The following is a 144,179-nucleotide window of genomic DNA, read 5'->3' on the forward strand; positions in this document are numbered from 1 at the left end:
CATCCTGTGCTCCACCCCAACCCCTAGAATTCTGCACTGATGTGTGTGGTTGGTTTGAGAGCCACCATAATGTAGAAACACAAGAACCAGCAGGATCACATCCACAAAGAATGAAGACTGGTAGTTCAGCAGGACCCACCATGAAAAGACATGTGCAATGGGAATTATTTACATTATTTAACCATTCTCACAAAAATTAATGGAAGTTTTTAAAGAAGTCTTTCAAATGCAGAACTAATCTTTAATATTCCAACTGGGAGATGATGTATTTACAAGCATTTTAGACAAGATGACTCCGGTCACATAAAAGTTTAGTTTTATTATAGCACTTTATGCAAACATTCAGCACTTTTTGCCACTTCTATAATCTTTCAGCAAGGCAGTAAGTTACAAATAAGAAAATATTAAAAAAAACTATATAATTTATTAACAAAGTCTACTTTGAATTATTCTATAAGTTTTATAATGCAATTAACGCCAGTATTTTATTTCATTTGATAATGTTTCTTTTGGTTCCTTTAATTACAAAATCTGGAGACTCTGACCTTGGTGAAATAATCTTCGGTTGTGGCAGGAAATGTTAAACAGGTAATTCTACAGAGTTTTTCCAGTAAGCACTCACTTTTTAACTTTGATTAAATGCCATGTTTTAACACAAATATTAGAAAATATTTAACAGCTCTTATGGTCACAGTTCACTAGCGCTTTGCTCCCGCCTGGACACTGACCATGGAAAAATAGATGCCTTTCTGAGCCAGCAACTGTTGATGTGTGCCATGCTCCTTGACCTTGCCATTCTGAAACACCACTATTAAGTCTGCGTTCTGGATGGTGGACAGGCGGTGAGCGATCACGATGCAGGTGCGGCCTTCTCTGGCTTTGTCCAGGGCTGCTTGGACAACCTGATCAATAACCACATAAATTAATTCTGATAAAAACTGTCCTCTCCCTTCCTCCTCCAGAAGGCTCACAATCTTCCAACAATAGGTCCTTCCTTAATGACGGGATCAGTGAAATATCATAGAATTCACAAAGCAAAGAATGTCGTATCGGAAGATAAAGGAATCCCAGTCTGGATTAGTTCCAAGGCAGGAGTCATCTACTCTTGAAGTTATGACAATAAATACAGTCTGTGCAGTCATTTGAAGACATTTACTGGTGTGCCCACCCACACAACATCCTTCAGAGCCACCCTCCGGTGCAGCTCTACAGCAAATCCAGGGAGACTGAGCACAGGCTGAAAACAGCCTCCTTGAATTTTGGGATTTTAGTAAAGAATTAATTTGTCTTTCAGATACCTGCATAGTCAACTTTTTCTCAAATTGAAAAGGATTACTAATATTTATCTTAAGGTAGAGTCAGCTTTTATAGTGTATTAACCTCCCACTTCTTTAGAGTTGGAGATGCCACTGGTAGAAATGGGAAAGTGGCCTCCTGAACACGGAGTCTTTGGTCAATACAAACTGATCCAAGGCTATTTTTTGGAGCCTGAGTGCTCTAAGACTTATTTCCCTTATTTTGTCTTAGGTCTCCTAAATAACAGCTACAGAAAGTGTCCACATTCTGCGGAAAGCTGATGTAAGTAACAACAACTTATCTGGGCTGAATTTTGTTCTCTACCGTGGAAGACAGAAGCATTTAAGGACAACCAATTCAAGGGTAATGAATCCAATTTAAGTGCTTACCTTTTCACTCTCTGTATCCAGAGCTGATGTAGCTTCATCCAAAAGCAAAATATGAGGCTGTCGAACAAGGGCACGAGCTATGGCAATGCGCTGCTTCTGGCCCCCAGAGAGCTGGGTTCCTTTGTCTCCTACTCTGGTGTTATATTTCTGTGAATAGGGTTTTGTTATTACGAAACAGAGAATTGATAATCCTAAAAAAAGACTTTGCTCACAGAAAATAGGATGACTACTTCCATAAACAGACAAATTTTGGTTCAGAAGCTACGAATGGGCTCACAGAGGCTTAAACATCAAAAATGTAGCTCTAAATGGCAGGTCTGATCTCTCTTCTTGAAAATAGACATTTGGGGCACCTGGGTGGCTCAGTCCATTAAGCGTCTGCCTTCAGCTCAGGTCATGATCCTGGGGTCCTAGGATCGAGTCCCATGTTGGGCTCCCTGCTCAGGGGGGAGTCTGCTTGTCCCTCTCCCTCTGCTCCTGCTCCTGCTCCTGCTGGTGCTCTCACATGTACTCTCTTTCTCTCTCTCTCTCAAATAAGTAAAAATCTTTAAAAAAAATTTTAAATAAAATAAACATTTGGGTCTGAGAGCTATGTTTTAGTGTAAGCAAGTCAATAGCTTTATGAGGAAGAATACTGTTACAATGTTAGTCTCTTCCAGTCTTCTGGTTTCATTATATTTGGGACAAGTTTGGTTTGAGGAAGGAAATTGGACTTAAAATGGGCTATGCAATAAATGAAGAAGCTCATTTTACTTAAAACCAGCAGGTGGTGCTCTCTGCACTGAAGTCAGGAAGGGAAGCCATTTCTTGGGATGCTAGCTAGCCTTCGGGTATCTGTTTTTATAAATCTCTAAGTCTTCAAAAACTTTAATGGATGCTAAGGAAATTCATCTTGATATCTAACTTTAAAAGCTAAAATCTCCTTTTTTAATTTTTTGATTTTAGAATTCTCCCAAAGTTCTTCACATATTGCATCCCACAGTAGGTAATTGTCATTAACTACTCAATAGGTTGACAGGGACAAGAGTTAAAAGGATATGAAGGGGAGCGCAGGAACAAGACGTGACAGCAGGTATAACCTAGAGAACAATACTGTCATCATTTTCAGCCCCTTGCCAGGCTGGAATTTTAGTCAAATCATGGGCTCTGATTCTGACCCCCGGAGTTTCACTTAAAAATTCATGTTCTATATAGGATTGCCTATTTTTATTGGCTATCTATGGTTGCCCTAGTTCAACAGTAGTCAGACTGAGATCTTCACCTGCAGGTGGAGTCCAGGACCCCAGGACCGCAGGTGCCTCAGGAGGCAGGAGCACCGTGTGTCCCATGTGAGGGCAGGGGTTCCCAGGCTGCACTGAGACTGTGTGATCCTCCTGCAGCAGGTAAAGGCAGGGCTGTAACCCTGAAGAAGTCAGTAACCAGACTAGCCTCCTGCAGGGTGAGCTAAATCCTAGTAGAAATTGATCAGATAAAGAAGTGGCTCCTTGGGCAGAAAACAGGGCTCAAGACCAGGAGGCCAGAAAGGCTGGGTCCCTGTGGCAGACAAATGAATGCCAGAGGGGCAAGGTATATTTAATAAGCAAGTTAATATTTACTCTCTGTGTTTGTCTTTGTTAACCCCTAGCCCAGTGGTGCTCACACTGCAGCCTGGTATCTGGGCTATTAAAACAAAGATTGCTAGACTCTACCTCCAACGTTTTTGATCCAGCAGGTTCTAATGTGATGGTTCAGGCCCATATTTTGAGATCATTAGTAAAGGGACTGAAGCTTTATCTTTCAAGTTTTCTAGCCTTGGGAAAGACTGATTATCCACAGCTGGGCAAGAAGATTAAATGGAGGGGAAAGGGATAATTCCTTCTCCTGGGGGTCTATGATGTGGTGGCAGCAGTTATCAGAAGAAGAGCCTCAAGAAAAGGAAATTTGGAAAAGAGTTAGGGCCAGCTGGTATTGCCATCCTTCCCCATAAGGAAATTGCCTTCCCTGCTGGTTTGAGGCTACTGAGCTTTATTTTTGAGGGGTGTTTCCTTATTTTAAAGAAACTAACTAGTGATAATGGGAGGGCATATAGACAAGCCAGGTCAAAGTGACTTCAAAATGCAGCACCTAAGGGGCTTAAGAGAGGGCAAGGGGTTCCTTTTATCTAACTTCCCAGGAAGAATTCAGGGGGCATCATGGACAACAGCTCAGGGAGCCCCAAGGAAGGTTTTGGAATCAGCCCTATAAGCAGAGCTTGGGGGCCATGAAATGTGCAATGATGAGAGATTACATAATACCACACTCACTCCAAGGGCTCAGCTCTATTGAGGGAGAGCCTTCTTTCTGACATGGGTTCAGTTCCCCAGTCTGGCCCGACTCCACAGAGGTAGGTTTGCAGCTTGGGGGAGAGCAGCAAGGAGGCAGAAGGTCAGGAGAGAAATGGGAGTGGAGGGGCTGTGCCTGCTTCTGTGGGTGCTGTACTTAGGCTCAGAGGGAAAGGCTTCCTCCAAATATGCACTCTTTGGTCAGGCTTGCTCACAGGGGGAGCCAGTCGGGTGATCATGCAAACACGGTATCAAATGGGGATAGGAAGTAGCGCAAGATGTTGTATACAGGTGTGTATTTCGGTTGCTCACTTCTCTTCATCTTTGGAAAACCAGCCCTTTAGAAATAAAAGTGCAGGCCAGGGGGGCTGCCACAGGCTCTTGGGCTCCTAATTTGGAGGAAGACTTACATCAGGGAGTGTCTCGATGAAGGGGTGTATGTTGGCTTCCTTGGCCGCCCGCACGATCTCTTCCTGTGACACGACCCGGCTGTTGTCTCCGTAGGCAATGTTCTCCGCAATGCTGCAGTCGAACAGGATGGGCTCCTGGGACACAATGCCCAGGTGTGCTCGGAGCCACTGGACATTCAGGTGTTTTATCTCTTTGCCATCAATTAGCTGAAAACGAGAGTTCATAGGTAACTTCAGGACCGGCACATTTTTAATTTAGCAAAATCAGTATCGTTATTTTGTACACTAAAATTGTCAAGTTACCATGGGACAACATTTTTGTTGTTCTGTTGAGTTTGGGTTGTCAAAGTCAACTGAACAAGGTCATAATTGTATGCTCTGATGAACTGTCATGCTCCTTCTGTTTTAACCCTGGTTTCCAATATATGCATGTGGTAATCAGGATAATGCCCCCACCCCCAAGATATCCGTATTCTAATCCATGAAACCTCTGAATGCTACATCCCATGGCAAAGGGAATTAAGGTATAAGGTTGCTCATCAGCTGATTTCAAAATAAGATGATCTTGGATGATCCAGGTGGGCCCAGTGTAATCATGAGGGTCCTTCACTGTGCAAGAGAGAGGCAGGACAATACCAGAGTGGTGCAATATGACCAAGACTCAATTAGTCACTGTTGGCTTTGAAGCCATTGTTGGCTTCGAGGAAGGGGCCAGGAACTAGAGGAAGAAAACGGTCCCCTAGAGCCTGCAGAAGGAACACCGCCCTGGTGACACTTTGATGTTAGCCTAGTGGAATCCATTCTAGACATCTGACTTCCAGAATCTGTAAGGTAATAAGTTTGTACGGTGTTATACCATGAAATTTGCCGGCATCCTTATTCTTACACATCAGTTTTTCACAAGAAAAGTAGCTGAGATTAGACTGGAAATCAGTAACTACTGTGAGCACATAATAGGTTTGCAGGTCAGGTTTCTAAGAATCAGGTTTTGGACAAATGGGATGCAGCAGTTAAATGGAAAAGAAGTGTGGGAAGGCGGCGCCTGTATCTCTACATAGTTGTTGATCTTGGGGAAATGAATTAATTTCTCTGACAGTGTCTTTGTCGGTAAAATGGGAATTATGATAATATTCCTAAACACATAGAACTGAGGCCTGCATGAGATCATGTCTAGATTCCACTCAGCACAGTGCTGGGCACTGGGTATGTGCTCCAAGACTGCCAGAGATTGGTAACTCTGTGTCGCTGTCATTAAAACTACTGTGGCTGGACGCAGGCTGGGCGGATGAAATGATGGACAGACATCTACAATGTTGGGCCAGTGGAATAGGAAGGAGAAGCTGCCTCTTCTCTAATGACCTGGCTCCTGGGGTTACCCTGAAGGAGCCTGGGGAGTGCTCCTTCTAGCCTTGTTCAGATGCACATAAGTCTGCCCAAAAGATTTACTTTGCAAGAGAACTGGTATTCAAGTGAGAGACCTACTCATCCCCTCTGAAGAAGCACGTGACTCAGCTTCAGCCTTTTCTCATAGTGCTGGTGAGTGTCTACCGTGTTATATATACTCTCTGGATCCCATGTGCCGGCTGGGTGTCCCTGGCAGACAGCTAGCCAGGGGTAAGGTACAGTCTTTGCCGCGGGAACATAGCTTCTGTTTGTGAAGCTGGCAAGTGCACGGATAGGAAACACAGTCATGACCTTATTAGTACCCAGCCCAGTTGCCATGGAGACTATTTCAGCATCTATATTCTAGGCTTCCTTACAGTGTTAAGTGAGGGTGGGAAGTAGAGGGTGGAGAGAGGCAGTAAAAACCATACAAGAATGTGGCAAAACAGCAGATCTCATGAAGTGGAACACTGTACGTGAGAAATGGAAAGTCCAGGGAAGGAGTAGCATAATTTTCTCCAAGCTTATGCTCCTGGGAGGAAAACAGACACTGCCTAACTAATATGATTAGACAAATGTGAAAGATCCCATCAAGTTTTAATGAGTTTCTTCATCAAGGTGAATACAGTAACACTCTTGGCCCTCATCCCCACAAGATGCACTGGAATTGCAAATACTTAAAGCCTGTGTTAGCTGAAGCATCCTTTCTGTAGAGAAAACATGTTTAGAAGCCCAAATGTAAAAGACACCAATGCAGAGGTTCTTTGGCTGAGGCATGGGTGATGGTCTGAGGGAAGACCAAGGAAATTTGGGCAATTGGTGAACACTGTTCAAAAGATACTGACCCAAATAAAACTTGACCAGAAAAGTAAACACCTTGGTAATAATAAGGTAAAACCGGGTTAAATGACTAGCTATCTCTATCCTAGATGGTTAAATGCACTGCTGCCTTCATTAGCACAATCAAATATTAAAAATATGTATAATTCTGCTCTATGTATTTACTCTGAAATCATGATTACAGATAAATTATTGAGCACTGACTACATTATAGGTCCAGTGATAAGCATGTCTCATGCATTCTCTTGTTTAATCTTCACAACAACCATAGGGAGGTAGCTGTGTTTTTTGTTTTTTTAAGATTTATTTATTTTAGAGAGAGAGAGTGTGTGTGGTGAGTGGGGGGGGGAGGGGCAGAGGAAGAGAAACCCAAGCAGACTCCCTGCTGAGCGACCATGGGGCTCCATCTCATGACCCATGAGATCCTAACCTGAACTGAAACCAAGAGTCAGACCCTTAACTGACTGAGCCACCCAGGCGCCCCTGGGGTAGGTGTTTTAATCTCCATTTTACAGATTCAAAAAATGAGCAAAGTTAAGTAACTTACACAAGATCACACAGTAACTAGGGGAGCTAGGATTGAATTTATACAGGATAGGTTGGGTTTTGGTAACACAAGTACCTTATGTCCTCCCTCACAGAGGAATGCCCCATGTTAGCTCAGGGGCCCACCTGGTAATACCCAGACTATGACAACAAGACTTCTGACGACGGTGCATGTGATAGACTGGAGGGGAGAAAGGAAAGGTCGGGGAAGACTTAGACCAGAGGTGATTTAACAGGAAGGTAATGAAGTTTGGCTTCAAGAGTCCTGAATTGCAGGTAACTGCTGACAGCTGAACTGTGTTCTGGGGGGAGGGAGGCCAAGCTGCCGTCAGGGTGCCCTTCCAGGTGAGTATTTATGTATCAGCCTAACGAGCAAAGGGACCTGAGGGGCACCTGAGGGACGCTGGGGTGGCTCAGTCAGCTAAGCGTCTGCCTTTGGCTCAGGTCATGATCCCGGGGTCCCTGGGATCGAGCCCCCAGTCCGGGCTCCCTGCTCATCGGGGAGTCTGCTTCTCCCTCTCCCCTAACTCATGCTCTCTCTTGCGTTCACTCTCTCTCTCACTCAAATAAATAAATATACAAATGAGAAAAGGGACCTGAATCTTTAAGGTTTTAATATTTTGTTGTGATTTGTTTTGTTAGAAGTAAATATTCACTTTTGTGCCTAATTTTACATTCATAATTTTGTATTTTTTTAAGTAGAGTCCCTAGAAACATATAACCTGCAGGCCCCACAAAACTTGGAATACCCCCTCTGTACAACTCAGTAGCTTCACTTTTCAAGACTCTCCCTAATTTAACCTACACCTTTCAAATTTACCAGTTCCGTGGTTCTCAAACGATGGCTGGCATCAGAATCCATCTGGGAAAATTGTAAAAATTAACAGGCCAGATCCTGACGGAGTGGAATGAGCCAGGGCGGCGGTGTTCTTTAGTCGTTCCAAGAACCACAGCTCCGGTCACTATGGCTCAAAGACTCATTCAAGGCCCACTGATGGTCATGAGGACGTCCTGACCTCAGGGCCCATCTGTCTTCATTACCATGAGCGATCACGCTCAGATCCACACTCAGTTTTACATGGCAACAAGAACTAATTACTAGTCACCTACTAACTGGGTTATTAAGGGGTACTAATTGAGATGTTCATAAACAAAACCTGGCACATTTACTCGGGCTTCTTAAGGACACTTCCGCTAAGAATGCTGGCTGCTATGAACACTTGGCAGTACTTCAAAACTCTAGCACAAATAAATGTACAGGAGCAGATAACAGCGTTCCTACAATAGACAAGGACATGCTGTTTTCCTTGCGTTTTCAGTGCTGTCTTGAGATGGTTATTGTCCTGTGCACTCAGCATTCATTTCCATATTCTTCTCTGTCCACCCTTCCATATACAAAGGGAGCGGAAGGCTAAAGACTGTTTCCCAGACTCCCTTCTGGTTCTGGAAGTAACCGTGGTTCTACCAGCGAGATGCACTGTGCAAAATCTGGAAGGCATAGGCTGATTCTCTTTAGTAGCAGTGCTAAACTCACACATGTGACTATGAGTGCAGTGGGGAGGTCATGAGATTTTTTTTTTTTTTTTTTGCTCTTCCTAAATGGGTTATAATTTAAAAGTTTAAGAATCACAACTCTCATTAAATCTGCTATTTCAGCCAAAATAGGCTATAAGGACATTGGGAGCAAATCAGCTATCAGCCACAGCCCACATTATCTTTCTTTTTTTTTTTCTACTGCAAATTTATTTATTTTTTAAATTTTTAAATTTTTAAAAAATTTAAATTCAATTAATTAACATATAATGTATTATTGGTTTCAGAGGTAGAGGTCTGTGATTCATCAGTCTTATATAATATCCAGTGCTCATTACATCACGTGTCCTCCTTAATGCCCATCACCCAGTTACCCCATCCCCCCACCCACCTCCTCTCCAGCAACCCTCAGTTTGTCTCTCGCATCAAATGACATCCTCCTGACTGCTCACACTTTCACTCTCAGGCAATCGGCTCTACTTATGCCTTAAGAGCCAGCTCTAGGCCTATCTTCTTTTGTGTTAACTCATGGAAGTATATGCCCCATCTCTTCAGGTAAAGGCTTGGAGTGCGGACATCATAACCTATAATTCATTAGAGCTCAACATTTAATACACTGCTTACTCAACATCTGTTAAGGGCCATAATCAGTGTCTGAGAGCTAACATTTCCTTCTGCAATTACTTCTTTTGTCTCTTCCTTTAGAGTCCTCTGTTCAAACTTTAACAGCACAATTGAAGCATAAAATCGGAATTCACAGAAAATATAAAATAAGAAAGTAAAAATAAGCGACAAAACTTACGTAGCTGTTAAGAAACAGACCGAATAGACTACAATAAAGAAATATTTATGAGTAAGTGTGACTGAATTTAAAAAGAGCCCTGGACTACAGGTTGAAAGCTCTCTTTTCAGGACAGTCATTAATGCAAGCGGGGCCCATATGGAGCTGGGGCATCAATATGACTACGGAACAGGTGTCCATTCTGTTTGCCCATGACATTCTAGTAGTTAGTTTTTGTTTTTTTTTTTTCTTAGAAAGGGAAGCGTGGGGAGGGGCGGAGGGAGAGCGAGAGAGAAAATCTTAAGCAGGGTCCATGCCCAGCACGGAGCCCAATGTGGGGCTTGATCTCATGACCCTGAGATCATGACCTGACCTGCCCCGAAATCAAGACTCAGGACATTTAACCGACTCAGCCACCCAGGAATCCTTGTCATTAAATATTTTTAATAGCACCTCTGAGTACAACCAATAACTATATACCTACATAATAAAAATTTCTTCTATTTCTTCCTAATTTGATTCTTTTCCTATTTTCCCTTGTAGTCATGTAATATTTCACCACTCTCTTCATGACTCCTATCTCAGCTCAGGACCTAAGATAGCCCCTGATAGGCACGCAGTAAACGTTTGTTGAATGTTGAACAAATATACGTGACCCTTCATTTATTCTTTTAGTTCATGAAAGGAAAGGGAATCCCTCTATATTCTTTATCCGCTCCCTAAATTTGTTGATCTTGCTTTTTTTTTTCCTTAGCAGGTGTTTCAATACCCTCTCTCAATGATTTTTATCTCACCCTCAGCCATAATGTTCCAGGTTTCCCCCTCCTGGACCTCTCCCGTGGACTCTGCCTCCCCGCTCACACTGCTGTTCTTGATAGTCATTCTTTCACCTTTGATCTTCTAGACAGTCTGCACTCAATCTCCACTTCCCCTTCCTGCTGTGCCTCAGCCACGCTAAACTCATCCCCACCAGCACCCCACTTCACTGAGTATACTTTAAAATGTCACAAGTAGCCCATTCCTTGCCAAATCCTGTCATGTCTTTTCAGGCTTCATCTTCCTACCTGCTGACTACCTTCTCCTTCTTGAAAGTCCCCATCCTTGGCTCCTGCCTTACTTGTCTCTCTTAGTACCTCTCCCCCTCCTCTATCTTTCGGGCTACTTACATTTTTTTGCTAGATCTTCTCATGTAAGCGGGAACCTAGCCAAGGGAAGGGAGAGGGGTGATAAAAAGGCTGCTCACGAAGGAGGGTGGAGGGGCAGTTTGAGAGAGGCTGGAGAAGCTGCCTAGGAAACACACAGCTTGGAGCCCGCAGGTAGGACGTCAGACTTTAAGTGAGACCGTTGTTTAAAGGTTGGAAAAACTGTGGCTTACAGTCAAGAATTAAATACATTAAGTATAATCAGATGATGAAAAAGTTAAAATGAGGTAAGAAAGTGTGCTCACCACTGTACCAGCCAGGGGGTCATAGAACCGCTCCAGGAGCTGGACCACCGTGCTCTTCCCACAGCCGCTGCTACCCACCAGAGCCAGCGTCTGGCCCTTCTTCACCTCGAGGCTCAGCCCCTGAAGCACGGGGATGTCTGGCCGAGTGGGATAGTTGAACACGACTTCGTTAAATGTCACGTTTCCTTCCAACGTATTCTAAGATCAGAACAGTAACAAAAAGATGATTATTGCAGTCCCAAAAACTCACTGTCCAGAGAACACCCTCTACCGCTAGGTATCCAAAGACAGTGAACTTGTATCACAATTAGGCTGCATTTGGAACTGCCAGAATGCAATCCATAAGATCTAAGAGTCAGTGTTTTTATAGCATGTATTGTTAATACAACACAGATATGCTAACTCAAATATATTGCCCAAGAATACAGTAACCTACACAGAATAAAACCTGATAAACAGGATTTGCTCATAAATTGGGCAGTATTACCTACCTCCTTAGTAGCCTTGTTATATAAAAGTACTGGATGTTAACATACATGATTATTAAATTTATTTTATTTATTAAATGAATATTTATTTATTTATTAAAATGATTTAATAAAATGATTTATTAAAATGACCTCGTGATCTAGGAGGTTTCTTTTCATTCCCAGCAGATAAAAAAAACCCACAGATTTTATTAAATTTCCTCTTAGAATACTTCCACTCATCCGTTAGGAATTATCTTACCGTCAAAACATCAAACTCACCGGCTGGAGGCCTCCTGTGCTGTAGCTGTCAATCAGAGGGGTTTTTTCAATGATCATGATGACGTGGGCTGCTGAGACTTTGGCTTTGGCGTAGTCAGGAGCAAATGAACTGACCTGCCCCACCGCCATGGCACCAAAGACGATAGCTGAGAATACCCTGCAAAAACACAGACGAAGCATGCGCAGAGTTAGGATTATAATGCTAGACAGCTGACAGTTCTACAACCAAAGGGCATTGCCTCACACAACAAAAAACAGAAGTTAAAAAATAAAACAAACCATTGTCCTCATACAGTTCACGTCAGTGTAATACACTGTAAAATGGCCCCATTTTTCATCTGTGTCTCTCTCCTTGCCTTCTTGTAATGTTGACTTGGCAGCTCCTCTGTTTAAGAAGGGGAATTCGTTTTCCTAGCCTTTGAATCTGGCTTGCTGTGGCCAACAGGATGTGGTGGGAGTGACTGATGCCCGTTCTAAGCCTGTGACTCAGGGGGCTTTGTGTGCCTCCGCTCTCCGGCACTACCACAAGCCCAGCTAGCCTGCTAGAGGACAAGGCACAGATGGAAGCAAGCTGTGTGAGCTCCAGCCAACTAGCTTGTAGTCCACCGCACACATGAGTGAGCCTAGTAAAGATCTGCTATGTCCAACCCCGTGCAGCAGAACTGCCCAGCTGACCCACAGACTTGTGGGCAAATATGAATGTTTATTATTGTGAGTCACTGGGGCTTAGTGTTGGTTGTTATGCGGTGTGATTGTGGCAGTCAATAACAATGGGGGCATTTGCGACAACGTGGACAGACGTAGAGGATATTAAGCTAAGGATATTTAGCTTTATATCCACAGTCAGATTGAAAAAGACAAATGCGGGGCGCCTGGGTGGCTCAGATGGTTAAGTGTCTGCCTTCAGCTCAGGTCGTGGTCTCAGGGCCCTGGGATTGAGCCCTGTATCAGGCTCCCTGCTCGGCGGGAAGCCTGCTTCTCCCTCTGCCTCTGTTGCTCCCCCTGATTGTACTCTCTTGCTGTTTTGTCGAATAAATAAATAAAATCTTAAACAAAAAGAAAAAGACAAATGCCATATGAATTCACTCATGTGGAATCTAAAAATACAAATGAATAAACAAAGAGCAGAATCAGACCTTTTAAAATTTAAATCAGAGAACAAACTGATGGTTGCCAGAGGGGAAGGGGGTAGGAGTGGGTGAGCAAAATGGGTGAAGGGGAGTGGGAGAGACAGGCTTCCAGTTAGGGAATGAATAAATCACGAGAATAAAAGGCACAGCACTGGGAATCCAGTCAATGATATTATAATAGCCTTGTATGGTAAGGAATGGTAGTTGAACTTGTGGTGAACATATCATAATGTATAGAGAAGCTGAATCACTATGTTGCACACCTGAAACTAATGCAACATTCTGTGTCAACTATTAAAAAAAATAACAGATATGGGCAGTGGTGCTGAAATTACCTAGGGTTCTTAGAAAACATGGGAGCTGTACAGCAAAGAGTGAGCTCCTTAGAGACAGGTATCATGCTCCTCTCAAGATGCAATCCACATGCTTAACCTATGACATGAGAATCATAGCAGCTTAAAGCTGGGAAGGACTCTACAGGGTATCAAGTCCAGTTCTCAATGTTTGTTCCCTGGGCAACTTCCCCTAAGTCGGCTTCCATCCTTTGTTTTAGGAAGTAGCAAGTTTGATTAAGCCTATTATTAACAAGTTCTTTTTCAAATGGAAGAAAAGTGTACATTCTTTTGCATAATCCAGCCCTTAGCTGGAATATTGTAAAAAAGGCCCTTTGCCTCTTTGGTAAATCCTTTCCCTCTCGACATTCCAGTTGCTCTTCCTCTGGACACATTTCTCAATATGCCTTTTTATAATCTTATTTTTAATATTTTTTTTTTCCTTTCCAAGTTTTTATTTAAAATCCAGGTAGTTAACATAACACTCCCAAACAACACCCGGTGCTCATCGGGACAAGTGAGCTCCTTAATCCCCATCATCGATTTCACCCGTCCCCACCCCACCCCCACCACCTCCCCTCAGGCAACCACCAGTTTGTTCTCTGTAATTAAGAGTGTTTCTTGGTTTGCCTTTCTTTTTTCCCCCCCTATGTTCATTTGTTTTGTTTCTTAAATTCCACAGATGAGTGAAGTCATAAGGTATTTGTCTTTCTCTGACTTTTTTCTTCGCTTAACATTATACTGTCTGGCTCCATCCATGTCGTTGCAAATGGCAAGATTTCATTCTTTTTTATGGCTGAGTAATATTCCGTTTTGTGCGTGTGTGTGTGTGTGTGTGTGTGTGTGTGTGTGTGTACAGTGGGCCTGGAACTAACATAGTGCTTGGGAACCCTCCCAGAAGAATACTGTGAGTCCATCACATCCTCTCCTCTGGACTCTAGAAAATTATACAAATGGTTAATCTCCAGCTTATCATCATTTACTCTTGTGTGATCTTTTAAAAATGGACTACTCTTCAGACAGGTCTCTCCTTTCCTTCACTTGGAAGATTGATTTTCTCAATCTAAATGCCCATGTGTCAGCAACTTTCATCAGTTCAATGCCTGACCTTGAAGTAAAGCAATATATCAAATAATTATCTAATCGAAGCCCCAATGACAATGATGCCTAGTTTTGATCTTTTGGTCCAAGTCATAAATAGTTCCTCATATCATTTGTCAGACAGAGGTATTAGGTAGAAATTTTAAATCCTCTGTTGAGGTCGTCCTGAGCAAACTATAATGCATGCACAAGCAAATGTCTAAATAGAATGGAAACATTACACTAACACCTTAGATTAGCCAGACTGAGATGACTCTGGTTTAAATGTAAAACTGTACTACCACTAATGATGGTATGCTATCAAAGGGCAGAGTCTCAGCCATCACAAAATCTAGATGCTCAGAAAGGTTATACATACTTTTCACTACCCAGCTGCACATTTGAGTACTTCAGAAGTGTAATTAAGTTCAGGTCTGTCTTCCCCTGACTGAGGTACAATTTTCTGCATTCATAGCAAGGGAACAGAAATCCCAGTCTAGCTTTTCCTTTGTCATTTCTGAATTTCTTCAGCTCTTACCTTCTAATTGCTCTTCTTGTATCAAGGAAAGCAAATTTATCCTAGAACCTCCCAGGGCTTGCAGAACTCAGTGTCCCACACCTGTTCTTTAACTGCTCTGTTCAGAGACTTCTTTAAAAGGAGCCAGACCCTTGGTGCAGGGTTAGGCTTCTTCCCAAATGCCAAAACCTCCTGGAAACCCCTCACTGAATCACTACCCCACTGAGTCACAGATTCAGAAAGGCCAAATGTATGAGTCAGCACTGGGGAGAGGGGCAGTCATTGATTCCCCAAAAGAAATGGAGTACTTCCGTGATAATACACAGAGACTCAGGCAAAATTCCACCTTATGATTCACCAAAATCTCTTTATGAAGCCTTGCAGTAAGGTTTTCTATCCAGGCATGCAGCACGTTCACCTCAGTTTTATTTCTAGAGTTCAACTGCCAATATTAACCCAGTACTTACAACAGAACATCTGGAAAGTTCATGAATCTATTTGCCACCAGGTAGGCACCAAATCGGAAACAGCCAGCATAGGAAAAATACATCATTGCCTGGGTAATGGAAAATGAGATCCCGAAGATGTGCGCTTTCCTCAAAGAGTTTCTGCAAAGGAGACGTTAATGAAACTTACTTGACTTTCATTGCTCAACCCTTAAAACATAACATTTGCTAGATCAGCGGTGGGGCATGGCAGACAAAAATGGGTTCAGTTTCCAAAAAAAGTTAAGTTTGGTCCTCACTTTCCTACTTGTGAAAATTTAGGAAACTGCCTAGTAGAGGATTAACTATACCTCAGAGTGTTGAGGTAAAGTTAAAATAAGCCAAGGAAAACATGAAAAGCCTGTTAGGGGTTCATAAATGGAAGTTCCTTCCCTTTCCCCCCACTTTGGACATACAAAATATGCACTCTAGAGTCAACATTCATTCAACACACATTTACCTAACACCTACAAGCTGCAGGGACCATGCTTGGTGACACAGAGCAATGACTCATATTCTTGCCTTTGGGGACCCACCAGTCAAGTTGCCTATAATTATGCAGTGAAGGTACCCTATAAATAACATGTTAGGGAAAGAAAGGAGGACACACTGAACTCTCTGGGGGAGTGAGAGAAGGCATCACAAAGGCGTCAATGTTGGTGGATTTTCTGAGCCACATGACCTGGGTTTTGTGGAGGTAAGAGCAGGCTGGTGAGTGGGCAGCCCTATGGGCCTCCTACCTCTGCCTCAACCACGTCAACTCCATTTCCATCTGTTTCATATACTGGGATTTCAAATGAAAAGATCTTCAGAAAAAAAGACTCTAATTTAAAAAAATGTTTGAAAACCCATCAACCAAGTCCAGCTCTCTCCTTTTACTATATAAGAAACTGAGACTCAGAGAGGTTGGGCTTACTTTTTAGAACTGTCACTGGGTAAGTGCATTAAAGGAAATATGGAAGTTCTCCACTAGAGCAGCCTCAAGAGAGAAAGGAAAGGCATACTCAAGGAGCACCACCTCCTCTGCCCGGGCCCCACAGGTGCGTCACATTTCAGGTGCCATAGAGAACTCAGCCCCACTGAGAGCAAATAATAGGGTCATTAGCCAAACTTGGCATCAGAGAGTCACTGTCTTGTCTATCCTCTCCCCCTCTGTTTCCCATCAGTTGCCTGCTGTTACAGGATCTACCTCGGAGAGGTCAGGGTCTTGTGATTTCTCTCCTGGATAATTACAAGGGCTTCCCAGTTAGTCCCCTTCTAGTAGCTTCTCCACTTGTTCCCCACCTTCTGGCCAAAGTAACCTTTCTGAAAACAAATCTGATGACTGATAAGCCTCCCCACACTCCCCTCCCACTCTTCAGTGGTTATTACCTGTATGGTACTTGTAAACTCTGTGCATACATGTATTCAAACTTCTGCTCCCGGGTCAAAGAAACAACAGTTCGGAAGTTTTCGATTGCTTCAGTAGCAATCTGTAACAAAGAGCCCCCACGCACAAAGGTGAATGAATAGTGGTGATCAGTGTGAATTCCATGAAAGAGATTAATAAAATTAATTCTATTATTACGTATCACTATGAGCTTCTTCACTGAAACTAATTTATCAGATCAAATTTTAGATCTGGAAAGAAGATTGGCGAATTCGGTCTCCTCTTTATAGAGAGAGAAGCTAAGGCTTAAACAGATGAGGACACTTAGCTAAAGCCACATTGCTTTCTTTATAGGGGCAAAATTCACCTGAGAACTCAGTATTTTACATCTATCACAGTGCTCTTTCTTCTGTGACGGTCACATTTTAGGTTTATGATTATTTTACATATATTTTAAATGTGTGCTTATATTTTTCTCTTTGTAATTATCATTCATGACAACTGAGGAATATTTGGAAAATACTGAAAAGATAAAAAAAAGGCAAATAAAAAGCTCCATATATGTGTATCTTATATATATATTTTTTTCTAAGCATATATGTACTCAACAAAATTGGGACCAAATTCTCTTTTTGGCTTTTACATCATTATTTTTTTACCTTAATAAATATCAAGAGCATTTTCCAAGGTCATTAAATATACATTAATAATGAGATGTTTAATGGGCCACACAATATCCCAGCCAGTTAAGCATTCCTTTACAGTTGAACAAGGTTTTCCATTCTCTTCCTATTAAAAATAATGCTGTGATAAACATCCTTACACATAAACCTTTGTCCAAAGTAAATGATTTTCTTGAGAGAAGTTCTTAAAGTGAAATTACGAGGTCAAAGGGGATAAACGAGTTCTTAAGAAACGTGGCACATATCATCCATTTGTTTTCCAGAAAGTGTCTCTCATTCAGTTATTGTTTTAATTGAATGCAACTTCCAACAAGTCTTTGTAATTAGGACAAATATATCCTCTTGGAGTCTGGGTAAAGGACTGTGGAAAACATGAAAAATTCCAGTGCACAAAATGAGATTTCAGCGTGCATCAGCCATGGGACTTTGAAATATCTCTCTGTGTCTTGGTCTCCTCATATCTTAAATGAGGGGGATGGACAAGAGGGTCTTGAAGTCCCTTTTAACTCTGTAATTCCAAGAGAAATAACGTTTAAAACCGTAAGTCTTAATTATAAATCAGTGAGTAAGGGAAATCACTCTTCTATGAAGATGTTCTTCCTTTCTCTGGTCTGTACACTGGTCAGAATGGATTTTTTTTTTCTTTTTCTTTTTTTTTTAGAGCTGAAAGAGGGGCAGAGGGAGAGGGAGAGAGTCTTAAGCAGACTCCACGCCCAGCACGGAGCCTATCATGGGGCTCGATCTCACGGCCCTGAGATCAAGATCTGAGCCGAAATCAAGAAGAGTCAGATGTTTTAACAGACTGAGCCACCCAGGTGCCCCATGTTTAGAAGTGAATCCAATAAGGACACATTCATTTACAGTTGAATGATTTACAGCTGAAAAATCATAAACATGAAACCTCACTTATTTCTTACTAAATCCGCTACAAATTACCTAACTTCAAAGAGAAAAGCAAATATTTGATACAACGTAAGTCAGTTTTAAAGAGTAATGCAAAGAGCTATTAGAAGAAAAACAATAATACCATGTACTTAAAAACAAAAACTTATTTAAAAAATAAAGTTAAAAATATCACACTCTGACCTGACTAGGCCAAGAATATTGACTTATGTTTACCATAAACTACTGACAAAGATAGGAAAATGCCCAGATTCAATTCATGTTAAAATATTTTATAAAAATCTGTACATACTATGAAAATAATATACATTCATTTTAGAAAATCCTAAAAGTACAGAACAAAAAGTTAGAGGAACAGTACAGAACAAAAAGAGGAACAAATTCGCCTCCAGCCAAACCTGCACACAATCCTTGTTCAGACCCATGTTAGAAATATTTTCAGTGATAATGCTCCAAACAAACAGAAATGTTCTTTGCATTAGTAAGGAAATTCAACAAATTATAACAATGTCTGCTGAAAAACAGATTTTACTGTAAATTTCAATGTGGTTTCTAAGAAACATTTTCTGTGCACCATTTTCTAAGGCAGGTGTGTTTTGTGATTTGGTCTGTAAATGCGGTCACTTCATAGAGGGTGTAAACAGCCCAATACAAGTGAGTTTATGTGTCACAGACCTCGCATAGTGAGGAAAACAATATAGTAATCACTTCACAACCATCTTTATCTTGCCTCATGATGAAGCAATTAGGAAAAGGCTTAATTAGTACTCTGCATCTTCACAGCTTCACTTTCTCCAAGAGTTTTAAATAGAAACTCAGTAACCACTATGAGGAGACCTTCTTCTTTTTTTTTTTTTTTTAAAGATTTATTTATTTATTTTAGAGAGAGACAGAGCTGGGGGAGGGGCAGAGGGAGAGGGCGAATCTCAAGCAGACTCCCCAGCACAGAGCCTGACCTGGGGCTCCAACTTCACAACCCACGAGATCACGACCTATGAGTTCATCACCTGAGCCGAAATCAAGACTCGTACGCTCAACAGACTGAGCCCTCCAGGTGCTCCAAGGAAAGAGAACTTCTAATGTGAGAACAGTAAATAGCATTGAGTTTTCTTTAGTAGCCATCATAAGCTAAATAATTTTGAAGAAAAATTATATATATATTTTTTTTTCTAGAAAGAAAAAAAAAAAACCCTGCTCACACTTCTCTCCCTATCCTCAAATAAACTGAGGTTTGATTATGGCTTTTATGTCTGAAAAGGAAAAGGCATCTATTTTATTAAGATGTTCGCTAGTCAATAATGTGACAGAAATCTACAGGGCACAGGCAGGGTAGAGGTTATGAGCAGGCTGCCACCACGTGATCTTGCTCTGGAATCCTGGGCCTGCTCTGTCCCTGTAAGGGCAAACCAACAGACGCAGTCCTTTCCCTATGGACCTTCTGTCTTAGTAGGGAAGACAGTATACTAATCAATAAACAAAGAAATAGAGAAACATCAAGGGCTGAGAAGTGTCATGAATTAATTCAAGGGTCAGGAAAGGCCTCTCCAAAGAGGTAATAATGCTGAGATCTGAATAATATAAAGGAACCAGCCATGGGAAGATCAGAGGGAGCCAGCTTGGAATGTTCCAGGAACTGAAAGGTGGCCCATGAGGCCAGAGCGGAGTGGGCATGGGAGAGAGTCGTGAAAGATGCCTTCATAGAAGTTGTCAGAGGGGGCTGGGTCAGGCAGTCTTATAAACCCGGGTAAAATGTTGATCTTCTTCCAAGTGTGATCAGTCAGAAGCCACTGGAGGGTTTTAGGTAGGTAACCAGTTAGCGTGATCTTATTTGTGTTTGTAAGAGATCAGTGTGACTTCTGTGAGAAGAAATGGAGAAAGTGGGTGGACAAGAAAGGAAGGGGTGGAAGCAAGGAGATCAGTTAGAACTATTGCTGTATGATTTGGGCAAGTTACCCAACTTCTCTGAACTGTGGGTTTTATCATCTAATAATAAGAATTCAAAGGAGTGATTAAGAGTATCAAATGAGAAAATGCATGCAGAGCTCCTCACATGATGCCTGGCATATAATAAATACTCAATGGTAACCTGGGAATTGGGAGTTTTGGGAGTTGATTTTCAAAACTACATGGACCGGATGGTCCTGCTACCACCACTTTCCCTACCCGCTTTTGCCAGTCTCATGAAACACCACTGAGAGCATTTATCTCACCTCCGACCTTTGCTCAGTGAACTTGCCACATTCGCACATTTCCATGTCCATCTGCACCACTTCCTTGCCCCCCTGTGACAGAACTCCAAGAGTCTTAAATCTGATGGGCCACCTCAGAAGTGCTAACCTGTGGTGTCTAATGGATTATCTTCTAACTGAGTATCTTGATCACCTTCTTCCTCTAAACAACCTAAGGCTCCTCTCTGGGACATTCTGAACCCCTCAGGAAATGATGATACTATTAAATATTAACACATTTTCTTTTTATACATTTTGTCCTAGATTTTTCTGTCCTCTCCTCACATGAAAAGTCAACACCACAGGTAGAAAAAGCAAGACAGTAGGGTATGAAATGGAGTGATTGGTCACAGAACATGTTCCCTGTCAGGGGCCGATGTGACAGGGGCCAACCCACAACCTGATGCCTGCTGAAGCTCGAGACTGGGCCTCTGATAGCCTGAAGGGAAGCCTCACATGAGGTCCTTCTCCCACAGACACTAGTTAGGAAGCACTAAAGCTGGTCCAAAGGAATTCAGGAAGGAATTCTAAGGAAACAGGATAAAAAGTCTGAGGAGATGTCTGGGAGGTAGAAGACAAAGTGTCAGTGGTGATGATCAAGCTCCGCAAAGAGGTACCCTCTTCATCATTCTTTATTCTCTGGTGCGGTGCCTGGTCCCCAAACAAAGTACTTCAGACATATGGCCTAGAGAGCCAGAGCCACTGGATCTTTCTGGGTCCCTGCCCCAACTCTTAGGAACCGTGGAGGGTCCACTAATAGATGTATCCCTACCCAGTTTTGGGGGTCAGTCATGCTCTGACCACTTATATTTCCGCAATGATACAAACCATGTGCTATCGGATTTGTTTGGCCATCAGCAGAAACCTCCCTGTTTCTTCACAGAGGCACAACCTTGGATCCTGGTTCTGAGGCTTATCAGCTCTGAGGCACTGCGGCCATGACGCACCTGTGCCTCAGCTTCAACTGAAAAAGGAACTAATAATTAGAGCCTACTATCACCACCCTCTTAGGGTCACAATGAGGAGTAAACCATTGTGGAGGAAACAAGGTAAATGCCATACAAGCATTTATTTAAAAACAACAACAAATAAACAAGTATGTAGGAAGAGAAGGAGAAGAAGAAAAAGGAGTAGTAGCAGCACTATCCATTATAGGGTAAAGACAAACAGAAATAAGACGCCAGCAGGAGGCATGATAAAAAGGAACGAATGCTGATAATTTAAGCCTGATAGAATTAATACCTTTAGGACTTTTCCACATTTTTTAAAAAGATTTTATTTATTTATTTGCTAGAAAGAGACACGGTGAGAGAAGGAACACAAGCAGGGGGAGCGGGAGAGGGAGAAGCAGGCTTCCCGCTGAGCAGGGAGCCCGATGCGGGGCTCGATCCCAGGACCCTGGGATCATGACCTGAGCCGAAGCCTGACGACGCTTAACGACTGAGCCTCCCAGGCACCTGGACTTTTCCATATTTTAATTCCCCCCCAACATATGTAATCAAATGGGACTGCTTTCCTCAATAAAAGAATGGATTTCAGCTTGCTTGAGGGGAAGAAAGAGAGAGGGAGGGTGTGGGGAGAGAGGGCGTAAAGGCAGAGTGTGAAGGCGATGGTTTGAAATGAGAAAAGCCTAATAAAATTAGTTGTCAGCCTGTGAGCCTCAGAATTTGTCTGGCTCCTTTTCTTCAGTTTCCAATCTTCTTCCAGTGCAATGAGACTGCTTTAAGGAATGGTTATAAAAACATTCTCCAAACATAGTAAGTAGTAGTAACAGAACAACACTGATTAGAATATTTTACTCTATTAGATCAGCAGTTGTATTTAGGTTGACTCACCTTCCCAGCACCTTCCAGTTCTTTCTTATCTTTCAGTGCTTGTCCAGACAACATTTTCATTTCAACAACTCCTGCTATTGCAATAATGGGTACAATTGCTAAGAGCAAAAGTGTTAACTGCCAGCCATAGATTAAAGATATAATAATGCCTGTCCCAAGATTTGCTATATTCTGGGTAATTACAGCAAGCCTGGAACCTATAGCCTACAAAAAAAGACACAAAACAAATTAGAGAAACAATTTCATATTCTCTTTAAAACCTATGCCTATATTTTCTTCAGGATTATGACAATTCAGTTTCATGAAATTCTATTAATTATCTTTTCAGTTACAAAATAAAAACGAAAGGTTTGCTTATAAGTTTATTTGGTTTCTAAAATGAAGATTTCCATGACTTCAGAGTAAATACTGAAAGAAGATCAATAATTCAGAGTTAAATTGCATATTTCTATCTCTTCTAATTTGTTTTTTCTAAGGAGGCTCCATGCCAATTCGGGACTTGAACTCATGACCCTGAGATCAAGACCTGAGCTGATATCAAGAGCTGGACATTTAACCAAATGAGCCACCCAGGCATCCCTCTCTTCTAATATTTAATACCAAGAAAATTTTCATTAATCAATGAAACCATGATCACTAAAGCAAGCTCTTGAAATCAACAAGACAAAATAGTCTGACAGTTGCACTGGAAATGTTGGAAATTTCCAACATTAGATGCAAAGCTACTCATAAGTTAAGCCTAATATTTGTCGTTAAGGATATCCAAATATGGGATGCCTGGATGGCTCAGTCGGTTGAGCATCTGCCTTCAGCTCAGGTCATGATCCCAGGGTCCTGGGATCAAACCCCGAGTCGAGCTCCCTGCTCAGTGGGGAGTCGGCTTCTCCCTCTGCCTCTGCCGCTCTCCCTGCTCCTGCTCTCTCTCAAATAAATAAGATATTTAAAAAAAAAAACAGATATGCAAATATATCTGGGCCTATTTGAGATGCTTATTGTGTTTAATTTAACCTGCAGTTGATTTGGAAAAACTACACAAAGCTGAAAGTAATGGAATTTAATTTAGATATTAATCGGGCAACAGAGCCTTTAGTTTGAATGCCAGAGGGGGTGTGAAGCATGACTTTTAGTAGCATGCTGTGACTTCCAGTTCTAAAGCCAAAAGTCAAACTATAAAGTCAATTCAGTCTACTACTCCATACCGTACTACTTCTCTCCTCTATGTTAGAAACACCCGAGCCCTCAGTCCATTCCAAAGTCCAGCTATGGTGCCCAATCTGGATATAGCCCATGTTTTTTCCACTCTCAAAGTTCCCTCTGCCTGAGTGGGACCAGACTCAGGTATAGATTACGAGGCAGTGGAGTTCAGACTGGTCACAACCTCCTCTGTGACTTTGGACAAATTTCTCTCAACCCTCAAAATGAGCGAATACATTGATTAATAACCAAAACTTCTTTCAGCCCTAAATGTTAAGGACAGAATCCTTTATAACCCCTTCTCCATCACCCCAGTACCAACCCACTGAAATCATTCAACATTTGTGTGATAGAAACACTAGACCCATAATTAGGGGGCAAGGGTGTTACAACTACCAGGAGCCTCTGTACATTAAATTCCATACCAGGAATTGCACCAGACAGCATGAATAATGGAGCAGTTTTTTTTTTTTTTTTGAGGCAGTCACTGAGTTTATATCAAAGGGATGCTTAACCAAATTTGGCTTAAGTCAAAACTGAAGTGGATTTCAGAGCCAGCTCTCTGCATTTGCACACTTTTTTTATTTTTTTAAGATTTCATTTTTTTATCTGACAGAGAGATAGCAAAATCAGGAACACAAGCAGGGGGAGTGGGAGAGGGAGAAGCAGGCTTCCCGCAGAGCAGGGAGCCCGATGAGAGGCTTGATCCCAGGACCCTGGGATCATGACCTGAGCCGAAGGCAGATGCTTAACCGACTGAGCCACCCAGGCTCCCCTTGCACATTTTCAACCTGAAAGTCAAAGGTTACAACCCAGAGTCCATGGCACAGGGACACTGTAGACTGCTCCTGTTCTCAGAATCTACAAGTCCTACCCAGAACTCATTTCCCACAGCAACTGACTGAGAGAAGTGCTCAGAACATCCCCCCAAGTTCATGGCAGGTGAATGGTTCTAGCACATTAACCTTTCAGACTTATGAATGTTTAGGTTTGCATGGCAGTCAAGGCCATGAAAATAAGTAAAACGGATCAGAGATGACAAATTCTTCTCTCCTGTACATGAAGGGTGAACGAAAAGACCAAGAACCTTAAGCTGGTGGGGTGTGGGGAGATTAAGGTCCTTGGCTTTACCTGATTTAGCACTTAGAGGTCATGGCACTGGTACCATTCCTTATTCTAAAGACTAACACGGTTCCACATCTATTCCTCATATAGAGTAGGAGTCTAGAGTTCTGCAGATCACAATGAATGGGACAGCATAGATTCGTAGTAGCCTGGTAATTTTCATTTCAAAAAGTAAAGCTGAGAGAAGATAACACTCCCAAAAACCACAGCCTAAGTGTGAAACAGGGTCAGACAAAAATAGCCTGGCACTTAAAACCCGCTAAGACCCCTCGTTACCTCTCCACCCCACTGTATATTCAAGTAATTCTATCTTACTTCCTCCTCTGCTTCCAAATACGGCCATATTGCTTGAAGTCTAATTTGAAACATTTGTGCTTACTGAAAAAAAAATCCCATTTCCTGAGCCTCTTTCTGAAATTAGAAACATTTATAACTTTATCGTCTCCTCAACCACCTTCTCCAGGGGGAGGGGGGCGTGGAATCTTAAGTACATAGTGGTTTTTGATCTCTACGTGGCTCTCATTTGCTTTTTTCCCTGCAGAATTCTAGTCCTAAAACCAAAATAAAACTTAAAAGCTCGCTATTCCATAGGCAAAATACTGAGATATATTTTCTCCTGATTTCTTTCTAGCAGAATTATGCTACTGACTAAAAACTACATCTAAGAAAATGTTTCATTGGCGGTCAAGTTAAATATGAAGAAAATTTAACCAAGATAAGCATTATCACTAACTATATATACACAAACTTGAGTTAGTCCTGCCTTGGGTGGAATGACTTTTGACAGTACTGCTTACCTTGGGTATTTTTTTATATAAAAAATTAATTTCACTACTTCCCACTGTGGAATAGAGATACCCACACAGATGGGTGTGTGTGTGTGCGCACACGCATATACAGGTAAATGTTAAGTGTGTGTATGTATATGCATGTCTATTGGTGTGTGTATATATATTTACACACTACACACATCTGCCCCATCATAAGCTGGTCAGCTGGTAGCATTAAGTGGATACAACTGTCCTGTCTTGGCCAATTTATGGTAACGGCTACACGGGACTTCCGTGCTTCTGATGGCACTCACAGACCTACTTGCTTCCTCTTCCCTGGTCCTTGATGAGCCACTGTGTGAAGTTCTGGAGAACAGTTCTGACCCGGTGGCTCACACAGAGGTGTGCAGGCTAGCGCAGCTGTGAGAGCGTGAGTTTGAAGAAACAAATGGAAAGCAGCCGGTCAACACCAGCAGGCAAGCGGGGGCTACCAGAGCTCCTGCCAGGGTCTGAGGAGCTCACAGACAACAGCAGGGGACAGGGCTGGCTGCCAGTCCCACAGACACAGGAAGGGACTATGGCTTAGGACAGGCCATAACCCCAGAGGAATTTTAGGGGAAGGAAGAAGGACCGAGAGCACACAATGCCCACACTGTGCCTGCTCAGGGTTCTGCCACCCGGCACGGAGTCAGCGTTTCCTCTAGGCTGTGTCCTCCACCCCAAATGGGGTATGGGACGTGTGTGTCCATGTGGGCCCATGAGCACATACAACCAGGTCTCTGTGAAGGGTATACTAAAGTGATGGCGGCAAAGTTTAGGGAAAACTGGATTTCAGAAATTTCAGGATACAATTTGTCCACACTGATCATGATCCCCAAGAATGGCTCTTGAAGGGAGGGACCAAAATGGATTGACCCCAAGCTCACGGACTGATTCTCATGCCAATTTAAATTAAAAAGAAAAAAAGAGAGAGAGAGAGAGAAACTAATGCTTTATGTCTTCCACCTACCACCCACTTCTCTTTACCATTTCCCAAAAAGTCCTTTACCGACATATCCAACTGTGTTCGTCCTCTTTTCTCTTTTCTCTTGAGCCCACTCCCAACAGGCTTTGCTCCCGCCACACCCTTGAAACAGTTCCTGTCAGAACCCTCAGCACCTCCGTGCGGCTGCAGCATGATAAGATGTTCAATCACCTTGCAAGCTCATCAGCAGTATCTGATATCCTAGATTGTTCCTCCTGAAAGTACGTTTTCCATGTAGTTTCTAGGACACTGCTCTCCTCCCTCACTGGCTGCTCCTTCCCAGTCCTCTGCAGGTCCACCCTCAGAACCCTGACCTCAGGGCCCAGGACTTGCCATGGGTCTCTACCTACATAAGCTTCCTTGGTTATCTTCCCCAGTCTCCTGGTTTACAAGCCGCCAATGCACCACACATCTCCAAATGTCTATTTCCAGACCATGTGCTCAGCTCCAGACTTGCACATCTAATCTGCTTTCTTGACATTGCCTCTTGGACTTCTCATTGGGGATCTCAAACATACCATGTTCCAAAAAGTGTCCCTCAAATCCGTTCTTTCAACAGGCTCCCGGTTTCATTAAAAAGCAACTCCATTTTTTAAGGGATGCAGGTCAAAAGCTGTGGGGACATTCTATATCTCCATTCTCTTATACCCTACATATAACCAACAAATTCTGTTGGCTGTACCTTCAAACTATGTCCAGAATCTGTTTACTTTTTGTCACCTTCACGATAACCCCCCAGCCTAAAACATTATCATCCCTCCCCTGATTTATGGCAATAGAGTCTCTGCCTCCACCCTTGCCCCTTTCAGCCTAGTAATACAGCAGCCTTTAAAACTTTCAGATCCCATCACTCCTGGGTTCAAAATCCTACAATGGTTTCCCTTCTATTTCCAGATATAATGCTGATCTCAATTCTTATGACTCTTCCTTTCACTCGCTTTGCTCCAGCCACACTATCCTCTTTACTGTTTCGGGAACAGTTATGGAAATGCTCCAGCCTCAAGTCCTTAGCACTTGCTGATCCTTCTGTTTAGAACACACCTCTCGGGGCGCCAGGGTGGTTCAGTCAGTTAAGTGTCTGCCTTCGGCTCAGGTCATGATCCCGGGGTCCTGGGATCGAGCCCCGCATCGGGCTCCCTGCTCCGCGGGAAGCCTGCTTCTCCCTCTCCCACTCCCCCTGCTTGTGTTCCCTCTCTCGCTGTGTCTCTCTCTGTCACATAAATACATAAAATCTTAAAAAAATAAAAAAAGAACATACCTCTGTCTGCATCTACAGGGCTAGTACCTTGCCCTCATTCAGGCCTCTTGCATGTACCACCTTATCTTCGAGGCCTTCCTTACCTGACAACTAGAAAGCCCCTACCTATACTTCTTGCTGCTATTTTTTTCCCGTATCACTTAATGATGATCTGACCTACTGTGTGTAGACACCATAAGGCCAGGGTTGTCTGCTTTAGGAAGTTCAAAGTTATTTCAAGCAGTGCATATTTGGCCCTGCTAGGTTCTATACAACTTGGTCTAAACCTCAATGTTTGTTGATTTGTTTGCTTTAAGCAAAGAAATCTGTATTAAAACAATTCCCAAGATTTATATTGTAATTTAAAACTCTGTGTGCTTCCACATTCATAACCTAATTTATACTTACAGAAGCCCCATGTATTTGATAGAACAAACTTTAATATAGAGCCACCATATAGCAAAACTAAAAGATTAATAAGGTTCAAGGGAGGGAAAGACACGGCAGAGATCACATGCTTTTTCTTCAAATCCTGCATCATCTTGTGGATTTTTGTTACCAACAGTTGTAGTTGTAGAAGAAACTGTCACTCCCTCCGCAAATCAACACCTCCTGGTTCAATAGTTTCTAGTTAGAGCAATTAAAGAGAGTCATACAGCAGTAAAATTTGAGCTTTATAACCTGATAAAGTTGTTCCTTCTACCATTGCTTTAATTTTTTGATGTGCTTCTCATTTCTTTCAACCTGTTTTTATTATTATTTATTTTTTTTATTTTTTAGAGAGAGAGAGCACATGCACAAGCTGGGTGGGCAGGGAGGGACAGAAGGAGGGGGAGAGAGAGAATCTTAAGCAGGCTCCACACCCGCTCAGCGGGGAGCCTGATGTGGGGCTGGATCTCAGGCCCTGACAGCATGACCTGAGCCGAAATCAAGAGTCTAATGCTAGGGGCGCCTGGGTGGCCCAGTCGTTTAAGCGTCTGCCTTCGGCTCAGGTCATGATCCCAGGGTCCTGGGATCGAGTCCCACATCAGGCTCCCTGCTCGGCGGGAAGCCTGCCTCTCCCTCTCCCACTCCCCCTGCTTGTGTTCCCTCTCTCACTGTGTCTCTCTCTGTCAAATAAATAAATCTTTAAAAAAAAAAATAAAAAGAGTCTGATGCTTTACTGACTGAGTCACCCGAATGCCCCTCAACCTGTTTTTAGATTTTTCTTCCCTCTCTTCTAAACTGCAGTGCTCCTAAACATTCATACAGAAACTACATACATTCTTTTTTTTAGTAGCAATTATAGTTTTCTGTTGATTTCTGTTCCAACTGATCCTGCATGATATGCTGATAAATACTTCCTTTTATAAATAATTATCCTTCCATGTGTATCCTGTTAATAGCAGGTCTAACTAGTAAATAACAAAAGAAGCTTGTAAATTATATATACACACTATACAGTTTACATTTAAACAGTTAACATTTTTGCTATGAGGCACATGATTTATTGTGTTAAATATTTATCTAATATTTTAATAATAATGAGAACACCTATAATGAGAAAATTAATTTCATGCTGAGATCCAAAATGGTCAATTAAGACAAACAGAAAGGAGGCACATACCCCTTTAACTTGAGCAGCGTCATTGGCAAGCCTGGTTGTCAATGCTCCAGTGGTGTTTTTAGGGTCATCAAACCAGCTCACATCCTGTGGCACAGAAAATGATTTTATTATCTTAAAGCTCCACTTATGAGACCCTTAGCTCTGAGGGCAAGGACAGGGTCAGGTTTGTTATCACTTATATCCCTTGCATTTAGCTCTCAGGATTTGACATTCAATAGACAATAAAGGGACTTAATAGACACACACATAAATAATTTCATTTGTCAAAATAATTTTTTGACTGCCGGCTACTTAAGACATCCATTTTATTTATTTTTAAAGATTTCATTTATTTATTTGATAGAGAGACAGCAAGAGAGGGAACACAAGCAGGGGGAGTGGGAGAGGGAGAAGCAGGCCTCCCGCTGAGAAGGGAGTCTGATGCAGGGCTCGATCCCAGGACCCTAGGATCACAACCTGAGCCAAAGGTAGATGCCCAACGACTGAGCCACCCAGGCGCCCCTACTTAGACATCCAAATAGAGAGGCTGGATAGGCAGTTTAGGTAACTGTGGTTCAGGGCAAAATAAATGAATTGGGTTTTAAAAAATCAACAAAAGAAATCTAGATTAAAATTTAAGATCAACATAAAACAGGATCTTTTGGTAAAGCCATTTACCTTTTAATTTTTAGTTTTTTAAATTTAATTTTATTTAAACTCTATTAATTAACATAGAGTGTATTATTAGTTTCAGAAGTAGAGGTCAGGATTCATCAGTCTTATATAATACCCAGTGCTCGTATCACGTGCCTTCCTTAATGCCCATCACCCAGTTACCCCATTCCCTCCAGCAACCCTCAGTTTGTTTCCTATGATTGAGAGTCTCCTACGGTTCGTCTCCCTCTCTGATTTCATCTTGTTTAATTTTCCCCTCCCTTCCCCTATGATCCGGTTTTGTTTCTTAAATTCCACATGTAAGTGAGTGATATGATAATTGGGCTTCTGTGACTAACTTATTTCACTTAGCACAATACCCTCTAGTTCCATCCATGTCGTTGCAAATGGCAAGATTTCGTTTTTTTGATGGCTGATAATATTCCATAGTTTGGCTATCGTGGCCATTGCTGCTATGAACATTGGGGTGCAGGTCCCCCTTCAGATCACTATGTTTCTATCTTTTGGGTAAATACCCAGGAGTGCAATTGCTGGGTCATAGGGTAACTCTACTTTTAACTTCTTAAGGGACCTCTATATTGTTTTCCAGAGTGGCTGCACCAGTTTGCATTCCCACCAACAGTATTAGAAGGTTCCCCTTTCTCTGCATCCTCACCAACATCTGTCGTTTCCTGACTTGTTAATTTTAGCCATTCTGACTGGTGTGAGGTGGTATCTCATTGTGGTTTTGATTTGTATTTCCCTGATGCCGAGTGGTGTGGAGCATTTTTTCATGGGTCTGTTGGCCATTTGTCCATTTACCTTTTTAAATACATAAGTACTAAAAAGATTGTGAGTTTGAAGTATGAACTTATATCCTTAATAAAAAGAAAAAAAAACTATGGTCCTGTTATCTGTACTGGTGATTTGCAATTAAAGCAATATCTATCATTTTTCCCAAAATATTTAAGAAAAAAGAAAGTGTTATACGTTATTATAGCACGTATCACATAACTTCCTTGAAGACAGGGACTGTTGAGGCTTGAACACCTGACAACACTTCATATTATGGCTCTGAAGCGGAAGGTCCTTAATATGTATTTGCCAGACTTAATAATGTATGGAGAGGGCATTACACAAATCATCAACTCAGCTTGCAAAGTATAATGGACCCAGAAGCCAGCCTGGGGGTTGGGAGGGTAATGGGGCATTTGGCTCTGGACCAAGATCAGCCTCGATCCTAAACGGAATCTGTTATGAATACGGTTTGACTCAGAGTCCTAGGATAGGGCTGCCATCAAATAGTGCTCTGTTCCTCATTCAAGCCAGTCCTGGCTCTGTCAGTCACTGGCTAGCAATTCCCACAAATACGCTTCTTTTTAAGTCACGGTGGCACTGGTGAGAAAGAATAGAGGAACCAAAGACAGCCTGGAAAATTTAACTGCCGTCTAGAAATCCTAACACGGCAAACGGATGCTTCTCAGCTAGGGTTCCAGGACCCCTGGCACATCCAGGGCATCTTCCGGAGCCTCATTTTATTCACTGGCAAGTGAGCAGTGATTTTAAAATGGAGAGTTATAAAGTCACATACAAAATTTTCAGGATTGGTAGAGAAACTTTCTCTTTGAACTGGGCTGCTTTGGGTGACATTCCCAGAAGCTCCTTCCGCCTTTCCTTAGGAAAACATTCACAACTGCCTGTTGTTAGGTTTTTGAAGGTTTGAAATATAAGAGACATTCCAGTAAGCCCTTACCAACTTGTTACACTAGGGTGTGAATTACTGTATCAATCTAACCCCAGCAAAGAAACTGGGGAGTAGGGATACATTTTGATTTGTGGAAAGACAGGGTTCAGGTGGCATCTCTTAGTGGGAAGAAACACAAATGTCTTGGGTTTCCCAGGGGAAAGAAGGAAAGGAAGAGAGAAAAGGGATGAGGGGTGCTCCCTCCTCTGCCTCCAGTTGCCATGACAAAAGCTGGGGGTGCACCTGCTCTGGGGACTGTCTGTGGCATTCCCATTCCTTGTCCCACCCACAGCGGACAGACAGCAGGGCCTCTGAGCCAGACCTGGGGGGCGGCCCAGTCACATCTCTGAAGGGAGGCGGAGGGAAGACCACCTCAGGAGCTTGCTCTGAGTAACCTCACCGCACTCCCACTACATGAGACCATGGGTACAAGCAGGGAGCTCTGCACAGCCCAGGCACAATCCTCAACAGACATACCTGTCTCAGCATCGATCTGAAAACCATGTATCGGAGCCGCTTGGTGAGGATCTCCCCCGCTTTGCCAAACATGAAGCCCTGTGAAGGAGAACACGCCACAAGAAAGGAGACTTGTCAGAGACCCCGCCACTGATGACAAAGAAGGAGGGAGACTGGATATCACTGCTGAGAGGACACGAGACAAGGTCGGAAAGGCCGATGTCAGGCGTGGCTATGTTTCGGTCACTGGGTACCATGGTACATAGCCACACCGGGAGTGTGGCCAGGAGGGCCCAGTTTTGAAATGATCACTGCCACCCCCCGTTACTGGCAGGCTGATGAGGGATTTTTAGTAAGTGTGTTTCTTTGTCCCTACTCCTATCCTTATTATTTCTCCCAGTGACCCAGGGTCTGCCACCCAGGAAGATCAAATTGTTTCCAAGGCGGGGGCGCTCGAAGCAGGGTGGCTGTATTACGTGTCATCCAAACCAGGACACTTTTGAGAATGCCAAAAGAATGCTGTTAAGAAATACATCAGGACCTGAGGTGTCATCCAGGAAAACAGAAATATTCAGCCACTCCAGCCATAAAGGATGCAGAGAACAAAGATACCAAATTCCTAGTTTCCAAGTTAAAATGAACTAAAGTCTAGGAGCAAAATAGGCTGGGGAAGAAGGCTGACCAAGAGAGAATTTTCTGCCCTGTACCTCCCCTCCCCCCAAGGATCTAACCTTCTGTGTCTGGGAGGAAGGAGGAGCTACTCTGGGAAATAAAGAGTCCCATGTGAGTGTGCTGCCATGCCCAGCCACATCCAGGGAGGAAGGGCAACAGAAACCTCATCCCAATGGGTGTGGGGATACAGGACTAGGAAGAAACAGTGCTCCCCATCTTTCTGGTGCTCTGGGAAGTGGCAGTCTACGGATAAGGCTCCCACACAATGGCATGGGGAAGCCGAGTGGAAATGGCTCATGGTGTATCAGGAGAGGCCCTAATAACAGCCCAATTCCCTGCAGAATCAGGAAAAGGGCAGTTACATGTGCACTCATCTAGTGTGTGGACATTAGTGGGAGAGGGAAGAAACACAGGCAAGGAGCACAAGTGAAGAAAAAGCCAATTCTTCTGACTGGTTCTGATAGAGGAGGACAGCTAGGTGGGCCCTACCAGTTGCCAGCATGAAGCAGGCAGGCACATGATGTCCCCAGACTGTCCCCCCCTGCACCCCTCTGCTAACACAGACACTGATCCAGGAGAAGAAGGAAAGGGAGAAATGCTAGATTCATTGAATTAAACCCTGAAACTACTAAAACAATTTAATTTACCTAGAAATGGCCAGATTAAGGTTTCTGTTACCAGACTTAATGAAATGTGAATTATCTTGCTCACTACAGGAATATTACCATTATTTTTGTTGAGACCTGGCTGTTGAGTGCTTAGTCTCACACTGTACTTATATAAAGTACCTATATGCATACATAGGACAACCCTTTTAGTGATGGAAGAACGTCACCTTTATGACAACCATATAATCACCACTTTACAAAAGAAACTGAGGTTTAGTTGCCAGAGGACCCAACTGTAAGTTGGCAGAGATGGAACATGAATCTGGGTGTATGAGAATCCTAACTAGAATGGGAACCCAGAGCCTGAAATTTTATCACCCACAGAGCTCCCTCCTTTTGTTTCTAAGTGAGGGGCTGGGCATTCTAATGCTGTTGACCACTGTGCCATCTCTACAGTTCTGAGGTCCTATAATTTAGAGCCTTTGCTTCCACTCAGTTTTGCCAGGCAAGTCAGGCTCCTGTCTCCCCAAGCATCATCATATTATAAAGCTATTGCTTTCACTGCCTTTGCTTTACCAGTTTAAATCTCCAAAGTTTAAAGGAGCAGCTCAAAGCCTACCACCCTCAAAATCCCTTAGCCAACTTCACACTCAGGAGTCTTTACGTTCTATGGCATCAACAGTTGCCACAGCAATCTTGCATATAGTTAAAGTGTTACATCTATTATGCTTAGGTCAATTTACCCAATAAAATTTTAAGTACTTAGTAATGAAAGAGTTCATTCAGTCATTTTTCTTTTATATTTCTTATAATGTCAAAAAAAACCCTTTCTATTTAAAAAATTAATACATGCTTACAACACATTAAATAAAGAGACCTATTCAGAATTTTATCTTAAAAAATTACACGTGGCTAACACCTATTCCTTCTATAAGTAACTGAGTCTTTGCTACTGCCTCACACGGTAGGCCTGGGAACTTGATCACATCATTTTTTTCTTTTTTTTTCCCTTTTCTTTTCTTTCTTTTCTTTTCCTTCCTCTCTCTCTCTTTCTAAATGGTGCGGTTGTTTAATTCCTAAAATCCTGATTTGAGGTATCCATTCCTACAGGAACTAGTTGTGTTTCCTACTGTAGCCAGAAAGATTTGTTTGGATACAATGAAGCTAGCTTTGTAATTTATAATACAAACACACTCATGGAACACTACATCAAAAACTAATGATGTACTGTATGGTGATTAATGTAATAAAAAATAAAAAATACACACACACACACACACACACACACACACACACATTCCTTCCTTTGATTCTTCTGGCATTCCTAAGTTTGTGTTAAAAGTTTCAATAAGAATTTTTTCTCCAGTCTGCAATGGGGCAGACATCACGCTTGGGCAACCTTAAGGAATCCATTCAAATTCATGAGAACCAGACACTTATCCTAAGAAGATGTGAAGAACTAACTGCTGGTACTCTCACAAGGACTGCTTCTGTGTTAGAGAGTGTAGAAGGTGCAAAGAGGTCCTGGAGTTGTATTCTGAAGATTTGTTCAGGAAGGCTGGTGTGAGCAGGCTTCACCCTCTGGGGGACTCAATGGCAAGTAAGTCCCTGGCCTGGGGACAACAGCTTCTTCTGGAGGAAGGAAAACCTAAGAGATTGGTGTAGGATGCACCAGAAGCTCTTCTAGGTCAAACTATTTTTTTCAGGATCTAGCTTTACAAATAAGCTTGTTGCCTCTGAGGATAGGAGTCCTCTCATCCACGCTTCAAACGTTACAGGAAACAATTTCCTTCCTTCAACTTTACCAGGTGGGCTATTTATCACAACAGAACAAAGGGGGACAGGCCTTTTAAAACTGATGTTGAGACTGGCAGTCATGATGATTCCTCCGGCTATAATCGCAGACATACCAACGGTAGCATCAATCCTGGTTGCAATGGCACCTCTGTGAGGGAATCCAGGAGCTCCTTGCAGATAAGGACCTCCTTATAATAGGCAAACGAGCCTTTCTGATTATGGAACGTTGTGTGTTCAAGGCTTCTGGGAAAGAGCTGGGTCTATGACATTTGTTCTCTTTCATAGGCTTTGCGTCACAGAAAAAGGTTTTGAACTCTTGATCCTCCGAGTAGCTTTACATTTATATGAGGACAAAGGTTTCCAGGAGCTGTCTTCACTTTTCTTCATGAGCTGGTCAAAGAGGAGTCTCATGTCCTTACGATAGCTAGGGCTGGGGGGAGAATGGTCCTTATGAATGACCTTCTCGGAAGACACCGACCTCGGTGGCAGCCACGGCTCCCTCGCCTGTAGGGACGTGCCCGCCCAGGGCAGCGGAGGGCTCTGGGCATGAGCAGTCCCACGGCGCTGCTCGGCAGCCTGGATCGGAGGTTCAGCCCGGCTCCGCCAGACTTCCGCCGCCTGGCCGCCCGTCCGATGGCTCCTCCGCAGGGAGAGCGCACGTGACACCGGTCACATTATGCATTTTAATCATCAAGAGGAAGGTACTAATATCCCTATCTTACAGATGAGGACACTGAGGCTTAGTTTAAATTATTTATTTGCCCAAAACCACAAAATTAGGAACTGGTACAACTCATACACAAACCAAAGTCTAACACCAAAACCAACGCTGCCTTACCATACTAAACTTTTAGAGCCCTTAACTTCTTTGCAATTCTGTTCCGGCTAAATGATGCGCAAGCTGTATAATCTGACTCTTTACAAATGGGTCTACAGTTTCTGTTTAAGACTGACATTCTTCCATCATCAAAAAGGCTCCTTCTCCTTTAGCCAAAGGTGAATGATAAACTCTTCAAACATTTTTTAATCAAGTGTGACTTGCTTACAGTATCTTGCTTTTTGTTGTTTTCAGGTCATACCCAGACATTCTGAGTATTTAAACTGACTGGCAGTACTTATATCCAAACTTAAGCCCAGGGTTCCCCTGAATTCCATTTTTGAGTCCCCAGCTTTCATTTCTAGTCATCATATTAGATCAAATACCCTCTTCCTTCTGATTTCATTCGTATTTCATTTGGGGGAGGTGATGGTGGGGAGGAGAAGGTAAGCAAGTGCTCCAATGGAAGCAAAACATCTTTGTTTTAAAATATTTTTATTTTTTAAATATTCATTCATTCATTCATTCATTCATTCATTCATTTTTGAGAGAGAGAGAGTGTGTGTGTGAGCGGGGCGAAAGGGCAGAGGGAAAGGGAGAGAGAGAGAATCAAGCAGGTCCCATGCCCAGCACAGAACCTGACTTGGGGCTCGATCCCACCACCCTGAGCTAAAATCAGGAGTTGGACACTTCACTGATTGAGCCAGCCAGGTGCCCCAAAACATTTTTGTTTTAAATATGTCAAAGAAACTTGGTTGCTAATAGTCCAGTTAATAGAGCAAATTACATAAATGTTTAGAAATTTCCCCAGCTCAGTAAGAATGCATTCCCCAAAATGAATAAAAGGAAAATGCAGACACTTACCTGGAGGAAAAATGTAATAAAAGAAATAATTCCAAGGACTAGGAACAATAAAGAAAACATATTACTGTTCTGTCGTTTTGTTTCAGGATTCTCATCTCTGGTGAAAACCTGTTGAGAAAATATTTAAAGGTTTTTCAGTTCAAAGACTAAGGAAGTCACCCATTTCCCATCAAGCACAACATTTGAAGGTTAAGATAGGCTTAGTATAATGGAAGTCAGGGCTGGTTTCCCTAATGCCAAACCTAAAGGTGTGAGAACTTTGCCCTCCTTAAGGGCCAAGAATGGGTCTGTTGCTCCTAAAGGGTCCCAATACTTTTTCTGCTTATACTCCCTCTTGGAGTAATGAGTGGCACAAGGGCCACACCAGCTATGTAAAGTAGAAATGAGAATAAATACTGTCCTCTTTTGGTGGGAAACTACATTGTATGGCAATTTGTTGTTTTACAATTTGGACACTTCAAGCTGTAGACAAACCTGCCGATGCTGTTTTGGTAAACCGGAGAGAGGCAGTCGTTCACTCAGCCCAGACCCTCGGTAAGAAAGGAGCCTCCTTGAGCCAGCCTCTTTTGTAAGATGGCCAGTTAGACAGCCAACTGACCCAGTACCACACATGGAGACCTTTCCAGAGATGGATAAGAAGGCTAACAGGATGTCTTGGGCTTAGAGAATATAGAGAATACTTCACAGGGAGAGAAAACAAATAACTCCCCTCATAGTGGGTCAAAATCGTCTTATAACAGAGCTACATTCCTAACCCAACACAGTAAACTTTATCCTTTGTACAAGAAAAAAAAAAAAAGGAAAGAAAAAGTCCTTTGGAGGAGATATAATTCATTTTTCTTGATTAGTTATTCCACTCAAAAATAGCAATCAGTGAGCTCTTATTCTGTGATAGATATTATTCTACACAAATTCATGTATACCATTCCTTTTATCCTCACAATCACCTCCCAACGTTTATTATCATCACGACTTTACACAGAGGCACAGAGAGGTTAACTAACTTGTTCAAGGTAACACAGCCGGCAAGTGATGACCCAAATATTTAAACCCAAGCAATCTAACTCAGAGCCCACAACCTTAAACCCTGTGTTACAAAACTTCAATGAGGTGGGCGACTGGTTGCCTACCAGTATCTAGGAGTCAGTGGGCTAACCCTGAGTCACTTGCTTCCAGACTTAACTGTTACATGAGGAACAAAGAAAATATATTTTCTTAGGTTGAGTTTTTGTTACACACAGCCAAACCCATTCCTAAATAGTCCACTTCCATTTTTTTTTCCCTGATGATGCCACTGTCTACCTCCCTGCCTATACAGCAAATGCTAGACCAGGAATCAGTTCCCTGTGGACCACCAGCCAAATGTTTATATAAAGCTTCAGTGGAAGAGCGCCATGTTCACTTGTTTCTGCACTCCACGGGTGCATCTGTACTACAACAGAGACCATATGGCGCTCAAAATCTAAACTGTTTACTTTCTTACCCTTTATAGAAAAAGTCTGCTAACCCCTGTCCTAGAACATATGCTCCATGCTATCAGACATTTTATCTCCTTCTTGGCATTTTTTTTTTTTTTACCACCTGGAACAGTATGTAGCACAGAACAGTCACTGCAAAAAAATATTTCTTGAATGCATACATTAGAACGTACAAATACCAAAGAGAAATCAGTTAGCCAGGCTTGGGGAGACCTGCATATTTATGTATTTTGGGGTACATCAAAGTTAATGTTTGGCCTCTTCCATGTAGGGAGCAACTCCTTTCTCCGTTATGTTTTCAGCCGTTATGGCGAGGGTATCCTCAGCTTGATATCTGAACATCTACTGAGAAACAGAGAGCATTCCTGCCTAGGTGGTAGCTTTACTGTTAAAAATGCCATCAGTAAAAGCAGGTACGACCAACATACGTCAACCTTTCAGAATCCATTCCTTTTTGTTTTCATCTTAACAAGTGGGATGGATGTCTTACAGAGGCAGCATGCCGGGCCTGCTCACATCCTGACAAGTGCATATGTCACACAAGAGCTTGGTCTCAAGCCAGTCTGACAAACACACCATGAACTCTCTCTGCGCACCACTGATAGGACTTTTCATGAGGTTTACTCAGCGCCCAGTGATGGCAGGCGAGAGATACTCATCAGGTCAGGTTCATGGACTATTTCAGGAACCTGGGCCCTAAAGGAGCAACCAACTACAAGGACAAAGGAAGGCTTGAAAAATTAGCCTTCTTACCCCAAAACAGACTTACATCTTCAAGTTGCTGAGTTTCATGCAAAGGTACGTATTTTTTTGTGGCTTATGTATCCAGCTACAAATATAAACACTCCTTCTTTACTCAGGACTCACAGGTAAATCCAAAAAATAGACATAAACACTTACCCCTATAATCCTTGAAAATATTACTGAAAATGCTGGTTGCAGGCCTCCATTTATAATAGCACAAAATATACCAACCACAAAATAAGGCCATTCAGTTATATTCAGCTTCAGAATCCTCCAGAAGGAAACTGGAGGTACATTTTCATTCTGGAAAGCAAAATATTACAACAGGCTAGTTAGAAAAAGAACTGATACTTTTTATCAATTTAATGATGCACAGTCCTTCAGTATGTACCAAATTTTTTTTTTAAGATTTTATTCATATATTTATTTGAGAGAGAGAGAACATGAGCAGGGGCAGAGGGAGAGGGAGATGTGAGGGAGAAGGAGAAGCAGACGCCCTTGCTGAGCAGAAAGCTCGATGCGGGGCTCGATCCCAGCAACCTGGGATCATGACCTGAGCCGAAGGCAGACGCTTAACTGACTGAGCCACTCAGGTGCCCCTGTACCAAAATTTTTAAATGAAGATACTCATTCCTGTTTTCTTATGAACTGATGGCTATTTAGTTTTTTAAAAAGTGCTGACAGATTCTATTATATTGCTCCTTTATATTTTAAGAAATAAATGATGTTTCCACAAACATTTAACACTTACCTGACATTTGGAAAATTTACAAGTAGGAATAAAAGAACAGAAGTGTCCCCCTTAGAATCTCTTTATAATATAGGGGCGCCGGGGTGGCTCAGTCAGTTAAGCATCCAACTCTTGATTTAGGCTCAGGTCATGATCTCAGGGTCTTGAGATCAAGCCCTCTGTTAGGCTCTGCGCTCAGCAGGGAGTCTGTTTCTCCCTCTCCCTCTGTCCTCCCCCCCACCCCCACCTCCTTGTGCATGCACTCTCTCTCTCTAAGAAACAAGTAAATCTTAAAAAAAGAATATCTTTACATAATTCTAAAATTCTTGTCTTATAAATTCTCATTCATAAATTGTAACCTGAGACTCAAATGTGGAGATTTTGGTTTGCGGAATGTTTTGGGAATAGGACAGGAGGATTCTGGGTAATTCTTTCTTGTTCCCACTCCTGCCACCCCAGTGCTAGCCCAGAGGGAGGGCTGAAGACATAACTCTACATCCTCTCCATACCAAGTCCTCTTCTGTACCAAGCTTTCTGTCCTGGCCTTGTGGGTCATGTATATTCTTGCGAGTTGATCTTCTTCTTATTAAACTGGATCCTGAATCTTTAGGAGACATTTCCAAGGCATCAATTTCACTTTTGGATTCACCAATGGCATTTTCTAATTCAATTTCATTCCCTCTTGTCTAAAATAAACAAGAAATAAGCATAAGCAGGTTAAGGCTCAGAAAACCTGAAAATTAATTGCCAAACATCAGCTATCAAGGAAAGTGGTAATTTACATCATTGTAGGAAAAGATAAAGTTAAACTGCTGCTGGGGGGGTTGTGTGTAAATGTGTGATATATATATATATTTTTTTTAATGTGTAATATATTTGAAAATTAAAACCACTGAATGGGGATTGCCTGCGAATATGCTGAAATAACATGACGTCCTTTCTTTGTATCTTACCCTGTCATCTCCTTTTTGTACGTGTTTGGGACTCGATATTATTTGCTTTGGGCCACTGCTATCAACAGAAATATGCTGCATGCCATTCTGTGACCCACGTTTGTCATTTAAAATTTTCTCAGTAGCCACATTAAAAAATGCAAGAGATAAATCCATTTTTACTCTTTACTTTAACCTAATGTATCCAAGATATTAGCTTTTCTTTTTTTTTTTTAAAGATTTTTTTATTTATTTATTTGACAGAGAGAGAGAGAGAGTGAGAGGAGGAACACAAGCAGGGAGAGTGGGAGAAGGAGAAGCAGGCTCCCCGCTGAGCATGGAGCCCGATGCGGGGCTCGATCCCAGGACCCTGGGATTATGACCTGAGCCAAGGCAGACGCTTAATGACTGAGCCACCCAGGTGCCCCAAGATATTAGCTTTTCAACATGTAATCATCGTAAAAACTTACTGAGGTATTTTGCATTCTTCTTTTGTACCACGTCTTTGGAATCTGGAATGCATTTTCTACCTAAAACACTTCAATTCAGAATAACTGTCACTGAAGCGTTCAATAGCCACATGAGGCTAATGGCTACTACAGTGGATAGATGACCTTTAAACCTTTTTAAATTTTATTTTTCTCTAATTATCTTTCTTTGTTTTCCCTCCTTTTCAATGGGAAGAAAAATCTGGTCTGAATTCCCCAAGTATTTTTCTCACCTCTCAAGATAATCAAGTCAAGTAATGTTATAGTACTAAACACACCAGTTTTTACCTGAGATATTTTAGGAAAACTCTAGAGTTGGACAATACCTGCATTGTGACAAGTTTGAAGTAAATGCCTTTCTCTTTCATGAGTTCATCATGATTTCCTTTCTCCACAATGACTCCATCATCAAAGCCAGCGATGACATCAGCATTACGAACTGTAGACAAACGATGAGCTATCACAATGGTGGTCCGGCCTTTTCTGGCCTAAAGAGAGAAATATTAGGTTTTTTGAATACATGGACAATTATAGGCAAAAATTCATTCAATTTATATTTACTGAATGCCAATGCCTTGGATACTGTAAAACCATCGAAGCTATATAAGGTAGTCTCTGTCTTCAATAAATGTATAGTCAATTGATAATGGTTTAAAATGATGTTTTATTCTAACACATATTAACACAAATGTGACGATCACATATTAATATCAGGTAAGCTTCTAAGAATTTTACTTAACCTCTATCAGCCCAAGTTTACAACAATAATCAGGGGCTTATACAAAGTAAAAAACGCTACAGTCCAGGCACTAGCCAATCAGAGCAGACCCAGGCCAGTGTGTGGTACTGGTACAGACCATACAGCACCAGTCTGGGGACCCCTAGCATCCCATCTCATGGAACTTCTGGATGATTAAGGTGGATAATCAATGTGAGGCAGCAAAGTCCAGTCTCCAGTGCCACATTGATCTGAACTCAAATCTTAGCTCTGCCATTCATGAATTCCACAATTTTATCCAAATCTTTTAACCTGTGTGAGGCTCAGTTTACTCACATATAAAATGGAGATAATTAGTACTCACTTCTTCAAATAGTTGTGATGACCAAATAATATAATGTACACAAAGCATTGTGATATATATACAAAAGTACTTAATGAAAGTTACGCATTCCTAGGTAGAAGCATTATGGAAAAACTGAAGAGCTATGCAAACGTTTTTAAATGCCCAGTGTCATTTTTATTTACTATGGAAGAGGTTAACATAGTTTAATATGGAATGAGAACTTTCTGAGATTTCTTTCACCTCTGTAACTTTCCCCAAGGCTTATGACTTTTGTGACTTTGTATCTCTCTCCAGGAACTAGCAATAAAATCCTCAAGCTAACAAGAGGCATATTGATCAATATAAAGAAGAGAAGTGGAAAACTCTGACAAGGGCACCTGGGTGGCTCAGTTGGTTAAGCAACTGCCTTCGGCTCAGGTCATGATCCTGGACTCCCAGGATCGAGTCCCGCATCGGGCTCCCTGCTCGGCAGGGAGTCTGCTTCTCCCTCTGACCCTCCCCCCATCTCATGCTCTCTCTATCTCATTCTGTCTCTCAAATGAATAAATAAAATCTTAAAAAAAAAAAGAAAACTCTGACAAGAAAAAAACAATACATGTAGAAAAATTAGATGGTAGCAAACAGAGGGTAGAGAAGATAATGAATCAATTCTTTGGATACTTTTAAGGGGGGGCATGTGGAATTCTCCCTCCAAAATTTACATTTTAAAGGAGAAATATTTTTTAATAGTTAATGTATTTTGGGGGAGGCAGAGGGAGAGGGAGAGAGAGAGAATCTTAAGTACGCTCCATGCCCAGTGCAGAGCCCTACACGGGGCTTGATCTCACAATCCTGGGATCATGACCTGAGCTGAAATCAAGAGTCAGATGCTCAACCAACTGAGCCACACAGGTGCTCCTAAAGAAAAAGTATTTTTAATCCAACCTTTTAAAATCATTTTTATTTATAATTTAATGCATATTTCCATTGTAAAATAATAAGAAAACACAGATGTAAAATTACAGATAAGCAAAGTGAAGGGGGAAATAGCAGCCACAATTCCATTTGCCTCTATTTTGGTTCACTCAGTTTTTAGTAACCTGCTTTTCCCTTCCTCAACAATCTATTCAACACATTGACAGGATGTGTAAAGGAACATCCACTGGTCATTTTGTTATTAGAGAAAGGGAAAGCTGGAACAAATATAAGTTCATCTTTGAATTCTACGGTGACACTTCTACTCAGGGCACTTCTGGGCTAAAAGGTCTTCACATTCTGGAGAGGAAGATGGCGGTAAAGTAAGAGGACCCTAGGTTCATCTCCTCCCACAAACAACTAGATAACTATCACATCAACCTAGATACCCCAGAAATCCCCCTGAAGACTGAAAGAACAAACTCCACAACTAAGGAGAGAGAAGAGGCCTCATTAATAAGGCACAAAGTGAGGAGATGTGTTTTAGGGGAAAACTGGTCACAGGAGCTGCAGTGGGGAGGGAGTCATAGTTGCAGAGAAGGGCATGTGACAGAGGGAAAGAGAGAGAGAGAGAGGAGCACACAGGGAACGCACAAGTAGAATACTTCCCCAAAACCACTGGCTTGGAAAAACAAGATGGGCTGAATTTTGTGAGTTCTTGCAACCATCAGGGCTTAAAGCCTGGAGTTTTAAAGGTCAGTGGGCTTGGCTGGGATAAATCTTGTAGGGCACTGTGCTGGTCCTGGAAAGAAGGCAGACTAACAACCTGGGAGTGGGTAGCATGGAAAAATGATCTGAAAAATGCTTGGGGTACACCGGGGGGATATTATTCACTCTTTACAAAGCATATCCCTGAGAGGCAGTGTTTGAGGAGACACCTCTCTGGGAACAAAGGAGCTGGCTGGCACCATTTCCCTTCCCCAGCCCTCAGCATAAACACAGAGCCAGCCACCTGAAGAAAGCAGCTCAGCTCAGACAATGGCTATCTAACTTGCTTAAACCAAGCCCCATCCTGCTGTGCTCTGGTGGGACTGCCCTTCTAAGTCAGGCTTGCCTCAGTTGGAGCATGGTAAGCCCCTCCTCCAGAAGACCAGCACAAACCCCTGCCCACTCCATGTCTCCCCATCAGAGAGTTCTACTGGGCCTCAGTTCTGGTGGAGTTGGTGTCAGGTCTCATTTCACAAGCAGACCAGAGCACACCTAGTTAAAACTCACCACATTCAGGCCAGGGACCAAACACTGCCTACAGCAGGCAAGGAGAGCCTCTGCAAATGACTGGCCTGAAGGAAAGACAGCCAAAACACAACAGCAGAGCACAAGCAGCACACACCAAAGACACTCACTGAAGTGCCAAGCCATTGACACTACATGACCTCTTCTTCATAAAGCCATTATTTTCCAGAAGCAGGAGACATAAATGGCTTTTGTAGCACAGAGAAGAAGGCAGAGACTTAGACAAAATGCCAAGATGGAGGAATTTATCTGAAATGAAAGAACAAGTCAAGGCCATAGCCAGAGAACTAAGCAATACAGATATAAGTAACATGCCTGATGGAGAATTTAAAGCAATAATCATAAGGATACTCACTGGGCTTGAGAAATGAATAGAAGACATCAGGGAGACCCTTACCACAGAGATAAGGAAGTTAAAAAAGACGTATAGAGATGAAGAATGCAATAAACAAGATTGGAAACAGGTTTGATGCAATGAACAGCAGACTGGGAAAAGCAGAGGAATGAATTAGTGACCTAAAAGACAAAATAATGGAAAATAATGAAGCTGAACAAAAGAGAGAAAGAAGAATTATGGAACATGAGAATAGACAGAGAACTCAGTGACTCCATCAAATGTAATAACATTCATATTATAGGAGTCCTAGAAGGAGAGAGAGAGAAAAGGGGGCAGAAAATTTATTTCAAGAAACAACAGCAGAAAACGTCCCTTATCTGGGGAAGGAAACAGATGTCTAGATTCAGAAGGAAGAGAGAACTCCCATCAAAATCAACAAAAGCAGGCCAAAACAAAGACATATTTTAATTAAATTTGCAAAATATAGTGATTTAAAAAGACATCTTAAAAGCAGCAAGACAAAAGAAGTCCTTAACTTACAAGGGAAGACCCATAAGGCTAGCTGGAGATCTCTCAACAAAAACTTGGCAAGCCAGAAGGGACTGGCATTATATATTCAAGGTGCCGAATGGGAAAAATCTGCAACCAAAAATATTCTATCCAGCAAGGCTATCATTCAGAATAGAAGAAATGTTAAAAAATATCCCAGACAAATAAAAACTAATGGAGTTTGTGACCACTAAACCAGCCCTGCAAGAAATATTAAAGGGGACTCTTTGAGTGTAAAGGAGAGACCAAGAGTAACAAAGGCAAGAAAGGATCAGAGAAAATCTCTACAAACAATGACAAAGCAAGTAATAAAATGAAAATACATACGTATCAATAATTACTTTGACTGTAAATGGACTAAATAATCAAAAGACATAGGGTATCAGAATGGATAAAAATACAAGACGCATCTTTATGCTGCCTACAAGAGGCTCATTTTAGACCTAAAGACACCTACAGATTGAAAGTGAGGGGATGGAGGAACATTTATCATGCAAACGGATGTCAAAAGAAAGCCAGAGTAGCAATACTTATATCGGAAACTAGACTTTAAAACAAAGAATATAAAAAGAGACAAAGACGGGCATTATATAATCATAAAGAAGACATTCCAACAAAAAGATACAACTATAGATATCTATGTACCCGACAAGGGAGCACTCAAATATGTAAAAAAATTAATAACATAAAGGTACTGATTGATAATACAATAATAGTAGGGGAAATTTAACACCTCACATCAATGGACAGATTATGTAAGCAGAAAATCAACAAGGAAACAATAGCTTTGAATGACATACTGGACCAGATGGACTTAACAGATGTATTCAGAACATTCCATCCTAGAACAGCAGAATACATATTCTTTTCAAGTGCACGTGGGATATTCTCCAGAATAGATCACATAGTGGGCAACAAAATAGGGCTCAACAAATACAAAAAGACTGAAATCATACCATACACCTTTTCTGAGCATGCATAATGAAACTAGTAATCACCCACAAGAAAAAAATTTGGAAAGACCACAAATACATGGAGGTTAAACAACATGCTACTAAAGAATGAATGGGTCAACCAGGAAATCAAAGACAAAATAAAAAAAATTCATGGAAACAAATGAAAATGAAAACAAAACAGTCCACCACCTTTGGGATACAGTAAAAGCAGTCTCAAGAGGGAAGTATATAGCAATACAGGCCTACCTCAAGAAGCAAGAAAAATCTCAATAAATAACCTAAACTTACACCTAAAGAAGCTAGAAAAAGAACAACAAATGAAGCCTAGAGCCAAGAGAAGGAAGGAAATAACAAAGACTAGAGCAAAAATAAATTATATAGAAACTAAACAAACAAACAAAAAACCAATAGAATAGGTCAATGAAACCAGGAGCTAGTTCTTTGAAAAAACTGATAAAATTGATAAACCTCTAGCAAGACTTATCAAAATGAAAAGAGAAAGGACCCAAATAAATAAAAGCACCAATGACAGAAGAGAAATAACAAACACCAAAACAATACAAACAATTATAATTGAATACGATGAAAAACTATATGCCAACAAATTGGACAACCTGAAGAAATGGATAAATTCCTAGAAACATATAAACTACCAAAAGTGAAACAGAAAGAAGTAGAAAACTTGAACAGACTCATAACAGCAAAGACATTAAATCAGTAATCAAAACACCTCAACCAACAAAAGCCTAGGGCCAAATGGCTTCAGAGGTGATTTCTACCAAACATTTAAACAAAGAGTTAATACCGATTCTTCTCAAACTATTCCAAAAAAATAGAAAAGGAAGGAAAACTTCCAAATTCATTCTATGAGGCCAGCATTACCCTGATACTAAAACCTGATAGAGACTCCACTAAAAAAGAGAACTACAGGGCAATATCCCTGATGAACATGGATGCAAAACTTCTGAATAAAATACTAGCAAACCAAATCCAGCAATATATTAAAAAAATCATTCACCACGATTAATTGAGATTTATTCCTGGGTTGCAAGCGTTGTTCAATATTCTCAAATCAATCAACATGATACACCACATGAACAAAAGAAAGGGTAAGAACAGTTTCCCTTCATTTCAACAGACACAGAAAAACATCTGACAAAGGACAACATCCATTCATGAAAAAAACTCTGAACAAAGTAGGTTTAGAGGGAACATACTTCAACATCATAAAGGCCATATATGAAAGACCCACAGCTAACATCATCCTCAATGGGGAAAAACTGAGAGCTTTTCCCCTAAGGTCAGGAACATGACATGGATGTCCACTCTTTTTTTTTTTAATTTTTTATTGTTATGTTAATCACCATACATTACATCATTAGTTTTTGATGTAGGGTTCCATGATTCATTGTTTGTGCATAACACCCAGTACTCCACGCAGAATGTGCCCTCTTTAAAACCCATCACCAGGCTAACCCATCCCCCCACCCCCCATCCCCTCTAGAACCCTCAGTTTGTTTTTCAGAGTCCATTGTCTCTCATGGTTCGTCTCCCCCTCCGACTTACTCCCCTTCATTCTTCCCCTCCTGCTATCTTCTTCTTCTTTTTCTTTTTTCTTAACATGTGTTGCATTATTTGTTTCAGAAGTACAGATCTATGATTCAACAGTCTTGCACAATTCACAGCACTCACCATATGGATGTCCACTTTTACCACTATTGTTCAACATAGTACTGGAAGTCCTAGCTGCAACAAAAAGATCCCATAGGGTCTTCAATAGGTATTTATTCAAATCAGAAATGAACCCACAACTATATGGTCAATTAATCTTTGACAAAGCAGGAAAGAATATTCCATGGGAAAGACAATATCCAACAAATGGTTTTGGGAAAACTGGATAGCAACATACAAAAGAATCAAACTGGACCACTTTTTTACAACATACACAAAAATAAATTCAAAATGGATTAAATACCTAAATGTGAGATATGAAATCATAAAAATCCTAGAGGAAAACATAGGTAGCAAACCTCTTTAACATCAGCTGTAGGAATTTCTTTCTAGATATGTCTCCTCAGGCAAAGGAAACAAAAGCAAAAATAAACTACTGAGACTTCATCAAAATTAGAAGCTTTCTGCACAGTGAAGGAAATAATCAACAAAACTAAAAGGCAGCTTACTGAATGGGAGAAGATATTTGCAAATGACATATCTGATAAAGAGTTAGTATCCAGAATATATAAAGAAATTATAAAACTCATTACTCAAAAAATGAATAATCTAATAAAAAATGGGCAGAAGACATGAACAGACATTTTTCCAAAGACGACATACAAATGACCAATAGACACATGAAAAGCTGCTCAACATCATGCAACATCAGGAATTACAAAACTACAGTGCAATATCACCTCACACCTGTCAGAATGGCTAAAATCAAAAACACAAGAAACAAGAGGTGTTGGTGAGGATGTAGAGAAAAGGAACCCTTGTGCATTGCTGGTTGGGATGCAAACTGGTGCAGCCACTGTGGAAGAAAGATGGTGGAGGAGTAGAGGACCCTATTTCAACTGGTCCCCGGAATTGAGCTGGATATCTATCAGACCACTCTGAGCACCCACGAAACCAGCCTGAGATGTAAGATCTGGATCTCTACAAACAGAATATCGCAGGCGGTTGGTTTCGAGGTACGAAGCAGGGAGCTGTGATTCTGCGGGCAGATATCGGAGGATAAACGGCAGCAGGAAGGTGCCTGGCCATGGGGATCCTACACCACCAGTGAGCAACAGCCTCGTGCGCTGGGGATGGGCCACAGACTCACAGAGCAGGAGCCACGGGAAAGGACTTTAGGGCAGCCCACAGGGCGGAAACCTTGAGCGGTGGGGTCGCACAGGTGAACTGGGGGTGGCTGGTGGTTTTAGAAGCACAAAGGGCAGAGACGTGCCCCGACCTGGAAGCAGGACTGGGGGCGCTGCAGAGGGGCGCACAACTCAGGACGCTGCAGTTTATAGCAGTGCTGACAGAAACGGAGATGGTGTGGCCTGGAGAGCTCACTTAAGAACAGATGGCAGTCTCTCTGCTCTGAGGCAGAGGGTTGGAAACCGTCTCTTCTGCTCTGACTCGCGGAAGAGAGGCGGAAAGCCGCCAGGGAAAGCTGCCAGAGAATAAAAGCCCCAAAAACTGATTCCTGCGGAGCCCATCCCCCACCACGGGGGGGGGGGGCAGGGCAACTCCGCCCAAACAGGGTTGCCTGAGTAACAGCGTGGCAGGCCCCTCCCCCAGAAGACAGGCTGGGGAAACAAGAGGCCAGCAACCCTAAGGTCCCAAGAAAACAGGTGCATCTTGCTCGGGTTCTGGTCAATAATTTGGACTCTATACATTCCCTCAAAGGGCAGAAATGAAGGCTGAATTGGCAGAACTTAAAAATGCTAACAATGAGATCCAATCCAATCTAGATAATCTAACAGCTAGGGTAACTGAGGCAGAAGAACGAATAAGTGACCTGGAAGACAATATAATAGATAAAAAGGGAAAAGAGGAGGCTAGGGAAAAACAACTCAGAATCCATGAAAATAGAATCAGAGAAATAAGTGACACCATGAAGCGTTCCAATGTCAGAATGCCTGGAATCCCGGAGGGAGTGGAGAGAGAGAGAGGACTAGAAGATGTATTTGAGCAAATCGTAGCTAAGAACTTCCCTAATCTGGGGAAGGAAACAAACATTTGCGTCCTAGAGGCAGAGAGGACCCTTCCCAAGATCAAGGAATACAGGCCAACACCGCGGCATGTAATAGTAATACTTGCCAATCTTAGAACCAAGGAAACCATCTTAAGGGCAGTTAGGGGGAAGAGATTCCTTACATACAGAGGGAGAAACATCAGAATAACATCAGACCTACCCACAGAGACCTGGCAAGCCAGAAAGGCCTGGCAAGACATATTCAGGGTACTAAACGAGAAGAACATGCAGCCAAGAATACTTTATCCAGCAAGGCTTTCATTTAGAATGGATGGAGAGATGCAGAGCTTTCACGACCAGCAGAAACTGAAAGAATATGTGACCATTAATTTGCCCTGCAAGAAATATCAAGAGGGGTTCTATAAAAGGAAAAAGACCCCAAGAGTGATATACAACAGAAATTTACAGGGACAATCTATAAAAACAACGTCTTCACAGGCAACATAATGACAATTAATTCATATCTTTCAATAATCACTCTCAACGTGAATGGCCTAAATAAAACGGCACAGGGTTGCAGATTGGATAAAAAGACAGGACTCGTCCATATGCTGCCTACAAGAGACTCATTTTGAACCTAAAGATACATCCAGACTGAACGTGAAGGGATGGAGATCCATCTTCCATGCCAGCGAACCTCAAAAGAAAGCTGGGGTAGCAATTCTTATATCAGACAAATTAGATTTTAAACTAAAGTCTGTAATTAGACACAGAAGGACACTATATCATTCTTAAAGGGTCTATCCAATGAGAAGATCTAACAATTGTAAATATCTATGCCCCCAACATGGGAGCAGCCATCTACATAAGCCAACTGTTAACCGAAATAGAGTCATATTGATAACAATACATTAATTGTAGGAGACCTCAATACTCCACTCTCAGCAATGACAGATCATCTAAGCAGAAAATCAACAAGGAAACAAGAGCTTTGAATGATACACTGGATCAGATGGACCTCATAGATATTTATAGAACATTCCACCCTAAAACAACAGAATACTCATTCTTCTCGAGTGCACATGGAACTTTCTCCAGAATAGAGCACACACTGGGTCACAAATCAGGTCTCAACCGATACCAAAAGATTGAGATTATTCCCTGCATATTCTCAGACCACAATGCTTTAAAACTCGAACTCAATCACAAGAAAAAATTTGGCAGAAATTCAAACACTTGGAAACTAAAGACCACTCTGCTCAAGAATGTTTGGGTCAACCAGGAAATCAAAGAAGAACTTAAACAATTCATGGAAACCAATGAGAACGAAAACACATCGGTCCAAAACCTATGGGATACTGCAAAGGCAGTCCTAAGGGGGAAATACATAGCCATCCAAGCCTCACTCAAAAAAATAGAAAAATCCCAAATTCACCAACTAACTCTACACCTTAAAGAACTAGAGAAAAAGCAACAAACGATGCCTAAGCCACGCATTAGAAGAGAAATAATTAAAATTAGAGCAGAGATCAATGAATCAGAAACCAGAAACACAGTAGATCAGATCAACGAAACTAGAAATTGGTTCTTTGAAAGAATTAATAAGATCGATAAACCACTGGCCAGACTTATGCAAAAGAAAAGAGAAAGGACCCAAATTAATAAAATTATGAATGAAAGGGGAGAGATCACGACTAACACCAAGGAAATAGAAACAATTATTAGAAATTATTAACAACAACTATATGCCAATAAACTGAGCAATCTGGATGAAATGGATGCCTTTCTGAAAACCTATAAGCTGCCAAGACTGAAACAGGAAGAAATTGACAACCTGAATAGGCCAATAACCAGTGACGAGACTGAAGCAGTGATCAAAAACCTCCCAAAAAACAAGAGTCCAGGGCCTGATGGAGTCCCTGGGGAATTCTACCAAACATTCAAAGAAGAAATAATACCTATTCTACTGAAGCTGTTTCAAAAAATAGAAACAAAAGGAAAACTTCCAAACTCATTCTATGAGGCCAGCATTACCTTAATCCCCAAACCAGGCAAAGACCCCATCAAAAAAGGAGAATTTCAGACCAATATCCCTGATGAATATGGATTCCAAAATCCTAGCTAATAGAATCCAACAATACATTAAAAGGATCATCCACCACGACCAAGTAGGATTTATCCCTGGGATGTAAGGGTGCTTCAACATTCGCAAATCATTCAATGTGATAGAACACATTAATAAGAGGAGGGAGAAGAACCATATGGTCCTCTCAATTGATGCTGAAAAAGCATTTGACAAAATACAACATCCTTTCCTGATTAAAACTCTTCAGAGTATAGGGATAGAGGGAACATTCCTCAAGTTCATAAAATCCATCTATGAAGAACCCACAGCGAATATCATCCTCAATGGGGGAAAGCTGAGAGCCTTTCCCTTAAGATCAGGAACACGTCAAGAATGCCCACTCTTGCCACTATTGTTCACAATAGTACTAGAAGTCCTAGCAACAGCAATCAGACAACAAAAAGCAATAAAAAGTATTCAAATTGGCAAAGAAGAAGTCAAACTCTCTCTTTTTGCAGATGACATGATACTTTATGTGGAAAACCCAAAAGACTCCACCCCCAAATTACTAGAACTCATACAGCAATTCAGTAATGTGGCAGGATACAAAATCAATGCACAGAAATCAGTTGCTTTCTTATACACTAACAACGCAACTGTAGAAAGAGAAATTAGAGAAACGATTCCATTTATAATAGCACCAAAAACCATAAGATACTTCGGAATAAACCTAACCAAAGAGGTAAAGGATCTATACTCTAGAACTACAGAACACTCATGAAAGAAATTGAAGACACAAAAAGATGGAAAAATATTCCATGCTCATAGATCGGAAGAATAAACATTGTTAAAATGTCTATGCTACCCAGAACAATCTATACCTTCAATGCCATCCCGATCAAAATTCCAATGACATTTTTCAAAGTGCTGGAACAAACAATCCTAAAATTTGTATGGAATCAGAAAAGACCCTGAATCGCCAAGGAAATGTTGAAAAAGAAAAACAAAGCTGGGGGCATCACATTGCCCGATTTCAAACTATATCACAAAGCTGTGATCACCAAGACAGCATGGTCCTGGCACAAAAACAGACATATAGACCAATGGAACAGAATAGAGAACCCAGATATGAACCCTCAACTCTATGGTCAAATAATCTTGGACAAAGCAGGAAAAAACATGCAATGGAAAAAAGACAGTCTCTTCAATAAATGGTGCTGGGAAAATTGGACAGCCACATGCAGAAGAATGAAACTCGACCATTCTCTAACACCATACACAAAGATAAACTCAAAGTAGATGAAAGATCTCAATGTGAGACAGGAATCCATCAAAATCCTAGAGGAGAACATAGGCAGTAACCTCTTTGACATTGCCCACAGCAACTTCTTTCAAGATACATCTCCAAAAGCTAGTGAAACAAAAGCAAAAATGAACTTTTGGGACTTCATCAAGATAAAACTCTTCTGCACAGCAAAGGAAACAGTCAACAAAACAAAGAGGCAACCCACAGAATGGGAGAAGATATTTGCAAATGACACTACAGATAAAGGGCTGGTATTCAAGATCTATAACGAACTTCTCAAACTCAGCACCCAAGAAACAAATAATCAAGTCAAAAAGTGGGCAGAAGATATGAAAAGACACTTTTCTGAAGAAGACATACAAATGGCTAACAGACACGTGAAAAAATGTTCATCATCATTAGCCATCAGGGAAATTCAAATCAAAACCACATTGAGATACCACCTTACACCAGTTAGAATGGCCAAAACTGACAAGGCAAGAAACAACAAATGTTGGAGAGGTTGTGGAGAAAGAGGAACCCTCTTACACTGTTGGTGGGAATGCAAGTTGGTACAGCCACTTTGGAAAACGGTGTGGAGGTGCCTCAAAAATTTAAAAATAGAGCTACCCTATGACCCAGCTATTGCACTACTGGGTATTTACCACAAAGACACAGAGGTAGTGAAAAGAAGGGCCATATGCACCCCAATGTTCATAGCAGCAATGTCCACAATAGCCAAACTGTGGAAAGAGCCGAGATGCCATTCAACAGATGAATGGATAAAGATGTGGTCCATATATACAATGGAATATTACTCAGCCATCAGAAAGGATGAATACCCAACTTTTACATCAGCATGGATGGGCCTGGAGGAGATTATGCTAAGTGAAATAAGTCAAGTCGAGAAAGTCAATTATCATATGGTTTCACTTATTTGTGGAACATAAGGAACAGCAGGGAGGACATTAGGAGAAGGAAGGGAAAAATGGGGGTGGGGAATTGGAGGGGGAGACGAACCATGAGAGACAATGGACTCTGAGAAACAAACAGGGTTTTAGAGGGGAGGGGGAAGGGGGGATTGGTTAGCCCGGTGATGGGTATTAAGGAGGGCATGTACTGCATGGAGCACTGGGTGTTATACAAAAACAATGGATGGTGGATCACCACATCAAAAACTAATGATGTATTGTATGGTGACTAACATAATAAAATTTAAAAAAAAAGTTAAAAATAGAACTACGCTATGATTCAGCAAATGCACTCCTAGGTACTGATACAAAGGATATGAAAATACTAATTCAAAGGGATACACGCCACCCAATGTTTATAGCAGCATTATCTACAGTAGCCAAAGTATGGAAACAGCCCAAGTGTCCATCAACTGATGAATGGATAAAGAAGAGGTGGTACATGTATACAAGAGAATATTACTCAGCCATAAAAAGAATGAAATCTTGCCATTTGCAATGACGTGGGTAGAGCTAGAGTGTATTATGCTAAGTGAAATAAGTCAGTTAGAGAAAGACAAATACCGTATGATTTCACTCATATGTGGAATTAAAGAAACAAAACAAATAAGCAGAGGGAAAATAAAAAGAGGGAAGCAAATCAAGAAACAGACTCTTAACTACAGAGAACTGATGGTTACCAGAGGGGAGGTGGGTGGGAGGCTGGGTGAAGTAGGTGACGGGGATTAAGGAGCACACTTGTGATGAGCACCAGGTGATGTATGGAAGTGTTGAATCACTACAGTGTACATCTGAAACTAGTATTATACTGTATGTTGACGCACTGGAATTTAAATAAAAACTTCAAAAAAAAGAGGTCTTCATATTCCTTGTCCTCACAGAACTAGGCTGGTTATCAATACATGCCAGAGACCAATCAAACGGTGCCTAGCACAGTGTAAGCCCTCAAATCTGATTTGGTGAATGAGACACATGAACTCAAGGATTGCAGGAAGGTCAGACTCTGTTGACAGTCAAGGACATTTCATGGACCCGGTAAGTTTCCAACATCATCAGTTCTCTTCCCCTTTCCTGAGGACAAGAGGTTTTTGTCATTTCCCATAGGGTCTTCAGTGGGTATTTAACGTCTTGGAAATTAAATGTGAACCTTCATTATATCTTCCTCTTGTTGACAACAGCAAAAACAGAAAGCCTAAATAACAGGGTTATCTCTACAGCCAAGTTTTCACAATGAAGACCAATTTTCATTTGACTCTCTCTTTCTCGTGGTTTAATTTAAAAATTTTGCAAGTATCTTTCATTGAAAGTTTGTTTCTATTTAAAAAAAGAAACAGAAATAAATAGAAATTAAATGAACAGATCCAAAGAGGACTGGAGATGTGATTTTGATACCTGACTGGATCCCTTTCAGAGCTATCAGAAATGTCCTTTTTAAAAAAGAGTATCAAGAAGAATTAACTCATGTAAAAGTTTTTTTACTTTACAGTGGGATGTCCTTATGCTTACAAATTAGGTTGAATTGAGGCTCACAGACCTTATCCAGGGCCACTTGAACCACTGCTTCACTTTCAGTGTCCAGAGCTGACGTGGCCTCATCCAGCAGGAGGATCTTGGGGTTGCGAACCAGGGCCCGAGCGATGGCGATTCTCTGCTTCTGTCCACCACTCAGCTGGGCCCCTCTCTCTCCAACCAGGGTGTCAAATTTCTACAACACATCACAGAAGATAAAAGGGTTGGGGTGGTGGTTAGCAAAACAAGAAGCTATGTCAGCTACATTTTAAGATGGGAAGTAATCCCACAAACAACCCACAGGCAATATGATCCAGTTCCTCAAAACTCAGCAATAACCAACCCCAATTTTTACAAATATGCCTACTACGAGTTGATGGTGCCAGAGCTTTAAAATCTGAAGTCATCGTGATTTCTCTTCTTAGGAGTCTCCTCTAATGCGTAGTAGATTCCTAACTTCTGCATTGGGCCGGCATTCTAGTCTTTGAACCTCTAGCATGGCAAAGATCGAGGACTTACATTAGGTAGTTTCATGATAAAGTCATAGGCGTTGGCTTCCTTGACAGCTTTCTCGATCTCTTCCATGGTGACATTTTCGCGGCCATAGCGTATGTTTTCAGCTATCGTGGTTGCAAACAACACAGGTTCCTGACTCACCACACCAGTAATTTCCCGAAGGTGCCTTACGTTTATGGCCCTAATGTCCTGTCCATCAATGCAGACCTGAAATAAAAAGTAAACATGAGTTCCATGCATTGCCGATTTGGAATGTGAGATGTGCCATGGTGACTGCTGATTGCTGCAGCATCGCGTTCAGCAAGAGCCACCTCACCGTGCCGTCCGTGGGGTCATAGAGCCTCTGCATCAGCTGCACTGTCGTGCTCTTCCCACAGCCGCTGTTCCCAACCAGCGCCACCGTCTGCCCACTCTCCACCTTCAGGTTGAGGCCCTTCAGGATCTAACAGGATGAACGAGAAATAAATATAAGGGCAATACACAGATCCTGGGACTATGAACTGACAGTTCAAGTCAAAATGAGGTTTACATATACATTAAAAAAAAAAAAATCACTAAAATAAAGTATCAGAAACTCTTCATCCAATACGTGGTTGAATCACTGATTAATCATGTATCATTGTACCTTAACTTCTTTTCGAGACGGGTAACTGAAGTGAACATTTTTGAATTCCAAATTTCCCTTAATATTATCTGGCTTATGTCCATTCTTCGAATAGCTGTCAATGCTTGGTTTCTAAACAGAATAAAATTTCAGAAGATGACTAGGTTACAAGAGCTGTTTTTAGTGACATTTGTGGAGAGTCGGATAAAGCGATAAAGGAATGAACTTTTAAGTAGAAAAACTTTTACATGAGTATGGAAAGAGGCTCATGTGTAAGGATTTTTAAAAATGGTGTTATGCATTTTTTTCTTTTAGTAATGCTTTGAACTGATGTTTCTCAAACTTTTAAGTAGCATGATTCCTTTTGAGCAACATTAATAATGTGCCTTTATGATGTCTGAAAAAAGAAAAAGAAAAAGAAAAACTTCTACATGGATAAACAACTAGCCCAGACTTACGTTATCAATTATCTTGAAAATTTCATAAGCTGCCCCTCTTGCGTTTGCAAATGCTTCAATGCTTGGAGATGCCTGTCCAATACTGAAAGCCCCAATTAATACAGAAAAGAAGACCTGAGGGATGTGAAGGAAAATCATCAAGTTACATAGTGTTTATTACAACTTTTTCATACATCTTTCTTCTAACATAGCTAATTAAATTTTATTAGTATTATTTTTGCTAATTAACTTTTAAAGTGACAAGTCAACTTATGAGTCCTGGGTGTTAAAAACATTTTAGAAGTTTAAATCCTTTTGATTTACAATACAGAATTAATCTTACTTGCTCGGTGAAACAGTGGAACAAGTTCCACAGGACCAGAATATAACAGAATATATATTTATTTAAGAGCTAATTATTTTGGTTTAGATCGTCATCAGGGCATAGGGGAAACAAATATCAAAATGAGTGTCAGAAGACCAAGGTCCAAATTCTGGATAAGCCCTAACCGGCTATATGTCTTCAGGCAATTCTCCTAGATTCTCCAGGCTTCGATTTCTTCATTTGCCAAACTAGGCAGGAGTCTATCTGTTTTCCTAACCTGGCAACCTTAGAGTGTATCAAATGAAACAGTACATACGAAAATATTTTGTAAATGATAAAGCACACATCTAGGGCATTATTCTTGAGCAGGTTGTCTACTTTCCTTCTACCAGACTGTGTTCTCTTTGAGGTCTGATAAACAGGTTTTGTTTTTTTCATTTTGCCCAAATGAAATTGTTTTTCTTCTGGGTTACAGAGAACTAATATCACTATTAATTTCTTTCTAAATCACACAGGAATTACCCAATAATTTACACAAAAGAAATTTTGCTAAGTGATTCTGTATTCATTTCCTCAGTTAGAACTTACAACTAAAATTATGGCAAATTATTCCTGCCATTTCCATTTGGCAAAAGAGGTAGCAGAAACTTGTAAAGTCTATGTGGCCACCCCAAATCATACAGTTAATAAGGGGCTGGAATTTGATCCAAGTCAGCCTGATTTCAAATCCCATGCTCTTACTCATATTCTGCATGCTTCCAGTTTATGAGGCAGTTCTGGGATCAGTGAAAACAAGATTTTAAACAGCATATCTACATCACAATTAAGTAGAACACATTTCTTATTACAACCTAGGTTCACCAATAGCATTACTATCCTAATAAAAGCTTTTTGGTAAACACCATTCTTAACTAAATAGCCTTGCACATTTTGGATGACACAATTATTTTATCTACATTACAAATCTGGTTCCTGAGAAAGGGAACTGTTCTAAGGGACTCAACAAAATTCTGTCTGTCACCAACAATATACTTGTGCTTATTAGCCTATGAAAAAGGAACTGAGTGACCCTTCTAACAGTATGTACTTTATTAGATCACAATACGGATTGGGCTTTGTTTATGACCTATTTCACCACTTTGAAATAAAAGAGGATAGCTCAAATGGCAAGCTTTCTGTGTTTGTATAAAGTTCTATAAGGCCGAGAACCTCCAAATAGAATATTCTTTAAGGAAGAGTAACAATTAATACTTCCATAACTTTGCAAGGTGGACTAGCTGTCATTCAAAAGAGTTTGAAAAATAGTTAAATGGTGTACTTTGTCATTTGTCATTGTGAATAGTCAACCAGAAAATAAAAATAAAATGCTTAGCATTGAGCCTGCCACAGAGAAATGATCTCAACAAATGAGATTTCATGCTATAGGGATTAGTGATGTTAATATTATTTAGGCTTCAAGACAAACTGTGCAAGGGATCTGCAAAGAAGACGCTCAATACATCTAATTTCCTTTCCACTTTTTAATCTAGTAGCACTTGGCTCTTTGTATTATTCAATAGTTCTTCAATACCTATTCTCTAACATCACTCCAGCCAACACCACTCAACTTCACTGGAATTTTTAGGAGAGACTCATTTCTTTTTTTTTTTTTTTTTTTAAAGATTTATTTATTTATTTATTTGAGAGAGAGAGAATGAGAGATAGAGAGCATGAGAGGGAAGAGGGTCAGAGGGAGAAGCAGACTCCCTGCTGAGCAGGGAGCCCGATGTGGGACTCGATCCCGGGACTCCAGGATCATGACCTGAGCCGAAGGCAGTCGCTTAACCAACTGAGCCACCCAGGCGCCCCAGGAGAGACTCATTTCTTAAAATAACATCACTTACAGTGAGTACTTGTCCAATAGAATATTCATGGGAGAGGACCAAGGTGGTCCCATACCAGAATGCCAGAGCATATGAGGCATAGATCAGCAGGAAAGCAGCACCAATAGAAATGTTGGCCGTGATAGCTTTCTTTATCCCAATTCTCTTAGCTTCTTCTAAATTTTTGTTGTACCTGGGAGAAGTAACAAAAACTATCACATATACTCATAAATCATATGAAATGAGCCAAGATAGCATGATGGTTATTAAGTACTTAGAATGTGCCCAACCCTGTGGTAGGTGCTTACTGTGCATTTTCTCCTTTTGTTCATACATTGACCCTGTGGCGTTAGCACTATTTTAATCCCTTCTTGTAGATGAGTAAACTGAGGCTTATCTACAGAGATTAAATAATTTGGGGGAAAGTATTCTAAAGCTTCTTCTCTGGCCTTAACTATAATGAAATACGTGAAATAATGTTTAGTAAACTTCCAGAACTTGCATTGTTTCATAGGCAAGACAAAAAGAAGCCACGAAAATATCTGTTTTCCCTTTAAAATCTGCATGCCTTTTAAGTTTAATAATAAAAAGCAGATATAAGGCTAAAAAGTTCTCAACACAAAGTCTTTAAACCACTGAATGTTTAAGGGAACGTTAAGGAAGATTCTTTTTCTTTTGCTTGCTTGCTTTCTTTCTTTCTGTTTGTCTTTCTTTCTTTCCTTCTTTCTTTTTTCTAATGTGGGCCCCATTAGCTTATCTCTGTATCTCTTTTCTTAAGAAGAATCTTCGTAAATATAGAATTGAGGTAAAATTATTAGAGAAATAGAACAGATTATAATTGAGTCTTAAACCTGTCTTTATCCTCTTAATCACATCTCCCTGGGAACTTAGAACATTACCTGGCAGAAAGAAAAAGTTCATAACTGTAGAAAGAACTTACTGCCACATAAAATTAAGATTCTGAGGTCTTTGATCCATAAAAGCATGACTATACAAATATGTAGTATTATATTAATTTTCTTTGGAAGAATTCCCCCCACCCACCCACCCACCCAGTTGGAATGTACAGCAAAGATCAAGTTCTGCTCAGGTAAAAGTATGCGTTCCTTCTTGCCTTTGTGATTTTTTTTAACTAGCTGCTCTACCAGTTCAAAGCCTGCCAAATGAAACTTACACGACTCCTATATCCACTAAAGGCCAAATTCAAACCGAACTTTAGAGTGATAAAATAGTAACATACTATGAGAGTTTCTCTCTGCAAAAATGTGTGTCCCTAACTTTCCAGTTATAATCTTAGTGCAAAAAAATTATTTTTGAGTAACGTGTTTCAATGGTTGATCTATTTCCCACCTTTTGAGTTGACCAGAGGCAAAAGGTATTAAGAAGCATCCACAATACATAATTACAAATAAAGAACTTTAATGTATATGACTCACACCTTTATTGTTACTTTCTATCAGTTCTTGCTTACCTAGACTAATGCAGAACTCACTTCACTGATACGTTGTTGTACCATGCAGCCAGAGGAAACATTTTCAGAGGAAGAAGCAACAACAAGGAAGAAAATCATTTAGATACAAGAAAAGATAAATGAAAAAAGAAAGAGGGTAAGGAGGAAAGAGACATCAACAATACTTACTTTTACACAAGCTTTTTGATTGGTGTTTTGATAAAAAATACCACACTACAAAATCACCTATTAAAACCACCTACTCATTAAAAGCATTAGTGTAAGAATGGTAATTAAAGTCACAGTTTCTAAAATGGATTAAAAATACATAACAAAAACAGTGATGTTTTAAAAAATTCTTCTTCAATATTATGAAAATATTTATCAGTGACACAAACAACCACTTACAAGAGCAAGAAACAATTTTAGTTAAGCAGAAAAATCAATACTAAGCAGTAAGACACACAAGAGAGAAAAATATCATTTTAAAATTAAGGAGAATAAAGCTATTCTTATACTACAGAATTGAATTCATCTAAATTCTGGTTAAATTTCCATTCCAAGAGAGCTAGCTTCCTCCTGCACCTGTTAATTGGAAGAGAAAGTCAGACTAAGACCTTAATTACTTGTCCATGCAAAAGCAGAGAAAGGAAGGGAAAGAACTAAAAAGAAAACTGAAGATTACACTTGACCTACGAATAGTTTTAGAAATCCTACTTCCAAATTACATCTGAAATCTAGGTACCTGTCTCCCCTCTCCTGCCTGCAGTCCACATCAGGGCACCATAAGCCTTTTCACCCAGGCTACAACAGCCTTTCCACTGGTCTCCCTGCCTCCAATCTTTAACTCCTCTCCTCATTCACCAAACCAATTACAGGCAGAGAAATCATCTTAAAACATAATGTGGATACTCCTTCCTTTGTTTAAGACCCTCAACCTCCTGTGCCCTTAGAATCAAATCTTAACTCCTCCATGGCCCCCACCACCTTCAACTGCCTCTCTTCTCCATCTCCCCTCACTCAACAGAGCTCTAGGCATACAAGCCTTATGGTATCTTCTAGACCATACCAATGTTTGCCACCTCGGGAAATGTGGAAGACTCTTCTATCCCTACTCCCACCAGCGTAGGCGTTTCCTCATCCTTCCAGTCTCAGCCTAGATGAAACCTTCTCAGAGAGCCCTCCCCTGACTGCCATAGTTAAAGTAAAATTAACTATTGAAAAACCCAGAGTGTAGCATGTACGTGTGGTATGCACTGGCTCCATCTGTTGAATGAATGAACTTTCAAGAAATGGCCAACCTGGAAAGAAAATGAGGCAAGCATGTAGTCCTGAATTTGCTCTTGATTTAAAGGCGAAACTAATTTCCTTTTTTTTAAAGATTTTATTTATTTATTTGAGAGAGAGAGAATGACAGATAGAGAGTACGAGAGGGAAGAGGGTCAGAGGGAGAAGCAGACCCCCCGCCGAGCAGGAAGCCCGATGCGGGACTCGATCCCGGGACTCCAGGATCATGACCTGAGCCAAAGGCAGTCGCTTAACCAACTGAGCCACCCAGGCACCTGGCAAAACTAATTTCCAATTCACCAGGGGAGAATATCCTTTCAAAGACACATCCCAATAACTAATATCTTCTGAAGAAATGATGCGACACAGAAAATGCATCTCTGAATAGAGTTGTGTGCGCCCATTTGCTTATTCTTATAATAAAAATTTGATCCCCATCTTCTTTAGGAAAAAAAAACTAAATTCATTTAAACTTTTCCTAAACTAAAATGATCAGATTTATCTGAGTTCTGAAGACCAGCCTTAACTCCCACAATGTCTTTTCCCTCCTTACTAATTATATTCCATACATAATTATAATTTTTATTGCTAATAATAGTCCCTCTTGAAAATGATCATATTCATCAAATTTAGGATGTCATTCATTGGGAGGAGTTAGTGTTATTCTGTTATTTTTTGTAGGATTAAGGAGTTTAGTAGGACAATCAGTCTACAGCTGGGACCCAAAGGATTACAGCCTCAGTATAATGAGCACACGCCCCAGGGAGAGTGACAGCAGGGAAACTCGTGTCTCAAGTGAAGAGAGGAAAAAACAACTCCCTGAGAATCTGAACCACAGACAATATTCATGCAGGTCTGAACTCCTAGACAAAGAATCTCATGTAAGGTGGTCTTAGGTTAATACCATCCCCAGTGAATGGCAGAAGCAAACACAAATCCTGCCTGTAAGGATTGACTTCAATCCAGATCCACAGCAATTATAAGATGGTACTGATTGTAGAATTTATCTTAATTTCAGCATTGTGAGAGAAAAATGTGCATCTTAGAATCAATGAAATCCTATTTATTATCTTATCATTCATTGCTGGTTTCACAGCAATTTTCTCTGAATTGTGATCAGATGCCCAGAGATCTCACTGCGTGTTGTTAGTCTGCAGATTCTACGGAATTTCTGTGCATATGATCATATCATCTGTGAATAGTGACAATTTTGCTTCTTGTTTTCCAACCCTTCTAGCTTTTATTTCTTTTTTGTTTTATTTTTTTAATTCTTACTCTTACCTGTTTTGTTGGTGTTATTATCTAGTACCAGTTCAACACTAAGTAGAAATAATGCTAGCACATATACCTGTTTCATTCAGGATTTTAAGGAATGCTTTGCGCATTTCACCATTAAGTACGATGTTTCCTTATGTATCTCTGGTATATACTCTCTATTAAGAAAATTAATTCTTACTCCTAGTTTTGAGTTTGTCATAAATCATATGTAATTAATGTTTTTCCCCCACCCATCAATACAAAACATCTCTTCCTTTCAATCTGTTAATGTGCTTAATTATATTAATAGATTTCCTAATGTTAAACCATCTTTGCACTCATGGGATAAAGCTAATAAGTTCAAGATTTTTTTTTAATCTGGTATTTTTCACATGGATTTGTTTAGCTAATAATTTATGTAGACCTTCTGCATCTATGTTTTAAGAGAATTTGCTTTATAATTTTCCTTTCTCATATATCTGCCAGATTGTGGCTTCAAAGTTACACTGGCCTCATAAAATGAATTCACAACTTTCAATATATTTTTTTCTCATTCTCTCAAACAATTTCTATAACATAGGATTATCTCTTTCTTGAAGTTTTGGGAGAACTTGTCTGTAAAATTATCTGGACTCTGTGGGTTGTGCTGTGTATATAAGGGCAGAAGGTGGATATTTTTAACTTTGGATTTAAGTCCTTTAACAATTGTAGGTCTACTCAAGTTTTCTTCCTCTTAAGTGAGAGTTTTAGCCTATATTTTTCTAGGATATTGTCTATTTCATTAGCATTTTAAAATTTACTGGTATAAAGCTGTACTTTTTTAAAAATAAAATTTTTTTACCTGTAGCAATTTTTCCTTATTTATTCTTTTTTTATTCTTGATTAAATTTGCAAAACACTTGGTTATTTATTAGTCTTTTTGAAGAATTAGTTTATGGATTTGTCAAGCTTCTGCTTTCTTACAGTTATTTTCTATTCTGTTAATTTTTGCTATTTATGATTCCCTCCTTATACTTCTTTTACTCTGTTGTTCTTTTTCTAAGTTCTTAATTTGGATGCTTAATTAATTTTCAGCAAGTTTTCATTTCTTCAACTGGACACCCTAGTGGTTTCATTGGACTAAGATTCATTTTTAATGTGAAATCTTGTTTTGGGGTGAGAGCACTCCCTCGTTCACAGAGTTTAATAAATTCAAGCCCTAAGTGCACCTGAGGGTGAGGCCTGAGATTTTGCTTTCTATAAGGAGATGCTTTCCCCCAGCTCAGAAACTAGGCAGAAGCAGAAAAGTTGTATTTGTCTCCCTGTGTTGGTGGACGTATTCTTTCTCTGGTCCACCTTTCCACTGAGAAAAACTGGAAAAGAATCTGAGTTCAAAACTTCATTCTCTGTTTGCTCAAACATTAAGTATTCAGAGAAGACTTTTCTGAATCATCTAAATAGTACCCCCATGACTCTAAAAGACTTGTTTATATCCCCAAATAATATTTACCCAACTGGTACATTAGTTTGTTATTTGCGGTTGTCTTTAGCCTTCCCCTCCCCTTGAAAGAATTTAACTTCTGAAGAGGAAGGGTTGTATTTGATTGGATGCTTGCCTGATCATTAAGCAAGATTTCCCATTTTATTAGTCAGACATATTTTAAGGCAAAAACAAAGAATTGAGAGAGAACATAGTTGTTACGCTCCTTTGAACTATGGTGCTTAGCCATCACAAATTATTCTCAGAGGACATCTTTTTGGGTATGAAATATATCATATGAACAAAAGTATACTAAAAATGCACAGGTACAGTATAAAAAATAATTATGCAGTGCACACCCATGTCAGCCCAACTGAGGTCAAGAAACAGAATACTACCACAACTACAGAAACCCCCCCTATGTGTCTCACTCTTATTACCCACGCCTCTTCTCCCCCAGGAGTAACTATCATTCTGACTTGTCAAAATTCTCTTGTTTTCTTTATGGCTCTACCAACAATGTATAATGTTCCAAAAAAAAATACAGTTTAGTGTTTCCTAATATCCAAATACTCATATATTCGTAACATTAAAATACTATATCAGATTATAACATATATTCAATTGTAACATATATTCAATAGTCTGTCACTGTTCAGAAATCAGTGGATCTGATGAATATTATACACTGCAATAAATTTACCATCTACACTCTCAGAAATTTAATAAAAGGGTTGTACAAAAAATACTAAACAACACATAATAAAGATTTTGAAATTTTGTACAAATGTGCTTTTTAGTTATATTTTTATCTTCCAAATCATGGAGCATAACCCCCAGCAAGAGGGGAAACAAACCACAGATTAAAATGTATCCCTAGATCTTATACAAAAATACTCATTTAGTCTTAGAGAACCAAAAATTGACTTAATGGGGAAAAATTATCATCAGTTATAAAATATGTTTCAGCCTTAAGAAACTATTTTATTGTTACTACCCACCTAGAACATTCTAGAAAATGTTTTGAATTAGCAGATGTTGAGAAGAGTACAACTAAAATTACAACTTTTCCAGAATATTAGCTATGCTGTATTATATCCAGGAAGCTATTTAAAAATACACACACACACACACACACACACACACACACACACACACACCCTTATATTTAACACTGTCAATTTGAAGGGCATATACAATGAAACAATTTAAAATTACTAGCAACTTAAAATAAAAAACTCAAACCTTTCAAGTTCTTTCTTTTGTCCTCCAAAGGCAATCACAGTTCTGATTGCAGCTAAGACCTCTTCAGCTACTGCTCCAGCTTTTGCATATGCCAACAGTTCTTTATCAGTAAATGAAGACAGTATCTGTTTAAAAATGCAATTTCAGATCATTTAAAATTTTTTAAAAAGTTAATTTTATCTTTTATAAAATAAAAATAAATATATACACCAATGATCCGTGTATGCTAATGTATCTATAGAATAAAGTCTGTCTTTCATTTGATTTTGGTCATGATGTTCTGTTTTTAAGTATATATATTCACGCTGTTAGCCACTTCAAATTCTTTTTGGACTGAGATGGTATACAATAATTTAAAATTATTATTTTTTCACCAACGACCTCATGGATCCTCATCTAAATAAGTAAGACTGGGACTTTGGGGAGATCTTAAATTTCAGAAAAGGAGGTATATACTATAATCATAAACAAAATGAGGGAAAAAAGGCATTAATTACATCAAGGAAATACAGTATGAGCTGAACAGAGCAATTGCTGATTGTCCTCTGGATCAGCAGTGTCAAGGTGGGAGACCAGAAAAATGCAGAGCACCAAGCACCATGTGGTCCCTGGATTTCAAGAAGGTTTCTCCGAGGCCAGGGTTTTAGAGAGTGTTCCCCTTCGCTGGAGCTCCTGAGCAAAACAATATACTCAGCCACCAGGGAGGCCTTTATTTCATATGCATGCTCTTTGATCCTTCTGATTGGTTCCTGAGTGTTTATTCTGTGGAACAGTACAGGGTAGATTATATACACAGGACCTCATTTACTCTTCTCAGTTGCACAGTGAGGTAGATATTATTTTCCCTACTTTACATATGAGGAAATGAAGGGGTGAAAAAGTTAAAGTAATTTGCTACTAAGTGAAATATCTAAGATTCAAGGGTGAGTCCATACGGCTGCAAAGCCTGAATTAACAGACAGGAAGGAGCGTGAACCTCTCTCTATCTGCAACCACACACTGACATATGACCTGGGCTCCCAGAGGGCCCTATTCGGAAAATGGGATCAACTAGGATGCCAAGGATGATGTTACTATTGGTACCTGGAGTGCCTATGTAGTCAGCCACCGAAGGGTTACATGCAAGCAACTGATAATAAAGTTCTAATTAAACAGCATTACACTCTTTCAATAAGTAATTTTGAAGCATTTGCGGACTCATTTATACAAGTAGTATCAGTAAAAAGCTCAAAGTTGTTTTGATTTTAACAGTGCACTTCTTTTGCTGCATGTGAATGTAAAAGGAGCTGTGACAGATTTAAGAATGAAACTGATGCTGCTGAGTTAACAAATGCATGACTACTCTGTGAGGAACTTGTGGTTAATCTGACTGACTTATGAGCCTGTTTTGCAGAGGTTGACAGACCATTGGTAAGATCAGCTGAGATGAGAGCAAATCAAGGAAGAATTCTTGCGGGGGCACAAAAGGCATCAAGAGTGAAAAAAAAAGGAACCTCTGATGATGCACCCCACGGTCTCCCCACCTCCACCCCTGTCCTTCTTATGCTGACATTTAATGAACGAACATGTGTCCCATGAGAAGGCATGATTCCAGAATGCATACACTTGGAAAGGGGGACACTTCCTTTTTTTTCCCTAGATCCAATCACCTTATTCCATTCAATCTACACACCCTGAGACATCTCAACCCCTTATCCTTAAATACACCCCACGGAGGCAGATTTGAGAAATTTTCTCTCACCTCCTTGTTTGGCATCCTGTAATAAAACCCTTTAGCTCTGCCACAAAAGTGGTGTCGTGTTTGGCATGCAGCCCATCAGGCAACAGACTCTTGTCCAGTAAGAAGAATGGGTGGGTGAAAGCAAGTGAACATCCATTAACCATGTTCTACGTGCAGATATGGTGCCGCATGTACCCATCTTCTTTGGTACCCAAAGCAATAACCCACTTACGCACTAGACCTTCCTGACATCTCCAAGCAACTAAAAGGAAGCAGAATTTGCCACCCAAAATGTGCTCTTTTGACATATTATTTTTCACGGACTGAAGGTTTAGATCTGTTTTAATTTACGGTTAGTTTCAATACGTCTTCTACCCTCCTCTCTTTCTCCTCTTCCTTTGAGACTCCAGTGGTGACAAATGTTGGCATTTCTGTTATTGTCCCACAGATCCCTGAAGCTCTTTTCATTTTCTCTCTGTTTCAGAGGTCAGTGAATTCCACTGTTCTCTCCAGGTACAGATTCTCCACTCAGGGAGACTAAGACAGTCCACCGTGACCCCTAGTTTTGCTGTTGTATCTTTACGTTTTCTCATTTCATTTCATCCTGTTTTTTTTAAAGACTATTTATTTATTTGAGAGAGAGAGAGAGAGAGAGAGAGCACATGAGAGGGGGGAGGGTCAGAGGGAGAAAAGAGTCCCTGCTAAGGAGGGAGCGCGATGTGAGACTCGATCCCAGGACTCCAGGATCATGACCTGAGGCGAAGGCAGCCACCTAACTGACTGAGCCACCCAGGCGCCCTCATTTCATCCTGTTTTTAGACCTTCTACTCCATTGCTGATATTGCCCAGTTTTTCTTATATTTTGAGAGAATTTGTAATTGATTAGTGAAGCATTTTTATGGTGGCCGTTTCAAAATCCATGTCCAATAAATCTAACATTTGACTTACCTCAGCGTTAGTGTCAGTTCATTGATTTTGGTTTGGTTTGGTTTTGTTTTCTCATTCAAGTTGTGATTTTCTTGGTTCTTCGTACAACAAGTGACTTTTTATTGTATACTGGACATTTTGTCTGGTATGCTAGGAGAAAGGGTCCTATTTAAATCTTGAATTTTAGCAAGCCGTCACCTTATGTGGGCTTAGTCTGAAATTCCTGGCCTACTTGTGTGACCTGTGGTTCCAGTAGCAGTTTCCTATTCAGAGCCTTGGGGCATTATTTTGGTTAGCACGGTTTATCTTGAGATGCAAGTACTCTTAACAGCCTCTGTTTCTACTACCTGAGGGAGTGGAAATGGATTCTAAAAGGTCAGCCTACCAGCTATCTCTCGGTGGAGGTAATGTGTGCTGGTTTCCCCTGCCTGTGCCCTCTGGCTGCCCCAGTGTCTCTGGGTGGAAGACACCAGTCACCAGCATACTGGTCTAAAGCTGCTTACTGGAAAAGGAAGCTCACTGTGACTGGGTCCCTTCTTGTTCTTCCCTCTTGCCCCTGTTAGAGAGAAGAGCCAAAGGGTCACAGGGAAAAAGAAGCTTCCTAGGCTGGGCCACATTTCTTTTTTAACATGGCTGTCAACCAGAGAACTTGGGAAATAAGTCAGAAATCATACCAAAATTTTATGGCAGAATAACAATTAAAACTTAGGTCTCCAGCAATAAGCCCACAGCTCCATTTATTAAATAAATAGTAGCCAAAGCAATGCATAGTTATTAAAAGATTAACTTTCTGTCTGTTTTCCTAACTTAACCAGAACAGACATCAATGCATATTAAACAGTTCTTCAATAAATACTGACATGAAGAGTTTGCCACCCGACTTGCTTGTTGTTCTAGTAAACAGAAAAACCGATTAGCACACAAGCTTTTGCCAAGTTGGAAACTGACCAATAGAGAAATGCACTTTAACCACCTAGGATATCATTTACACACTGTTACTCTCAGTAACAAATTAACAGAGTCCTCAGAACTTCACTTTCTTCCTGTGCTAAATAAGATAATACCTATACTTCAGAAGGATAGTATGTACTTTCCTAACATAGTAGATGCTCAATGAATGTAGTTATTGTTTGTAATATCAAAATAATATCCATCCTACAGGGTAAAATTTTTACAACTTCTTAGTATTTACCATCTGATTTACTTTGTGTTAGGCTTGACTTTGGTTGGCCCACCAGTATCTTACATGCTTTTGCCAAATGAATTTATAGTGCTTTAAGTTGTGGTGAACCCAACAGAAATTACAAACTGGGCCAATCTCTACCACCACCCACTCTTAAGTCAAATCAGTTTAAAACGAACACCACACCCAGCCTTGAAAGGGAAAATAAGTTTTACAAGATCATCAGAGGCCTGTGTGCAGAGGTGGGGAGGGCCAATGATACTGTTTTGCCTCGTGATTAGGAGACAAAACTGCAGGCTTGGATTTACATGCATAAGGGACTAGAAAGTATCTATTTTTTGAAAATTATTTTCATGCCAATGGATTTAAATATGTTAAACATTAGAGAACTATTTTTAACACTGACACAACTGTTAAATCAATTTACAAATTAAACAAAACCTAAAAAGCATTAAAATCAATAATGTTAGCTGAATGAGACAATGTGTTGGTTAGTGAACTTGAATCTTTATGAATATGGAATTTTCTACAAAGTACACAGCTCTTTAAGAGTTGAGTGTGCCTTGGGGCCCCTGGATGGCTCAGGCAGTTAAGTGTCTGCCTTCGGTTCAGGTCATGATCCCAGAGTCCTGGGATCGAGCCCCATGTGAGTCTCCCTGCTCAGCGGGAAACCTGTTTCTCCCTCTCTTTCTGTCCCTTTCCCCTGCTTGTGTTCTTCCTCTCTTGCTTGCCTCCCTACCTAAAGTAAATAAATAAAATCTTTAAAAAAGAAAAAAAAGAGTTGAGCATGCCTTTTCTATGAAGTCAGGGGATGAGATGTGAGAGCTACTTCTTTCTAGCTTATCCCTTTCTCAAATAACCACATGGTACAGGACAGCATGGAGTCCTGGCAGGGGTAGGACTTAAATGAGGTTACAGCCACTTATTCCCACTGATTTTGAACAAATCAAGGTACTCCTACAGGTTCAGGACAATTTAGACCACGTCCTCAGGGAGGACCTGACGGACCTGACTAGCTGAGGATGGGGCTTTGCTGCAGTTTTCCTGGACATTTTCCTAAGTAGCTTATTTTAACAAATAAATCAAAGCACACCTAGTTAAAGGTCCAAATAGCCCCTACTGTGAGCAGGGAGGAACTCTGCAGAGGACTGACCTATGGGAAAGGACAGCCAAAACATAACAGCAGAGTGCGCACAGCATACACCACAAACACTTCTTAATGCACCAGACCCTGGACAGTGTATGACACCTTCTTAATATAGCATTACTCTCAGGAACAGGAAACCTACAAAATGACAAGATAGAAGAATTCTCCTCAAAAGAAAGATCAAGAAAGAAATCAGAACTAGGGATTTTCTCAAAACCAATGTAGGTAATATATCTGAACCAGAATTTAGAACAATAGTCATAAGAATACAAGCTGGGCTTGAAAGAAGTATAAAAGACACGAGAGAAACATTGCTGCAGAGATAAAAGACCTAAAAACTATTCAGGCCAAAATAAAAAATGCCATAATAAAGATTAGAGCAGAAACAAATGATATAGAAATTAAAAAAAAAAAAAACAGTAGAACAGATCAATGAAACTAGGAGCTGGTTCTTTGAAAGAATTAACAAAATTGATAAACCCCCAGTTAGACTATCAACAAGAAAAGAGAAAGGACCCAAACAAATAAAATTACAAAGAAAGAAGAGAGACCACAACCAACACCACAGAAATACAAACAATTATAAGAGAATATTATGAGCACCTATATGCCAACAAATTGGGCACTCTGGAAGAAATGGAAAAATTCCTAGAAACATATCAACTACCAAAACTGAAACAGGAAGAAATAGAAAATTTGAACAGACCTATAACCAGCAAAGAAATTGAAGCAGTAATCAAAAATCCCCCAACAAACAAGAGTCCAAGGCCAGATGGCTTCCCAGGGGAATTCTACCAAATATTTAAAGAAGAGTTAATACCTATCCTTCTGAAACTGTTCCAAAATAATAGAAATGGAAGAAAACTTCCAAACTCATTCTATGAGGCCAGCATTACCTTGATTCCAAAACCAGACAAAGATCCCACTAAAAAGGAGAATTACAGACAAATATCCCTGATGAACATGGATATAAGAATTCTCAACAAGATATTAGCAAATCGAATTCAACAGTACATTGAAAGAATTATTCACCATAATCAAGTGGGATTTATTCCTGGGCTTCAGGGATGTTTCAATATCTGCAAATCAATCAATATAATACCCCACATTAATAAAAGAAAGGATCCTTTCAACAGATGTAGAAAACACATTTGACAAAATACAACATCCTTTCTTGATAAAAACCCTCAGGAAAGTAGGGATTGAAGAACATGCCTCAACATCATAAAGGCCATATATGAAAAAAAGCTAATATCATCATCAACGGGGAAAAACTGAGAGCTTTTCTCCTAAGGTCAGGAACACAACAAGGATGTCCACTCTCACCACTGTTGTTCAACATAGTACTGGAAGTCCCAGCCGCAGCAATCAGACAGCAAAAAGAAATAAAAGGCATCCAAATCGGCAAGGAAGAAGTCAGACTTACACTATTTGCAGACGACATGATACTCTATGTATAAAACCCAAAAGACTCCACCAAAAAATTGGTAGAGCTTATACACAAATTCAGCAAAGTTGCAGGATACAAAATCAACATACAGAAATCTGTTGCATTTCTATACACAAATAGTGAAGCAGTAGAAAGAGAAATCAAGGAATCAATTCAATTAACAATTGCACAAAAAAACCATTAGATACCTAGGAAAAAACCTAAACAAAGAGGTAAAATATCTGTACACTGAAAACCATAGAACACTTATGAAAGAAACTGAAGAAGACACAAAGAAACGGAAAAACATTCCATGCTCATGGATTGGAAGAACAAATATTGTTAAAATATCTATATTACCCAAAGCAATCTACACATTGAATACAATCCTGATCAAAATACCAAAATACCACCAGCATTTTTTACAGAACTAGAACAAACAATCCTAAAATTTGTATGGAACCAGAAAAGACCCTGAGTAGCCAAAGGAAAGTTGAAAAAGAAAAGCAAAGCAGGAGGCATTATAATCCCAGACTTCAAGCTGTATTACAAAGCTGTAATCATCAAGACATATGGTACTGGCACAAAAACAGACACATAGATCAATGGAACAGAAGAGAGAACCCAGAAATGGACTCTCAACTCTAAGGTCAAGTAGTCCTCAACAAAGCAGGAAAGAATATCCAATGGAAAAAAGGCAGTCTCTTCCAACAAATGGTGCTAGGAAAATTGGACAGCCACATGCAGAAGAATGAAACTGAACCATTTTCTTACACCATACATAAAATTAGGCTCAAAATGGAAGAAAAGACCCAAATGTGAGAAAGGAATTCATCAAAATCCTCGAGGAGAACACAGGCAGCAAACTGTTTGACCTTGGCTGCAGCAACTTCGTATTGGACATGTCTCCAGAGGCAAGGGAAACAAAAGCAAAAATGAAGTACTGGGACCTCATCAAGATAAAAATCTTCTGCAAAGTGAAGGAAACAATCAACAAAACTAAAAGGCAACCAACAGAATGGGAGAAGACGTTTACAAATGACATATCAGATAAAAGACTAGTATCCAAAATCAATAAAGAACTCATGAAAATCAACACCCCAAAAATAAATAATCCAGCTAAGAAATGGGCAAAAGACATGAACAGACATTTCTCCAAAGACATAAATGGCTAAAAGACACATGGAAAAAATACTCAGCATCACTCATCATCAGGGAAATACAAATCAAAACCATAATGAGATACTACCAGTCGGAAGGGCTAAAATTAACAACTCAAGAAACAATAGACATTGGTGAGGATGTGGAGAAAAGGGAACCCTCTTACACTGTTGGTGGGAATGCAAGCTGGTGCAGCCACTGTGGAAAATAGTATGGAGGTTCCTCAAAAAGTTAAAAATAGAACTACCCTACAACCCAGCAATTACACTACTAGGTGTGTATCCAAAGGGTACAAAAATACTGATTCGAAGGGGCATATGCACCCCAATGTTTATAGAGCACTATCAACAACAGCCAAACTATAAAGAGCCCAAATGTCCATCTACTGATGAATGGATAAAGAAAAATTGGTGTGTGTGTGTGCGTGTGTGTGTGTGTGTGTGTGTGTGTGTGTATACACACATACATATTGGAATATTACTCGACTGCCAAAAAGAATGAAATCTTGCCATTTGCAATGATGTGGATAGAGCTAGAGTGTATTATGCTAAGCAAAATAAGTCAGTCAGAGAAAGACAAATATCATATGATTTCACTCATATATGGAATTTTAAAAACAAAATAAATGAATATAGGGGAAGGGAAGGAAGAATAAAATAAAAAGAGAGGGAGACAAATCATAAGAGACTTAACTGTGGAGAAAAAACTGACGGTGGCTGGAGGGGAGGTAGGAGGGGGATGGGCTAAATGAGTGATGGGCATTAAGGAGGGCACTTGTGATGAGCATTGGGTGTTAATGTAAGTGACGAATCACTAAATTCTACTCCTGAAACCAATACTACACTATATGTTAACTAACTTGAATTTAAATAAAAAAATAAATAATAAAATAAAATAAAACCAAGTATCAAGTATAGAGTCTAGGTCATCATGTGATATAAAAACAGCCTTCCACCATGGGGGGGGGTGAAATGGGGACAGTATAAAGTCTGGATTTACATGCTTTACCCACCTTTGCCCAGATAGCAGCTGACAGTCCAAGAACAGGACTGATGGCCAAAATCACAAGGGTTAGCTTCCAACCACGTGTAAATCCCACTATAAAACCAATGAAAAACGTTGCTATTGACTGAAAGAATATTCCAATTTTGTCACCCATTCCTTCATTGATTTTGGAGACATCACTAAAAGAAGAGACAGTGTTAGAAATAAACATGAGAATTATAAGCAGAGAACTGAATCCATTTAGCTGTTGTGTTCTGAGTGTGGGACAATTAGTTTATATCCAGGATTTTGCTCAGAAACTTCCTCAGAAAATGTCACATTGTTGCTCTCCCACACCACTCTCAGATGACTTTTGGGAGTTGGGCAGTTCTTCCTCATTCATTGCTAATCATGCAAGTCCCCTCATGCCCTGCCAGGGTAGTGGGAACCAAAGGATGTGTAAGACATGGTTGCTGCTCAGAAGGAATTCAGTCTCATAATTACTTCTGAGCTATGCATTAATATCTCTGAACAGATCTGATAACATCTCTTTTAAGTAAGAATAAGAACTGTGTCCGAGTTAAACATAAAATGAGGTACTCACTCCGTGAGCCGGGTGTTAAGCTCCCCCACATCATGCACGTCAAACCAGCCAATCTCTTGTCGCATGATGGCGTGAAAAAACTGTTTCCTAATTGTGAGTATCTGTCTTCCAGCGGCCAGGCACCAGAAGGAGACCTGGATGTAAGCAGCAACCAGCACTCCAGCCCCGATCCCACTGTAATAATAGGCATACCTGCAAAGCAACAAGAACACTTCACAGACGCAGTTTTCTGATCACTGCAGCTTTCCCCCACAGACCATTCATACTTATGTTTTCAGTCACCTGGCTACCTTGCCATCCTTAAAATTAGAAGGAGTGGTGATAGGCAGAATTGGTGGTTGGCATCCAACTACGTCTACACCAATAGAGTGGGATGGTTAGCAGTGTGGCTTCTGCTTTGGCTCAAATCCCAGCTCTTCACTTAACTGCTGTATCATCCTGGGCAAGCTGCTTCACCTTTCTAAAGCTCAGTCTTCTAACTTCTTATCTGCAGTGAAATGCGGGCAAGAGTAGTAAGGTAGCAGTGCATGACATGAGCTTAGGCCAGTGCCCGGCACCTAGTAAGCCTCAGAGGATATGCCAGTTACTGTGAAAGACTCGTTTGTGGCTTCAACATCACAGCATCAAGTAGGACCAACTGCTGTATTCCTGTCTACTTATATCGCCTTGGGGTCAGTTGATGAGCACTTTGAGGTGGTTACTGCACATTGGAGAATAGAAAGAAGCAACAGAACTTGTCAGAAAGTGGAACCAAGAGATGAAAATGGTCCCTTGGCCTTCTAGAAGAACACAAAAGCTAAATAAAAAGTTTTTTACATCATCTGCCAACTAGCCTTCGTGAGTTACCCTAAAATGCTTAATGAATCAAACAGCACACCTTTAAGTTTAAACTTGAACAATAAAAAGCTTGACCATCTTCTAAAACCACCCTTGATCATCTAGAAACAGTGAATTTATGTTTCTTTGCTCTGAATCTTTATATTTAAAAAAAGCAAACAAGTCTTGCACCTTACTAAGTGAATTCATTTTTAGGTTAAAGACAAACATTCTAAAATGAAATATGGGATTCCAATATTCCCAACTTTACAAGTTCACTACTTGCCACCTTCCAGTAAAAAGGCTGGTATGAGCCAAGCCATGCAGAAGCTATAAAAATGATTACATAATAACCAGAGAGTCATGGATATTACTGTTCACAAGACGTGTTCAACCCAGCAGGCATCTTGGTAAACACATCTCCCCAAAGCTATTCCTTGTGACTACAATGTATTCATCTGAGATGATGTAATAAGAATACTAAATTTTAGCTAATAGATAATTGAGTAATTATTATCCAAGCATTAATGATATAGCAAGAAATAGCTCAAAAGAAACCCCACTTAACAAGTAGAATGCTTGAGGAGTTAATGTATTCTAAACCATCAGTCCACATTAATTCAAACAAAATATATTTATATTTAAGCATTTGTAAGATGATTACAAGGCACTGTTTCATTTTTCCTCAATATAAAATAAAAAAACCTCTCCATAGGAATATTTACTTCTCATCTTTCAAAATATGATCGGGAGCCTCTATTTTCTTCAAACCTAACAGATAATTTACAGGATAATGTGGAATCATCACCTTCTGATTAACCAACTTGTACCTTTGGACATCTCTTATAAGGTATTTTGGGGAGCAAACTTCAAGATACATAAATCATTAACAAAAGCTTCCCAGGGTGAATTAAGGTCAGGGGGACTATATTTATTCTGGGATGTTTTGTTTCATTGTTTAGAATCTGATGCTGTGTTAAAGAGAAAATTGTGTTAACTGGTTTGAACTCCTCTAATTTCTCTGTTATGATAATCTATATTTACAATGCATATATAAATCTATAAATCTAATCTAGGCTTAACCTTAACTTGAGAACAGCTCATGCAGCAAATTCTTTTCTTAAAAAAATAAAAAATTTTATATTTTATCCTCCTAGAAAACAGTGGTATTATTCTTAAAAGTCTGATTCTTTATTATAAAAATGCAAAATTTTATGCTACAAAAATACAATGCTACAATTGGATACAGAAAAGCTTAACAATAGTAAGGAAAATGTCTCATTACGTGGTCATTTCCTCCTCCAGAAGTTGGATGAAAGGTGCATCGTTCATAATACCTAGATCACCACAAAACAAACATATACCATTATGTCTCTCTGTTCTCCATTAAAAATAAGCATATAAAAATGAATCAAACTCGTGTCACTTAATAATTTACACAAAAATAGGTCAAACTGATGTTTTAACTATGTGAAAGCATTATGGCATCCATTCAAATGCTTCACTGTTGGTCACGTGCAACCACACACACACTTAATTCAGTGAAGCTTTTTTGCAAGAAGAAATCCACATTTATTAAGAAGCAGTGCATCAGCCAGAATATTGGTGTCCATGAATTAAAATATTTTATGAAATGCCACTCTAAGATGACATAGAGAAAACTCTTTCCTAGGGCCTCTATCCTGATAATTAAATATCAGTGCATACTTGACACTAAAGCACTTCTTAGCATTTAAAATCAACACTGCATTTTTCCAGCTTTTATTTCTACTTAAAAAATATAAAACACAAAAGTTTATATAATGAGCACCACCAACCTCATCATGCAAGATTAGCAAATGTCAACATTTTTAGACAAGGTACATTAAAACTTCAACACCACCCATCCAACACACATACACACACATACACTCTACTGTTCAATATTTTGGTGTGGATTTTTTCAGTTTCTTTAACTGTATGCCTGTCTACTCACACATAAATGCACACACATGCTTGTTTTAAAAAAAAAATCAGGGCGCCTGGGTGGCTCAGTCGGTTATTTGTCTGCCTTTGGCTCAGGTCATGATCCCAGGGTCCTGGGATCGAGTCCCACATCGGGCTCCCTGCTCAGCGGGGAGTCTGCTTCTCCCTCTGACCCTCTTCCCTCTTGTGCTCTCTGTCTCTCATTCTCTTTCTCAAATAAATAAATAATCTTTAAAAAATAAAATAAAAAAATCATGGCCCACAATCATTGGCCAATTTTCTGTCAATCTGTGTGTATAAACGTGTATCTCCATTTTTTCAAAGTTGTATCTATTTCAGTTGTTTCCAGTGTTTTACTGTTACAGGCAATGCTGCATTAAACATACCCACACATGTATATTATATAGGAATGTATAGTATATATTTTTATAGGATAAATTATCATAATCAAGGTTGCTGGACCAATGGGGAAGCACACTTTAAATCTGATAGTCATTTCAAAAGTTAGGTCATAATATAAAGGGCCTCGTTCAGATGAGTCTGATTTTGACAGGCATGGGAAAGGGGAGGAAAAGTTTTTCTAGCAAAGGGAGCAATGTGGACAAAAGTCCACAGCATGTTTGATAAGGGAGTAAGCCAGTTTGGCTGGGGTGTGGGTGTGTTGTATGGATGGGAGAAGGTGGGTAGGGGGCTAGAAAGATCTGGGCCCCACAGGTAAAGCATATAACACTAGTAGTCACTCAGCGGTTTGGGCAGAAGAGGACATAATTAGAGGCGGGGTCGAGGATGATGCAATGCACCTGGTAGCAATGTATAAGAGTAACTGGACTAAAACTGTGGAAAGAGCCAAGACGTCCATCGACAGATGAATGGATAAAGAAGAAGTGGTATATATACACAATGGAACATTATGCAGCCATCAAAAGGAATGAGATCTTGCCATTTGCAACGACATGGATGGAACTGGAGGGTGTTATGCTGAGTGAAATAAGTCAATCAGAGAAAGACATGTATCATATGACCTCACTGATAGGAGGAATTCTTAATCTCAGGAAACAAACTGAGGGTTGCTGGAGTGGGGGTGGGGGTGGGGTGGGAGGGATGGGGTGGCTGGGTGATAGACATTGGGGAGGGTATGTGCTATGGTGAGCGCTGTGAATTGTGCAAGACTGTTGAATCACAGATCTGTACCTCTGAAACAAATAATGCAACATATGTTAAGGAAAAAAAAAAAAGAAGATAGCAGGAGGGGAAGAATGAAGGGGGGGAAATCGGAGGGGGAGAGGAACCATGAGAGACGATGGACTCTGAAAAACAAATTGAGGGTTCTAGAGGGGAAGGGGGTGGGGGGATGGGTTAGCCTGGTGATGGGCACGTTCTGCGTGGAGCACTGGGTGTTATGCACAAACAATGAATCATGGAACACTACATCAAAAACTAATGATGTAATGCATGGTGATTAACATAACAATAAAAAATTTAAAGGGGGGGGAAAGAGTAACTGGACTAGAGAGAGACTGAGCGATGTGAGCTATCGCAATTACATAAGCACAGAGGGTCTAAATGAGAAGAGAAAAGAAGGAAAGTACCCATAAGATTCAGAGAAGAAGTTATAGGTTCTAGGAACTGCTGAAACAATCAGGATCTAAGCATCTGGAGCGTGGTGGTATCACGGTGGGAAATAAGTCAGCAAAAAAAATAAAATAAAATAAAAGCAGGTCTGGTCAGATGTGAGAAGATTATTGGTTCAGTTTTGAAGATTTTTATTCTGTGGTATCCGGAACATTCAACTGAAGATGTCCAATAACTACTTAGACTATAGTGCTATAGTGCTCCTGTTCTGGAGAGAGTTCTGATCTGAATGATTTTGGAGTCATGTGCTGGAGGCCAGAGCTAAACTCAGGAAAGAAAAAAAGCCATCTCTCCTTACATGCAAGGACAGGGTAGGGGGTAAGGAGAAGAGGGTGAGCAAGCACAGAACCCTGAGAAATTTACATTTAGGGGTAATACAGAAAGTAAGGAAGTAATAAAAAGATGCAGAGGCAACCACACAAAGCATGTAGCACAGAACCTGGATTGCTCCATATTGCCTTTGGCAAGGCAATAATAACGTGTCTGGACTGATTTTTTAGATGAGTTATGAGATTGCTTCTGCTCTGTATTTTCAAGAATAAAATATTAAATAGCTAGCTGAGTGAGGATTTTTCTCCGCATGAGTCTTAGAAGATCCCTCATAAAGGATTTTCAATTTTATCTATCTAGCCAGGAAATATTCCTAACTGGTATTAATTGTTGCTAGCTTGTATTACTCCCAAAGCAAGACAGATTTCCAAATCTAACTCGAAGTCTGTTTTCTATTCATTGCTACTACCAGTTTTCTCAATTCTAGAGGTAAGGAACCAAGAGAATTTAAAGAAATGTTCTTTGGTAATGGTGGCTTCTAGGTCCATAGTCACTTTAGAGTGTTTGAAAAGTAAGAAATTATGTTAAAGGTCAAAATTGACTCCTTTAAAAGTTTTTGTACAATACATGTATTTATTGTACACAAACATAAAGGAGTCAATGTACACTGTATGTACAATACAGGAGAGAATATATGTGTGTATATATGTATCTCTACATGTATGTGCATGCACATACATAGATTCAGTCATCAGACTCAAACTTTAGCACCAAGTGCCTTTCACTTGTGCTTCAGTAGTGTCAAACTGTACCAGTTAGAATAACAATGGAGCATTCAGATCATCTGACAGAGATAATCTCTACTGACCAATGAAATAAAAATGTCTGGACTCCCTCCAACCAACTTTTCTTTTCCTCCAATCAATTCTTGTTAATTAAAAGCTCTCTGGCCCCAGAGATTTTTCCTGCCTCTATGAGCTTCTCACAAAAGGCTCATCCTTAGGCATGCCTTCACAAGATCAAAACTTTTCTAAAATAGGTTTATTTTGGAGAGAACGAGCAAGCATGTGCATGAGTGGAGGGACGGGCAGAGGGAGAGAATCTTCAAGCGGACTCCCCACTGAGTGCAGAGCCTGACACGGGCCTAGATCACATGACCCTGAGATCATGACCCAAGCCGAAACCAAGAGTTGGACGCTCAACCAACTGAGCCACCTAGGTGCCCCACAAAATCAAAACTTTAAAGCTGAAATAACCCGAGAGATCCGATAGTCCAGTGACTTTTTACTTGTATGGATCTCAAGGGTTACTGCCCAAACCAATAGTTATAAAGAAGAATGTTTAAATAGTATCCAAATATAATACTGTTTTTCAGTGGGAAAAGCCAGAAACTCTCTATATAATGTGTGTGTCTGTGTGTGTACACCTAACAATATCAACCAAACAATGAGCACAGGAAAGCCAAATATATAAGTGCACCTTTTGTTTTAATAAAATACTTGCTTAGATTCCTGACCACTTTCTCCTTCTCTGGCTTCCAGAACCTCCTTCTCCTGGTTCCTCCATGACTGTGATCCTTTTTAGTGTCATTCACTGGTCCCTTGTGTTCTCCCTCTCCCTACGAGCTGGTGTTTCCCAGAATACCGTGCGCACTCCTCAGCCACTTCCACAGCTTTAGGGATTCCCATATCTGGACTGGAGCTACTCAAATCCTCTCCTTCCTCAGGGTCAGTGCTCTGGTTCTGGGCCCCATCATCCCTTTCCTCTACTCTAATGAGAGCTAACTGGTTTTTCTACCCAATCAGGTCACTGTCATCAGATTTTATTTTGGCAAACAAAAATATAATCATATTGGGGCACCTGGGTGGCTCAGTCAGTTAAGTGTCTGATACTTGATTTGGGCTCAGGTCATGATCTCAGGGTTGTGGGATGGAGCCCCGTATTAGGCTCCACAATGGGCATGGAGTCTGCTTAAAATGCTCTTCCTCCCTCTCTCTCTGCCCCTACCCCCTCATGCTCTCTCTCTCAAAATATATATATATTGCTTCCATTAATAGCCTTCAGTGACAGTTGCTGCATCAAAGATAAAGTCCAAAATCCGTAACATGTCATATTAGCACCTTTTCAGTCCTGCCACAATATATCCCTGCCAGGATAACATTTTTGAAAGGTTAACGAATGATTTTCCAAACATTTTCTTTACCCCCACACCTTTCTCATTTCAGTACTAGGGCACTGTGCAGTCACTGTCTGGAGGGAGGTCTGCTGCAGCAAAAAAAAAAAAAAAAATAGTGCCTAAGTTTTTTCTTAGTTTCTGTGCTCCTGAAAACTTTACCCTTGGGGACTGGAGAGTATACAGAGCATGACAAAGTATTTTGATTAAATGTCATGAGGCTGAGCTCCACCCTTTTAGACTAAAGAATATTTTCCACATATTGAGAAGAGATTCAGTAGAGAAGTGATGACAGCTTCCTTCCTCCAAGCTTTTATTCATTCTCTTCTCTCTACCTGGAATGCCTTTTACCACATTTTTTTCTTCTGATAATGATTCCTTCTCCATGAATAAGCTCAAATATGACCTCCTCTCAAATGGCTTACCCTTAGTACAGTGACTCATCTTGTCACAGAACTCCAGAGTAACTGACACGATTCAATTTACTAAGTCAATGCTAGAAGTATGGGGCTCGATATCTATCTCCTCCTCCCACTGCCACTGGCAATGAGCCCCTGCAGAACTGGACTGTCTTGGCCATCTTTGTCTCCTCAGTACACAGCCTCTGCTCTAACTGCTGTAACCTAGCCTGTCCCAAAGGTTTGCAAGTAGTTTCACAGACCCACCACACATGTAGACCATTGCCCAAAATATTCCATCCAATCATTCTATTTTCTATTTAAGTATCTCATATAAGATTAAAAAGAAATACACTAGGGCGCCTGGGTGGCTCAGTCGTTAAGTGTCTGCCTTCAGCTCGGGTCATGATCCCAGGGTCCTGGGATAGAGCCCCGCATCCGGCTCCCCGCTCGGCGGGAGGCCTGCTTCTCCCTCTCCCTCTCTCCCTGCTTGTGTTCCCTCTCTTGCTGTCTCTCTCTCTCTCTCTGTCAAATAAATAAATAAATAAATAAATAAATAAATAAAATCTTTTTTAAAAATTAAAAAAAAAGAGAGAGAGAGAGAGATGCACTAAACCAGTACCTTACTACGCAAGCAAGACTTCAAAGAAACTGTAACTGAACAGTGCCCACCACCATGACTAAAGACTCCATATCATTTAGGGATCACATTACATTGCATTTTTATCTGACCCAAATATCTCAATATGTTCAATAATTTTACCTACCGAACACTTAAGAACAGTATGAATAAAAAGTATGAGACATAAATACACTTGCGATTTCCTAAGTGGTAAAAGGAGATTGTGTCTTAAGGGTGATTTTCAGACCATCTCCCACAGAGCTTTTCACATTAGGCACTGCTTCAGACACTGGGGACACAACCTAGCACGAGAAAGCCATTTTGTTCTAATCTTGGTGGATTTCTGCGCAAGCAGGAAATGCTTTTACTTTCAGGCCCAAACCTCATGCGACGGGGCACCACTGCTGAAATTTCTAAGATAGCTCTTCCCATGAACTTCCTCTTTTCCCCTCTATGCCTTTCTTCCCACTTGATAAGCTGTAATCAACAAGTAATCCAATAAATCAACAAGGGAATTTTTGAGTAATAAATCTTGTCGAAGCAAGCGGCAAGGCTAGAGTGACTTTCAGGTGGGTTGGGGACAAGAGCTCTTTCTGAGGGAGAAGTGAATGATAAGAAGCCCTTACAGAGAGATGGGCAGTTTCTGCAACACCCCAAGCCAGGAAGGAGCCGGGAGTGCTCAGAGAACAGACAGAAGTCTGCTGCGAGTGGGCTGTGCTGAGTAGGTAATAAGCAACGAGACTGATGGGCAGGAGGGGGTGGGGTCACGTGAGCCATACTGGCCAGTGTAAGGAATTTCTATTTATTCCATGCAACAGAAAACCACTGGGAGAGCTGTGACCTGACTTGGGTTTGTAAAAGCTCACTGTGACAGTGTGTGGAGAACTGGATGTAGCCGGGTAACAGTGGAGTTAGGAAGTAAAGAGTCATGTAGGCAGCAACGAGACAGGCTCGGTGCATAGGTTGCAGCCAGAGATATGTGTGGTGGGCTCTACGTGGAGTGAGCTCAGCACTGTGGCCAGGTGGTAGCAGAACATTTAGCAGAGATCCTGGCTCGGAGCTCCCTCCGCCTCTTTCGACCAAGGAAGCCTATCCATGAAAACAGAAGTTCCATGAGAGACATTATATACCCAGCGGCGGTGGGGGCGTGGTATGATGAAAGAAGAGTTAGTAAACCACAGAGTGAGATGATCCACAATGTGTATCCTCGCTCAAGAACAGCAGGAGTCCAATTCTTTCAGTCTTCATGTACAGGAAGCTCCGTCAACCACGTGCAAGAGGAATTTGGGCCTTTTACCTAGATGATCAATCCCTCTGGCATTGGCCCAGGCTAGAGCCTGCCACGCAGTGAGGTTGGGCTCACTGCAGGTGACAGATGACTACAGAAGCCATATTCTCCTCAGGTGTGCTGTTTTCACACCCCTGGCCCGAATAGCTATGCCTCATGGCCGCCCTGCTTGGCGTTACCTATAAACAAATCTACAGGATGGCATCTTAGGCAGAGAAAAGACCGAGAGAAAGATTGTCTGCCACAATTTTAGGCCAAGTTTGAAACCACTACTAGTAGAGTGGACAAAATATCAGATTAAAAGGCAGCTCTGACAACTGGCAAGCAATTCCATTATGGCTACATTGCTTCAACTTCCTTGGCCTTGCCTTCTACATCTATAAAATAATGGGTTTGGGCCAAGTTCTAGGCCTCTTTTCACCTACAAAATCCCATGATTCAATCTTTCATTAGGTTCATCCCATTTCTTAGGTATCTAAAATAGGTCAATTATTATCTGTGTATCTTTTTTTATGCTGTCTTTATTATATATTGTAGAGATGACATCATAGCTAATCTACTTTTTGGCTTGAAAAAGCATTCTCCTAATAATAACCAAAAAAAAAAAAAAACCCTGGCTACATTATACTATTATTCTAGAAAAACTACCCCTATCTTTAGTGTTAATACAAACTTCAAAGACTGCCACACTGACCAGTATACTTCCAAATATGTTGTCAATATTGGAGAATCAATTTTCCAGAAATTTACGTCTAAGAATTTTTCCAGTGTAATGGTTAGGGGCAGAGGAAAGCCGTGAACAAATGCAAGACAACAGATCCATTATGGAAATTTTTATGAAATACTTAGAATTCAAATATTATCTATGATTCTATTTTGGAGCATACACATTCTATTTTGGAGCATACAAATGTGGCCTTGAGGGCACACATGGCAATGTTTTCTTTGTGTACACCAGTCTTGAAACACACACTCAAGATCTGTACATGATTTATACACTAATAGTTTAAGCAGCAAAATACAGATGTTATTTTGAGGATAATTTTACAGATGGTTTTATGTTCATCATGAGTTTTAGAGCAGGGAAATGGAAATGATAAATATAATGATAAAAATGAAAATAAATTCTTTCCACTTTTCTGCTTTTTGTCTGAATTATGAAATTGTACTAGATTTTGAGTGACTCACATTTTCTCTATTCCTCAGCCCACAATGTGGTAGGAGACTAAACAGAGCCAACCATAATATAGTTATGGAGAAAGGAAAAAAAACCATCAGTGTGGATGTATCATAAATGGAAGCATTAGAGACAATAAATAATCAAGTGTTTATTGAAAGAGTACCTCTGGCTGATAACCACCACAAGACATGGAAAATATCCTTAATGTCCCTTATTTTCTGGACCAGCATGTCATCTTCAGTGTCTTCCTTTCTGGGTGTCCCTCTGTTTTCTTTGGTGCCTGGGTTTGGCACCAGTCTACCTGGGCTGGAATCCTTATTACCAACTCCATGACCAGAGGCAGTTTAAATTTACTCAACCCTCTGGACCCCTGTCCTAATCTGTCAAGAATAAAGGAGTCAATACATGTAACGTACTAAGAACAGCACATCTTAAATGCTCAATAAACGTTAGCTTTAGTTATTGCAAACAACTGAGTCTTTTCTCAAGGCTTAAGGCTCCTGCTCTTTCTACTTTTCTCTACATCCTATCCCAGGAGGTTTAAGATCCCTTTCACTAAAATATTGCCAATTCTCTAGTCCTTTTCTTAGGCCAAGATTCGGTCTTACTTCTTCAAATGCCTGGCTGTCATTTACACTTGCACCCAACCTGTCGCCTTCAACACAGCATGTCTAAAATCACATTTGTCTTTATCTGGGCTCATTTCCAGAGAGTTGTCAGTCTCCCGAGGAAGATGAAAACTCACAGAATACCACATAAATTCAGCAGTGGTTAAGTGCTGTTCACCAAAGTTGTATGGCAGGATCAGAGAGGTCCCTAGGCCCAAGTCATCAGAGATTTTCAGGCAAAAGCAAATTCTAAAAACAAGATAAAGATGGATGGGGGTAGGGTGTCAAGAAATCAGGTCCACAACAAAAAGAGCAGGACAAAGGCCAGTGTCTCATAATCAGGACAAGACATCAGGAGAAAAGAAAGACCCCTCATAGGGGTTTATTGTAGCAGCAGAGAGGGATCTGCTCACTCCAAGTTTTTAGAACTGTCTAGTTAAATTCAATGTTTAGTGTAAAACCCTCAGGCTTTGAAGAGCCTTAGCAAATCCAAGCCTCCTCTACACAAGGAATACTTCTTGTCCAACAAGGAGGATCTGGTCCTTATTCTACCCCCATGGAGAGGTAATGAGGTTTGATATGGGGAGGGCAAAAGAAGAAAGGTCGGAGTGTCAGGGGTCCTGGGAGTCCAGTAGACAGGCTCTCCCTCCAGAAACCTCAGGGAGCTCATTTGCTCTCATCTCTAGGACCAGCATCAAAACCTTTGAGGCTGTCCCCACAAATGATCTGATATCTGGAAATCTGAATCTGCAGACAAGCAGGTTAGTGACAGGGAACTGAGTGTTCCAGACTAAAAATTACAGTAGAGATTACATGCTGCTTTTGAAAAGACATGGAAGGATAAACAGCAGGGTAGTGACAGTAAGGGGTGGTGTTGAGAGAAGGATATTAACTTATTTTTTACTTAATATTTATTTTTAAAAAATTTCACTTGTTACATAGAATATGTTTATTTTGTGCAGGAGAGAGGTACGATGCTGACCAAACCTTGTTATCATCTCCTCTTGGACGCTTCCCATGATTCCTATATATGGAGCCCGCCCTTCCTCTCATTTCCCAGGTATTTTGTATATCTTGTATCACAGTACTAATATCCAATTACATTTGTTGGTTCATGTGTTCATTACTCCTACTCTACTAAGTTGCTTGGGGGTTGGGAATGAATACTTAGGACATATACTGTGCCTGGCACATGGAACAGCTCAACACAAATTTACTGATGTAACAGTTGAAGATAATAACCCCCTATTCAATGCCCCACCTCAGAGACTGGTGATCTTTTACTGAAAAGAGTCAGAAAGTAAATATTTTTGGCTTTGGGGACCATATGGTCTCTGTCATAACTTCCACTGCACTAGTGGGGTGTGAACGCAGCCACAGAAAATATGCAAATGAATGGGCATGGCTGTATTCTATTAAAACTTTATTTACAGATACTGTAATTTCAAGTTTATGTAATTATCACATCACAAAATATTATTCTTATGATTATTTTTTCCAGTGATTTAAGAATAGAAAACGATCCTTCAGCTCACAAGCAGTACAAAATGAGGCAACAGTCCAGATTTGGCCTCCCTTGGGCCATCTTTTGAGAACCCTTGCCTTCCCAGAAAGGCATGGCTAGTGGTCCACAGTTACTAAGGAAATGCTGCTGAAAGGGACAATTATCCACATCTATAACTGAGTAACTCTAGGTATGTCCCAAGCTTTAAACAATAATAAAAATTGAGTATCACAGAGTTCTATAAAGATGAAATGATATAAAGAACAGTATCATCATGGCAAGTTATGTAGGTTCATTTGTGAAGAACATGGAAGTATGAGTTTACTGATGATACAACCACCGTAATGACCATTTATTGAGTGCTTTTTTTATATGTAAGCCCTGTTCTGAGTCTTAAATGATGAATCCATTTAATTTTCACAACCACTCCATGAAGTAGGTTCTACAGCTAGTCAACTTTTTTATAGATAAGGAAATTAGAGTATGAAGAAATCCCCCAAGACTCAAAACTAAAAAATGGTAAGAGGGGGCAGTTTACAGCCAGGCAGTCAACTCCAGGGCCTGCTTCCTAACAGTTGAATATGGTACCTCCTAAGAGCTTGAGAAAAGCACACTTCAAACTTTTCCTAGGATTAGAAGAGTGAGAAAAATGGGAAGATGGGCAAGGAATGCAACGTGAACTACACCCCCAGCCGGAAACCATGTGATGCAGGCATCTATGAAGAAGCCTGCTGTGACCACACCATGCAGCCATTCTCCAGCCCAGGAGACTGATCAATAGGCAGATACATGGGCCTCACAGGGAGCTAGTCTCTGCAACTGGACCACCGCCTGGGAACTCATACATGCTTATTAGATAACGGAGTCTGACTACTATCCATCTCAACATGTCTACAGGAGGTAGACATAGTAATGATTAGTACTCCTAATTAAAGAAATCAATTCTTTTTTCATAAAGTAAGAGACAATTAATATCTGGGTGATGGAGATACAGTGTATAAAAATGTTAATGCAATTTAAAAAAAAAGACCACTGGACATTATAGTAGTTGAGTAGTTGAGGATCAGAATGGGCACAGATGTGGGCACCTGGGTGGCTCAGTCGATTAAGCATCTGCCTTTGGCTAAGGTTATGATCTCAGGGTCCTGGGATCGAGCCCCACATCAGGCTCCCTGCTCAGCGGGAAGTCTGCTTCTCCCTCTGCCCCATTCTTGTGTGCTCTCTCTCTCTCTCAAAAAAAAAAAAAAATAAGTAAAATCTTAAACAAAAAAGAATGGGAACAGATGTACACATAAGGTCTGCTGGCCTACCAGAGAGTGCTATAAGATTTGATTCTTCCACTGTAATGTGGTAGGAGAACTAACTCCAAAGAATATTGCCAAATGCAGCATGCAGAGGAACCAATAAATTTAGAGAGCACCGAGAACTTCCTTTGGGTGAATGGTATAAAAGAAAGGGGCCATTCCAAGGTGGTACATCTTCTGGCAGCTTCTTCTGAATGCCATAAAGGGACATAATAAATACATAGATTTTACATAGTTCAAACATACTATAAAATTTTCTGGCCCAACTCGTACCTGCATTCACAGATTTGAAGTAAGCCTGCCTCAGGGTAAACAATGTGTTCTTCAGAATTACAGAAAAAGGGGTTTCTAGGACCCACTGACAGGTATCAAAGGATCCATAAATACCCCCAAAATGGTATGAATATTTATATGCACACTTTTGGGGAAAGGATTTGTAACATTCATCAGGGACGAAAAGTTGAAAAAGCTATGTGAATATCCATGTATTCTCAAGTGCATTCTCAAACAGGCATTTTCCAAAAGTTCTACCCTTTGAGCACCCACCAGGTTGTAAGTCTTTGGGAAGCTGAGTTTAAATCAATCAAGGCTTGACTAAAGGTGACATGAGAGCTCAGAGCTATCAACCAGTCTCTCCTCAATCAACTGTGAATGTGAGAGTGTATGTGACACCCAAATCTTTTCAATAGTCCATTCCCTTCCCCACTCTCCTGGAGGACTGTTTTAGATCTCCTTTCTTGATCAGCCAAGTGTCTTACTTCCTACTTCACTGAGAAAATTAAAGTAATCCCAAGAAAACTTCCACAAATTCTCACCTCCTCATCAACTCAGCTTTGGACACTGGCACACACATGCTCTCTCTTTCCACCCATTACTCTGGATAAGGTTATCCATGCTTCTACCTAAAGCAAGTATTTCCTTTTGGGCATCATATTCCATCCTTTGTCACGGACATCATGCAAACAAATCTCTTCCCTCTCTCTCAAAGCATCATTTTCTTCTCTCTTTGGGATCATTTCCATTAGCATGCAAACAAGCTATTATTTCTTCCATCCTAAAACACACACATACATGCACATACACATACACCAACACAACTTCTCTTGGCCATATTTCTCCAAAGAGCTCAACCTGTGACAATACCCAAAATTAAGTTTCTGGTATTTACTGCCCAAACCTACTATCTCTCCACCCTCCTTATCTCAGTTGATGGTAACTGTATCCAGTTTATCCTGTTTCTCAGGCTACAAATTTTAGGATCATCCTAGACTCCTATCTCTGACACCCATATCCATTTTGTCAGAGAATAAGATTCCTACTTATCATTTGACATCTAGATGAGGTGGTTCTTTTACCTCTTCTGAAACTTCCTGGGATCTTTCTGACTTAACAGAGCTTAACAGTCTTTTTCTACATATCTCTGCCAACACTTCCAATGTGGATTCTAATGCTTGTGAATATTATCTTCTCAAACTCATTACCAGTATGAACTGTAGCTCAGATCCCTCCATCTCCCACACAAGTAAACCCACTAGTGTATTTCATAAGAGTTAAACATCATTTCTAAGTAACAGATTTTTAAGTTTCCAATAAAATCAGTGCCGCAAATAATACTTACTTCCATTAGTTGTGTTTGGAAAAGTTGTGTTTCCTGAAATTCCTGCATTGGCAAAGCTATCTGTCATGTCTCCAAAAACCAGCATCATGAGGGGGAGTGCAGATCCGTGGATGATGGCAGCCATTGTCCCCACCAACATATACAACCTATCAAGCCAATTTGAATAGCGAAACTTAAAAAAAAAAAAGAAAGAAAGAAAGAAAACGTAAAGAATAGGACCAATTAGCACAGGTTCATGGATAGTTTGCTCTACTTTCCAAATATATCCAAAATCCTAACATTTCTCAGACTACTACTGCTACCATCCTGGCCCAACCTAAACAATTATAATAACCTAATTAGAAATGGGCATTTGACTCTTCTATTGAGTTCTGACCTCCTTCTTCATATTTGACTCAGTTTGTCTTCTTTTCTTACATATGAGGTTTGATGAGATGGATGGGACATTGTGGGAAATTGTAAAAGTCTTTAATGGTACAACTATAGAAATATGTACTTGTTGCTCTGATTTCCAAGAATAGAAACCACTTTTCATCTCAAGATTTTTTTTAAACAAGGAAAAATCTTGATTGCCAAAGGCCCCTCTGAGGACACCACTGAGGAAATATTTTGCTGCTTTATGAAAGTGGCTTGAGTAAAAGAAAAGATCTGCTGCATAATGAAATTAGGATGAATGTAAAATGATCTGAATGCAATTAGGCCTCAATAGTAAGAACGAAGGAGAAAGGAAGAATCAGTTACATGCACACTTCCCAAAAAGAGATTTCTTGAAAAGATAGAATATGGCCATAATGACTGACTTGTGGAGATATGCATAATCTCTTTAATCATAGGCAAGTCAAAAGTAAAGACAGACTTCTCTGCATCCAGAAAGTGATGATAAGAAGACACAGTAAGGTGAACGGGCTCAGGACTCTGTAACAGTCTACTTGAGAAGCAACCAATACTTCTGTATAATTCAAGGAACTAGTTAAGGGCCGAAAGAAAAACAAATGAAAGAAAACAGGAAAAAAAAAAAAAAACCACCAGAGACAGATGAAGCCTTCTGTGGGGGTTTGTGGATAAAACCCAATGCAGTTGGCTGTCCTGTGGATGCCAAGAGGTAGAGTCAGCAGGTTTGTAAGCTAGGCAGGAGAGTGAATAAAAAAAAAAAATCATAGGTCTAGTCAGGGAACATTCACTAAAACAAAGATCAAGATCAGGCAACATAAAAGACATATCAGCAGAAAGATTTTACAGACAAAGAGATAGAAGCCAATCTTAAAGTTAGCTAAAAAGGAACTTACAGTAGTAACAAATAGGAGTAAGTATTAAATTGACAAGTGGAGAAATAAAGAGCAGAATGGTTCTTGGCAGTAGTGACTGGCAGTCCATGAAGTAGGAAAGAACTAGTAAAGCTGAGTTATAAAATTACCAAAAATTCAGGGCACCTAGGTGGATTGGCTAAGCATCCAATCCTTGGTTTTGGCTCAGGTCATGATCTCAGGGTCGTGAGATCAAGCCCCAAATCGGGCTCTGTGCTCAGTGTGGAGTCTGCTTGAAGATTTTCTCCCTCTTCCTCTCCCCCACACATTCTCATTCTCTCTCTCTCTCAAATAAATAAATAAATCTTTTTTGAAAAAATTAGCAAAAATTCAAGTTTGGTGTAAGAAGAACATCTAATATATACTTGGGCATTTGCATTTAAATTTTTTCTAGGGGCACCTGGTTGGCTCAGTCAGTTAAGCATCTGACTCTTGGTTTCAGAACAGGTCATGATCTCATGGGTCGTGAGACTGAGCCCCGCACTGGGCTCCACACTCAGTGTGGAGTCTGCATGAAGATTCTCTCCCTCTGCCCCAAGAGGGGCAGAGCACAAAGGCCTCTCTATCTCTCTCAAATAAATATTCTTTTAAAAAATAAATAAAATAAAATATTTCTAGCTCTTAAAAATGTAATCAAGTAAGCTCAAGTTTGAGTTAATGACATATCCATAATCGATAACATCCTCTTCTTCACAAATTAAAACAGGGATAATATGTTTTTGACATTTTTTTCATATTTCATTGAAACACAGGCTAAATTTTGCCATTATTTACTTTGTCTTAACTAAGCATTCATCCACCTCTTTAAAAAAAACACAAATAAGGAGGAAGAGATAGGCAGAAGCCATTCATCTTCTCTTAGAGACTCCATTAAAGTGGATAAAATATCAAATTCCTCAGTAGAGGAAGAGGAAAGAGTTGATATACAAGGATTTCTCTCCACTTCTCCCTACTCCCACAGGATCTTTTACTTCCAAAACTAATCACTGGCCATAATAAAAACAAGCAGGCCATGAATATAAATATTTACTCAATGCCTACCTAATGACTAATAAAAGATAGATAAATACCAAAGGTTTATGTCCCTCCTTCAAAGTGCTTAAAGAGAAGAAGGAAGGCAAAGCAAAGAAGTATAAGCAATCTATAAGAATTCTGCATGCTAAGACAGCATAGTGTACGCAGTAAAGCAGACATAAAACTGAGCAAATGGTCATTTCCGCCTTTGTGGAAAAGCTTCACAGAGGACGTTTTGCATCCTCCCAGCTTTGAAAGTTTGGCATATATTCAGAAACAAGAAGGAAGACATTCTAGCCAGAAAGAACAGTAGGCAGAGCAATATGCTCAGAGGAGATGGGGGTATGAGGTGTAGAAGCAAAAATAAAAAGCTGATTGACTTTGCACCCTTCATTGAGCTAGGGCAAACCAGAGGAGGCAAGAGTTTGGAGGGAATGGACACAGGGAAATCTCATTTTGTGCTATTTGATGGCTCATCCTGGAAGTGCTATCTGAGAAGCACATGGAGAGAATTCAGAGTTTGGAATGCAGTTTCATGATACTAGCATATACAGCAGAAGTCATGGGAGCTGGATAAGATCATCCAGGAAGAGAAGAAGAGTGACTGGCGTTAAGAATAATTTGAAAATGAAATAATAGAGACAGCATGTTGACTGTCCTTTTGATGATCTTGGGGCAAAAGGTAAAGCAAGAAAATGGGCACCAGACAAGGAAGCAACATCAAGGACAGACTATTTAATGACGTCTCACACATGTTTATGGGTACATCAGTCACAGAGATGACTGGTGAAAACAGGAAAGAAACAAAAATGGACAACATCCTACAGAATAAAAGAAACAAATGTTTCAAGAACCCGAGGAGAGGGATCACTGATGGATGCTATACCTAATGGGTGAAACAAGATATCGCACTGTGCCCCAAGATCACTCAGAGCCACAAGGGGGTAGAGATCCTTTTACAATGCAAGGGTCCAATCTGTCATCTCCTTAACCGAGTGATCAAACTTAGTATTGTAAAAAGGTAAAATACTCTGACACCTGGTGTCTCCAGATGTGATGAGACATGAAGTACACAGCATCCCCTACACAATTTTCTTACCACAAAATATTTAATGTGAATGTATTTATAACTTTCAGCATATTAAAAATGTAAGCCATGGAAGAACAAGTGAAATGATCCCATAAGGAAGCAATAAAAAGAGTCTAGAAGGTGAGGTGTTCTACGGGACAAATAGTATAGCTTTTCAGCATGCCAATGTCATTTTGAGAGTAGAGAAAAGAGCTTGTAGACTCAGAAGACACAATATCTAAATGTTGTCACTGACTAGATCCCGTTTCAAACAAATCAATTGTAAAAGACATTTCTTTTCGGAGATAATTGGAAATATCTGAATATGAACTGGACGTTATACAATATTAAGGAGTTAGTATTCATTTTGTTAAATATGATCATTATATTATGTTTTATAAGAAATGTGTAGGAAAATTTTTGAGATATGTCAATAGGCAGTTATGTATGAAACATCACAAAATCTAGAATTTCAGGTGAAATGGGAGGCAAAATGTGAACAATTGTTAGATATAGACAATGGGTATATGAGCATGAATTTTACTGTTCTACTTTTCCATATGTTTGAAAGTCTTCACTTTCAAAGGGAGAATGGTTCTCAAACAAAGATATGTCGCTTCACCTCAAGCTAGAAGGAATGAGCTAAGAGTAGGCACAGATACAAACAAGTTTCCAAGAACAAGGACAAAGCTGACAGAGTTCAGAACCTCATGTTTATTTGTGACATGAGGGAAGATTGATTTCTGGAGACAGAGTGGTAAGAAGATTTGAGGAAAGTGGTAACATAAGGCTGAGTAGCACAAAGGCCTCAGTGAAATGTTCTAGCTCTATCACTTACTAGGAAGGGGAGTTTGGGGAAAATAATCTCTTAAAAATGCCTCAGTATATACATTTATAAAATGAGGAAAATATTCATATATGCAGCAAGCCTCACATAGTGGTTGTGAGGATGAAAATGAGAACTGAATAAACTTTAATTAGGCATACAATATAATAATATATAATATAAGCAGGTACTATTACAGGTTTAAGAAATGTAAAAATTAATGAGACTGTTCAGTAGTTTTCAGTGAAGGAGACAAAAAAATGTTGTAACACATCAGGTGAAATGTAAGACAGAGGCATAAACTAATTATAATCAGAGCCCCTTAAATACAAGGAAATGGAAAATGTTTGGCTAGATATCGATAAGAAAGAGAGGAGGGGTACACCAGAACCACATAGAAGGAAGGCTGATACACAAAGGAGAGTGGTTTAGGTAATATTCAGCAGGCCTGATGGTTAACATGACTGTACCATGATGCCTGGGTTGGAGAAGGAAGTCAGTGAATCCATTAATTTGTTCATTCATTCAACATTTACAAAGATATTTGTTAAGAAACTAGTAAGGGTCAGGTTTCATTCTAGGTACTGACAACAACAGTGGGAAAAAGACAAGCTACCTGTCTTCATATAGTATACACTCTAATGCAAATAGTAAGAGTGAGAATCGATATATTCAACATTCACTCAGTATCTAAGTACCTATTCTAGGTAATAGGAGTACCTAGTGAAGCAAGCTTAGACCACAATGTCAGGCAGGGTCAGCCGCCTTGGACTGGCTGGTTAGGGGCTGTCTCTCTGAGAAGACAACTGAGCTGACACCTCAATGACAGGAAGGATACAGTTAGTGACGTGATGATCTGGAGACAGAGCATTCCAGGCAGGAAGAGCAAATGCAAAAGTCCTCTGGTATCTCAAGGACCAAACAGAATTACCACTGTGGCAAGAGCAGAGTGCAGGAAATTACTCTGCAGTGAGGTCAGAGATGAGCCAGAGGACAGATTACACAGGGCCTTTATAGCCAGAGGAGAGTCTGGGTTTTACTCTAAACTTCCCAACTAAATGCAAAGGAAAGGCAGGAACTGAGGAGATTTGGTGTGGCTACGACTGATAGAATGGCTTTTAGAAGAGCAGAAATGGAGTAAGGGGACCAGCAACAGAGAATGGTTGAGAGAGCAAAGCCTTGACCAGGTGTGGTAGGCAGAATAAGGCCCCTGCCCCATAAACATGTCCATATGCTAATCCCAGGAAACTGTGAATGTTTCCTTAGATGGTAAAAGGGACTTTACAGATGTTAAGGGTCTGGAGATAGGGTGATTATCCTGTATTATCCAAGTGGACCAAATGTAATGACAAGGATACTTACAAGAGGGAGCCAAGGGGTTCAGACTCAGTGGCAGGAAAAATGATGACTGAAGAGGCTGGAAGGATGCAGGAAGAGAGGCCATAAGTCTAGAAAGGCAGGCAGCCTCTAGAAGCTGAGGTGGAGGGAAGGACACATTCTATCTTAGAGCGTCCAGGAGGGATCCTGCTCTGCTGATACCTTGATTTTAGCCCAGTGAGACTTCTGGCCCCAGAACTATAAGGTAATAAATTTGTGTTGTTTTAAGACACTAAATTAGTGGTACTTTGTTACAATAGCAATAAGAAATGAGTACACAAAGTCCAAAAAAAAGATAACAAAGTTAAAAGGCTAAGCTAGAAGGAATAAAAAATTGAGGTTGAAAAGTTGAAGACTGACACCTCTGAGTTTACAGCTGCTTAGATGGGAGTCCACCCAGGTGATAAACCCAAGGTCCTTGTTCGCAAGTTTAATTTACTGAAGTAGAGCAGGAGTCAAGTTTGTTGGAACTGAAAAGGTCAAGGAACATCGGGCCTAGGAGTCATTATTAAGGTTACCCAAATAGAAGAATAATGAGAGCAGAGTTGAGAGAAGTAGAAGCAATTACATGCCAACTTCCTCAATGGGGAACAAAAGTAACTACAAATTGGTAAAGGAAACCACTGCAAATGGATAGAAACTAAAACTGGGTGGAATGAAACTCAAATGAAAAAGAGGTTTTGCATGAAAACAATTTGGAAATGTCTGTGTGAAAGTATGAAAATGTCAACACAATCACTGAGTCCTGGGATAAAGGGGTAAAGAAACTCTAACTTCACAGACTAAAATGACAAAAGAACAAAAGAGATAAGAGAGGGGCGCCTGGGTGGCTCAGTCAGTTAAGCATCTGACTGTGGCTCAAGTCACGATCCTGGGGTCCTGGGATCGAGCCCCGTGTCGGGATCCCTGCTCAGTAGGGAGTCTGCTTCTCCCTCTCCCTCTGCCCCTCCTCCTGCTCATGTTCTCTGTCAAATAAATAAATAAATAAAACTTTTTAAAAAAATTTAAAAAGAGAGGTAAGACCCAAATCAGCAGACTGTAGCATCATGGAAGGAAAGAGAAGAAAGAATACGGTGGAGATTACCAAGCACTACTTAAAAGTCAAGATGGAATCCAAACATGTCTACCGAATTGAGTGAGTGGTGGAAACAGAAACCAAGTTATAATATGTTAAGAAGTGAATGTAAAGTGAAACTGACACAAGTAAAGGCAGCTCCTGTGTGAAGCGAGCAAGAGAGGGGTGGCTTGAAGGATGGTGTTAGTGAAACTGAAGACACCTCCCATAAAAATGCCAATGGGAAAGACCCCATTGAGAAGGAGAGATTGTAGATACAGAAGAGAAAGGATCATAGTAATAGTAATGTAAGGTCCTTGAGAAGGCAGAGGATATGGGAGTCAAAGTACAAATGAGTGAGTTACATTTTTTTTAAGAGACAGAGCACGAGAGAAAGGATATGGGAGTCAAAGTACAAATGAGTGAGTTACATTTTTTTTAAGAGAAAGAGCACGAGAGAAAGTGGGTGTGGAGGGGCAGAGAGAAATCTTAAGCAGGCCCCAACCTCAGTGCAGAGCTTGACATGGGACTTGATCTCATGACCCTGAGATCATGACCTGGGCAGAAATCAAGAGTTGGATGCTTAACCGACTAAGCCACCCAGGTGCCCCTAATGAGTGATTAGTTTTAAGAACCAGATTCTTCCTGTGACATCAGGAGGGAAGGAAGAAGGATCTAATCCAGGGGGAGATATGCTTGTAGATTGGGAGGATGAACTTTTGTCAGGTGGCTTCCATTCTGTTTGTGAAATAAAAGGAGAGTTCATCCACCAAAGGGGGAAGAAGAGAAATGGGAAATCTGACAAGTGTAGAGGTCTGACATAGTCACTGAGAAGAGGAGCAGGATTTCGGCTGGGAATACACCCTGTTGTGAGGTGTGCTACAACAATCAGGTGAAGGAAAGCAAGAAAGCTGACGGTGATTTTGCTGGGATGACAAGTGAAAGGATGTTTAGTTTGGGCAAGAGAAGGGGCTGATGGAAAAGTGATGGGTCAATGGGCCAAATATCCAAAGAGAATAGTGAGCAGATTGAAAAGAAAAGAGATGGCTGACTGATTTAAGCTGCTGCTTCAGTTGGTCACTTTGGAAGCACAACAGTTTCAAAACACAATAAAATTCAGGATGTAAGTATACAGGCAGATGGCTGGGGTGAAGGGGAGAAACAGAGTACTGCACCTGTGAAGGTCATGGAGCCATTATCCAGAACACCATAAAAGTTACCCAAGATAGTAGGAGCTCTGCGTGTGGTAAAATCTGTAAAATCCTCAATGACTGAGGAATGACCAGGTGGCCAGAAGATCACAGCATCAAAAGAGAACTCTTTAATTCCAAGCAGATAAAAGGTTAACCAATCATACACTATCATAAATGAGTAAAGTTGTTAAAAGCTCTAGCTCTGGAGGGGCACCTGGCTGGCTCAGTGGGTTAAGCATCTGCCTTTGGCTTAGGTCATAATCTCAAGGTCCTGGGATGGAGCCCCAAGTCAGCCTTCCTGCTCAGTGGGGAGTGTGCTTCTCCCTCTCCCTCTGCCCCTCCCCCTGCTCATGCTCATGCTCTGGAGTAAGCAGACTGTGGCAAATCCTGGGCCTGCCCTCTTACTAGCTACATCAATCTGGGACTTTGGATGCATTGCTTAACTTCTCTGTTTCATCAGAAACAGTACAAGCTCCTATGTCATTGGATCACTGTGCTTAACAAGTACCTGGCACAGAGGAAGCACTAGATAGATAATAGCTATTAACTATTCTGAAAAAAAATAATTTTTCAATGAGATACATGAAGTAGAATCCTCAAGAGTTGAATCTGCAGCACCTTCCTGGCAAGGGCGTGTTATCTTTCAGGAGTGCTGTGTGTAGGAACTGCAGCCCCACTGATATTTTTCCTGTCCTGATTTCCATCTGTCCCATTTCCTTACTTGCTTTAGATTTTATTCTACTTTTATGTTTCTTGTTCTTTGGAAACAAGGCCCAATATTTTTTTAAAAATGCTCATAGAAAAACTTGAAATTACTTACCTCTTTTTCATCACTTTGTCAAGACTGCCAGGAAGTCTCATAGTAGAAATAACTTAACGTTGTAAGCCTGAGACTTGCTGTTTCACAAGACCTGTGTTCAAGGTTGGCCCTTAGTGGGCATCTAGAACTTGGATTTGGGGTTAGGGGTTAACATCACCTAACTGATAAAAGTGACCAAACTATTTGGACAAACAAAGTACTTTATGCTGAATACCTGCCTTCCTTCTATGAGTCTGGAATTCTGGTATATGCCATGCCTATGTCGATCAGGCCCTAGTACAAATTTTGAGTGCTGAGTTTCTAATGAGCTTGTCTGGTAGCATTTCATAGTTGTCCCAATTTATTGCTGGGAGAGTTAAGTGTGACTTCACTGGGCAAAGACTCTAGGAGCTTATGCCTGGCTTCTCCTGGACCCCTGCTTCCCTCTTTCTTTTTCCCCTTGTTGATTTTGCTTTGTATCCTTTTGCTGTAATAAATCCTAGCCATGAGTATCAAGAGTATGACAATATGCTGAGTTCCGAGAGTCACTCTTCCTAGTGAATCATAGAACCTGGGGTTCTTGGGGAGCCCTGATACATGAATTTTTGTCTTAGCTGATAACATCAGCACCAAAGTGTTAGATGTTCGGAATGTGTCCTCATGACTATAGGTTTGACATACAAGTCCAGTTCCGTTTTCTATGTCAAACTCCTCAGGAAAAAGACATGAAGAAAAACCACATAAATAATACTTCTCTTCCTCAAAAGGTTTACAGTATATTCCTTCTATGCCATCCTGAGCACTGTGATTGAGAACATGAACTTTACAGGTTTGAATCCTGGCCCTGTTGTGTATCAGGTGGGCAAACTAGTATGTCTGGCCTCACAGTTTCTTCATCTGTAAAATTAGAAGAATAATAGTATCTATCTGAAAGGGAGTTGCAGCAGTTGAATGAGTTCTGTATACTTAGAACAACATATGGCATATAGTACTGTATGTGGTGTTGTTCCCTCACATTTAAACTCCAGATTTTTGTTCTTTGGTGGTTTAAATTGTATTGATATTATTACCTCTCTATATTAGATCTGTTAGATTTTCTAAAATAAGACTTTAAAAAAAAATTTAAGCTACAAACCATAAAAACTGAACTACAAAAGACAGAAACGTTTTGGTCTCAAAATGACAAAATTGAAATTAAATCTTGGGAATAAACCCTACTTTAACATAAAAGGTTCTTTTAACAAATAAGAATGAAATATAAAACAAAAACTGCCCCTTTGAATAGGCTTTTTTTCTATTTATTTTAGAGAGAGAGAGAGAATGCATGAGCAGGGGGAGGGGCAGAGGGAGAGGGAGAAAGAGAATCCCAAACCGACTCCGCACTGAGCATGGAGCCCGACATAGGGCTCAGTCTCACGGCCCCGAGATCATGACCTGAGCGGAAATAAAGAGTCAGACACTTAACCTACTGAACCACTCAGGCACACACCCTCCCGAGGAGTCTTTTTGAGAATGACCTAAACATATAGTCTCATTCCCAAAATATTCCAAAGAGAGGAGAGATAGGACAAAAGATGAAACCATAGCCAGAGCAACTTTAGGGCAAGAAGATGATCATGTAAAATAACAACAGAGTCCCCAGTGTCAAAGTCAGGCAACTGTTTTTTTCCTGCCTATAACTATTTTTATAATCCATTTGCTAATAACCATTTTACAAGATAGCCTATCCCTCCCCCACCACCAACATCTAAAAATTATCTGGTGTGTTATGACTGAATTATAAAATACGCACTCACTGCCAGACTTAACTGGTTCAGTAGTGTTCCTGGTTCTTGGGAAAGAAAAAAAGAAGGATCCAGGTAGAGAGAGACCATCATCCAGCCACACCTATAAAATCCCTGTCTTATTCCAAGCCTGATTCTAAGCAACCACCATGCAACCAGAAAGTGAGACAAATTATATAAAGGTTCAAATTTGAGATTATTAGTTGAGCAAAGAGGATTAATGACATGTGCTAAGTTCATAGTAAGAAATAATGCATAGTAAGAAATAATGACATGTGCTAAGTTCATAGTAAGAAATAATGTTAACTTCTATTTTTTGGGTGCCTGAGACTTTGACCTCAAACCTGCCAGAATTTGAGAGCCACTGATGACAAGAGACCTGTGTCCTTTTAGAAACACACTCCCTTGGGGCTGGTTTCCTCTATCTAGATGGCTGAGACAGTCACTGGGAGAAGTGCTTGCAGAGATAACAGACCACCGGCCACATAAAAAATTAGCAGAATACTGGAATGTAGGCCAAGAAGAGTGGCTGTTGAGGCTCAATTTACATGGCCTATTATGATCGGCATTCCGCTGAAAACAAGCTAAATTAAACCTATTCATTTTACCTCTCCATTAACATATGTTCCAAGAAAAGATCATACCAGATGAAATATCTCTTTCCTAGGGAAGAAGTCACATTTCCAAAGCATTTTGAACACTGAATAAATTCAGACTCACCATTGCAAATGTGCTGACAGTTGGTTTCTTTTCTTTCTTCTCATCTTTTTTACTGAAAAACAGCAACAAGATTACACAAAACCTTTAAAGTTACGTAAATTTTTAAATGACCATATTAACATAGAGCCTACATTTAATAATAGGACAAAGAAATACGTCTATATTATTCCATAAAAATATACATTAATAGTATGACCCCCATTTACGAAGTTTAAAAATATTTACATGTATCTTAGAAATCTGTATATGTGATTATCACTGGGTATAAGATTTCTTTCAAAATACTTTCTTCTTTGTACCTTTGGTATTTCCTAATTTTCTATGATGAATACACATACAACTTTTGCAATTATTAAACAATAATACTGGGGTGCCTGAGTGGCTCAGATGGTTAAGCATTTGCCTTTGGCTCAGGTCATAATCTCGGGGTCCTGGGATCAAGCCTCATGTTGGGCTGCCTGCTCAGTAGGGAGTCTGCTTCTCTCTCTCCCTCTGCCCCCCCCCACTTGTGCTCTTTCTTTCAAATGAATAAAACCTTTAAAAATAATAATAATAAAAGAGAGCTTCCTGTTTTTATTCTACAGACAGTCCCTGATTTACAATGGTTTGACTTTAGGATGGTAAGAAAGTGTTAGGCATTCAACAGAAACTATACTTCCAGTATGGGAGTTGGATGTTTTCCCTGGGCTAGCAATATGCATACAGTACTCTCTAGTGAGGCTGGGCAGAAGCAGTGACCTACAGCTCCCAGTCAGCCATGAGATCATAAGGGTAAGCAACCCATACACTTAAAACCATGCTGTACCCATAGAATCACGCTGTTTTTCAGTACAGTATTCAATAAATTTCACGAGATATTCAATACTTTATTATAAAACAGGCTTTGCGTTAGATGATTTTGCCCAACTATAGGCTAATGTAAATGTTCTGAGCATGTTTAGGGTAGGCTAGGCTAAACTATGATGTTCAGTAGGTTAGGTGTATTAAAGGCATTTTCAAACTTACGATATTTTTAACTCACAACGGGTTTATGGGGAAATACCCTATGGTAAGTTAAGGAAGACCTGTAATTAGAAAATCATTCATGTTCTCCAGAGTTAATTCTCTTAATTATCATCTAAGTAATTCTAGCAGTAGATATTCTATCTACATACTACCTGCATATTATCCTTAATCATTCTCTCTACGAATGGAGAGTAGTGGTAATCAGATACTAGCATAAACTAACCTAAGAAGAAAGGTAATTAAATCATTCTCTATGAGCCAATCTAATTCTGAAAGGATGTCTGGAGCCCTAAATGTACCATTATGGCAATAAATTCAATCTAGAAAAGCTATAATCAAAAAAGATGATCTGTAAACTATCAGAAAGCTGTCCTCAGGAATAAGAAGACTAATTATTATTTTGAGTCCAGATTCAAACAACTCTAAGCTATAAGCTGTTTTCCACTCTATGTAACAGCCACCTAGAGCATGCAAGCAAACTGACCAAAAGCAGCCTCTGCATCTTTATTTTCATATGTACAAACGAAAAACTACTCCAGAGAAGAATCACATTATTTTTATACAGATTTTCAAGTTCAAAACTAAATTCATCTTTGTCTTTGTTCTTTACGCTAAGCGAGGTCAAAGAATTGAAGAGACTTCTAAAGGAAAAAAAATCCACAGCTTACCCCATATTTGGCTTTAAAGTGATGTTAGACGGACATGAAAACACACAAAATACACAAACACAGCTCTTCAGAATTGGTCCCACCCTATTCCTACTAAAGCATGGTTTCAGTATCTCTGGAAGCAGGATGAGAGGAAAAAAGCAGTCACACATAATTGAATTTTAGCTCCAAGCCTTTTATTTATTTTTTCATTCTCTAAAACTGCTCCTACTCTGGAAATTTTATAATAATTCAAATACTGGCTAAGTAAACACTTCCCAAACACAATCTCATTTAATCTTATCTCAATCTCTGTGAGGCAGGCACATTTTTGTCCTTCTGTCAGAGCTGAGAAAACTGCAGGTGAAGAGAGTTCATGAACTTGTCCAAGGTCACACAGCTGGAACAAAGCCAAGTTTAAAAGGAAAAGCCTATCCCCTAAACACTAAGCTATTATTCAGTACAACCTCAGACTTCTAAGATACTGCATTATATAGAAATGCATTTCCACATTGATCTCTCATCCCTACTAGATCATTAATTTATCCTCGTCAGCTTGAAACACAGGACTTACAAAAGGCAAGTCGCTTATCAGACCTTTAGAAATACATTTATTCCAAATGATACTATCATCCGAGCATTATATATATATATTAGCAAAGCCACATGCTTCTTTATAACTCCAATTTAGAACATATAGTTAAAAAAAAACAACAACTCATAGAACAAGAGATCAGATTTGTGGTTATCAGAGGTTAAGAGGGCGTGGCTGCTAGAGGAATTTGATCCAAAGGTACAAAGATAAGGCAGTCCCAGGGGTGTAATGTACAACATGATGAGTACGGTTAACAATGCTGTATGATACATATCAAAGTTGTTATGAAAATAGATCCTAAGAGTTCTCATCACAAGCAGAAAAAAATTTTTTTTGCTTTTTCTTTTTATTGTATGTGTATGAGATGACAGATGTTAACTAAACATAGTGTGATAATCATTTCACAGTATGTATAAGTCACAGCATTATGCTGTGTACCTTAAACTTACATAGTGCTGTATGTCAATTATACCTCAGTAAGACTAGGGAAAATATATATAGTTGTACTAAGAACAGATTTAAATCAGTGATGATGAGGACAGCTTAATAAGAATTACTTACCTAAAAAAACAACTTTTTGTTTACAAGAAGTCTGTAGGCATGGTAAGAATCAATAATAAAATGAAGGTATGAACAGGCTCCAACGAATTTCTTTACCATTTCCTTCCACATACCCCCGGTACTTCTTTTTTTTTTTTTTTTTAATATTTTATTTATTTATTTATTTATTTGAGAGAGCAAGAATGAGAGAAAGAGAAAGCACATGAGAGGGGTAAGGGTCAGAGGGAGCAGACTCCCCACTGAGCAGAAGCAGACTCCCCGCTGAGCAGGGACCCCCCCCCCCACCCAATGCGGGACTTGATTCCGGGACTCCAGAATCATGACCTGAGCCGAAGGCAGTCGCTTAAACAACTGAGCCACCCAGGCGCCCACCCTCAGTACTTCTTACTCCAGTATCCCTAAGTGTTTGTGTATTAAGGACATAGTTCTTTAAGGTATCAAACACAACAAACAACCTAAAAACAAAAAGGGCAATATCTCCCTTCCACTATACGGAGTCTTTTTCTTTTTGTGTATATGAAAATTTTCATTATGAAAACTTTCAAATAGAAAAATTAAAAGAACACTAATAATGATGACCCACACAAAATTCACCTAGATACAACAACTGTTAACATTTTGACCCTATGTTCTTTATCTATGTAAGTATACAATATCATTATTAATATTTTGCTGAGTCATTTGAAATTAAGTTGCAAATTTTCATGGCACTTCACATTTTCCTACCATTTTCACATTTCAGAAAATAGCAATTTTTATATCAACTAATATCCAATCCACTTTCAAATTTCCCAAGAATGTTTTCTATAGGTTTTTCCTTTTTTGATTTTGGAACTTAGCTGTAATCAAGATTTACACATTATATGGTTTTGTCTCCTCAGTCTCTTTTTTAAATCTAGAAGTCCTTCTGCCCCCTCCACCCACATTGACTTTTTGTAGTAACAAGATGTCTTGCAGACTGTCCCACATCTTGGATATGTCAGTGTCAAACTGAGTCCAAATTGAGATGTGCAGTAAGCATAAAACGCACAGCTGATTTGAGGACTTGGTATGAAAAAGAGAATGTAAACTGTATCATTAATAATTCTGATTACATATGGAAATATTTTAAATATTCTGGCATTTTTAGAATATACTTTCAAAATTAATTTCACTTGTTTTTTACTTTTTTAATGTTACTACTAGAAAATTAAAAATTACAAATGGGACTCACATTATATTTCTATTGGATAGCATCAGTCTAGAAGCTTGATAGGATTCAGACTAAATGTTTTTGCAAACATACTTCCTAGGTGGTGTCATGTCACTAACACAGGACTCCACCATGAGTGATGCCAGGTCTGATCACTTGGTTAAGATTGCTAACTGCAAAAATCTCTCCACTGAAAATCCCCACTTCCTTTTTTCCTAGCAAAAATCTGGGATAATTCTTAGATACAACTTTTCTTCGCATGGCTTAAGATCCCTAACAATCCTTGCGTGAATCAATAATAACAATGCAGGTTCCAATATGATAGCTGGCATTTTTCTGTAAAAAAAAAATATATTCCTTTATTCTCACTACCTCTTCCCACCTTTTTTGTTTTCCTCGTTTCAGAATTTTATTGAAGATTCATGGACTATACTGTATACAGTATTTCACAGTCAAGTACAGTGACGCCAGCTCTTGTGTTCTTTTTGAACAACAAGATATTCCAGGCTCATTTTGTATCTGCCCCCAATCCCAACATCCACGGTTGTAATTAGGCACTTCTCCATGGAGTACAGATTTCATTTAGTGAGGAATGGTATTCAGAAACCAAGATCTGACAGTAAGTGTACTCACTGCCACTGTCCGAAACCAAGATCTGACAGTAAGTGTACTCACTGCCACTGTCCCCTTCGGTGGATAGAAAGTGAACTATTTAAAAAATCATGAGCGCAGGCGCCTGGATGGCTCAGTTGGTTAAGCGACTGCCTTTGGCTCAGGTCATGATCCTGGAGTCCCGGGATCGAGTCCCCCATCGGGCTCCCTGCTCAGCGGGGACCTGCTTCTCCCTCTGACCCTCTTCCCTCTCATACTCTGTCTCTCATTCTCTCTCTCAAATAAAATAAATAAAATCTTTAAAAAAAATAAAAAATCATGAGTGCATACTGAAGTCCGGTTCAAATTTAACATTACTTTTAAAAACTTATTTGATGTCCCTATTTGTATTAACATTATTTTTTTAAAATCTTATTTGATATCCCTATTTGTATTTTTCTTTTACACGGAAAAGCTTGGTTCCTGATAATATTAATATACTTATTTTATTTTTTAATTTTTATTACAATTTACAGTAAGAATGAACCTATTGAGCGAAGTTTAAAATTTCCTGTATGGGCACTGCACTGTGATCAAAATTTGCTTAACATTTCCCTTTGCGGTTCCAGTACCAATAATTTCACACAATGCTAGTAGCTTCCTTGGTACTGCAGTTTTCTCTTTCCAGAATGTCTTCTACACGGTCAGATATTCATTGTCTTTTTTTTTTTTTTTAATTTAACACCTACATGTGGTTTTGGCCTTCTGTCCCATCTGCCATGCCACAAACATGCAGTGTTTCTATGTCCAGAATGTTTGTTTCACCAGAAGCAAGAGACTGGACCGCGGAGCCGAGCGCAAGCAGCCCACATCCCGGGACGGGGGCGATCAACAGCGCTCGTAAAGCAGAAAGTTCATAAACCACAGAAAAGGAAGTAAGAGCACTGGCGTGTGGGGTTAGGAAGGCTGAGGAAGAAGCTCACCAAGGCCGTGGGAATGTGTAAACGCTGTCCTCCACTCAGCCAGTGAACTTCTGCCGAAAAACCACTTGCGTTTAAGGTTAAAAATATCGTCTTCATTTACTTCGGGGCTGAAGACTAGAAATACATCTCCCAAATTTCTCAAGCCATGTTAAGTATGAAAGGGAAACAAACTGGCTACCTTTTTTTGCCCATTTTCAAGAAGTTCTTCTCTGCTTTTCCATTACGGCCTCCTTCAAGATCCATCGTGACCTGAGGAGAAACCACGGGCCATCGATCAGATGGGGAACCCGCAGGAGGCGGAGGTGATGCTCCACGCGGGCAGCTGGAGGGCGGCGGCCCATCCTGGCCTTTGGCCGCCGCCTCTGCGGCTCGCGGTCCCGGCTCCTCTCGGGGCGGTGATGCTTGCCCCGGGCACCCGCCGCCGGCTCAGAGAGCCGCTCTCCACACCGCGCCGGCTCTAGCGCTCAGGGCAGCATAACCCAGTGCGTGCGTGGCGAGTGCCTAAGACTGTGGACTGGGGTGCTCCAGGAGCTCCCCGGGGGACTGGCCAAGAGGGGTCTCCCTCTCCCCTCCGAAGCCCTTCTCCCACAGGGACCAAGCTCAGGAAATTGGGGAGCCCGACCCTTCCTGCGAACTTGTCCCCATCTAGCCCTCAGCTTCGCGCGCCCCTACCTCGGGCTTTCCCTCGGAACATCCGCCAAGATGAGAATTTTGGAAGAAGAGTCTGACTTTAAAGGAAAGACCCGGCGGACTCGAACAGCGGACCCAGCTTCTTGGAGCTAGGAGAAGCCGCTGCTCGAATGCGCGCTGGTTTCCTGCGTCCTTGGGAGTGAGACGAGAAGGCACAGCCCACACCCTGGCGCTCCTGTGCCCAGCCAATCAGCCTCACTACTCCTGCGTGCTCCCGGCCCTGCTGGCCTGAATGCTGATTACAAGATGAGTTACAAAACAGGTTGGATTTTTTTTAAATGTTATGTTAATCACCATACAGTACATCATTAGTTTTTGATGTAGTGTTCCATGATTCATTGTTTGCCTATAACAGCTAGTGCTCCATGCAGAAGGGGCCCTCTTTAATACCCATCACCAGGCTAACCCATCCCCTCACCCCCTCCCTTCCAGAACCCTCAGTTTGTTTTTCAGAGTCCATTGTCTCTCATGGTTCGATTTCACTGGAAATTAACGAATATAAGGATTACCATGGATATGGGGCGTTATGTAGATATGTAGAGACACGACTCTATAAATGTTAGGTGTCCCCCATGATTCAGCTGATACGCATTTCTCTCCGGCTCTTCTACGGAGGAGCAACAGAGGACATTCCTGCTGCAGGACATTCTCTCCTGTTGCTCCTCCGTAGAAGAGCCAGGAGAGAAATGCCAGGAGAGAAATGCATATCAGCTGAATATGCATATCAGCTGAATATCAGCATATCAACAGAAAGGAGAGGACATTCCTGCTGCAGGACATTCTCTCTGGTTGCTCCTCAGTAGAAGAGCCAGGAGAGAAATGCATTATCAGCTGAATCATGGGGGACACTTAACATTTATAGAGTCCTGTCTCTGCATATATACATATCGCTCCATATCCATGGAAATCCTTATATTCGTTAATTTCCAGTGAAACCCAATTGTTTCCATGGGTCTCCAGTAGGTAACAGAAATTTTCTTTGCCATTGCATCTAATACAGTTGATAAAACAATCTCTGACCTCGCCCATTCTGTAGTTAACTCTAGTTAAACTTTCCTTTCTAGCAGCACCTGTAAAAAAAGCCAGGCGAAAATTTTCTGCAAGTGTTTCTGCAGTATGTTTGGCAGTTTCTGAGGTGTAGCTGTTCATCTTTTATTTGAAGATAAATGGAAGGAAATAGGAAATCTTAAGTATGTAAATGGAAACGGACATTTAAGGGTAAAAATTATATTTAAAAGTATGTGACCTTTACATATTTTAGCCATCAGATCAATGCCCACGTTTTCCCCAAGGCATTTCTTAAACTCATACTTTAATTTGGCTTATTTTAAAAAAAGGATCGTGTACTTCAGCATATTATTTTAGTTGTAATCTAATTCCATATTTACTGCGACCATTTACTATTTTTTCTTGTCCACTGTTTTTTCACGTTGATTAAAAGTAAGTGCAATCTTCACAATAAAAATTCATAAGGCAGGGACACCTGGGTGGCTCAGTTGTTAAGCATCTGCCTTTGGCTCATTGGGTCCCACATCCGGCTCCTTGCTCAGTGAGGAACCTTCTTCTCCCTCTCCCTCTGCTGCTCCCCCTGCTTGTGCTCTCTCTCTCTCTCTGACAAATAAATAAATAAAAATCTTTTTTAAAAAATTCATAAGGCAGTGTTAACTCACATCAGAGCTTTTCTTCTTATAAACCTAGGGGAAATAGATGTTTTTGTCACCTTTAGCCTTCATTCTCTGACCTACACCTGAGTCTCTCAGCTAGCTGCAAAAGTTTAAAGGAAGAAAAACCTTTTATTTATTTATTTTACTGCATAGTGTACTTTCCCTACTTTCTTTAAGAAAATCATACCTCAAAGCCCTAATTTTCTTTCCATCTTTTATTCCAAATATTCCACGCCATACTCTGGTTTCTCTTTAGATTGTATAAATCTTTCACCTTTTACCAAATATCCTCTGCCTTGATTTTTTTTTTCTTAGCCATACTGTCAAGTTTCTTTACAAGCTATAAGTTAGATTTTCTAACAGGCCACTAATTTTCTCTATGTTGTGATTGGATATGCGTGGGAACAGCACAGGTTCACTGGTTAAAGGTCTATCACCAACCCTGTGGTCCACCTGGGGCAAATACATGAAGCTTTCATCTTTGTCACATCCATTTTTAATCTGATTCATGACTGCTCTCTCCACTGTTGTTTTACTTTGTCCCACCTTTAGCTTATGTCCAAAGATCAAGACAAATGACTCAGTTGTAGCAGTAACAATAAAGGGTGAACATATTCTCTACCCATTTGGGTGCAGTTGCTTTTTATGTATGAAAAACACGTGACTGTCTTAATGATAAGGAACATTGAATGCCTGTATGTGGACTCACTTGGCTTATCTCAGATAGCTTCTATGCACACGTGCACTTAAAAAAACAAAAACAAGGGCACCTGGGTGGCTCAGTTGGTTAAGCGTCTCAGTCAAGTCATGGTCTCAGGGTCGTGAGATCAAGCCCTGTGTCAGGCTCTGCGCAGGGCCTGGAAGCTGCTTAAGATTCTCCCTCTCCCTTTGTCTCCACCCCACCCCCACTGCTCTAAAGACAAAAACAAAGAAGCAAAAAGCTAGACTCTTGGCCTGCCCGCCTGGGTTGTGGAAGTGGTAGCCACTGACCGAGCCTGCTGCTTTCTCGCTACTGCTTCTGCTTCCCGGCTCCCCCCCAGACGGAGAGGGCGGCCCGGCTGTGGATGGTCAGATAGCTCCGATCTCCCGCCGTTAATCCCTGGCCCCAATCAGCACAGAGCAGACGGCGGCAGCGGCAGTAGCAGGCGAGGAGGAAGATGGCGAGACGGCTGCCGGCCTGTGTGGTGGACTGTGGCACGGGGTATACAAAACTAGGATATGCTGGAAACACAGAACCACAGTTTATCATTCCTTCCTGTATTGCTATTAAGGAGTCTGCAAAAGTGGGTGATCAAGCTCAAAGGAGGGTGATGAAAGGTGTCGATGACCTAGACTTCTTTATTGGCGATGAAGCAATAGAAAAACCTACGTATGCAACAAAGTGGCCAATTTGCCATGGTACAGTTGAAGATTGGGACCTGATGGAAAGGTTTATGGAACAAGTGATCTTTAAATATTTAAGGGCAGAACCAGAAGACCATTATTTTCTTTTGACTGAACCTCCACTGAATACTCCAGAAAACAGGGAATATACTGCTGAAATAATGTTTGAGTCCTTCAATGTTCCAGGCTTGTACATTGCTGTGCAGGCTGTTCTTGCCTTAGCTGCATCTTGGACCTCAAGACAAGTAGGAGAACGGACATTGACCGGTACAGTAATAGACAGTGGAGATGGTGTCACCCATGTCATTCCTGTGGCTGAAGGGTATGTGATTGGCAGCTGTATTAAGCACATTCCAATCGCAGGACGAGATATAACATATTTTATTCAGCAGTTGCTGAGAGACCGAGAAGTAGGAATCCCTCCAGAGCAATCCTTGGAAACTGCTAAGGCAGTAAAGGAGCGCTATAGTTATGTCTGCCCAGATTTAGTAAAAGAATTTAACAAGTATGACACAGATGGATCAAAGTGGATTAAGCAATATACTGGAATCAATGCTATCTCAAAGAAAGAATTTTCTATTGATGTTGGTTATGAGAGATTCTTGGGACCTGAAATCTTTTTTCATCCAGAGTTTGCTAATCCAGACTTTACTCAACCTATCTCAGAAGTTGTAGATGAAGTAATTCAGAATTGCCCTATTGATGTCAGACGTCCTCTCTACAAGAATATTGTCCTCTCTGGAGGTTCAACCATGTTCAGGGACTTTGGACGTTGCTTGCAAAGAGATTTGAAAAGAACTGTAGATGCCAGGCTGAAATTAAGTGAGGAATTGAGTGGTGGCAGATTGAAGCCAAAACCTATTGATGTACAAGTCATTGCACACCACATGCAGTGATATGCAGTTTGGTTTGGAGGATCCATGCTGGCTTCCACGCCCGAGTTCTACGAAGTATGCCACACCAAAAAAGATTATGAAGAAATTGGACCTAGCATTTGTCGTCACAATCCAGTGTTTGGAGTCATGTCGTAAAATTGATTTCATAATTATTGGGGTTAGGGAGGTGGGGAAGAAATAATCTTTCTGATTACCTGTTTTGTCTGGATGGCTGGTTTTGGGGTTTTAAACCTGACTTGAAGAAGACCAAACATAATTATACAGGAATATTTTAATAACTATATCAACATGAGAATGTAGAGGAGAGCCAAAATGATTAAGTGTTTTTCTTTAGACTGGATATTTGAATCTTACGTGTAACAAAAAGAAGTGGGTTTTAGTTCTTTCTGTGCCCTGATATTTTGTATATTATTGAATTATCCAAGATTTGAAGGGATTTATCGGTATGTAGATAGCTCTATAATGCTTGAGTTGTACACTTCTAAGTGTGCAATGCAAGAGCTTGTTTATATTTCATACTTTTTATACTTTGAGGAAAAAAGTCAAAGAAAAACTAGTATTTGAGGAAAAACAAGTGACCAAGTAAAGGATAAATTAAAAAAAAAAAGAAAAGCTAGACTCTTAACAGACTCTCTCCAGCCCCAAAGAGGTTATTTCTGGTAATATCATTTAGCCAAAGCTGCAACATTGAAATAGTGGCCAGGTGATAATAAATTGACTTAAAAATAAATTATTGAGTCATGCTTCAGTCAATGGCAAATAGAAACCTGAATTTTAACCCTCTATGAACCCCTCTCTGTCTATACCAGCCCAGAAGTGATTTCTCCCTCTCCCTAATCCAGCTGTTCATTATCTGTAGCTCTTATTTGATATTTATTGTTAATGTCATTTACGATTGGGACTTTTAAAATAGTTTAGTAGTACAGCAACTTACACAAAATAAATGCTTGTTGAAAATATTAAGTGTTGTGAGTCTGATGTCAGAGACAGTTTTACGGGATTTAGACCAGCAGTCTAACTGCCCAGGTTACCATTAAGGTCCTTTGAAATTTCTATAGTCTCTACCAGCCTTAAAACTGAGTAAGTCTAGAGGGGAGGGGGTGGGGGGGATGGGTGACCCTGGTGACGGGTATTAAAGAGGGCACGTTCTGCGTGGAGCACGGGGTGTTATGCGCAAACAATGAATCCTGGAACACTACATCAGAAACTAACGATGGGCTCTGGTGAGCGCTGTGAATTGTTCAAGACTGTTGAATCACAGACCTGTACCTCTGAAACAAAGAATACATTATATGTTAAAAAAAAAAGAAAAGAAGAAGAAGATAGTAGGAAGAGAAGGGCGGAAATCGGAGGGGGAGACGAACCACGAGAGACGATGAACTCTGAGAAACAAACTGAGGGTTCTAGAGGGGAGGAGGGTGGGGGGAATGGATTAGCCTGGTGATGGGTATTAAAGAGGCACGTTCTGCGTGGAGCACGGGGTGTTATGCACAAACAACGAATCCTGGGACACTCCATCCAAAACTAATGGTGTCATGTATGGTGATGAACATAACAGTAAAAAATTAAAAAAAAAAACAACTGAGTAAGTCATTGTTCTCTCTTAAAATAAATCTACCATAATAGCACAAGAAGAGGTGTTTTTTTTGTTGTTGTTGTTTTTTAATGAATTACAGAATTAATGGGAGAGAGGAAAAAGGAGTCAGATGAAGGGAAAGGTAATGAAAGGAGGCTCAGGAGGGTTTGAATTCCAACATCATTCATCAGGTGAGTGGCTTTGGACAAGTTACTCAGCCTCTCAAAACCTTGACTTCTCCCTCCTGAAAAGGGAGACCATAAGAGAATCCAGCTAGGTTTGTGTAAGAAGTAAGATTTGAAAAGTGTTTGGTATTGAGTAAATAGGATTTTTACTCAGATATCCTAACAAAGATGATCCAGGAACTACCAAGACAAGAGTAAAAATTAAGAACTCAAGAGCAAAAGCGTTGTGACTAGAAAGGGCTAGTGATGGGCATAAAAGAAAACAGTTTTATGGAAATAATTATAAACAGTTGTTTTAAATAAAGCTAAAAAAAGAACATAAAAATTATGTTGAAGAAATTCAAACTTAAAGGCAGCAACTAACCAAATAGCTATTCATTATAAATATCACAATGAGTTAATATTTTTAATATAGTAAGAGCTCATATAAATTGATAAGAAAATTCAAAGTCTGAAATAGAACTGGGCAAAAGACACAAAAAGGCAATTTGCACGAAAAAGGCATCAGCACACTGGTGAAAAAAGAGCGATGGAGTGAAATGTTCACACTAACTATAAAAAAATGCAAGTTAAAACAGCAAAGACTTTTTGAAAAGATGAGACTACCAGGTGTTCACAAAAGTGAAGTTAAATAGGAAGTGAAACTATACAAATGAATAAATAAACAATGTGGCAATATATATCTTAATATGTTCGACTCAATTCAGTTTTAGAAAATTTGTTCTAAAGAAATAATCCAAAGTACAGAAAAAAAATCAGGCAGAAGGATGTTCATTGCTGCTTTATTTGATAACAGTGTAAAATGAGAAGTGACCTAAGTACATAACTACATGTGAGTGGTTGAATAAATTATGATATGTTCACTTAAAGAAAGTATAATATAAAATGTGCTCACAAAGAATTTATAATGACATTCAAAAATACATTTGTTAATATTCAAGGAAAAGAGCAGGGGAAAATTGCAACAGCATGATATTAACTGTGTAAAGCAAATCAACTGCAGTAATACTAGAAATATATGAAAATGTGAAAAATGGTTTTTTGTTTTTTTAATGATGGAAGTTACGTCAGTTTTTTCCTTTATACTTTTCTGTTTTTCCAATTTTCCTTTTTTTTAAAGATTTTATTTATTTATTTGAGAGAGAGAGAGAGAGAGAAACAGCATGATAGGGGAGAAGGTCAGAGGGAGAAGCAGACTCCCTGCTGAGCAGGGAGCCTGATGCGGGACTCGATCCTGGGACTCCGGGACCATGACCTGAGCCGAAGGCAGTCGCTTAACCAACTGAGCCACCCAGGCGCCCTCCAATTTTCTATATTAAAACAAATTAGCAAAAGGAAAAAGAGAGAGAGAAAGGGAAGCAAACCAAGAAACAGACTCGTAACTGTAGAGAACAAACTGACGTTACCAGAGGGAAAGGGGTGGGAGGATGGGGGAAATAAATGATGGGAATGAAGGAGTGCACTTGTTGTGATGAGCACCGGGTGTTATATGGAAGGGTTGAATCACTATATTGTACACCTGAAATTCATATTACACTATATGGTAACTAGAATTTATTTTTTAATAAGATTATTTATTTATTTATTTGAGAGAGAGAGAGAGAGAGAGAGAGAGCTTGAGCAGGGAGGAGGAGCAGGGGGAGAAGGAGACTCCCCACTGAGCTGAGCCAGGAGCCTCATGCAGGCTCAATCCCAGCACCCTGAGATCATGACCTGAGCCAAAGGCAGATGCTTAACTGACTGAGCCACCCAGGTGCCCCCTATGTTAACTAGAATTTACATGAAACAATAAAAGTATATTATTTTTACAATGGATAAACAATTAAGTGAAATACTGTGTAAAGCATGCGATGGGAATAAGGAAGTGGGTCCAGGATCCCGGTTCTTGTCATCCATCTCTCAGTGGCATTTGCTGTTTATTAGGGAGCAAACAGCAAATATTATGCGGCAAGACACTCTGCTAGATGCTGATGGTATAAAGATAAATGGGCACAAAGTCTGTCAAGGTGTGTGTGTGTATTTTCAGGGGTAAAAACTATTACTCTAATTTTAGTGTACAGGGCAATTGTTTTGTTTTTGTTTTTTTACAAACAAAACTGAACTTTCACGTCTAAAATGATCACTGTCCTTTTCAATGTCAACACCCAAGGAAGCTATGAACCAATTTAATGATGCCTGCCAAGAAATAAAGTCGTTTGAGCTTTTTAAAAATTTGTCTTCACAGTCTGCAGAAATATGTTTTGAGTGTCCTCAATAGTAACAAATTCTGTAATTTACTGATAAATTTAAGCTTTCTAAACAAGAGACAACCTAGCATTGCAGCAAAGAATGTGGGCTTTACCATTACAGTCTGAGTTTAAGTTCTGGTCATTTGACATTGAACCGTCGATTTATTCTCACGGCAAGTAAAATTCCTCAATTGTAAAATGAGATTGTGAATGTAGAGCAGTTCGCTTAGTACCCGGTTGTGTAAGTTTTGAACGTTTACTTCTATATAGTATATATAGAAGTATATATATATATATAGGTATATAGTATCTATTTAATCATTGTCTTACTTAACAGCCAAGCCTTTTGCCCTCACACATCAGCACTGAGGAATTCCTAACATAAAAATAATAACATGTCCTTAAATGGTTTTTGAATTTGCAGAGTTCATTAAAAAAAGTCATTTCCTTTTTTGGTTTTTTAATTGTTTTATGATTCATTGACTTTGAACTTGTCTAATCTGAAATGAACTCTCTCCGGGGAACAAGGTCAGATCAGTTCAATGAGCTGATGTTCACTCATTTTTTTTTAAGGTTTGTATTATTTCACATCTACTTAAAATATACTTCCATATGTAAGGAACATTGTGCTTATAGACCAATGTATGGTTGGTTAGATCTGCTTTTACAGTTATAACCTAAGTTAAGGAATGTTTCATTTTAAATTTATATTGGGAATTCACTCAATCATGCATTCAACACTAGTGTTTGAGCACCTGCTATATGTCATGTGCTATTTTAGGCTGGCGTGTATCCATGAACAAAGCAAACAAAAAAATCCCTGCCTGGGTAGATCTTATATTTGATGATGGGGGTAGGCAGATTGGCAAAAGAATAAAACAAAATAAGTGATTTAGTAGGTTAAAATGTGGACGGTGCTATGGGGGAAAACAGATCGGAAGAAGGAGACCAGGTGTGCCTGTCAAGGAAAGATCACAGTTTTAAGTAGGATGACCTCATTTGAGCTAAGACAGGCTAGAAATGAGGAAAGATATGAGTAAGGAGTTAAACTCTTGGAAATCCTTGAATATTAACACTTAAAATTATTTCTGTAAAATGGTTCTATTGTAGGGTAGTTGTCATGCTCCAGTGTTTCTAGATTCATGGATATTTAGGTTTATAAGAGAAAGTAGAGGTCACTGCATGAAGTTCCTTCATTACACCAAGTCTCTAAAATGCTATGAAACTGGGGCACCTGGGTGGCTCAGTCAGTTAAGCACTGGACTTTTGTTTTCGGCTCAGGTCATGATCCCAGGGTCCCAGGATAGAGTCCCGCATCGGGCTCCCTGCTCAATGGGGAGCCTGGTCTCCCTCTCCCTCTGCTGCTCCCCCTGCTTGTGCACTCATTCTCTCTGTCTCTCTCTCTCAAATAAAATCTTAAAAAAATAATAAAAATAAAAAATAAAATGTTAAGACACTTGACCAAGGCCACACAATCAGTTAGAAAAAGGACCGAGCCAACAACATAGGTTTTCTGACACCGAGTTTGCTGTTCTTTTAACGTATTGAGAGGGGATTCTAATGGTGAGGATTTCAGACTGGCTAGTATGGGATACTTGTTAGGGGAACAGGTACATTCATATTCTCTGGCTCTTTTACTTCATATTTGAGTAAAGTTTCTCTCATTTTCATTTTGTTTTTGCCTTTGATCAATCAGAGTAGCCTGTTTTAATTACCATCCTTCAGGACCCAGGAGAAGGGCTATCAGTTCCAGAGTGCATTCTATTTATTTGCCTTAATGGTGTTTGCAGTCCAATTATGTAAAATTTTGGGCCTGAGGTTTATTCTATTGTTCAATACTTAGAAAAAGATGAAAAAAATATCACTCATTGCAAGTTGCATTTTTGTTGTAACTACTAATAAGAGGATCTATGAAAATACCTTCAGTATTAACACATAAATTGAGGGGATGATGCTAACCACAATAATGTAAAAATATCGTAAAACTTGTATTGTGTGACCTTTTCATGATAGGCTGATGAAATCTGATTCTTATCTTTTAGTTTCCCTTGCATTAGTCCTTCCCAGTGAGGTATTCTATAATTCTGCCAAATATTTGACTGTCCTGTCTCTGTTGTGTGATATGGCATGACATTGTAGTTATCATGTTCCTTCTGATTGGCCATTCATACTACAGTGCTTTTTTCTGGGAACTGATAATAGAGTTTCCAATTCTGCTATCATTTCTAGCTTTGTGCCTTTTATTTTACTGATTACTATGCATTTATGCCTTAAAATCAAATAGTGCTCACCCAAGCCAACTATAATTTCATCCTATGGCAAAGGCACACCTTCTTACTATTCTGTAATCAAGTTTTCCTCATCCCCCATCATCTTTGTTACCATTAAAGATAGTAAATTCTAAAGCACAGTCTGTGGAAATTGCCACCTGGGTTGCACAACAGGTCTCATGTTGAGCACTAAACTTTTGATCCTGTCCCCAAGTTGGCTTCTCTTTCAGTGACCACATCTCAATACACAACATTTACTTTGTGTCAGAAACCTGGGGGTGGACAGGAGTCATCCTTGAAACACTTTTCCCTGCTTTCTCTGTCCAGTTCCCGAATCCAACTTCTTCTCAACAGTGACAATAACCTTGTCTGAACCACTATAACCACTATTCTTTCTTACTTGGGCCACTATCAGAGCTTCCTAACTAGGTTCTCCAGTTCCATTCTAGATCCCTTCTAATCCACTCGCCACACAGCAGCCAAAACAACTTATAAAAATGCACATATGACCATGTTACACCCCCATGTAAGACTGGCAGTGGTTTTTCCATTGCCCTCAGTTTCTATAGTGAAGGCCCTTCATGATCTGGCTTTTGCTCATCTCTCTAGACTCAGGCAACTTCTCTCTTTGCTCCTTCAGGATCCAGCCATGCTGGCCTTCTGGCAACTCCTTGGAGCTTTGCTGTGCCCTGTGTTCCTACTGCCTGGACTGCTGACACAGTCTTTCTGTACCCTCTCCCACCCCTCCCAATTGCCCAACATGTGTTTGTGTGAACACACACACACACACACACACACACACCTCATCACCTCACTACCATTTATTCATTCTTCTGGCTTAGTGTAAAAATCTTCCTCAAGGAAATGTTCCCTATGCTTCCTGATTAGATTTGGGCCCCCTGATAGTAGTTCATGAAGTATCTTATATTTCTCTCACATCATAATCGCAACTTCTGCTCATTACAAAATGTGTCTTTCCCATTCCCATGTGAGCTCTATAAGCACAGTTTATCTCTGCTTTGTTCTGTTTCCCAGCAAATAAAGCACAGTGTGCATTCCATAAATATTTGTTTGAATGAAGGAATGACTGAATTAATATCATTGCTAGTTCCCCTCATTTCCCCCTCATTATATCCTACTGGGTAGGATTGAAGGATGAAGATTTTCATCTTCATTCCACATTTGTAGAACAATATTACAAGGTCTTAGCTGGCAAACAACATGACTACTCTCATTTGTCATTCTCAGAAAGAGTCCCATCTCTTGAGACTAGGAAGAAAGTAACACATTAGTAATTTTTTAAAAATTGGCTAGAGCATGTCTGAAATTCTTGGATCTATGGAGATTTGCTTCTTGGGCTTATGTACATGTTGAATTAATTATACTTGGAAATGCTAATACTTCCTTAATATTTGTCATTAGATTTGGACATCTTCCATCTTTAGGGTTTGAAGTAGTATGTAAGTTTTGTGGATAGAAACTAAGTGACACGTACACACCTTTTTATAACTAAATGATGTTCTATGAACAAATACATCTCAAATATCAATTGTATGGTATCTGAGTATTATCTCTTAGATCGATGTTTAAAACAGATTGTTTTAGCATTTCTATAAGCTCTGAAAGATATTCACTGACCACCTGACTACAGAAAGTCAGCTAGAAAGGCAATGTTCTCATTTCATTGAGTGTAGAATAGCTCGTCATTAACTTTCCTTTTAAGAAATCATAGTAACTTGGGGCACCTGGGTGGCTCAGTCATTGAGCGTCTGCCTTTGGCTCGGGTCTTGGTCCCGGGGTCCTGGGATCGAGCCCCGCATCGGGCTCCCTGCTCAGCCAGGAGCCTTCTTCTCCCTCTCCCACCCCCCTGCTTGTTTTCCCTCTCTGGCTGTCTCTCTCTCTCTGTGTCAAGTAAATAAATAAAAAATCTTTAAAAAAAGAAATCATAGTAACTCTTATCTACCTTGAGGAAAGGTCTATGCTTCTGGCTGTAGTTTTCTTTCTTACACACCATGTTTAGGACAATGATAACAGTGATAATATTCACTGAATACTGTATTATGTAAAGCCATTATCTTCCATCAACTCATTATTAAAAATTATGGGCTTACGGAATGTCAGAATGTGGAGGGGAAAAAAGATTTTAAAACATGTGCATTCATACCTTCCCGTTCTATGTCTTTCCTAATTATCCCAATTATTCCCATTTTCTCAGACACTTGCCTTGCCTCCTTTAAAGGAAATAACTGCATAAATCCTGTAACCCTCTTGATGGAGAAGACTTTAGAAAGAAGAGGGGCTTTTTTCTTTTGTAAAGTTTAACTTTTAATTTATATCCTGACTTGAACTGCCTCATCAGAACAGATAAGGCAAATTTTCATGAAGTTTAATTGTAAGATAGAGGTTCTTGGAGTAGAATTTTCTCACTGCCATATAGATTGAAAACTCCTTTATGGTTTCTTCAAACACTGCCATGACCCTAGTATTGTGGATGAAGGACTTTAGGAAGGATACCTTGATCAAACTGACATTTAGATCCACTAGGGATTAACTCTCCAGGATTTTGCTTCTTAAACACCCTTTCTTTAAATTGTAGAAGAAAACATTTAAAAACCACAAAACCATTAAAGTAGGATATTGGTGTTTCTTCACCATCCTAGAATCATCATACGTGATACTCTTTTAGTCTACTCTTTTAGTCAAGAAGACATGAAGGAATACATGGAATTGTACAAATCAAACATCTAGACTAAGGTTCCATGCCATTACCCCCAGGCTATAACAGTATTAAAAACTGTTCCCACACACACTCCACTCACAGAGACTCTGAAAACACCTTTCTGGATTTAATTACCAAGCTTCCCATGTCCCAACGCTATCTAACCTGAGTGCCATGTCATCCAGAAACTAACTCTGAAAATAACTCATCAAATCATTCAAATATACTCTAGCTTATTAGTTTTATTAGGCCTAATTTTACCTTTAAGAAGCTTGAAAATACATAACAATCACTAGTTCAGGTTGGCTTGAAGTCTTCATGAACTCAAATTGCTTTCCTCGTCATCTTGATGGAGACCATTTTAAGTTCTCCTTACAGCAACAAAACAATGCACCTCGAATATTTATCCTCTCAAACTCTGATATAGTTACATTTCGTATTAACTTATGTGGTCTACTTAGGGGAAAAAATCAAACATGGAAATATGGGTTCTCAAAAAAAAAAAAAAGATGTCCTTAAGTAGTACACTGGCTGTCTGAAAAATCTAAATTCTGTTTCTTAAACATGTAATGTTGTTCTGAACCTGAGGAAGCATGGAGAGGTGGTTAAATATATGGATTCTAGAATTCAAATTTCTGTCTGGGATCCTGACTGCAAATTTCTGTTCTGCTACTCACTCACTATGTGGTATTAGACAGCCTTTTAATTTCACTGAATCTTCATTTCCCTTTCTTTATAATGAATATAATCATAGCCCTGCTTGTGTCAGAATTGTGTGAAAAAACACCTGATTTATAGCTCAATAAATATTAGTCATTATTTCTATTTCCTTCCTTCAAACCCATTAGGAGCTCCTTTGAGGGAAAGGACTAACTCATTTCTCTTTGTATCCAGATGCTCAGTACAATTGCTCAATAAATATTTGTCAAATGTTGTTGTTACAGAATTCTTAGATCTCCAGGAACATCTGCAACATTCTATTAAAAAATGTTAAAATAATGTATTTCCTTTGGGATCAGATTACCAGGGCATAGTATGTGGTGGCAAAGAGCAAGGAACTCCTTCCAATACTGGTCAAATCTTGATCATACCAGAATATCTAAAAACCTTCCAGGGCGCCTGGGTGGCTCAGATGGTTAAGCGTCTGCCTTCGGCTCAGATCATGATCCTGGAGTCCTGGGATCGAGTCCTGCGTCGGGCTCCCTGCTCCTTGGGAGCCTGCTTCTCCCTCTGCTTCTCTCTCTCTCTCTCTCTCTCTCCCTCTCTCTCTCTCCCTCTGTCTCTCATGAATAAATAAATAAAATCTTAAAAAAAAATAAAAACCTTCCCAATTATGTGATTTTCTTCATTAAAGGTAATTCATTATATGCATAACTACACATGATTAATGTATAACTCTAACATTTTTATGTAGCACAAATCAAAAATGATTTCTTCATGAAATCTCATGTCCTGATTCTTTTATTTGCAAAATGTACACAAAACCAAAAGCCAAATCTGCATCGATCAAAGAATTTCAGAGAAGCACTTAAAAAAATTAATGCTTTCTTTTTTTTTTTTTTTAAAGATTTTATTCATTTATTTGACAGAGAGAGACAGCGAGAGAGGAAACACAAGCAGGGAGAGTGGGAGAGGGAGAAGCAGGCTCCCTGCCGAGGAGGGAGCCCCGTGTGGGGCTCGATCCCAGGACCCTGGGATCACGACCTGAGCCGAAGGCAGACACTTAACGACTGAGCCACCCAGGTGCCCCAGTGCTTTATTTTCTTTATAGTGCCGAAAGATGATACTGGCACAAACTGAATAATCAGAAGACAACAGTGTGGTGACTCAGAAATTAACTCTGCTGTATATTAGAAAATAACATGTAAAAGAAGCATCACAAGTAATGGTGAAGAAGGATTTTTCAATAAATTGTATTTGAGCAATTGGCTATTTATGTAAAAATAGATCCATTTAGATTTTTACCTCATACCACCTACCAAGATTATTTTGGACACGTGCTTTAAAGTACATAAAAAAGAAAGCACAGACAAATTGGAAGATATAATTAGATATGTATCAAACCTCCAAAGAGAGAACTTTGTAAATTTAGAACTAATAGAAAAAAAAATCACAAAAGAAAGGATTGACAGATTTGACAACATAAAGACATAAAACTTCTGTGGGTAAAAATAATTTAAAGGCAAGCCAGACTAGAGAAAATGTTTACAGCAGACATGAAAGACCAATAATTAGTATCTTTAGTGACCAGTGAACATACTATTATAGAGAACCTACTAGGTCTCAATGTCTGCATCTGCAAAATGGAGATAAAACAGTCTCTTACAGTGTTTTTATTTGAATTAAATGAAATAATGTATGTACAAGTCCTAGCACATAGTAAGCAACTAGTGAGTTTATTTTTAGTTTCCCATTATACAAATATAAAGAAAATTAATGACTTTACAGGGCTGAGATAACACTAGATATATGGCATGTGGCTCTTGGCTAAACAAAATTAGACATTTTAAAAGATAGAAATATTCAACCCAAGGGCAAAATAATAGTTGGTACTTAGTAACAATAACTTGGCCTTTTTGTTGTTGTTTTATGTTTGCCTGTCCTCTATGGAAAGATTTTTTTAAAAGTAATCTAACTGGTAAGGTGTGGTGAAACATGCATTTTTATGCATTGCCATTGTATTTGTTTTTGGGTTTTTTCTAAGATTTTATTTATTTATTTATTTGAGAGAGAGAGAGTGTGGAAGGAGGGGCGGGGGGTGAGCCGAAATCAAGAATCATACGCTTAATCAACTGAGTCACCCAGGCACACCAGCATTGCCATTATATTTGCAAATTAATGTAAACCTCTTGGAAAACAATTTGGCTTTAAAAAAAAACAAAAGACACAAACAAAAACCTTACAAGTGGGGCGCCTGGATGACACAGTCAGTTAAGCTTCTGACTCTTTGTTTCTGCTCAGGTCATGATCTCAGGTTTGTGAGATCAAGCCCCACATCAGGCTCCACGCTCAATGCAGAGTCTGCTTAAGACTCCTTCTCCCTGGGGCGCCTTGGTGGCTCAGTCGTTAAGCGTCTGCCTTCAGCTCGGGTGGTGATCCCCGCGTCCTTCCCTGCTTGGTGGGAAGCCTGCTTCTCCCTCTCCCACTCCCCCTGCTTGTGTTCCCTCACCCGCGGTGTCTTTCTCTGTCAAATAAATAAAATCTTTAAAAAAAAAAAAAAGACTTCTCCCTCTGCCCTACCCCCAACCCCCACTCTTTCTCTCTCTCTCAAATAAATAATCTTAAAAAAAACAAAAAAACAACCTTACAAATATTAACATCTGTTCTAGTAGTTAGACTACTAGATAAGGTTCTAGAAAAGTAATTCTAAATACAAAATAGCTTTATGACAAAGGTGACTATCACAGTATTATTTGAAGTGCAAGTAATGCACTGCATTACATAATTAATAATTACATAATTAATTAATTATCCTACAATAAGGATATAAAAGTAAATTATGGTTTATGACCACTTTCATATACAAAAGGACTCTGAAATAACACAGCAAGAGTTTACCATCCAAGTAAGTAAAAAACACAAGATATAGAATTGTTTTTAGCATATGATTACAATTGTATAATAATCTTTGCACACAAAAGAGCCCTGAATATTTGGGTAAAGAAAATGTGAATTATTCTTTCCAAAATTTAAAAATAAGCATGTACTATTATTTTATGAGAAGCCTGATATAACCTTAAGTAAAATTTCACTGAAAGAAAAACTTATGCTTTTAGCTTTTGAATTTTATAAAGCATTATCAGAATATAAAGGATTATTATTTAAAATGAAGAGTTTATATATTTTTAAAAGTCCACTTAATGTCAGTTTTCCCATTTAAATATTTGATTTTATGTAATGGGCAAGGCATTGTGCTCTGTGACACAGGTTTCGTGGCGGATAAAAAGGAATACAAATTTGCTCTTGGCTTTAAGAAACTCACAATTAGTAGAATAAGTGAAGTCTTGCCATATAATAAGATTTCTTTTTTATAGTTGAATTTAGTACAGGAGAAATGCACCCTTTAAAACTTTGATTCTGAGTTATTGAAGCCTAAGACTAAGTTTGAGCTGTCTACCTGTTAGTATATCAAGGCTCGTGGAGACAGTGAATGAGGATATGTGGAAACTATTATATTTAGGTTTAACTGAAACTCACATATCTTATGTCTAGGTGCACAGTGGAGAATTACTTGTCCCTAGGGGCAAAGAGGCACCCTGAGTGAGGGCACTCCTCACACGAATGGGTCTCTACTGGTCTCTGCCAACACTTGAGAAAACAATAGGCTTTCAGGGCTGTTTAAGCTAGGTACTAACTGTTCCCATTTTTTTCCTTATTAATACTTCCACATATATTGAATATATCTTGCTTTCCATATGTTTTAAGGTGTTTTGGTATATTTTTATTCTGAGTCATTACATGTGGGTTTTAAAATTGAACCATCAGAGGACAATCTGATATCCAGATTCAGTAGGAAAACTTCATTACAGCTCTTAAGAACAGAGCAAATACTTCAAACACAACTATTCCAAATAAACTTTCTTTTCTATTTTTCTTCACCTTTGTTTTTGTCTTTTTGTAATTTATTTCCCAGAGATATCTGAACTACATTACAGGAACTTTATTTTAAATATTCTTTGCTCAGAAATAAAACTTGAATTTCTTTCAATCAAATATTAGTTCTGAAATGGGAAATTGCCAACTTTGAAAGCTTTATTTCTGTTTATTAACCTGTAAAAACAGCTTCTATTTCTATCCTTTAGGTTCATGATAATATCTAATTTCCTCTACTTGCTTGCTCCTCATTTTAACCAAGCTACTCTAAATACTTTAATAATTCTTTTACTTTATAAAGTTAGTTCTCTATCCCAAACCAAAAAATAAAATTATAATATGATGAAAGAAAAAAAAACTTGACTAATATTTATGTACTGTAGCTTACATTTCCTAGTTTATAGCATTTCAAAGTTCATGCATGACCTTGCATTGCAAAGCATCAGATCAAATAACGATATTTCTCGAGGTAAATCTTATTAAGAAGAGCGTTGCAATCCAAAATAAAGCAAAATATAGTGTGTTAAAAGTCAGCCAGTTTAGATATTTACAACAATTAAACTATTGGTTTCACCTTTTATTTGTATTACTGGTTTGTTTCCTGTCTCTCCTGCTACACTGTAAATTCATTAAGGAAAGGGCTCTGTATCTTGTCCACTTCTGTAATTCCTCAAAGCCTGTGCCCAGAATAGGGGCTTCATCTGTACTGGTTGACTTAATGAATGAATAAGGTTGGGCTGTGCATTCACTCCACGGAGTTAACGAGAGGCCTAGAAATGAAGAAGGCAAAAATGGGGAGTTACTCTAATATAATCTACCTGCTCCTTGCCCCCAATCTCAATCCCCTCCCATTCAAATTCTATACTGCACCAGAGTGACCTCTTTAAGGTTGATAGAAAAACAAATCTAACCAGGGTACTCTTCTGACTAAAACATTTCGATGACTCTCAACTGCTATCACAGTCCAAGCACTTCGGGGGAGGGAAGAAGCTGTCTTATTAATTTTTGTAACGCCAGCAAAATACTTAGAATACGGGGCACCTGAGTGGCTCAGATGGTTAAGCGTCTGCCTTTGGCTCAGGTCATGATCCCAGGGTCCTGGGATCGAGCCCCGCATCAGGCTCCCTGCTCAGTGGGGAGCCTGCTTCTCCCTCTGCCTCTGCCTCTCTCTGTCTCTCTCTCCCTCTCTCTCTCTCTCTCTCTCTCTGACTCTCATGAATAAATAAATAAAACATTTAAAAAAATACTTAAAATACAAGCGCTTATCAAGGATGAGTGAATGAAAAAAGGGGAGATAAAGTAGGAAAAGAAAGCTGAGGCTGGTCTCATTGATTCAAAAAGTAACAATGGAACAACTATCAGATGTCAAATACTGTTCTACATCAGTGAACAAAACACCAAAATTTTTGCGCTAGTGAAATTTTATGTCATAGTGAGAAGAGATAGAAAAGGAACAAATAGATGAGTGGAAAATACATAGTATTAAGATGGTGATAGGTGCTGCAGAGACAAAGCAGTGTAAAGAAAAATACAGGGAATTCAGAAGAATAGGGTTTGTAATTCAAATAGGGTATCAGGATGCCTCGCTGAGTAGGTGACTGAAGGAAGAAAGAGAACGGGCCCTGTTCTTATCTGGGGTACAACAGTACAAAGGCCCTAAGGCCCCGAGGCATGCCAGGAATGTCCAAGGACCAGCAGGAAGCTGGTGTGGCCAGAGCAGAGTGACCAAGGGGCATGAGCAGTAGGATACCATGTCATAGAATTAACAGTGACATATAATTAGATCCTGTAGGGCCTTTCACTTGGAGAGAGAAAACCGATGGAGAGTTTGGAGCAGAGGGGTAACATAATCATCACTGGCTACTCAATTGAAATGAGACTGTTGGAGGCCCGGGGCAGAAGCCGGAAGCCTGTCCAGAGGAGTAGCAGTGGAGGTAATGAGAAATGTTCAGATTCTCCATATATTTTGGAGACACTGCCAACAAGATTGTAGAAGTGACCAAAGGAGGAAGGAGAAGAAGGGCAAGTGGTCATATCAGAATTTCCAAGGTTGATAAATTTGAAAAGGTACGTTTAATCTAATTTTATATTGGGGAAAAAAGATTTTTCAATACAGACCACAGAAAGTACAGATCTACAAAATCTCCTTGCCTGGTGGGGCTGAAGGATACCCAGATTACCGAAGAGAGCATTTAAGAGAGAGCCTAACAATTAACCTCGTTCTTAGCTTTGTTAATAAGTATGTTGAGTGCTGTGGATTGTGTGAGACTGTTGAATCACAGACCTGTACCTCTGAAACAAATAATACATTATATGTTAAAAAAAAAAAAAAGGGAAAAATTAAGGGGGGGAAATCGGAGGGGGAGTTGAACCATGAGAGACTATGGACTCTGAGAAACAAACTGAGGGCTCTAGAGGGGAGGGGGGGTGGGGGGATGGGTTAGCCCGGTGATGGGTATTAAAGAGGGCACGTTCTGCATGGAGCACTGGGTGTTATGTGCAAACAGTGACTCATGGGACACTACATCAAAAACTAATGTGTAATGTATGGTGATTAACATAACATAATAAAATTTTTAAAAAAGTAAGTATGTTCATAGTAAATAGAACGTGTAATTTGTATCTCTACGGCTATTGCTCCAAGTAAGTATAAGACATTTTAAGGAGAGTCGATGTTTTTAAACATTTTATTTATTTATTTGACAGAGAGAGAGAGAGAGCACAAGCAGGGGAGCAGCAGAGGGAGAGGGAGAAGTAGGCTCTGCACTGAGCAGGGAGCCCGATGCGGGGCTCGAACCCAGGACCCTGAGATCATGACCTGAGCTGAAGGCAGACGCTTAACTGACTGAGCCACCCAGATGCCCCAAGGAGAGTAGATTTTTAACATAAACTTTGATGCAATAGTAATGGGATAAAATAATAAGAAGCATCTGCCCTGAAACTTATGTACCTGAGTGTTATTTATATCTCATATTCAGTATTTTCTGTTACTTGGAATAATAAGGCATCTTAAGGATGAGCATATCCTGAGCTGTTACTGAATTGTTGTGACTTCTGGGTTGTGAGGTCTTGGAGGTCTTGTGCAGTGTGAGTGTATAGAAGAAAAGGACAAAGATGATTCAGAATAACCAATTGGGCAAACTGGACAATTAGAGAACATTCTTTATAAAACTACGAAGAAGAGGAAATGTCTGATAAGGAAGGATAGATCTTCTGCCCAATCTGGAACTGACACAATTTCTTGTGTTCAAAAAAAAAAAAAAGGAAGGAAGAAAGAAAGAAAACAGTATTAAGGTCAATTTCACAAAGGCTTTGCCAAGCCACGTTACAGTTTCGGAGATACTGGCTGAATCCAGACTTGATGCTCTGGTCCTTCTTCCAGGAAGAACAATTAATAATAATAGTTAATAGCTAACACTTGTTAAACACTTCCTATACACTCTGTTTTAAGAGCTTCATTCGTATTTCATTTAATCTCTTCCAAACCCTATATAATAGGTACTGTCATCATTATACAAACTTCAGAGATCAGAAGACTGAAGGACGTAGAAATGTCAGTTCCCCAAGGTGACATAGAGCTCATGAAGGACAGAGCCAAGAGTAATTACACAACTTCTTGGTAAGGGCACATAGAATTTGTCTGAAAAGAGTTCAGTAAACCATATTCACTGTATCCTTTGAGAGTTAACAGGAAAATCCACATATATCATTAGGGAGGACTAAGTAGAGTAATGCTTAATTTTGTCTCAACTTGACAGGCTGTTTGGTGCCCAGATTAAAATTACTTCTCGGTTTGCCTTTGAAAATGTTTTGGATGAGATTAGCTCTTGAATTGATGGATTCAGTAAAGTAGATTTCACTCCCCAATGTCAGTGGGCATTATCTAAGGCACTGAGGGCTTGAATACAGCAAAAGGTAGAGAAAAGAGGAATTCACCATCTTTTCTTTTTCCTCCCTCACTGCTGAGCTGGGACTTCTCATCTCATCGCACCTCATCCTTATATTATTATATAATATTATATACATAATGTTTTATGCACAACATAGATTATATATAGTGTTGTATAATATAGTATTTCATATATACTGTTATTTTTAAAAAAAATTTTATTTATTTGAGAGAGGAAGACAGAGAGAGCATGAGTGGGGGTAGTGGCAGAGAGAGAGGGAGAAGCAAGCTCCCCACTGAGCGGGGATACTGGTGGAACCCAGACTTGATGCTCTGGTCCTTCTTCCAGGAAAGAACAATTAATAATAATAGTTAATAGCTAACACTTGTTAAACACTTCCTATACACTCTGTTTTAAGAGCTTCATTCGTATTTCATTTAATCTCCTCCAAACCCTATGTAATGGGTACTGTCATCATTATACAAACTTCAGAGATCGGAAGACTGAAGGACGTAGAAATGTCAGTTCCCCAAGGTGACATAGAGCTCATGAGCAGGGAGCCTGATGTTGGGTTCACTCCCAGGACCCTAGGATCATGACCTGAGCCAAAGGCAGACTCTTCACCAACTGAGCCACCAGGCGCCCCTATATATACATATATTTTATGTATATATAAAATACTATACATACCTATATATGATAGCATACACACACGCACACTATTGGCTCTGTTTCTCTGCATAACCCTGACTGATATAGGTAGAGAAAGTGTATGTGTGGTAAGGCAGAGCAGGGGGCAAGCCCGTAGGAATGAGATATGGGCTGATTTAGGTTATATGTTCTAATTTAGTCTATCCTATTAGAGTTCTGCCCAACCCTGCAAACTGGAATTCACAAAATCAGTAAAATAAGATTATCTAGATCTGATGGCCTGGGGTTCTGTTAAATGGTTTAAGACATTGGTCTGATTGCTAAATTTCACTTAAGTGGGGGGTAGCTGAGGTATAACTAGGACAATTCTGCACTCAGGCATTGCCTTTATTATTTTTTTATTATGTTAATCACCATACATTACATAATTAGTTTTTGATGTAGTGTTCCATGATTCATTGTTTGCGTATAACACCCAGTGCTCCATGCAGTACGTGCCCTCTTTAATACCCATCACCGGGCTAACCCATCCCCCCACCCCCCTCCCCTCTGAAACCCTCAGTTTGTTTCTCAGGGTCCATAGTCTTTCATGGTTCGTCTCCCCCTCTGATTTACCCTCCTTCATTCTTCCCTTCCTGCTATCTTCTTCTTCTTCTTCTTCTTCTTCTTTTTTTATTTATTTTTTTAAAAAATTTTATTTATTTATTTGACAGAGAGAAACACAGTGAGAGAGGGAACACGAGCAAGGGGAGTGGGAGAGGGAGAAGCAGGCTTCCCGCTGAGCAGGGAGCCCGATGCGGGGCTTGATCCCAGGACTCTGGGATCATGACCCGAGCCGAAGGCAGACGCTTAACGACTGAGCCACCCAGGTGCCCCTCTTCTTCTTCTTTTTTTTAACATGTAATGTATTATTTGTTTCAGAGGTACAGGTCTGTTATTCAACAGTCTTACACAATTCACAGCTCTCACCATAGCACATACCCTCCCCAATGTCTATTAAAAAAAATATTCACTAGTTAAAAAAAAAAATAAATAAAATAAAATAATAAAAAATAAATAGAGAGGAAAGAATGAGTGAGCCAGCATCCTTGAGGCTGGGTAAGGATGGGTCAGGGGAAAGACTGGGCATCCTGAGGATCAAGAGACTGAATTGAAATGGACTGTCTCTCACAAGGACGTCCACCCACCAGACATCATCTGCCAAGCAGAGGCTCTGCTCAGCTTCCTCCTGTCTCCATCCCACACTAGCAGACCCACTTCCCACAAACAAGCTTCCATCACATGGTTTGGGCACAGAGGCTGAGGTCATAGATACCTGTGTGGGGCTATGGGCAGGAGAAATCCTCACTCCATACCCAAGCACATGTTAGAACCAGTTTGGATTCTCCCTATGAATCAGGCAGGACAGGCGTAGCATCTCTATCATAAAACTACAACTGGAAAATCAGAAAGCAATGGCGTATAGCCTGTGAGTTGATAAAAAGACAAACATTCAATATGTGACCTACACGGTTACTATACCTCAGACTAATGATTAATTCTGAACTTCCTGGCATATAGAATATAAAGAGACAAATGGTCTAATATATATATGTGCATATATATATATACACATATATATACACACACACACAAATGATCTAATATCTAAGGATATATATATATATATGACATCTAAGGATATATATATATGTATATATATATCCTTCAAGGGAAGGATTGCCCTCCTAACAATGGAGTCTAAAGGAAATTGTTAAAAAAAGGGGGGGTGCCTGGGTGGCTCAGATGGTTAAATGTCTGCCTTTGGCTCAGGTCATGATCCCGGGGTCCTGGGATCAAGCCCCACATCGGGCTCCTGACTTGGTGGGGAGCCTGCTTCTCCCTGTCCCTCAGCCTCTCCCCCTGCTCATGTGCGCTCTCTCTGTATCTCTGTGTCTCAAATGAATAAATAAAATCTTCAAAAAAAAAGAAAAAAATTATTCATTATTGCCCAAGAAATTCTCACACTCTTGTCTTTTCTCTAATTTACTTTATTTTTTCTTGGGTAGAAGATGATAATGACCCAAACAGCCAAACCTTGATGAGGTATATGTCAAGTGGGGATTCCCATATATTATAAAGAAGGGGTTTTCCAACAACAATCTCACACACTGTATTGATGGTTAGAAAACCCTGAAGAATAACATGTAGGCTTCCCATATAAGGCAACACCACAGGAGTATTACTGCAAAAGCAGTGGAGGTCTTTATGTTTTTTTTCTTTTTTGGTATTGTTTTTCTTCTTCTTCTACAAAGTACAATTTGGCCCGGTGCGTGAGATTGCACAGTATGGGTACCTGTTATTAGGGACCTATTAAGGTTTTCAAGTGAGAACTGGAGTTTTCAGTCACAATGCCTAGGACCCTAAGTTATTAGCGAAACTCTAATGAAGTCTTGCATCCTGAGTGTTGTCAGATCATAATGCAGCAACACTTGTAACTTGCTGCTTTCAACCATTCTCCACACGGCAGCTGGAGTGATCATGTCCAAACTCAGATAGGGTCTTAGCCTTTTGCTACACACAGTTCCGGGGCTTCTCAGTGCTCTTAGGATAAAGATTAAAATGCTTAACGTGATCCATGAGGCTCAAGCAAATCCTATCCTCCTTTTTGGTCTTATGTCCAACCATACCCTTCCACTCCCCCTTTCACTATGAGCTCCAGCCACACTGACTTCAGGCACAGGGTATTTCCTCCAGTCATAGGTCATTTGTACATGCTCTTCATTCTGCCTACATGCTTTCTACCACCATAATCCCTTTTCCCTAAGTAATTCCTAATTCTTCCTTCACACCTCAGCTCTATTATATTTCTTCCCTGACACCCCTGCACGGACACAGGGTCATTCAACTCTGGGAGCCCTGTTGACGTCATATTCTATGGGAATAGTACCTCCTGAAGTCCTGTTCCCGACTTCCTCTTTTATAGGGTTTTGTCTCCTTTGGAGCATTTACCATAAATTTACATAAGTTTATATGTGTTTATTTCATTAGTTTGTATTAAAGCCCCCCTCTCTCTCTCTCTCATCTAAACTCAAAGAAACCAAGAATTTTTGCTTACCATTGCACCCTCACAGCCTAGCACAGTATCTGTCACAAAATGGGCAACTGTGATGATTCATTTTACATGTCAACTTGACTGGGCTCAGGGATGCCTTGATAGGTCCTAAAACATTATTTCTGCATGTGTCATCTGTAAGGGTGTCTGTGAAAGAGATTAACACTGGATCAGTAGGCTGAGTAAAGAAACCCACCCTCACTGATTTGTGTGAGCATCATCCGATCTGCTGAGGGCTTGACCAGAATGAAAAGGGAGAAAGGGTGAATTACCTTTCTCCGTTAGCAGAAACATCCACTGTGTCCTGTCTTCAGGCCTGTTGGACTCAGAACAGGACTTACGCCATCAACCCTCAGATTCTTGTGCCTTTGGAGTCAGACTTACATCACCAACTCCCTGGTTCTCAGGCCTTCAGACTTGGACTGAATCACACCACTAGTTTTCCTGGTTCTTTAGCATGCATATGACAGATCCTGGGATTTCTTGGCCTCTATAATTGCATGAGTTCCTTGCTATAATGAATCTCCTCTTATATCTATCTTTTTTAAAAGATTTTTTATTTATTTGAGAGAGAGAGAGCGAGCATGTTTGTGTGTGGAGGGGAGCAGAAGGGGAGAGAGAGGTAGAATCTCAAGCAGACTCCATGCTGAGTCTGCCATGGGGCTCCATCTCAGGACCCTAAGATCATGACCTGAGCTGAAACCAAGACTCAGATGCTTAACTAACTGAGCCACCCAGGCATCCCATATCTATCTTTTTATATACGTACACATACTATTGGTTCTGTTTCTCTGGAGGACCCCAGTGCAGCAATTGAAAATATATGTATTGAGTGAATAAAAATGACAAATGTTGTTTTCCCAAGACTTGGAGACCCCCATTGGGTTGATGGTCTCTTTGAAGTTAGCCATATCAAAATTCCTATAAGAACAGCAATAGAAATGGTTTGGAGCCAGGAGGAAAACACCAAGTTAACAAACATTTAACAAAATAAATGACTTTAAGGAATGCATTGCTTCTTTTACCACTGTAGTAGGCAAAGTACTAAAACGGTCCTTATGATCTCAGCTCTCTGCCTTTATGCCTGTGATTACATTACTTTATATGGCAAAAGGGATTTTGCAGATATAATTAAAGTTACTAATCAGTTGACCATGAGATAGGGAGATAAGCTAAGTGGGCTAAACCAAATCACATGAGCCCTTTACTTTATTTTTTAAAGATTTATTTATTTGAGAGAGAGAGAGCTCAAGGGGGAAGGGCAGGGGGAGTGGGGGAGAGAGAGAGAATCTCAAGCACACTCCCCACTGAGCACAGAGCCCGATGAAGGGCTCAATCTTACAACCCTGAGATCATGACTCGAGTCAAAATCAAGAGTCGGATGCTTAATTGACTGAACTACCCAGGCACCTGCACTTTTTACTTTTTTACAGATTTATTTTAGAGAGCGAGCCCTCGAGTAGGGGGAGAGGCAGAGGGAGAGAATCTTCAAACAGACTCCCCACTGAGAGCAGAGCCCAATTCAGCCTCAACAGGGCTCCATATGGGGCTCCATCCCACAACCCATGAGATTGTGACCCATGAGATCATGACCTGAGCCAAAACCAAGAGCTGGGCCCACTTATCCCACTGAGCCACCCAGGCACCCCCACATGAGCCCTTTTAAAACAGAGTTTTCTCTGCCAGTAGCAGAAGAGAAAATGAGAAGTTCAAAGCATGGGAGGGTTTCCATGTGTTGTTGCTGATTTGAAGATGGAGGAAGCAATATGGAAAGGATTTGAGAGTGATTTCTAAGAGTTGGGAGTGACCTCCAGCCAACAGACAGCAAGAAAACAGGGACCTTACTCCTACAACCACAAGGAATTGGATTCTGCTAACAACCTGAAGAATTCATAAGTAGATTCCGCCCACAGCCTCCATATAAGAACATAGCTTGGCTAACACAATTTCAGCCTTATCAGACCCTGAGCAGAGAACTCAGCCATCTACAGAACAGTGAATTAACAAATGGGTATTTTTAAGCCACTAAGTTCATCATAGTTATATGACAATAGAAAATTAATATAACCACTAAGCATTGGCTTCCAAAGTCTGCCAACCAATATCTGAGAGGATATTAACCTCATTATCAAGATCAATTATATGAACCATAATAAAAAACATAAGCTTGGTAAAGAAATGAATGATGACCACAGCAATCTTTTTTTCCTTGACATCATAGTTTAAAATCCTATTTAGAAGTTTGTGAGTAACCCATTTCTCACCAATGTTTAGCTTTTGCCAAAATATCCCCAAGATGGTTATTTTTAAGAGCTTACATTTGAATATGTTGCCTAGATAACTTATAGAAAATTACTTCATAGAATTTGTAAAATTGGTATTCACATATTTTTACCTATGAAAATAAATTCTTGTTAAAGAGATTTCTGTGACTGTACTAAACTCACTATTAATCTTTCTGTTTTTGAGCTAGTGTCTTGCTCTTTTATGTTTTTATATACTTTACAATATATTTTAATATCTAATAAAGCAAGTCTTCTCTGTTACTTTTCTTTTACCAGATAGTCTTGGCTATATATGCATGTTTATACTTACAGGTGAAATTTAGAATTACTTTTCCAAGATCCAAAGATGTAAACCCACTTACTTCATCATGGACAATTTAGTCTTTCTGATAACTTACTAAGATAATTAATAATAGGAATTATAATAATTCCATGTAATGCTTATTGCATACTTAACAAGTGGCTGTCAATATTATGAGTGCTACATGAATAAACTCAAATGATATAATTGTTTACCTGAGAACTAAGAGAATCAACTGAAAACTTATTAAAAGCAATAAGCACACTTAGAAAGGTAGTTGTGCAAAAATGAATAGTTTCCCTGTATAAAAATTATATCTACTCAGAAATATAATGGAAGAAAAAAAGTCATAATATCAATCTAGAATTCTATGACAAAAACTATAAAACACCAAATGAAATAAAAGAATATGCAAGGAAATAAAGAGACATACCCATGGTCTTAGAACAAAGCAAGTATCATAAAGTTGTTAATTTTTTTTTTACCTAATCTAGAAATGTAATGCAATTCTAATCAGAATTTCTATAGGTTTTTTTGGGGGGGTGAGAATATGTCCAAATGATTCTAATGTTTATATGAAAGAAAAGGCATTCCAGAATTACCCAAGAATATTCTGAAAGAAATAATTAGGAGATACTAGTCTTATTATATGTTTAAAATAATTATAAGGCAGGGCACCTGGGTGGCTCAGTCGCTTAAGCGTCTCCCTTTGGCTCAGGTCATGATCCCAGGGTCCTGGGATCGAGGCCCACATCGGACACCCTGCTCCGCGGGAAGCTTGCTTCTACCTCTCCCACTCCCCCTGCTTGTGTTCCCTCTCTCGCTGTGTCTCTCTCTATCAAATAAATAAATAAAATATTTAAAACTAACTAAATAAAATAATTATAAGGCTTCAGTACTTATTATATTTAATAACCCAAAGACTTATTCAATTTTGGTAACACCAGATCACAATGATAAATCAATGGATTGGAATAGAAAAGCCAGCAATGGACTCAAATATATAGAAATATTTAGTACCTGATGAAGGTAGCATTTCATATCAGTGGAAAAGAATGCATTATTTAATGCCACTATTGGATAACTATTGGCCATTTGGAAAAGTTAGACTCTTATACTAATTGATTCCTACATCAAGGTAAATTCTATATCAAAATATACAAATGCCAAAAAAAGGAAAAATAAACATTCCACAGAAAGATATGTAAACTTTTATAATCTAAGCATAACAGAAAGCTTTTCTAAGCATGAAAACTCAGAAACCATAAAAATAAAAATATGTATATTTGGCTGCAAAAAATACACAATTTTTGAAAGGAAGAAAACATTATAAACAAACACAAATAGTGACAGATGCTGAAAATATACATCAACTGTATGTAGCATGAGCCCATCTGGGTAAAATTAAGTACATATATCTCTTTTGTATTCCTGGAGAGATATCTTGAAAAAAGTTGCTGTGAAATATTTATGTTAGTTGTCTCCGTGGATTTATTATCAAGAACACAAACATTTATTGCAAGTGAAAATTACTATTTAAAAATGATTACATGATAAGTTTAATATCTCAAATCAGTAGGGAAAAGATGGACCATTTAATAAGTAGAATTGGACAAATGGCTAATTATTTGGAAAAAATAAAGTTATATCCTAATTTCACATCTTCATGTAATCCATATACATAACGTTGTTTTTTTCCATTCAAAAAATATTCATTAAATGCTAACAAAGATATACCAGATGCTAAACATAATGAACATGATATCTCTCCTCCTGGGGCCATAGCGCATATAAAATTTTACAGAAATATGTTTTTAAATAAGAACAATAGATGAGCTATTTCTGATAGAAACAAGCAACGATGAAATCTCTGTATAATCTTGGGAGTGGCAAAGGCCTTTCTAAAATGACCAAAAGAAAAACCAATAAAGGAAAAGATTGATGAAATTCATTTATATAAAACATTTCAATGTCTCTTTATATAATAACTTAATGGGCACCATAAATGAGGCAACCACAAACAAGAAAAAGTAGTTGCTATATGTATAGTAGACTGATATGATAAAAAGCCATTATAAAAAAGACTAATAATCTTTTAGAATATATAAGCAAAGGGCTCAAATAGGCAAAACCCAAAGACAAAATATAAGTGACCAATAAGTACATGAAATAAATGCGCAATTTCACTACTAATAAAAATTAAAATATAAATATGATAATGCTCTTTGCTTATTTTATTAAAAAAAAAAAACAACAGCACATAGAATGATAGCTCCCAGAGTGAGAAAGGCTGTAAGAAAATGCTCTTATGTGCTGTTAGTAGGAATGTAAATTGGTAAGACATCTTTAGAGAAACGTTTAATTTGTATCCGTTAAAATTTTTCATATTGTTTGACTCAACAATACCTCCTGAGTCAAAAAGTGTATGCAACCATTTCTCTTAAAGCAGTAATCATGGATATGCAGATATTGTAGTGCTAATGCTGTGTATAATCACATAATTGGATAAATGCTGGAAGTTCAACAATGTGGGGTTGATTGAATAAATAATGATACAAGTACACCATGGAACACTATTTTGTTATTATGGTGCTATAGAAGAGTTTTATTGTCATTAAGGGGACATAGAAAATATTGATGAACACTACATCAAAAACTAATGATGTAATCATTAGTTTGGTGATTAACATAGTGATTATGTTGGTGATTAACATAATAAAATTTTAAAAAATGTTGATGATACTTATCTGGAACACAGAAGAAGAGGGGAGTGGGTAAAAACCCAAAATAATGAGCTGGAGCATGCCAACAACGGTTCCCTTTGGTGTAAAATCAGTCAGTCGGGTACAACACGAGGCTAAGGCTCTAGTGCAAAGGGAAGGGTAGGATGGAGGAAAGAAATGAAAAGACTGCTGTGCTCCCTACATTGATGAGGTGACTTTCTTGCTATAGCTCCAATGAAGAAACTCTTCCTACTTTTCCTATGAAGGATTATGGAAGCTTGAGCTCTGCTGCTCTCAACTCTGGAGACTCCACATTCAATGAGCGATGCAGCTGGTCATCATACACAACTCCTCCTGATTCTTAAGCATGATGTGTGCAAAGCAGAGGTTTTGTGTTTAGCCTCACCTGGAGCTACTTTCTTCAAAAGGTAGCAAAACGTGTTAGGGGAAAAGAATGGTCCTGATAAAAACAGCATGGAGGTTCCTCGAGAAATTGAAAACAGAAATACCACATGCTCTAGTAATTCCATCACTGGGTATTTACCTAAAGAAAATGAAAACACTAATTCAAAAAGACACAGACACCCCTATGTTTATTGCAGCATTATTTACAATAGCCAAGATAAGGAAGCAACCTAAGTCCATTGATAGATGAATGAATAAAGAAGATGTGAGATAGATATATATATATATACACACACATACACACATAAAATATTACCCACAAAATATATATATATAAAATATGGAATATTACTCATATTTATAATATGGAATATTACTCACCCATAAAAAGAATACAATCTTGTCATTTGCGACAACATGGACAGACCTAGAAAGTATTATGCTAAGTGAAACAAGTCAGACAGAGAAAGAAAAATACTATATAATTTTACTTATATGTGGAATCTAAAAAACAGAACAGCGAACAAAAGCAGAAACAGCTCCATAAATACAAAAAACAAACTGATGGTTGCCAGAGGGGCAAAGGGGGGGAGATGGGCAAAATGGGTGAAGGGGAGTGGAGGATATAGGCTTCCAGTTACAGAATGGATAACTCACAAGGATGAGAGATACAGCATAGGGAATATGGTCAATAATATCGCATTAGGTTTGCATGGTGACACGTAGTAGCTACACTTGTAGTGAGCATAACATAACATATAAACTTGTCAAACCACTATGGTGTATACCTGAAACTAATGTAACTTTGTGTGTCAACTATACTTCAATTAAAAAAAAAAGGATGGCAAAATGAAAAAAAAAAAGAATGGATCTAATAGATCCATTTTGCATCAAGTAGATCAAGATTTTAATCTTGGCTCTGCGACTTACTGTGTGACTTTCTGCAAGTTACTTAACCTCTCTAAGTCTACGTTTCTCTGTTTGTAAATGGGAGAATATAACAGTACCTACTTCAGACTCCCTATATCAAGATTAATTGATATAATCCATAGCAATGTCTGGAGTCGGTAATTTTTCGTTTGTTAACAACCCTCTCCAAGATTTAGAAAGAAAGAAAGAAAAAAAAAAGGAAAGGAAGGGAAGGGGGGGAAGGGAGGGGGGGAGGGGGGAGGGGGAGAGGAAAGGAAGAAAAAGCCCTCTGAAATAAGGGTCCCTGTTGCCTTCTTAAGGAAACTGTAAGACCAAATTCACCTTGTTTTGATCAGCCATTACCCAAAAAGTAAGTCTTAAAAAAAAAAAAAAACAATTTGTGACACCTGTCAAGGTACTCTTCAACACAGCCTGTAACGCCAGCCTCACCGTCCACACCTTATTGTACCAACATATTTTGCACTTCTTTGATCTTGACCTTGTCTGCCACCCCTTCCATGATGACCTCTCAATTTTTGCTCTTTGGTCTTTCTACCCTCTTTCCTCAACGGAAGCCTAGATCTCCCCTGAGGACCCTTGCTTCCCTTGTACTCTCAAACAGATTTTTGTTTTGTTTAGTTTTGTTTAGTTTTGAAATATTTACATCCCTTTCATACCTTAGAGCCAGAAGAATAGTGTCCCTGCTGGTTTCTACTGCCACTTTTAGACCATTATTTCTCCACTCTCTTGTAAAAAGCAAGCAAACCAACAAAATTTGCTCTCAGTCCTTGAGGTTTAGGTAATTTGACAATACCATCATCTACTAATCCTCCACTTATTCCCCCTAAATTATTGGAGGTAAGATAATACAACAGCTACTGTGTATTCTAAATCCTGCCATAATTCTGGGTGACTTCATAAGAACATAAAAGACCATTCAACACTCTGACTTCTGAATGTTTTTACCTGCTCTCATCATCAGACCTACCCAGATACTCCTCCGTTGCCACACAATACCATGATTACAAACCTTGGGTTTTATCATCACCCATAACTGCTGTAATCAAAACTGCCAATTTAAACCTAGTGCTCTCTGACCACAATATCCAATCTCTTCTCCCAGTTTGCTTGTTTAACTTTGCCCATTATGATTATTCTTCAAACTCAACACACCATCCAGTCCTTTCCTCCTCCTTCTCCACCTCATCACTTCCCTCCTTTTTTCTTTCCCTATATCCGACTTTAAGAGCATTAGAGCATTGTTAAGACAAATTCCTCGTATTTCTGTCTTTTCCTTTTACCCTCCCATAAAATCTCAGTCCTGCTTGAAATCAGTATGTTCCTTATTACCTGCACGGCAGCATTCTAACTGTTCTGGACTGAATGCTTGTGTTCCCCCCAACACCACCCCCAATCCATACATTGAGGCCCTAACCCTCAATGAGATAATATTTGGAGACGAGACTTCAGGAGGTAATTAGGGTTAGATGAGCTCTTTAGGGCAGGTACTGATGATGGGATTAGTTCCCTTCCAAGAAAAGACACCAGAGAGTTTGTCCCCAACCTCATCCTCTGCACACAAAGAAGAGGTCATGAGAACACACAGAAGATGGCAGCCACTGACAAGCCAGAGAGTTCTCACCAGGAACCAAATTGGCTGGCACCTTGATTTTGGACTTCCCAGCCTAGGACTTTGAGAAAATAAATCCCTATTGTTTAAAGCCACCAAGACTATGGTATTTCATTATGGCAGCCAAATGAGAAGTCTAGGACAATAACAATACCAAAGAAAATCACTTGACAGGGTGGATGTGTCTCAATGTGATTTCACCATCACACCCTCAAATGGGTCCTCAAACACTGACCAGGAGTCCTAGATTTCATTAGCCAACTTATTGTACTACTCACTCTTAGAAGGACTATTTCAATTTCTCAACTGGTGATGTCTTTCATCGCGTAGATAATGCAGAAGCTGTCAGGTGGCAACTTCCTGGACTTTCTAATAATAAAAGCTCAGAACTCCTTACATCTGCACCAACACTCCCATTCTTTTCTCTGGTTACAACTGCAAATTGGTGTCTTTAACCAAAGCTGAATCCATCCTTCTGTGCCTTGGAACCCATGGCTTTTCTGCATTCTCTCTTCTGACCACTGTTTCTCTCTCTTGTTTCCTTCCTAGTGGATTCCTTCCTTTCCTTCCTAGTGGATTCATTCTGTCAACTTTAAAATGTGCTGAAGTCACTTTGGTGAAAAAAAAACACAACAATTGGGATGAAATACCAACATCCCACTATTTAATATTCCTCTATGCCACTCCCCTCGTTCTCCCCTTTCATTTGGCTTCCACCTTCATTGTTCCACTGAAACAGTGCTTACTGATCTGCAGGAGTACTGTGTATATAAAGGAAATTGTTTTTTTGTCCATGATATTAGTTTTCAAGTATATTTTCTTAGTCTGTCATTTTTCTTTTGCTTTGTTTATGGAGAAACTTGCTTTGTGAATTTTTTAAAAGTGTTTTTAAATGAGAAAGCTGCAGAAATTTCTGTACATTCCCTCCCTTAGAAAAACTATTCCTTAAGATTGAGCTGGGGAAAGAATGACAGCCTGGTCTAATTTAGCGTAAAAAGTCCTCTGTGTGGGGCTGAAAGCAGCGCTCTTCATTAAAGTGCTGTGTAACATTACTATGACCTTGTCTAAGACAATCAAGAAAACTGGAGTCAATGGAGTGGCTCTTCCTCAGCTTACTGCCAGCTCAATGAGGACCAACAATGTGATATGCCTGCCCAGTTCCAACTGTATTAAGGAAAACCTAGAGACTAGAATAAGGGAGAAAATAGCCCCACTACATCCTCTTTACAACAGATCACTTCTGGAATGATCTCTTTCTAGAAATGCACGTTGGGGTACCAGTGATACTACATCTTTGAGAAATTGTGCCCAAACATCGATGTATACTGTGTCCATCCTCTAAAGTTCTCAAAGTAGCTACATTTATTATCTCACTGATCCTCAATATAAATCTATAATGTACCATTATCCCCATATGACAGATAAGAAAACTGAGGTCCAGAGAGGATAATAGACTAGCTAGGGCGTGGAGCTTCCAGAATTTAAATATAAGCTTTTCAGTTCCAGGATTGGCTTTTTTTTTTTTTTTCTTACTATACTATGAATTGAACTGTAATAAGCCCAGAGGCAGGGGGCCAAGACTGAGGATTCTGGAAGCCATATTCCAGAAGGAGCTTTTGAAGACACTAGAGGTGTTTGGCCTGAAAGAGAGATGCTTTAAGAGGGTCTGTGGTAGCTGTTGTCAAATATTTGAAACCCATTATATGGAAGAGGGAGGAGACTTCTTTATAACTCCAGAGGGCATAACTAGGACTAATTGATTGAAATTATGATGAACCCAGATGGTGCATACAAAACAGTCTAAAAGAGTGACATGTGTTGAGCTGCAGAACTGTGTCCAGATAGCTCAACAAAGTAAAGACTCAGAGCAACAGAGAACCAGCCTGGCTGCCTGAGGTTGGTCGGAGGCAGGGTCATCAGCACAGGTGTCTGCAGCTGGATTTTCACCTGTTTTTGTGGGCCAGCTGTCAGGCCAAAGCACCAGTCCTGCTCAGTTTTGATTCTGTTCCCTGCGGTTTCCTGACCTGGGCTCATGTCCTGGAGGGGAACCCTGGTGGGTCAGTTTGGAAAGTTCATATTTCAGAGCTGACTGCAGGCCCCTCCCACTCCCTGACTGGATTTGGACAAAACCTCTCCTAGTACCTGCACAGTTCTCCATAGGCCTGCAAATGTTCCCACCTATTGGCTATTTGCGATTTTCCTGCTCTAGGTCTGTAGATGCCCTGTGGCGTCCCTCTGCTTTCTCACAGCTACTGAGAGCACCCAGGGCTTGCTGCTGTTGGTTGTTTATCCCAACCTCTTTGCATTAGGGGTTCATGGGAATATCTCATCAGCGAGTTTTGTGGTAAGTGTTGTCCACAGCTGGGTTTCCTGGTTTTGCTTCTTAGTAGCTCTGTTTATGTGTGGGACTTCAAAAAGATCCAAAACCTTTGCTGATCCATCACCACCATCCAGCCAGAATTCTCAGGTCTGCTACTGTTACTTCAAGCTCCTTCTTCGGCTCTCTGGCTAGGTAGCTGCTGATTTAATTATGTTCAGTTGTCTCTTAGAAATGAGCATCGGGGGCGCCTGGGTGGCTCAGATGTTAAGCGTCTGCCTTCGGCTCAGGTCATGATCCCAGAGTCCTGGGATCGAGCCCCCG

The 144,179-nt window shown here is 39.9% G+C and overlaps 1 protein-coding gene and 1 pseudogene across 4 annotated transcripts; one reads left to right on the forward strand and one right to left on the reverse strand.

Moving 5' to 3' along the window:
• Positions 1-299: 299 nt before the first annotated feature.
• Positions 300-108,325, reverse strand: ABCB1 (ATP binding cassette subfamily B member 1). Of its 4 annotated transcripts, XM_025872822.2 has the most exons (28): positions 108,119-108,325; positions 107,625-107,695; positions 101,873-101,924; positions 90,733-90,904; positions 77,456-77,507; positions 75,355-75,546; positions 74,779-74,950; positions 66,200-66,324; positions 59,523-59,694; positions 57,336-57,449; positions 56,899-57,009; positions 56,590-56,715; positions 56,277-56,480; positions 55,783-55,953; positions 41,482-41,643; positions 40,245-40,421; positions 39,162-39,308; positions 36,784-36,891; positions 32,047-32,124; positions 29,193-29,276; positions 22,237-22,440; positions 16,590-16,690; positions 15,201-15,341; positions 11,675-11,831; positions 10,926-11,123; positions 4,396-4,602; positions 1,686-1,832; positions 300-902 (listed from the first exon to the last, which is right to left on the reverse strand). In XM_025872822.2, the coding sequence occupies exons 2-28, from the start codon at positions 107,687-107,689 to the stop codon at positions 699-701; spliced, it is 3,843 nt and encodes a 1,280-aa protein (XP_025728607.1). In that variant the 5' UTR covers positions 107,690-107,695; positions 108,119-108,325; the 3' UTR covers positions 300-698. The 4 variants fall into 4 exon arrangements, with proteins under 4 accessions (XP_025728607.1, XP_073754847.1, XP_073754846.1 ...); XM_073898746.1 differs by lacking the exon at positions 108,119-108,325 and having other exon boundaries at positions 101,873-101,926; positions 107,626-107,677; XM_073898745.1 differs by lacking the exons at positions 107,625-107,695; positions 108,119-108,325 and adding an exon at positions 107,447-107,581.
• A 2,446-nt stretch (positions 108,326-110,771) lies between these two features.
• Positions 110,772-112,679, forward strand: LOC112824856 (actin-related protein 3 pseudogene; annotated as a pseudogene).
• The last annotated feature ends 31,500 nt before the right edge of the window (positions 112,680-144,179 follow it).

This window comes from Callorhinus ursinus, unplaced genomic scaffold, assembly GCF_003265705.2.
Source record: "Callorhinus ursinus isolate GAN/ISIS: 27379988/994484 unplaced genomic scaffold, GSC_fseal_2.0 scaffold12, whole genome shotgun sequence".
Taxonomy (NCBI): domain Eukaryota; kingdom Metazoa; phylum Chordata; class Mammalia; order Carnivora; family Otariidae; genus Callorhinus; species Callorhinus ursinus.

Coding starts and splice junctions, on each gene's coding strand:
- ABCB1 (XM_025872822.2), bottom strand. CDS start 107,689: ATGGATCTTGAAGGAGGCCGTAATGGAAAAGCAGAGAAGAACTTCTTG. Junction 74,951..75,354: donor CTTAACACCCGGCTCACGGA/GTGAGTACCTCA, acceptor CTCTTCTTTTAG/TGATGTCTCCAAAATCAATG. Junction 57,010..57,335: donor TTTTCAAGATAATTGATAAC/GTAAGTCTGGGC, acceptor TATTCTGTTTAG/AAACCAAGCATTGACAGCTA.